The 144,179-nt window shown below is 45.0% G+C and overlaps 1 protein-coding gene across 1 annotated transcript; it reads left to right on the top strand.

The window, feature by feature from the left end:
* Positions 1 to 38,251: 38,251 nt before the first annotated feature.
* Positions 38,252 to 115,460, top strand: LOC122931345 (retinal guanylyl cyclase 2-like). Its single transcript, XM_044285411.1, has 20 exons — positions 38,252 to 38,369; positions 39,680 to 40,492; positions 51,898 to 52,199; positions 67,512 to 67,866; positions 82,276 to 82,360; positions 87,320 to 87,416; positions 90,006 to 90,137; positions 93,228 to 93,308; positions 94,690 to 94,866; positions 95,274 to 95,430; positions 95,936 to 96,085; positions 96,277 to 96,425; positions 100,760 to 100,923; positions 101,967 to 102,159; positions 106,276 to 106,450; positions 106,548 to 106,646; positions 108,164 to 108,258; positions 109,562 to 109,647; positions 115,281 to 115,380; positions 115,440 to 115,460. Exons 1-20 carry the CDS (start codon positions 38,252 to 38,254, stop codon positions 115,458 to 115,460), a joined length of 3,549 nt encoding a protein of 1,182 aa, XP_044141346.1.
* Positions 115,461 to 144,179: the final 28,719 nt, after the last annotated feature.

The raw sequence follows: 144,179 nt of genomic DNA, 5'->3' as shown, positions 1-144,179 counted from the left end.
ACTCTGTTCCTCCCTCCCTGCCCAGCTCCCCTCCCTTATCTACATATATAGGCCTCTGTCTGAAATAAATAGATTTCCCTATTCTTCTCTGAATAGATTTTCTCCAGATCCTGAATTGGATGAAATTTAATATCCAGTATGCTTTTTATACCTTATACAAGGTAAATTTATTGTTTTTTTTTGTTTTTTACACAAAACGCATCAGAAACGCATCGAAAACGCACCTGATCGCATGTGCGTTTTCTGTGCGTTTTTATTCTATTTGGTATGATGATGTCATCGGTATTGTCATTTTTATTTTTTATTAATTTATGAGACTTGGATGTATCATGTTAGATTGTAAAGCTATCGGGTTTGGGGTATGACTCCATATAACTATTGGATTTCCCAAATAGATCCTTTTGTGTGTCACCAGGCACATGAAGGGATAGTGAAGACGCAAGTGCCGATAATGCGTCTTTTCATGCGGCCATTTCATCTGTTATCCTGATACTGATATTACCATGTCTATATATATTTTAACATGTTTATATTATTAATGATGTTAGTGTTGCAGGATTTGATGTTTCATATGGAATACAACCAGGTTTCTATACCGGGATTTCCTGATGTCCCAATTAGAGCAGTCCCACCTGTGGCTGGCTCTCTGGGAGGATATAAAAAGCTGCTTAGAGCTCACTGTCTCTACCACTGAGGAAGGGGTGTATACCCTGAAACGCGTTTGGGCAAGTTGGGACAGTGAGCCTTTTCCCCCAAGTACTACAAGTGACCGGAAAGTGATTACGTCGGTCGGGGTGATCTGCATAGCCAGTCTCGCATTGAGGTGGTGTTTGTCAAGCTCTACGGAAATACGCTACAACAATTCCAGCTGATGAGTCACGTGAGACGTCACGTTTAGACTCTATACCACGTGGGACGCCGCGTCAGCTGTGATCGGCTGCTACCTCGATTCTCCATAGCTGAGCTGAGTGGAAGCATATGGTAAGAGATCTCATGTTGCTATTTTGCTACTATATCCGAAGAGTGACTCTTTTCAGGACTTGACACAAGTGTCGATTCTTCTATCCTGGAGGCCTTGAAACTGGACAGCGTTTGGTATCCTTACCTCCATTGTATACACTTGAACCATACACCTTGGGAACATCATTCAGGTCACTCTGACCTGCTGAGACTGATTCTATAGTGGACAGTGTCTCATGAACCCCTGAACTATTATTACCAACAGGTTTTTTCAGGACCCTGCCTTCATTTATATATTTTATTGTACTGATACAATGTTTTTATGTATGATGATCTGATGCTATATTAAATTTGTACCTCTTACTACCAGTTTCCTGTTCCCTTATACGGAGTGCCCCTCATTTTTTCTATTACCACTTTTTACATACCGTGCGGTCTGGGTGGACCGAGAGGCGAGCACCCTTTCCATTCAGTCTATAGGGTGAGCCGCTGATCTGTATTACTTGTTACTATTACTAGTAATTGTCATACTAATACTAACACTACTAATACCACTACTACTACTAATGCTGCTACTACTACTATTACTAGTAATTGTAATACTCACACTACTAATACCACTGCTAATATTAATAATAATAATGCTACTACTACTACTACTAGTAATTGTAATATTACTACTACTACTACTACTAATACTATGAATACTAATAATAATGCTGCTACTACTATTATTAGTAATTATACTACTACTAATACTAACACTACTAAAACCACTGCTACTACTACTAATCATAATATTGCTGCTACAACTACTACTATTTTAAAAAAATTAGATTTGCCGGTTCGCCAAATTTTTGGACAAAAATTAGTTTTGATCCGAATAAATTTGTGGTGAATTACGTAAAAAAATGGCTGGCTGCGCAGAGCCTGTATAGCAGTGTAGAACGCTGGGCCTTGCAGTAACACGCATAGGGAGTCTGCTGTGGTAGTGAAATAATACTGTGACTCCGTATGACATGCAGATGACAGGCGTCGCTCTTAGAATCACTGCGCACCTCACTTATTTGGGCAGTCACGGGGCCAAAACTGACCAAATAACTCAAGTGTGAACTCAGCCTTACAGGTCGATGTTAGCGGCAAGAGGAGGTAGGAGCAGCATCAGGAGACCACAGAGTGTCTTGGTGACATAGTGTGGAGGTGGGTGGCAATACCAGTACCCGCTGAAGATGGTGGGTGGATGAAGTAGCATTTGGCATCCGATGTGTGGCATCAGGCTGGTGGCAGCATCTGAATAGTAGCTGAGGCAGGTAGCTAGAAGAAACCGGTCTCTTTTGTCAAAGTGTTGGTGTGGCACCATGGATGATCTAGTCTGATGCATCAGGAATTGGTGGGTGAAAATCCTGGCTGATCCACACCTGATTCATCTTGACAAAGGTCAGTCTCTCCACATTTTGGGTGTATGGGTGAGTTCTCCTTGGGGTAACTATGGCCCCCGCCACACTAAACACCCGCTCTGATGTCACACTACTGGCCGGGCAGGACAGCTTTTCCAGGGCAAACTTGGCCAGTTGCGGCCACAAATCCAGTTTGGCTGCCCTGTAGTCCAGTAGATCTTTAATGTCAGCTTGCAGGGTACTGTCCAAGTATGCCACCACCTACTGGTTCAGGTCCTGCTCCAGGTGTAAATGCTGCTGCTGCTGGTGAGTAGTTTCTTCACTAGGCGGGTGAAGAAAGCTACTCATCAGCGACTCTAGACTCAGGCTGCTGCTGATGGAGCTGGTACTGCTCCTGCCACCCTGGCCACGCTTTACATTCTGCCCACAGATTTGACATATGGCCACGTTCACCTCCTCTGGCGCCTTTAAAAAAAACTGCCACACCACCAAGTAGGTGATTTTACTCCGCACTGACTGACTGCTACCGCCGCTGCCTCTGTGAATGCCTGCACCACTACTTTCTGGGCAAGTAGGCTCCCACGAAACGTGTGGTCTACCTCAGGCATGTTTGGCTCCCGACCTCCCACTGCTGCCACCCTACTGACTCCTGGCCAAGCTAACGACTTGCTGACTCCGCCGCTGGCTCACGGGCAAGCTGCCACCTTCTCCCGATAATGATGAAGCCCCTTCGTCACCCGGCTCCCAAGTGCGATCAGCTACAACATAATTATCATCAAGTGCTGTCTTCACGTCACTAATGTCCTCCTCAACCGCCTCTGGGTCAGGAGCCTGACCGCTCGCAACACCAGCTCCCACGCCACTCTCCTCACCACTACTTGCCCGCCTAGCAGAGGAAGCAGCGGATGTCTCCTCCACATCTTAGCTAGGCAGTAGCTGCTGACTGTCCTCTAGTAGCTCGTCCTTGCTGTATATTGGAGCTGAACCCGCAGCATTTAATACTTCTCTGGCTGAGGGAACAGAAAAGGCCAGAGTCAGGTTGAGGACAGGTGAGGGCACACGGCCTGCTCCCGGGCCATGCCAACTAAGCGTCGGGTCAGAGGAGCCGACCAACTCTTGGCTGGGGGTGTCTGATGTCACTTGGGACGAAGTGGATGACCGAGTCAACCATTCCAGAACCGTGCTGGTCAGGACACGACCGCTAGATGACACTGGGATCTCAGGCCTCTCGCTGTGACGCCTGACGCCACCCCCATTTCTCTGCTGCGACCTCTGCCTGTGCCAGAAACATTTAGGCCTCTGCCCCTCCCCTGTGCAGGGCCGGGCACTTCTCTGTCTGACATACTGTTAGATCAAATAAATAAAAAGGAAATTAAAACACCCCACAAAAGGCTTTACAAGGAATAACTGCACCGCTGAACAGCAAATATATTTTTTCTTTTTAACCTAAAATACCCCACAGAAGCCTTTACTACAGATAAGTGCACCGCAGGAGGGCAAATAAGACATAGAAATATTTCCTTGTAATAAACTCTGTTAATGCCTGTATCAATCAGCACCCTAATAAGAACGGTTTGCTGGAATTACAGAGCGGTATAATGGCAATTTGGATCTCCAGTCAGTGCAGCAAGGTGTAATAGCAATGTTCCTGTAGCTGGCCAGCTAAGACCTGTCCTAGGTTGCTAATATAGCTTATATGTTTATACAGTCGTGGCCAAAAGTTTTGAGAATGACACAAATATTAGTTTTCACAAAGTTTGCTGCTAAACTGCTTTTAGGTCTTTGTTTCAGTTGTTTCTGTGATGTAGTGAAATACAGGGAGTGCAGAATTATTAGGCAAATGAGTATTTTGACCACATCATCCTCTTTATGCATGTTGTCTTACTCCAAGCTGTATAGGCTCGAAAGCCTACTACCAATTAAGCATATTAGGTGATGTGCATCTTTGTAATGAGAAGGGGTGTGGTCTAATGACATCAACACCCTATATCAGGTGTGCATAATTATTAGGCAACTTCCTTTCCTTTGGCAAAATGGGTCAAAAGAAGGACTTGACAGGCTCAGAAAAGTCAAAAATAGTGAGATATCTTGCAGAGGGATGCAGCACTCTTAAAAATGCAAAGCTTCTGAAGCGTGATCATCGAATAATCAAGCGTTTCATTCAAAATAGTCAACAGGGTCGCAAGAAGCGTGTGGAAAAACCAAGGCGCAAAATAACTGCCCATGAACTGAGAAAAGTCAAGCGTGCAGCTGCCAAGATGGCACTTGCCACCAGTTTGGCCATATTTCAGAGCTGCAACATCACTGGAGTGCCCAAAAGCACAAGGTGTGCAATACTCAGAGACATGGCCAAGGTAAGAAAGGCTGAAAGACGACCACCACTGAACAAGACACACAAGCTGAAACGTCAAGACTGGGCCAAGAAATATCTCAAGACTGATTTTTCTAAGGTTTTATGGACTGATGAAATGAGAGTGAGTCTTGATGGGCCAGATGGCTGGATTGGTAAAGGGCAGAGAGCTCCAGTCCGACTCAGACGCCAGCAAGGTGGAGGTGGAGTACTGGTTTGGGCTGGTATCATCAAAGATGAGCTTGTGGGGCCTTTTTGGGTTGAGGATGGAGTCAAGCTCAACTCCCAGTCCTACTGCCAGTTTCTGGAAGACACCTTCTTCAAGCAGTGGTACAGGAAGAAGTCTGCAAGGTAAGAAAAACATGATTTTCATGCAGGACAATGCTCCATCACACGCGTCCAAGTACTCCACAGCGTGGCTGGCAAGAAAGGGTATAAAAGAAGAAAATCTAATGACATGGCCTCCTTGTTCACCTGATCTGAACCCCATTGAGAACCTGTGGTCCATCATCAAATGTGAGATTTACAAGGAGGGAAAACAGTACACCTCTCTGAACAGTGTCTGGGAGGCTGTGGTTGCTGCTGCACGCAATGTTGATGGTGAACAGATCAAAACACTGACAGAATCCATGGATGGCAGGCTTTTGAGTGTCCTTGCAAAGAAAGGTGGCTATATTGGTCACTGATTTGTTTTTGTTTTGTTTTTGAATGTCAGAAATGTATATTTGTGAATGTTGAGATGTTATATTGGTTTCACTGGTAAAAATAAATAATTGAAATGGGTATATATTTGTTTTTTGTTAAGCTGCCTAATAATTATGCACAGTAATAGTCACCTGCACACACAGATATCCCCCTAAAATAGCTAAAACTAAAAACAAACTAAAAACTACTTCCAAAAATATTCAGCTTTGATATTAATGAGTTTTTTGGGTTCATTGAGAACATGGTTGGTTGTTCAATAATAAAATTAATCCTCAAAAATACAACTTGCCTAATAATTCTACACTCCCTGTATAATTACACGCACTTCATACATTTCAAAGGCTTTTATCGACAATTACATGACATTTATGCAAAGAGTCAGTATTTGCAGTGTTGGCCCTTCTTTTTTAGGACCTCTGCAATCCGACTGGGCATGCACTCAATCAACTTCTGGGCCAATTCCTGACTGATAGCAACCCATTCTTTCATAATCACTTCTTGGAGTTTGTCAGAATTAGTGGGTTTTTGTTTGTCCACCCGCCTCTTGAGGATTGACCACAAGTTCTCAAGGGGATTAAGATCTGGGGAGTTTCCAGGCCATGGACCCAAAATGTCAATGTTTTGGTCCCCGAGCCACTTAGTTATCATTTTTACCTTATGGCACGGTGCTCCATCGTGCTGGAAAATGCATTGTTCTTCACCAAACTGTTGTTGGATTGTTGGAAGAAGTTGCTGTTGGAGGGTGTTTTGGTACCATTCTTTATTCATGGCTGTGTTTTTGGCCAAAATTGTGGGTGAGCCCACTCCCTTGGATGAGAAGCAACCCCACACATGAATGGTCTCAGGATGCTTTACTGTTGGCATGACACAGGACTGATGGTAGCGCTCACCTTTTCTTCTCTGGACAAGCCTTTTTACTGATGCCCCAAACAATCGGAAAGAGGCTTCATCGGAGAATATGACTTTGCCCCAGTCCTCAGCAGTCCATTCACCATATTTTCTGCAGAAGATCAATCTGTCCCTGATGTGTTTTTTTGGAGAGAAGTGGCTTCTTTGCTGCCCTTCTTGACACCAGGCCATCTTCCAAAAGTCCTCACTGTGCGTGCAGATGCTCTCACACCTGCCTGCTGCCATTCCTGAGCAAGCTCTGCACTGGTGGCACTCCGATCCCGCAGCTGAATCCTCTTTAGGAGACGATCCTGGTGCTTGCTGGACTTTCTTGGACGCCCTGAAGCCTTCTTAACAAGAATTGAACCTCTTTCCTTGAAGTTCTTGATGATCCTATAAATTGTTGATTGAGGTGCAATCTTAGTAGCCACAATATCCTTGCCTGTGAAGCCATTTTTATGCAACGCAATGATAGCTGCACACGTTTCTTTGCAGGTCACCATGGTTAACAATGGAAGAACAATGATTTCAAGCATCACCCTCCTTTTAACAGGTCAAGTCTGCCATTTTAACCCAATCGGCCTGACATAATGATCTCCAGCCTTGTGCTCGTCAACATTCTCACCTGAGTTAACAAGACGATTACTGAAATGATCTCAGCAGGTCATTTAATGACAGCAATGAAATGCAGTGGAAAGTTTTTTTGGGGATTAAGTTAATTTTCACGGCACAGAAGGACTATGCAATTCATCTGATCACTCTTCATAACATTCTGGAGTATATGCAAATTTCTATTATAAAAACTTAAGCAGCAACTTTTCCAATTTCCAATATTTATGTAATTCTCAAAACTTTTGGCCACGACTGTACAGCTAGACCTGCCAATAACCTTAATACAGTTTCTATGTGTGTGTGTTAAAGACAAAAGCAGAGTTATTTACAGTGACTTGATGTTTGGATGTCATGTAATAGTTATATTTTGTGTCCACAGAAGCAGAAAAAGATATTGTGCCTTTAAGATTCATTATATAATGTAAGGTAAGCTCAATGACACAGCAGAAACAACAGAAAGCCTAGAGTTAAACTGTTGTTGCTGGGCAGGAGTCTTGACCAATCACAGCCAGCCTCACACACAGCAGGAGTTTTGACCAATTACAGCCTCACACACAGCCTGTGTGGGAAATTCCCCTAGCAAGAGCTGCTGGAATCATAATTCACCAGAGAGAGTGAAGCTGAACAGACACACACTCCACTAAGAGCTGTGTTTTATGGAAGCAGAGAGGCCAAAATAGGTATTTAAAACAGTTATATAATGTTCCTACTGTTAACAGTGATTCGAATTGTATACTGAACCAGTTATATGTGTGTTTACTTACAGTTCCACCAAACCACAATTGCAATTGCAAACTACAAACGAACTACTGAGCCATACAATCATACAATCCAAACAAATTGCATACAAATGCGAACTGCTCATACCAGATCATAAGAAATTGTATAGAGCAAACTGCAAACCAAGTAGAGCAAGTGAACTATTGGTTAACCTCAGATATATCTCTCAGAGAGATCATAAAGTGCTTAAATAACTGAAAGTGAGAGTACAGATACTGAACAGAGAAATATATCCACCTTTTTATGTTGAATGACAAGATTGAACTGTTGAACCACCATCTTATGCATACCGCCATTTTGTGATATCTTTTCAAGACATGCTTTGTACATGGACTATCTGCTGCGGAGGCGGCAGTGTTATATATGACGAAAAGTTGAAGTTAATAAAGAAGTTATTTCAAGCATTTGGTGTGCTCTCTAAACCTACTGTTTCCATAGAACGGCTCTAGAGGAATTACAGAGTAATAGACAGTCTGGTTAGACTAAAAGTCAGAGATATCAGAATTTTTTTAATGCCACAGCGCAAAATTCACTTCATAGTGCGGCGCCTGCCACAGTTCCTATTGCCCAGGCTGTAACCTCCCCGACTGAACCCTGTTCTACATAAATGCTGTGGAATGATTCCTCCCTATCCTTTCCCTACACCTTGAATAATCTTTCCCTGAATTTGTAAATCGTTTTTTTAGCACAATGAAGTCTTTCCTAGCACTGTCCCTAGCGCCTGCTGACGTCTCTCTCTGCACTAAGTACGCTAGAAAATGGCTGAATACAAGATGGCTGCCGTATTTATAGGACTGTGACAATCCAGGGCTGGCTGGCTGCTGATTGGCTGCATGCATGGCGTTATGGGTGATCCCGCCTTCCTAGAGTTCCTTTCTCCATGTCCTAACACGTGCAGCAGCCATTTTAGGAAAAATTGCGATTCGTTACCACAAAGCGCAAGGAAATTCGCATTCGGTGTGAATCAAATTTTTCCTGAAATTTGGATCGAATTCCCCTTCGTCAGCTTCGATTCGCTCATCTCTAACTACTACTACTACTAATAATAATAATACTAACACTACTAATACCACTACTACTAATAATAATGCTGCTGCTACTACTAGTAATTCTAAAACTACTGCTACTAATAATAATGCTGCTGCTACTACTAGTAATTCTAAAACTACTGCTACTAATAATAATAATACTAATACCACTACTACTAATAATGATAATGCTATTTTTACTGCTATTATTAGTAATTATAATAAAAATAATTACAATGTTAATTAAAAAAAGCTAAAAGAGAAAAATAAATTGTTCACAATAATCGTATATAATAATCATAATTATGGTAAAATAAACAATACAGTAAAATAAAATGTAATAATAATAGTAAAAAAATGTAATGGCTATAGCATCTACTTATATAAATAATACAGTAAAGTGAGGAAGGCGCAGTGTATTAGACGGTGAGCCCTGGGGATGTGAGCGCATTGTCTGCAGAGCGTTATTATCTGTGTGGAATATGTCAGCGCTGTATCAAATCTGACCAATAAATGGCAAATAAATAGCTAAATAATTATTAACAATAATGAAGAAATAATAATAGTAATAATATAGGAATTTAATAGTTATATTAATGGTTTTCTAATAAATTGACCAGGGAGAGAAGGTTTATTTCTATGTATGTAGGAGCTTCAGGGACTAACGTGAATGTATAAGGCCGGGTTCACATGACTTTTTCCCATCCGTTTAACGTGTACAAAAAACGTATACGTTAAACAGATGCCTCAGACTGATGCCATACAGCGGTATCTGGTCACCATAGAGTTTTAGTGTAAACTTTTCAGGATACAAGAACGTGGTGTGCTGCACTTTTGTATCCTTTTTTTCCCGAACGTATACGTCAAACAGATGCATAAAACGTTATGTGAACCCAGCCTTATCTGTACTGCATTAGGACAGTGCTGTATAAAAGAGTTAAAGGGATCCTGTGACCAACGCAATGGTCCTCCAACCACCCGGACCTCACAGCTCTGTCCACCATGTCTCCAAGGATGTTTTTGGGTAGTTCACCCGATGGATAGCTCTGAACTTTATTCCCCCATATGAAATATGCACATAGACACTATGAAGTGAAGGGGGCAGCTTTGGGACTAGATGATCCAGGTGAAGTTTGTCAGGCCCCCATTTGGCCTCCTTATTCTTGTGTACATCAGACTGGATCTCAGGAGCACCACACACACAAGCTCAGAGACGTCCATCGAGAATGAAGAAGTCGCATCGGGGCCTGGGAAACCTGACATGGGGCGTCAAGACCACTGCCCCCTGTCCAATGGTTCTATCTACACACAGTGATTGGGGGACAATACAGTGGTTTATGGCAAAGTTATCCATTGGACGAACTACCCAAGAATATCATTTGGGACATGATGACCTAAGCTTGTGAGGAACTCCAGGTGGTTGGGGGCCATTATGGTGGTGGCAGAACTCCTTTAATAGTAAATAGAAAGATAATACATTATAATAAATAATACTGATACTACTACTACGAATATTAATAAAAAATAAAACTGATACTACTACTACAAGGCGGTGGCTCACTCAAGACTAGATGGTGGAACAGGTGCTGCTAACCCAGATTGGAGGGACATAGTAGTAGATAATTATGAAAAGACCAAAATTATGGGCGAAAACACAGCATTTGGACTCATAAGATGTATAAAATTTAATTAAATCACACTATTTATGGATGAACACGTGTAGGTATGATAAAAATATATTGTGACAGTTGAGAAATGAGCGGGCACTCATACACTTGGCAACCAAATTGAGATATGCAGAAAATATTTATTAATGAATCCCCATACAATTCAAATAATACAAGTAATAAAAACTGTGTACTAAACCAGTAACATACATAAAAAGCAATCACATATAATAAATGGTGAGTACAATAGATAATATAATGTTCAATAATGTTCGATAATATATAGTCGATCAATTCAATAATATTCGATAATATAAATCACACCAAAAAACTCTTCAAGTATAATCCAGATCTTATATGTGCTGTTATTGCAAAGAGAGAGGAATGGTAATTCCTCTGTGGCTCTATCCCAGATTAGGAAGGTGAATGTCACTTTAAATATTGCAGGTGTATTTCCCCTGGGAGCACAATATAATGATGAGGCATCCACAGGAATCCAATGATATTAAGATTAAAGTCTCTTATGGCATATCCTTTTTAGGTAGAGGTAAACTTTAAATCGATATTTGGCTTACCGTCTAATGTCTGCTGTCTCCCTGTTGCTTAAACGGAGCTTTAAATGTCTGCCGGCTTGTTTAATCGCTCCTTGAAGCAAGTCAGTTCGAATTCCGCGGGAGTTCCAAAGATCGCAGGAATTGGCACTTTGTTCCGCAATTTCCTTCGGTACAGCTTTCGACGATAGATTTATTCCTTTACTGTAAAGATTTTTCTTTCTCTCTATGGCCATACAGTTTTATCGGAGACTTTTCAATGCAGGTACATCACTTGTTTCACCAATACGCGTTTCGGGTAGATTCGCTCTCCCTTCCCCAGTGGTCAAGTGTCTGCCTGCTTAGCCTCCATTTTTATCCTTTCTTTAATTAATTCCCAAATCACAAGCACCTGCTCTTCGTGCTGCTCCCAATCAGTCAGGAAGTCCTCCCACATAATCAGGAGATAATTCTATACCGCATTGTCCTATTTTTTCTACCTGCGGTTTTCGTGCGTTTTCTTGGGAACACATGCGTTTTCTTGCCCAGATGTCCCAATTGGTGTGATATACTACTGTATATAATATAAATGTGATATCTGATTGCTAACGCTGTAAAATCCTATATTTAATGATAAAAAATATTGCTAAGAATCAATAAAATACAAATGTAATATAATCATAAAACTGTGGATAATCCCTAACATTTAAGGGATTAGAGGAATCTTGGAGATTGGAGATTTGTGAAATTCTTGAAATTTGATATTTAATATTTGATAGAGAAAGAAGGGTGGGTATCTAGTGGCCAAGGACACGTCGCAGCGCCGATAAACGGCCTGGCATGCGACGTGCCGTCGGCCACGAGACAACCAACCTACATAAATCCAAAAATCTCCAACTCAGATTTGAGTCCTTTCGGCTGTAGAGATCCAAATTCGTAAATACGTCTGGATTCTATCCTAGACATTTGTCTAATGTAATCACCACCCCTCCAGTGTTTCTCCACCTTCTCCAGTGCCACAAACACCAAACTGGATGGGTCCTGTTTATGTACATGTTTATAATGCTTCGATAGGGAGTGTTTATCATACCCCTTCCTGATATTCGCAATATGCTCGGCCACTCTTTTTTTGAATGGCCTCTTTGTACGTCCTATATATTGTCTATTGCAGGGGCACTGGAGACGGTAGATAACTCCAGTGGAGTCACATGTTTGGCAGTCTTCTATCTCCCATTTAAAATCATTCTGAGTTGAGGAGACAGTAGTCTTCAGGCGGGGTTTCTTATTCAGTCTACAACCCATACACCTCCCGCATTTGTAAAAACCCTTCAAATTTAACCAGGTTCCTGAAAGACTTAGCCTATTCTGTTTCCACGGTCCTACGGAAGGAGCCACCTTGATACCTAGATTCGGTGCCCTAGTGTAGGTAATCTTCGGAACAGTCGGGAGTAAATGTCCCCTGATTTTGTCATTCAAAACATGGTGCCAGTGGGTTTTAATGATTTTCTGAATCTTCCTATAATTCTCATCAAATGGAAGAACTACCCTAATGGCTTCCTCTTTATTTTGTACCTTTTCTTTCTCATTTTTATCTTTATTGTCTTCTTTTTCAAAAAACTCCCTTCTATCTAGTTTCCTAAATTGATTGAGTGACTCCTCAACTAAATTTTCTGGATATTCCTTTTCGATAAATTGTCTCCTCATCTCAATGGCCTCTATCTCAAAAGTGTGTCCCTCTGTGCAGTTCCGTTTTATCCTAGGGAACTGACCAGAGGGAACGTTCATCAACCATTTTAGTAGATGACAGCTAGAAAAATCAATATAACTATTTCGAGCTGTGGGTTTACGGAATGTCTCACATATGTATTTATTACCAGATTTCGTAATTAATAAATCCAGGAATTCGGTACTTTCCTGTATATTTGAGGTGAAGACCAAATTTAGAATATTATTATTAATTATTTCTAGGAATTTCTCCAATTCTTCTTTACTTCATTTCCAGATGAAGATTGCATCATCTATGTAACGCGTCACAGGGCCAGATCTGTTCCCAGCCTCGGCCTAACGTGGTTATATTCCCACTCGGCCAAGAATAGATTTGCATAGCTGGGGGCGAATCTGGTCCCCATGGCGGTACCCCGTTTCTGCAGGAAGAAGTCCCCCTCAAAGAAAAAGTAGTTGTGGCTCAGGATATACTCAATTCCTTTCGTTATAAAATCTTGTTTTATTGCTCCATAAGAACCATCTCTTGTTAATTGCGATTTTACAGCATTAATTCCTTGGTGATGGTCAATCACAGTATAGAGTGATTGAATATCAAGTGTGCCCATAATCCATTCAGACTGGAAATCTAGGTTTTCCAAAATCTGTATGATTTGGGTCGTATCCTAATATAGGAATTGGTTTTCTTAACTGTTGGCTGTAATTGCACATCTATATATTTGGACAGGTTGGATGTAATGGATCCAATCCCGAGACAATCGGACGTCCTGGGGGATCGCTCAGATTTTTATGAACTTTAGGCAGGCAGTAGAAGCATGGCAGCCTCCTCTGCGTGCCTAAGATGAAATCCAGTTCCTGCCATGATATTGTCCCATTATCCAATCCGTCCATACTGTATCTCCTGAGCTCCAACTCAAATACCTCAAGGGGGTCTCCCCCCAATTTTTGGTAGGTCTCCACATCTGAAAGTTGTTGGAGGCATTCCCTATTATAATTAACTGTGTTCATCACCACCACCGCACCTCACTTATCCGCGGGGCGGATGGTGATGGAGCTATTCTTTTGTAATTGTTTTAATGCCTCAAACTCTCCTCTGGTTAGATTATTTGTGGCTCTTGGTCTAGCCTTTAGTTTACATATATCTTCCTCTACACACTTTTGAAAGGCTCCTATTTCTTTGCTGTATTCACTTCTTGGAAACATGTTTGACTTATTTTTGAGATTTTTATTGGGATTTTTTATCTTTTTTTGTAGTTTTCTCAACTATCACCTTTTAATTCCTCATTATTGGGTTTTTAATAAAAAAAATGTAAGGCAGATGTTCCTTATTAGTTTTTGTACTCCTATAGAGGTGGAGAATTTATCCATCTTATTGGTGGGGACAAACTTCAAACCTTTCTCTAACAGTTTATTTTGAGTTTTAGTTAAGGTGGTCGAACTCAGATTAATTATTGGGCTGAGATCAGTTATTAATGGTGTCTTTTGTGATATGTGTCTCTTTCTCTTACTTCGTCTTGTCTTTCTGACCCTCCTCTGTGCCTTGAGTGTTGGTATCTTGACTGTTCTATGTATAGAATTATCTCCTGATTATGTGGGAGGACTTTATATATATTATCAAACATTATTGAACATTATATTATCGATTGTACTCACCATTTATTACATGTGATTGCTTTTTATGTATGTTACTGTTTTAGTACACTGTTTTTATCACTTGTAATATTAGAATTTTATGGGGATTCATCAATAAATATTTTCTGCATATCTCAATTTGGTTGCCAAGTGTATGAGTGCCTTCTCATTTCTCAACTTTCATAATCACTTTTTAATAGAGGGTGGGGTGATTCCCTCCATATGAGCTCGCAGCACCATACCGTAACTACTAACGAGTGAGCCACCACAACCCACTACCATTTATGATAAAAATATAGTCAATCAATATTAGTGTTGATCACGAATATTCGAATTTCGAATTTTTATTGCGAATATAGGTACTTCGAAAATTCGCAAATATTTTGAATATAGTGATATATATTCGTAATTTCGAATATTCGATTTTTTATTTTTTTTATTTTTATCAGTACACATGATCCCTCCCTGCTTCTAGCTTGTGGGCCAATAAGAAGGCTGCAATATACTTGACTTTAGGAGTAGTGTTGTTTGAGAATTTTTTTTGCAAAATTTTCAACTAAGGCTACTTTCACACTAGCGCTTGATCAGATCCGTTCTGAACGGATCCGATCATATTAATGCAGACGGAGGCTCCGTTCAGTATGGATCCGTCTGCATTAATAACTTAGAAAAATTTCTAAGTGCGCAAGTAGCCTGAGCGGATCCGTTCAGACTTTCAATGTAAAGTCAATGGGGGACGGATCCGCTTGAAGATTGAGCCATATGGTGTCATCTTCAAGCGGATCCGTTCCCATTGACTTACATTGTAAGTCTGAACGGATCCGCTCGCCTCCGCACGGCCAGGCGGACAGCTGAACGCTGCAAGCAGCGTTCAGCTGTCCGCCTGGCCGTGCGGAGGTGAGCGGAGCGGATGCTGAACGCCGCCAGACTGATGCAGTCTGAGCGGATCCGCTCCATTCAGACTGCATCAGGGCTGGACGGAGGCGTTCGGGTCCGCTCGTTAGCTCCTTCAAACGGAGCTCACGAGCGGACCGACGAACGCTAGTGTGAAAGTAGCCTTACAACTATTAGACTAAGAAGATTATAGCACTATATTAGCTAAATTGCTCTATATTCATTGTTTTTTTCTAATATTCGCTATATTGCTATAACTTTGTTTTTTCAAATATTCGTAATATTCTAAAACAAGAATATATAGCAATATAGCGAATATTCAAAAAAAACTAATATAGAGCAATTTAGCTAATATAGTGCTATAATCTTTTTTTTAATAGTTGCAATTTTTTTCCAATCTGAACTTCAGATGAGAATAAAATTACAACTATTAGACAAAGAAGATTATAGCACTATATTAGCTAAATTGCTCTATATTAGTTTTTTTTTAGAATATTCGCTATATTGCTATATATTCTTGTTTTAGAATATTACGAATATTCAAAAAAACGAAGTTATAGCAATATAGCGAATATTCGTAAAAAAAAACTGGATATAGAGCAATTTAGCTAACATAGTGCTATAATATTCTTTGTCTAATAGTTGTAAGTTAAAAAATTCACAATAAAAAATTCAAATTATGAAAATTCGCATATTACACGATCATTACCTTGCCGATTTTTCGGGTAAAAAATCGTAGAATATAACGAATATTCAAATCAATATGCAATAAAATACAATAAAATGAAAATAAAGTACACTTCATGCAATCTGAAAGGAATCCACGGAGATTAAATATATTGGTAGGGATGATTGCTTTTTTGCACAGTGCACATTGCACTCTAGTTGGTTGTGCTATATCAGAGTGCTCTGTTCGAATTTCGATCCCATGGGGATATGAGTCCGCATGTAAGTAAAAATAGTTTTCCTAGATCTTACTATATACGAGGTCTCCAATAGTAATGATGTTTCACAAGTGTTATGTGCTAGTATTATGCGCCGATGCAGTCAAATGGCTATGACACTCTATTCAGTCCCATGTCAACTGTGACTGCTATAATATTTTGCAAGTGCTTCACGAGTGTTATGCGCCGGTCCTATGCGCCGGTGTGATCAAATGGCTATGACACTTTGTTCAGTCCCTTTGAGTCAACTTTGGCTGTTATATTCATAAATGGAGACTTCTTACCTTCCTTGGTGTTGGCGGTTTGTTTCAGCGAGGATCGAGCGGCGCGGGGCACTGCCGGCGTCTCGCTCCGTCCTCCTTCTTACCCGAGATCTCACGGGAGTTCGGACGGGATTTCGATTTAGCTTAATCCACGTATTATCGTCCGGCACAGTCAGAGGGAAAAATGTATCTTCGATATAATAATCTTGGTTCCGATCGTTTCAATAGTCCTTCAGTCCGATTTTTATAGCATGGCCATGCTTATAACTGCGGAGGTGCTTTCTTTACAGGTGTGCGATCCAGCCCAGACGCATTTTGGAAACTCTACTTCCCTTCATCAGTGGTACCGCACCACCTGTTAGCCTCCGCCTTTTATTTCATAGGTAGCACCAAAATGTGGATCACTGGATTTCTTTCCTAAAGAAAATTTCCTGCGTTTTTTGCATATGCGTTTTTTATGCGTCTTTTTATACACATGCATTTTTTGTACTATGTGTTCCTTTCATCTTTATAAACATCCTATATGAACGGAATTTGTATTTCAAGTTGCATATGTGAGTTATTCAGTTTTAAAGTTGCACATAAATATATAATATCTGCAATTTCGTATAGCAATATTGTACAGCAGAGTTCATTGCAGACCAATTCTTGAAGTGTATTCTATACATATACTCACCTAAAGAGTTATTTGGAACACCTGTTCTATTTCTCATTACTGCGATTATCTAGTCAACCAATCACATGGCAGTTGCTTCAATGCATGTAGGGTTGTGGTCCTGGTCAAGACAATCTCCTGAACTCCAAACTGAATGTCAGAATGGGAAAGAAAGGTGATTTAAGCAATTTTGAGCGTGGCATGGTTGTTGGTGCCAGATGGGCCGGTCTGAGTATTTCACAATCTGCTCAGTTACTGGGATTTTCACGCACAACCATTTCTAGGGTTTACAAAGAATGGTGTGAAAAGGGAAAAACCTCCAGTATGCGGCCGTCCTGTGGGCGAAAATGCTTTGTTGGTGCTAGAGGTCAGAGGAGAATGGGCCGACTGATTCAAGCTGATAGAAGAGCAACGTTGACTGAAATAACCACTCGTTACAACCGAGGTCTGCAGCAAAGCATTTGTGAAGCCACAACACGCACAACCTTGAGGCGGATGGGCTACAACAGCAGAAGACCCCACCGGGTACCACTCATCTCCACTACAAATAGGAAAAAGAGGCTACAATTTGCACGAGCTCACCAAAATTGGACTGTTGAAGACCAGAAAAATGTTGCCTGGTCTGATGAGTCTCGATTTCTGTTGAGACATTCAAGGTAGAGTCTGAATTTGGTGTAAACAGAATGAGAACATGTATCCATCATGCCTTGTTACCACTGTGCAGGCTGGTGGTGGGGGTGTAATGGTGTGGGGGATGTTTTCTGGGCACACTTTAGGCCCCTTAGTGCCAATTGGCCATCGTTTAAATGCCACGGTCTACCTGAGCATTGTTTCTGACCATGTCCATCCCTTCATTACCACCATGTACCCATCCTCTGATGGCTACTTCCAGCAGGATAATGCACCATGTCACAAAGCTCAAATCATTTCAAATTGGTTTCTTGAACATGACAATGAGTTCCCTGTAATAAAATGGCCCCACAGTCACCAGATCTCAACCCTATAGAGCATCTTTGGGATGTGGTGGAACGGGAGCTTCGTGCCCTGGATGTGCATCCCTCAAATCTCCATCAACTGCAAGATGCTATCCTATCAATATGGGCCAACATTTCTAAAGAATGCTATCAGCACCTTGTTGAATCAATGCCACGTAGAATTAAGGCAGTTCTGAAGGCAAAAGGGGGTCCAACACCGTATTAGTATGGTGTTCCTAATAATTCTTTAGGTGAGTGTATATTTCAATTATTAAAATGTTAAAATTTGACTTTAAACATGAATATGATAAATATAATGAGAATAAGACAATCGCGGATCATTATGACACTTATAGTATATATGGTATTTTTCTTCAGATTGCATGAAGTGTACTTTATTTTCATTTTATTGTATTTTGTTTGTATATTGATTGACTATATTTTTTATCATACCTACACGTGTTCATCCATAAATATTGTGATTTAATAAAATTTTATACATCTTATGAGTCCAAATGCAGTGTGCTCGCCCATAATTTTAGTCTTTTCATGATACTACTACTACTACTACTAATAATAATAATAATCATACAAAAATATATAATGTAATAAAATAATAATAAAAATACATTAATAATACAATATAATAATCACTAAAAATTATAATCTTATAATGAAAAATAATAATAATACATCTACTATTAGATATTACTATTACTAGTAATTATAATACTATTATTAATAATACTAACACTACTAATAGCACTACTACCAATACTACTTTTTCCCACTATTGCTAGTAATACTTATGCTACTACTACTATTAATAGGTCTACTTCTATTACTAGTAATCATAATACTACTAGTAGTATTAAACTAATAATACTACTACTAATAATGCTACTGCTGCTACTACTACTACTGCAACAAAGGCTACTTTCCCATCTGCGTTTTCCTTTCCGGTTTTGAGATCCGGCAGACGGCAGAGGTTCTCAAAACTGCAGGAAAAAAGCATCCGTTTCAATGATGCAACCTTTTTCGCTATATACTTGGGGGGTGCCTTTCCCGGACACGTGCGCCAAGTGCAAACCGCAGTGCCGACCCACCTTCTTCAATATTAACAATAAATTAGGGGGCGCACTGCAAATAGAGTGGAGTGCACTGGCGGTTCAAACCAACACATAAATACCCAAAACAGACCACCTGGCCCAAGAAAACCCCAAAAAAGTGCACATCCACTAAATATAAAAACAATATACACATTCTATTAGGCTACAAAGACGCACAGACATGATTAAAAATTGCATACAATATACCATGTGCTGGTACAAAATAAGACCAGACACAAACACAGCGCCCACCTAAGTCCGTAAAGACTGAGACAATGTGTATAATACAAGATGACAATGGCCAATAGTACAAAGCAAAGATTCAAACAAAAATCCACAATAAGTAAATAATAATGTGACATTACATTTCCTGGTACCTGAGTAGAATACAAAGTATAAGCCTAGGGCTATCAAGGCGGGCCTAACCTTCATAGCCCTAGGCTTATACTTTGTATTCTACTCAGGTACCAGGAAATGTAATGTCACATTATTATTTACTTACATATTTTTGTTTGAATCTTTGCTTTGTACTATTGGCCATTGTCATCTTGGACTATACACATTGTGTCCTTTTTTACGGACTTAGGTGGGCGCTGTGTTTGTGTCTGGTCTTATTTTGTACCAGCACATGGCATATTGTATGCACTTTTTAATCATGTCTGTGCGTCTTTGTAGCCTAATAGAATGTATATATTGTTTTTCCATCTTCTTCAATACTCTTCTGAATAATACAACCGGCAGCATTTGTTCAGAATGGATCCGGTTGTATTATATCGAAAATGAACGTAGTAAGTCAATGGGTCCGGCGCCATTGACTTACATGGTTTCCCATTCCGCACACAAAAACACTGCTTGTCGCGGTTTTGTGTCCGGCATGGGAACGCAACAAATCGGTACAGAATGCGTTCTGCTGCACTCCGTTTTCTCCCCATTGACAATGAATAGGGACAAAACTGAAGTGTTTTCCGATCCTCTGCGGGATCTCAAAATCGGAATGGAAAACGCAGATGTGAAAGTAGCCTATCATTTTTACTAAGTAATACTACCTCTACTACTACTAATTATAACGAATTATTAATTAATAACATTAATATTAATCACACTACTATTACTACTACAAATAATAATAACACAACTAAGACAACTACTGGTAGCAATACTCCTACTATTAATTATTATATTACATAAATAATATAAATTTGTTTACAGTACTACATGTTTTTTTAGAAATTAATAAAACAAAATGAGTATAATAAATTGTGTATATCCTTACGATATTTCCCATAGAAGTCCGTGGGCCCAAACTGTATATCACGCTCCACTAGGTGCCAAGTAATGGCCGTGTAAGGGGATAACATATTATAAGGCAGGGCGCTGTATGGAGGTACACACAGAATCCTAGGGCCCCCCTACAGACTTCTGCACATATTATAGTAATGGAATTCTAATCCTTAGTCTAAAATAATAGTCATAGAATAATGATATTTTTCATTTATAATAATACATTACTATTATGTTGTGTATATTGTGTAATTGCATATTTATTATTGTAGAACCCTGGTTTGGATTTGCCACAAAAAAATTGTCTAAAAAAGTTGTGCTATTTGGCTCATTTAGGGTTTCTACACTTTTTTCTGGCATCTTTAGGATCTATAGAATCTGGGCCGTTGCATACATAAAGATGAAGACGAAAAGATACAAATATTGTATTTTAGAGCAATTTTTTAAACTGACAACTGGCCAGAATACCAGAACAGTTCCAGTAATATCAGACCTCAAATAATTCTTAGAAAACAAGTTCATATTTATTTTTTAAACACAATTTTGGAGTCCAGAAATTAAAATTTCATGGAATAACCCTGATTTTTATTTCATACGTCTTGGCATGCTTTCCACCAGTCTTTCACATTGCTGTTGGGTAACATTATGCCGCTCCTGACACAGAAATTCAACCGCTCCACTTTGTTTGATGCCCCGTGACCATCCATCTTCCTCTTGATCCCATTCTAGAGGTTTTCAATGGGGTTCCGGTCTGGAGATTGGGCAGGCCTTGACAGGGTCTTGATCGGGTGGTCCTTCATCCACACCTTGATTGACCTGGCTGTGTGACATGGGTCATTGTCCTGCTGGAAAAAAAACAATTGTCAGAGCAGAAGGAAGCAAGTTTTCTTCCAGGATGACTTTGTACATGGCTTCATTCATGTGTTCTTCACAGACAAATCTGCAGATTCCAGCCTTGCTGAAACACCCCCACATCATTACCGTCCTGCTTCAAATTTCACAAAGTGTTTGAGACACTGTAGCTTGGAAGCTTCCCCAGATCTCCTTCTAGCAAAGCTAAGATTTGTACTCAGAGAAGATGACCTTACTCCAGTCATCTATGGTCCAAACCTTATGGTCTTTTGCAAACTTTAGCCTGACTCTGCTTTGCTTCTCATTGATGCAGGGCTTTTTTGAACCGTCCTCGCCGTGTATTTCACCCCAGCTCCCACTTGCCATTCTTTTTGTAGGTCACTTGATGTAATCCTACAGTTGTTAAGTGACAGTCGAATGAGGTGGTGGTCATAATGGTTAGTAGAGTTGCTTCCACCCTCTGCCACTCTGTAGCTTTGTTGTCTCCAATATTTTCTTTTGCTGCTTGACCTTGTTCTTATGAACTGATGTCTTTAAAATTTTAAGGATGGGAGCCACCATCTAGATCCGAACCATGGTGATTAGTTTTGAGCGAATCGAAATCTACAAAGTGGACTTCGATCCGAATTTCAGGGAAAATTTGATTTGCCGCAAAGTCAAATTTTCTTTCTGCTTCGTTGTAAAGAAACTATTTTCCCTGATTGGCAGCAAAAAACAGCAACAACAAAAAAAAAAATCTTACTTACCTCATCCATTTGACCGCGAAGAGCCGGCCACCACCATCTTGATTGAAGATCCCGTGAGCGGTGACTTATCATGTCATCATGCCACCATGACATTGGGTCGCAAGGATGAATTCGCAATCCAATGGATGAGGTAAGTATGATTTTAAAAATTTTATATATTTTTTTCACTGTAATGTTGTTATCAGATGGAGCGATCAGCTATGAACGCAGCATCTGAAGGGTACAATGATGGGGGCGGCACAATTGCATTTCCCTGTCATTGCACCCAGTACTTACAAAGAAATGCACTTCGTGAGGAAGTAATTCGTCACAAAGTGATTTTTTTTTGTAAAATTTGGCGAAGCAGCCAAATGAAATTTTCAAATACTTCGCTCATTTCTATGGTGACGGGCTTTATATCATTGTTCTTCTTCGTGCAAAGTTATTATTCCACAAGGAATATTTTTCCGGAACATGTGAATGGGGTTAAAAATACCCTATTCACTTGCACTGCTAGCAGATTCTATGTAAATCGTGACAGAATTCAGAAATTCTTATTTTTATTATTATTCCAAATTCCTTATAAAATATGTCTATGTACAGCAAAAAAAAGCTGAAAGAGAAAAATAAATTGCTCACAATAATTGTATAATAATCATCGTAATTATGGTAAAATACAGACAAATAAAATATAATAATCATAATTGTAAAATAAATTATGGCTATAGCATCGACATATAAATAATACAGTAAAGTAAGGAAGGCGCAGTGTGTGTATTAGACTGTGAGCCCTGGGGATGTGAGAGCATTGTCTGCAGAGCATTATTACCTGTGTGGAATATGTCACCGCTGTATCAAATCTGACCAATAAATGGCAAATAAATAACTAAACAATTATTAACAATAATAAAATCATCATCATCATCATCATCATCATCATAATATGGGAATATAATACTATAGTTATATTAATGGTTTTCTAATAAATTGACCAGGGAGAGAAGGTTTATTTCTATGTATGTGTGAGCTTCATGGACTAATGTGACCAATGGCGTAACAGCGAATTTTTGACTGGACTCTCCTCCCCCAGGAGTCTAGTCAATATCGCTCTCTCAGACCAGGCCCGGCAGCCAGTCCCTCTGTTTCCTACAGTGTCACTGTATATAATGTCAATGTACAATACTGTTGGAGGTCCTGACAATCAAATCTTTTAGTCCTCCTCCTGGGTGGGCCCCTTCTCAGTTCGGGCCCCAAAGCAGCTGCTTCTCCTGCTTCCCCTATGGCTATGCCCCTTAAATGTAGTGTATTGTCTGTACTGCATTAGGGCAGTGCTGTATAACTGTTGAGTAATAACAAAAAGGGATCCTGTCACCAACATAGTGGTCCTCCAACCACCCGGAGTAACTCACAGCTCTGTTCACCGTGTCTCCAATGATTTTTTTTCGGTAGTTCACTTAATGGATAACACCGCTGCAAAAAAAAATACTCCCCCATGTGTACTATGCAAAAAGACCCTTTGAAGGGTGCAGCGGTCTTGATGATCCAGGTGAAGCTTGTTTTGCCTCCATCGTGACTCTTTATTCTTGTGTACATCAGATCTCAGGAGCACTGCACATTCGGGATCTCAGGAGCACTGCACATTCGGGATCTCAGGAGCACTGCACATTTGGGATCTCAGGAGCACTGCACATTCGGGATCTCAGGAGCACTGCACATTCGGGATCTCAGGAGCACTGCACATTTGGGATCTCAGGAGCACTGCACATTTGGGATCTCAGGAGCACTGCACATTCGGGATCTCAGGAGCACTGCACATTCGGGATCTCAGGAGCACTGCACATTCGGGATCTCAGGAGCACTGCACATTCGGGATCTCAGGAGCACTGCACATTCGGGATCTCAGGAGAAGAGGTGGCATGGGGGCCTGGTAAACTTCACTTGACAAGACTGCTGCCCCCCTTCTAACTTGTCTCTTTGCATACAGAGCCTGGGTTTGTTTTTTTTTTTTTGGGGGGGGGGGGGGGGGGGGTTGAAGGAGGGGGGGGGGTTGATAAATTGGTCATCCATTTTACAAACTCTCCCACAACATCACTGGGGACATGATGACCAGAGTGACCAGAGCTTGTGAGGTATTGCATGTGGTTGGGGGCCATTATGGTGGTGGAAGGACCCCTTTTAATAGTAAATAGAAATAACATACACTACAATAAATAATACTACTAATAAAATTACTAATAATAATATTGATACTACGACTACTAATAATAATACCAGCAATAATAATCAATAATACAATAAATAATGAAATAATAATACAATAAACAATAATGATACAATAAATAAAATAAATATTGAAATAACAATAATAATAATCAAATAAAATAACAAAACAATAATAATACAATAAATAATAAATTAAATAATACAATCCATAAATAAATAATAAAATACTAATAATCAAAAAATGAAAAATATTTTTATAATAAATTTCTCCCAGACTTTGAGAAAGACAGGGAGTAATGTGAGTCCATATGTACAACTCTATGGAATACGTCAGAGCTGTATAACTGTTAAGTCAATATAATAATAATAATAATAATAATAATAATTAAAAATTATAATAATAATAATAATAATAAAAAACATTACAGAAAAATAATAAAATTATATATATGGTATTTATAAATATAATAAAATATGTTAATGAATATAATATTGACTTTATTTCAAAATGACCCTTACATGTATACATCTGACACTTAGGGAAGAGGGCAGATGTTATAGCATTCTGTATATAACCTGTGGATGTCCAGCTGTTGTGAAACAGAGAATGCTGGGAGTTGTAGTGTCACTGGAGAGCCTCAGGTTGGAGACCCCTGCCCCATATTATGACACCTCTCAGTTACAGAGTAATCATCACTTCCACATCAGCTAAGCCCAGGTCCCTGCGGGCAGCACAGATGTTTACTATACATGTCATATCTATGAAGTGCAAGCACAGGCAGGGCACAGGAGAGAAGCGAAAATGCAGAAGACAAGAGGTGTGAGAGGCAGAGTAGAGCAGCAATCTTCTTAGGAGGCTTCCTGCACAAAGCAGGGATTAAAGACACACTCACAGCTCCAAGTAATGCTCTGCTCCTGACCCAAAGGTCGCACTCAGAAGAATTGCTGCAGATGAAGGTAAAGCTTGCTATTTTCTATCATTGTGAAGATGGAAATCTAAAAACAAATGGAATTATAGTAAAAGGCAGAGAACACAAGGAGGAACCACCAGGAGCTGCAGACCCATGGGCATAATGTGCAGGACACCAGAAGTGGAAGCCTAGGGGTGATGTCCTGCCAGAGCTGACAGCAGGATTCCCATAGAAGATATGGTGCCTTCTACATGATGTTGGTTTGTTGCTGGATCCTCATCCCATTGATATGGAATTTGCTGACTTGGTAAGGGAAGATCAAGGAGATAAGAAGAAATCTGGTGGTGGATACAAGACACTGGAGGAAGGAGAGGGCTCCCTGCCCTGGACATCGACTCCATAGAGAGGATATGAGAGAAATCAAGTCCACACAAGACTATCTGAAGGACTTTCCAGGGAGCTGTCCTTAGTGCTGAAATTCTGATCTTGGATTCTTCCAAGGGTTAAATGAGGTGGCAGTCTTCCTATAATGTTCTGCATACAAAGTTTATAATGGGCTGTGGAAGGGTAAGTGAATGTCTCTAGTAACCCTTGTGTGTGGTCTTCAATATCACCCAGAACTAGATAGATATTAGATAGATACATAGATAGATATTAAAGAAACAGAAACAAAGTAAAAATAACATTTATTTTAAGGTTAATCTTAACTTTAAGGTTAAGATGACAATTTATCAGTTAAAGTAATAAAGTAAAAAATATACAAAGAAAAAAGTAGTATTTAATAAAAAAAATATATCAAGTTGTGTATATAGTGGTTAAATTCCTAAAATGTAATAATAATAATAATAATAATAATATTGTAATATGCAAAAATATGTATAAATATACAATAATGCTAGTAAAACCTGACAAAAATGATAATAAAACAGAAAACTAAATATTAAAACAGATCCTCTGAATTCTACCCTAAGTTCTTGTATAATCAGTGGATTAGTGGGAGTGACAGATGTCAAATTATGGAATCAGCTAAATTCTTTAGAAATGAACCCGTCCTCACTCACATTTAAGATCGAACTCTAACACAAAACTGTGTTTTATACTGAATGTAATTGCGGCAACAGCAAAGTACAAGGTTCTACAGAGAGCGACTGACCTTCCTCTAAAATAAAAATAAAATATTTGTTCTTTTGGAAAGGACTTTCCTGGAAAATAGAAAGCAATATGGCCGTCATTACATCACCCACAAGGACTATGCAGAAAAATATACGTATATTCTTCTATCACTGCGTTTTATGCTGTAATGTATGTACACAGTGACTGTACCAGCAGAATAGTGAGTGCAGCTCTGGAGTATAATACAGGATGTAACTCAGGATCAGAACAGGATAAGTAATGTATGTACACAGTGACTGCACCAGCAGAATAGTGAGCGCAGCTCTGGAGTATAATACAGGATGTAACTCAGGATCAGTACAGGATAAGTAATGTAATGTATGTACACAGTGACTCCACCAGCAGAATAGTGAGTGCAGCTCTGGAGTATAATACAGGATGTAACTCAGGATCAGTACAGGATAAGTAATGTAATGTATGTACACAGTGAGTCCTCCAGCAGAATAGTGAGTGCTGCTCTGGAGGATAATACAGGATGTAACTCAGGATCAGTACAGGATAAGTAATGTATATACACAGTGACTGCACCAGCAGAATAGTGAGTGCAGCTCTGGAGTATAATACAGGATGTAACTCAGGATCAGTACAGGATAAGTAATGTAATGTATGTACACAGTGACTCCACCAGCAGAATAGTGAGTGCAGCTCTGGAGTATAATACAGGATGTTACTCAGGATCAGTACAGGATAAGTAATGTATGTACACAGTGACTGCACCAGCAGAATAGTGAGTGCAGCTCTGGAGTATAATACAGGATGTTACTCAGGATCAGTACAGGATAAGTAATGTAATGTATGTACACAGTGAGTCCTCCAGCAGAATAGTGAGTGCTGCTCTGGAGGATAATACAGGATGTAACTCAGGATCAGTACAGGATAAGTAATGTATGTACACAGTGACTGCACCAGCAGAATAGTGAGTACAGCTCTGGAGTATAATACAGGATGTAACTCAGGATCAGTACAGGATAAGTAATGTAATGTATGTACACAGTGACTCTACCAGCAGAATAGTGAGTGCAGCTCTGGAGGATAATACAGGATGTAACTCAGGATCAGTACAGGATAAGTAATGTATGTACACAGTGACTGTACCAGCAGAATAGTGAGTACAGCTCTGGAGTATAATACAGGATGTAACTCAGGATCAGTACAGGATAAGTAATTTATGTACACAGTGACTGCACCAGCAGAATAGTGAGTGCAGCTCTGGAGTATAATACAGGATGTAACTCAGGATCAGTACAGGATAAGTAATGTAATGTATGTACACATTGACTCCACCAGCAGAATAGTGAGTGCAGCTCTGGAGTATAATACAGGATGTAACTCAGGATCAGTACAGGATAAGTAATGTAATGTATGTACATAGTGACTGCACCAGCAGAATAGTGAGTGCAGCTCTGGAGTATAATACAGGAGGTAACTCAGGATCAGTACAGGATAAGTAATGTAATGTATGTACACAGTGACTCCACCAGCAGAATAGTGAGTGCAGCTCTGGAGTATAATACAGGATGTAACTCAGGATCAGTACAGGATAAGTAATGTAATGTATGTACACAGTGACTGCACCAGCAGAATAGTGAGTGCAGCTCTGGAGTATAATACAGGATGTAACTCAGGATCAGTACAGGATAAGTAATGTAATGTATGTACACAGTGACTGCACCAGCAGAATAGTGAGTGCAGCTCTGGAGTATAATACAGGATGTAACTCAGGATCAGTACAGGATAAGTAGTGTAATGTATGTACACAGTGACTGCACCAGCAGAATAGTGAGTGCAGCTCTGGAGTATAATACAGGATGTAACTCAGGATCAGTACAGGATAAGTAATGTAATGTATGTACACAGTGACTGCACCAGCAGAATAGTGAGTGCAGCTCTGGAGAATAATAAAGGATGTAACTCAGGATCAGTACAGGATAAGTAATGTAATGTATGTACACAGTGACTCCACCAGCAGAATAGTGAGTGCAGCTCTGGAGTATAATACAGGATGTAACTCAGGATCAGTACAGGATAAGTAATGTAATGTATGTACACAGTGACTGCACCAGCAGAATAGTGAGTACAGCTCTGGAGTATAATACAGGATAAGTAATGTATGTACACAGTGACTGCACTAGCAGAATAGTGAGTGCAGCTCTGGAGTATAATACAGGATGTAACTCAGGATCAGTACAGGATAAGTAATGTAATGTATGTACACAGTGACTCCACCAGCAGAATAGTGAGTGCAGCTCTGGAGTATAATACAGGATGTAACTCAGGATCAGTACAGGATAAGTAATGTAATGTATGTACACAGTGACTGCACCAGCAGAATAGTGAGTGCAGCTCTGGAGTATAATACAGGATGTAACTCAGGATCAGTACAGGATAAGTAATGTAATGTATGTACACAGTGAGTCCTCCAGCAGAATAGTGAGTGCTGCTCTGGAGGATAATACAGGATGTAACTCAGGATCAGTACAGGATAAGTAATGTATATACACAGTGACTGCACCAGCAGAATAGTGAGTGCAGCTCTGGAGTATAATACAGGATGTAACTCAGGATCAGTACAGGATAAGTAATGTAATGTATGTACACAGTGACTCCACCAGCAGAATAGTGAGTGCAGCTCTGGAGTATAATACAGGATGTTACTCAGGATCAGTACAGGATAAGTAATGTATGTACACAGTGACTGCACCAGCAGAATAGTGAGTGCAGCTCTGGAGTATAATACAGGATGTTACTCAGGATCAGTACAGGATAAGTAATGTAATGTATGTACACAGTGAGTCCTCCAGCAGAATAGTGAGTGCTGCTCTGGAGGATAATACAGGATGTAACTCAGGATCAGTACAGGATAAGTAATGTATGTACACAGTGACTGCACCAGCAGAATAGTGAGTACAGCTCTGGAGTATAATACAGGATGTAACTCAGGATCAGTACAGGATAAGTAATGTAATGTATGTACACAGTGACTCTACCAGCAGAATAGTGAGTGCAGCTCTGGAGGATAATACAGGATGTAACTCAGGATCAGTACAGGATAAGTAATGTATGTACACAGTGACTGTACCAGCAGAATAGTGAGTACAGCTCTGGAGTATAATACAGGATGTAACTCAGGATCAGTACAGGATAAGTAATTTATGTACACAGTGACTGCACCAGCAGAATAGTGAGTGCAGCTCTGGAGTATAATACAGGATGTAACTCAGGATCAGTACAGGATAAGTAATGTAATGTATGTACACATTGACTCCACCAGCAGAATAGTGAGTGCAGCTCTGGAGTATAATACAGGATGTAACTCAGGATCAGTACAGGATAAGTAATGTAATGTATGTACATAGTGACTGCACCAGCAGAATAGTGAGTGCAGCTCTGGAGTATAATACAGGAGGTAACTCAGGATCAGTACAGGATAAGTAATGTAATGTATGTACACAGTGACTCCACCAGCAGAATAGTGAGTGCAGCTCTGGAGTATAATACAGGATGTAACTCAGGATCAGTACAGGATAAGTAATGTAATGTATGTACACAGTGACTGCACCAGCAGAATAGTGAGTGCAGCTCTGGAGTATAATACAGGATGTAACTCAGGATCAGTACAGGATAAGTAATGTAATGTATGTACACAGTGACTGCACCAGCAGAATAGTGAGTGCAGCTCTGGAGTATAATACAGGATGTAACTCAGGATCAGTACAGGATAAGTAGTGTAATGTATGTACACAGTGACTGCACCAGCAGAATAGTGAGTGCAGCTCTGGAGTATAATACAGGATGTAACTCAGGATCAGTACAGGATAAGTAATGTAATGTATGTACACAGTGACTGCACCAGCAGAATAGTGAGTGCAGCTCTGGAGAATAATAAAGGATGTAACTCAGGATCAGTACAGGATAAGTAATGTAATGTATGTACACAGTGACTCCACCAGCAGAATAGTGAGTGCAGCTCTGGAGTATAATACAGGATGTAACTCAGGATCAGTACAGGATAAGTAATGTAATGTATGTACACAGTGACTGCACCAGCAGAATAGTGAGTACAGCTCTGGAGTATAATACAGGATAAGTAATGTATGTACACAGTGACTGCACTAGCAGAATAGTGAGTGCAGCTCTGGAGTATAATACAGGATGTAACTCAGGATCAGTACAGGATAAGTAATGTAATGTATGTACACAGTGACTCCACCAGCAGAATAGTGAGTGCAGCTCTGGAGTATAATACAGGATGTAACTCAGGATCAGTACAGGATAAGTAATGTAATGTATGTACACAGTGACTGCACCAGCAGAATAGTGAGTGCAGCTCTGGAGTATAATACAGGATGTAACTCAGGATCAGAACAGGATAAGTAATGTAATGTATGCACACAGTGACTGTACCTGCAGAATAGTGAGTGCAGCTCTGGAGTATAATACAGGCTGTAACTCAGGATCAGTACAGGATAAGTAATGTATGTACACAGTGACTGCACCAGCAGAATAGTGAGTGCAGCTCTGGAGTGTAATACAGGATGTAACTCAGGATCAGTACAGGATAAGTAATGTAATGTATGTACACAGTGACTCCACCAGCAGAATAGTGAGTGCAGCTCTGGAGTATAATACAGGATGTAACTCAGGATCAGTACATGATAAGTAATGTAATGTATGTACACAGTGACTGCACCAGCAGAATAGTGAGTGCAGCTCTGGAGTATAATACAGGATGTATCTCAGGATTACTACAGGAGATGTAATATGTACAAAGTGATCCCTCTGTTTATGTAGCTTATTATATATGTGACTTGTAGAATTAGGTTCCAAGCTTGACTAGACTTTAATGTAATGACTTTTACATAACTGGTTTAAAGATAAACTCCTGTTAAAAAAAAAAAAAGAAGCAAAACCCCTTTATGAGTAACCCATGTGGACGTGCATTGATATGGAGTCCATGGGCTGTACTTGCCCCCCGCACTGCGCAGGCCTCGCACATTGCTTAGCGATACGTAGTTACTTCTCCATGGGGCTGGAATGTATTTAGCTGGGTGCAGGTCCGGTTATTATATACCATATATCCTTGTACAGTGCAGAATCACACAGCGTGAGCTCAGATACCACATACAGGCCAGGCAAATCCCTTTAAAGGGTCTCATGATAGTGACCCCTGTCCTGCTGACAGAATACAGTTCCTGAAAATAATTCCAATATGGCTGCACTTCCCTGTTGCCACCTTCGCAAAAATGGCCTCAGGGACACTAGAATAAATCTGTAATATCTTTGTAAGTAAATGACACATAATTACTAAAGCTTGGCTGTTGTTGTAACTTCAGATTTACTAATAGATGGAAGAAAACAACACGCAGGGGTGCGCCTAGCCTTTCTGCTGCCTGTGGCGAAAACGGAAACAGCCCTACTGTTATAGACATACTACAGCGCTACCAAACATACAGGGTAATACAGCGCCACATACCTCTGACATAGTGTTGGGCACGAATATTCGAATAACGAATTCTAATCGCGAATATTGCCACTTAGAGAATTCGCAAATATTTAGAATATAGTGCTATATATTCGTATTCGCTAATAGTGTTGAATATTCTAATCGCAAATTTAACGTGAATATATTACATTGCCGATTTTCACAATCAAGTAAACAATGACTGGAGATCACGAATTGTCGAATTTGCAAATTTATGGCGAATATTCGCCCAAAAATTCAAGAAATATTGCGAATTCGAATATTGCCTTTGCCGCTCATCACTACTTTTACATCCAGTGATGTCTCCTGTGATGTAGATGTTCTCTTTCTTTATCTTCTCCATTCAGACCAGACCGCCATGATTATTTCTTTCAGCCTTCTCTTGTCTCTGCAGAGTTTGACAACTACTTTTCCATCCTCCTCCCCACCTTCTGACCACCCCATCCTGCCACCTCTAATACTGAGCTCACTGTCCTTCCCAATACTCCTGGGCCCTGTCGCAGCATTCAAATGTATTGCTGTCGTGAGTACAGAGATGCAGTTGAATATGTAGCGATGAGCGTTTCCACCATGAAAGCGCTCATGGCCCATGGTCCTTCCGCTGCCCCCCTCTTGCCCCTACCTGGTGCTGCCTGAGGCGATCGCCTCACCTGACCTCTCTGGTGGTGCACCCCTGGCAACACGCGACTGTGTCTCATAACCAAATCATGCACAGTATTTACACATAGGTCAAGATGTGCTGTAAATGAATAATTGTAGGAAAGGATATTAAGAGAGTAGGAATTATGTAATCTACGAGTGGTGCGCTAGTAATTGGGTCAGTTTCTAGTGTGTGGCTCTTGACCTTGACACAGTACCCCACTCAAGGATGGTGCAGTAATGGAAGTGTCAAAAAATGCCAATAACCCCATATGGTAAAGAATACTCAACATATAAATAAAATTTCATTTATTGAATATTACATATAACAATATTGAGATTCTTGGCAAATACATTTTGTACAAAATTATTTAAGCCCGTCTGCCAGCGTCAAGGCGATCTCTGTAAGATGTGAACCTAACACTAAATTCTACCTGTTATGTGCCACATAACTCTAATTTATAAGCAATAGCAATTATAATGCATTTTTGTACTTTATTTGGTTTGCGGCTGTTGCATTGTATGTTTTGTTCTATCACATCTAATAGTTGAGGCCGGTTGGAACAAGGCCCCATAAAATTGCTACAGAATCGGAGCCTGTACAGAGTAGATGGACTAGGCCAATATGTTAACACAGGTCTAGTATATTATGTACAAATGAATCGATAAATATCCCAACTGATAAGGCTACTTTCACATTAGCGTTTTTTGCTGATCCTTCACGAACGGATCCGGTTATTATGTCTTCTATAGCCATGACGGATCTGTCTTGAACACCATTGAAAGTCAATCGGGGACGGATCCGTTTTCTATTGTGCCAGATTGTGTCAGAGAAAACTGATCCGTCCCCATTGACTTACATTGTGTACCAGGACGGATCCGTCTTGCTCCGCAGCACATCGCGGACAGAAAAACGCTGCAGGCAGCGTTTTGGTGTCCACCTCTAGAGCGGAATGGTGACTGAACGGAGGCAAACTGATGCATTCTGAGCGGATCCTTTTCCATTCAGAATGCATTAGGGCAAAACTGATGTGTTTTGGACCGCGTGTGAGAGCCCTGAACGGACCTCAGAAACGGAAAACCAAAACGCTAGCGTGAAATTACCCTTAGAATCAAGTGATAATTATCCGATAGTTACTCGAGCAGCTACCAACCATATAAATTATAAAGATAAATAAACCCTAAGGAGTCAGTCTGTGTGCATTTATTAAAAGTATAAAAAAGTACCCTTAATAAACGATAAGTCTGTGAAATTACGTAAACTCACATGCACCCAGACCAGATACATTGGGGGTCAATATCCATGGGCCATATGACAATACAATATAAAAATAGTGCCCATGGGACAAGGCAATATAATATCGCTGCACAAGAAAACAATGAGATAGAGGGAACAAAACCATAAAGAATAATAAATGTGTGTATATACCCATAATGGTGATGGTCCAGTATATCCTGTATAGCAAAACCCTCGACGCGCGTTTCGCCACAAGGTTGGCTTCATCAGGAGGAAGTGAACCCAGCAGAGCTCAAAGGAACAGAACTTTACTCAAGCTGGGACACAAAGTGTAATGGTTATAAAACAGTGACACTGAGCTTGTTGGTTACACTTGCAGTTTGGCCCACAGCTTGTTGGTTACAATCACACAGAGTGGTGGTTACAATCACACAGAGTGGTGGTTACACAGCTTGTTGGTTACAGTCACACAGCTTGGTGGTTACACAGCTTGTTGGTTAGTCACACAGCTTGTTGGTTACAGTCACACAGCTTGGTGGTTAAACAGCTTGATGGTTACAATCACACAGCTTGGTAGTTACACAGCTTGTTAGTTACAGTCACACAGCTTGATGGTTACACAGCTTGTTGGTTACAGTCACTAAGCTTTGTGGTTACACAGCTTGATGGTTACAATCACACAGCTTGTTGGTTACAGTCACACTGCTTGGTGGTTACACAGCTTGTTGGTTAGTCACACAGCTTGGTGGTTACACAGCTTGTTGGTTAGTCACACAGCATGGTAGTTACACAGCTTGTTGGTTACAGTTACACAGCTTTGTAGTTACACAGCTTGTTGGTTAGTCACACAGCATGGTAGTTACACAGCTTGTTGGTTACACAGCTTGGTGGTTACAGTCACAGAGCTTGGTGGTTACATTCACAATCAGGCATACTATTGGTTACATAACTTGGCCTTTTACAGTCACAGCTAGGCACACATCTTGGTGGGTGAGTGCACCCCCCTTTCTATTTCCCGCAGACTAAGCAAGTGCTGTCCTTGGCACTCCCTATTAGCCACACCTTGTCAACACCTGCATAGTGGCGTCACCTGCTAGAATCTAGACACCACCCGAAAAAGTGGGTTTTCATGTGGTGCACCAGTCCAAGAATCAGTACGTAGGAGTACACCTTCTGTACATGGAACAAGGAAGTCTCTCTGCCATGGCCACTCTAGTGTCTCTCCAGGCCAGCACCCAATAAGGCACGGGTTCCTGTCACCTCTCCAGTCACCTTTTGGCTGCCAGCCATTGGCTCTTGGATCTCCTCCTCTCATGGCAAAATCAGGGTTGGGAAAGGACACCAGTTAGACCAGTATCTAGACCCTTGGTGCTGAGAGCTCATCTTGTCTAGTCACATAAGGAGACCAACTACCACAGTTTGTGGTCATTTCATTATCCCTTTATCACTGTCAGTCAATCTTTGGGGTGCTATCCTGCCGGCTACGCCAAATTTAAAGGGAATCTCTCACTTCCAAAAACCATCCCAAGCCGCCAGCAGTGCCTGAGAGTAGCCAGCAGTGTGTTTCTGACGATCATTTTTTTCCCTGAAGGTAACGGCTCCCCTTCTCTGCCCCTTCGCCTGCGACTGACAGCGCTTATGCAGAGAGTTCGGCTGGCTTTGCCGAACTGCCGGCTGTCAGTCACAGGCGAAGGGGCAGAGAAGGGGAGCCGTTACCTTCAGGAAAAAAAATTATCGTCAGAAACACACTGCTAGCTACTCTCAGGTCTAGTTGGTGGCTTGGGATGGTTTTTGGAAGTGACAGGTTCCCTTAAATAATGTCAGTTTGTAGTGTGTGGCCCTTGACCCTCACATAGTACCCAACTCGATGGTGTGGTAATGGAGACGGACACAACATGGTTCAAAGGGACAAAACTTTACTGGGGAAGACACCATAATGTTTATAAAAAGTGACACTGAGCTTGCTAGTTATAAGTGGCACACAGCTTGGAGGTGGCAGTCTCAGATAGTCACACAGCTTGGAGGTGGCAGTCTCGGATAGTCACACAGCTTGGAGGTGGCAGTCTCAGATAGTCACACAGCTTGGAGGTGGCAGTCTCATATAGTCACACAGCTTGGAGGTGGCAGTCTCAGATAGTCACACAGCTTGGAGGTGCCAGTCTCAGATAGTCACACAGCTTGGAGGTGGCAGTCTCAGATAGTCACACAGCTTGGAGGTGGCAGTCTCGGATAGTCACACAGCTTGGAGGTGGCAGTCTCAGATAGTCACACAGCTTGGAGGTGGCAGTCTCATATAGTCACACGGCTTGGAGGTGGCAGTCTCATATAGTCACACAGCTTGGAGGTGGCAGTCTCAGATAGTCACACAGCTTGGTTAACCTCACAGGGCAACACATGGAATAAGTTAAAGGCCCATGTGGGCAAGGCACTGTCGTGGTCTGTTGTCACACAAACAGGATGGGTGGGCATGGCTACCACCTCCAGTTGGAACACTTGCAGGCTACAGAGTGGTCTTCTTCTCCATCATGAAGCAGTCTCCTGGAAGATCCAAGCAACACATCAGTCCCATTCCAGGTCAAGGAGTTGACAGTGGTCCTCAAAAGTTGACCAGGATTCCCAGGATCTCTGCCTTGAAATGGCCCAAGTCAGTACAAGCCAATTCAAGTCCATGATTGTGTAGGGGATGTGAATCAACACACTCATCGACTTGCTAGGGAGAACCTCATACAGCCTTACAGGAGTACTCCAGAGAAACCGGTTATCTGGTAGCATCACACTACCTCCGCCAGCTTCTCTTCTTCCCATAGTGGACCTGGTCCAACCTCTCCTCTGGGTATGTGACACCTACCCACACGGTGTAAAGTGATTCAGGGCGCCTTCTTCCATTGCTCCGTGGTCTAGTTCTGATGCTCACATGCCCTTTTAGTCACTTCTGATGGTGGACAGGGGTCAACATGGGACCTCTGACCGGTCTGTGGCTACACGGGCCCATACACAGCAGTTTTCTGTGGGATCGGATCAGACGGGCTAGCCTTCACTCACTACACACATCACTGAGTCTTGTCACCAGTTGTCCTTCCTTGGACCACTTTTGATAGGTACTAACCAGTACATACTGGGAACACCCCCATTAGACCGGCCATTTTAGACATGCTCTGACCCACCATCTAGCTGTCACAATTCGCCCCTTGTCAGAGTCTCTTAGACCCTTACTCTTGACCATTTATCCTGCTTCTTACACATCAACCTCAAGAACTGACTGCCACTTGACCGCCGCCACTATCACCAGGAGGTCCATGGTCTCTACTTACCTATTTTAATGTTATGGCTGATCTGTGTATACGTTGTTCCTTTGATCTGTGAATTCATGTGTGCAAATTTTTTTGTCCCTGGGTTGGGTCCTGCTCATGGTCTCTGCAGGTGATGCGTGAGAGGGTCGTTCCATGCCTGCCTCGTTAACACACCTGGCGGTGGCACACATCAGGGATTTGGTGAAGCGCTCCAGTAAATCCTCCATCCTTGTGCTGACAAAGCGATGAGCATTAAGACGATTATAATCCATTCACTTGATGGAGCCTTAACACATTCCACGTCAGCCGGCAACTCTCCGAGCATCAGGAACTTATAGTAATGAATTTAAAGTGGACACCAGTTGTATTACAATTTTTTTTTATTGGGGGTGGGGGGGGGGGGGGAGTGGCACTTCTTATCTACTTCTTCCCTATTTTCTTCAGTCTCGGGTGTGATCCGTGACTCCAGCTTAGTTGCACTGCCTATAGGGGTCTGACATAGTCCAAAATCCATGTTCCGTCTTCATAGGCAGCTGGTTTGTCCTCATGCTTTATACTGCGGCATTCCTTGCTCATACCTCCCAACTTTTGAAAATCACAAAGAGGGACAGTAGCAGCATAGCACGCAGCAACAAATATTTTCTACTAAGACACGCCTCTAAGTCCGCCCAATGCATAACTGTACACACCCAATCCCGCCCAGTCCCCTTAATTCCCCCAAATAGTAATTATTCTCCCTTTGTGCCACCACACAGTAGTTATACCCACACTGTGCCCCCTTCACAGTAGTTATGGCCACATTGTTCCCCATCACAGGAGTTATGCCCACATTGTGCCCCTTTCACAGTAGTTATGTGTCCATCTTGTGCCCCCTTCACAGAAGTTAAGCCCACATTGTGCCCCTTTCACAGTAGTTATGTGCCCACCTTGTGCCCCCTTCACAGTAGTTATGCCCATATTGTGTCCTCTTCACAGTAGCTATGCCCAGATGTGCCCCTTCACAGTAGTTATGCCCATATTGTGTCCTCTTCACAGTAGTTATGTCCAGATGTGCCCCTTCCCTGTAGTTATGTGCCCACCTTGTGCCCCTTTCATTAATGCCTCCCCCGTTCTTAATAAAGTAAAAAAAAAAAAATACTCACCTGGTTTCACCGATAATCGGGCACATCCTGCAGTCCTCAGCGGGCATGACTCGTCACACATGGCGCTGCTGGGCTGATTCCCAGGCTGGCACACTCCTCCTACACAGCCTAGCAGTGCGGTGTGTGACCGCATTGGGGAAGGCAGCGGGAAGGCAGCGGCTGAGATGACTGGTGAAGCCGGAGCGGATGGCTCTCTGCTTCTCCATTACAGGCAACTGTCTCTGCGTCCTATGGATGCAGAGACAGATGAAAGCGGAACATACCTTAGCTGTTCTGGGACTGCGGGACATCCACCAAAATCCAGGTCAGTCCCGCCGGATCCAGGGCGGTTGGTAGGTAAGCCTACTGATATTGGCAGCTGAAAGACAACAGCAACCTCACCAAAGTGTATGGAGACTGCTACTGTTACTACAAGGGTAGAATTATTATAAACCAGAAGACACAGATACAATCGAGCTTCAGTAAGACGGCGTGTGGATGTTCAAGTTTAAAGGGTTTTCTCCTCCTTGGACAATCCCTTGACCATAAGTTGATCACAAAGTGTCCTTCTGCTGGGACCACCAGTGATCAGATTTTATCTGAGAGGGAACTTGGCAATGTTTTGCTGCAGCGCCACCACAGGAGAAATGAAGCATTACACTATGTCCATTCATATCAATGGGTCGTCTGCGTAAGGCAGGCCAGGACAAGTCCTCCAGGGCAAGAGATGCTCTTCATAACCGCTCTCCATTCTGATCAAGACTCTTGACTGGAGGACAGGACCAGCCAGGCTAGGCCACCTCTCCACAAAGACCCCATAGAAGCTGCATGGGATGCCTCTATTGCATGTGCCCCCTTGTCTGCGCCTGTACCCCCTTAAAATGAACCATTAGATGGTTTCAACTTAGACACATTTGGAACGTGCAGTAATAAACTTTTCCCACCAGTAATCATCTGGTCGGAAGGGAGACCTGGCGCCCATCAGCCTCAATGTCTCTCAGACAGTATAATCCCTTTAAATAAGAGCTGTCTCCTCTCCTGACTGTCTGTTTTAGTAACTACTTCCATTCCACGTGTAATAACAATTCTGGAGCATCTATTTTTAGGATGCTATGTGGTACCATTCCTCTATTATACCCACTAGATGTTTTTTAAATTAATTCCCATCAGTCTGCAATGAAGGTTCAGATGGGCGTTCCCACTTGGGGTTGTGTCCCTGCACAGACTGACATTACCCAATCAGTGCCACCAGTGTCATACTGTACAGGGACGCACACCCCAATTGGTAACACTCAGCTGAACCTTGATTACAAACTGCTAGCAATTCATTCATACACTTTTAGTAAGAGTAACAGAGGAATGACACAACATAGGGTCATAAAAATAGATGCTCCAAAATTGTTATCACATGGGGAATACATTTTCAGCTCTGCTACATCTTGATTTTGCCAGTCACAGATAACAGTGGCAAGAGGGTTAAATGAAGGGGTTGTAGTAGCTTCCATGTGAATTGAGTTACATAAGAGGTCTTATTGAGATTAGATGGGTCCAAAGCATTTTGAGCACCAGGTTTAGTGTTTACTGAAGACTATTTGGTGTTGGTTATGAAATAATTGTTTCCTTTTCCTTCTTCAGGACCTACCCTGGTTGTAGATTCATGGCCAGTGAAGGACCTTAGCTTCCCTGTGACAAGCTGTAAGACAATGTTTTGTCTTTCCTCCAGCCTTGGAGACTTCTTGTCGAAAAGATCGAGGCTCCAAGGTCCCAACCAGCTCCGAACACAAAGACCTTCAAGAACGTTCCCGTTTCATGTGGTTCCTTGGTGCTTTCTATTAGGATTACTCATGATGCCATTGGGCGTGCAGAGTATAAACTTTACCGTTGGCATCGTTGGCCCTTGGAAATGTGACCCACTCTTCTCTAAAGCCTTGCCAGAATTGGCTGCCCATTTGGCAGTCATCAAGATCAACAATGACTCATCACTCGAATTGACCCATAAACTGGATTACAGAATTCTGGACGAAAATTGTGAAACTTCGAAAGCTTTAGTGGACTTTGCAGGTTTCCACCAACTTTCTTCGGCATTTATAGGCCCACAGAACCCTGGGTATTGTGATTCCGCCTCACTTTTAGGCAAAAATTGGAACAAAGGCATATTCTCCTGGGCTTGTGTCAACCATGACCTGGATAATAAAATTAGTTTTCCAACCTTTGCCAGAACCATGCCAACGCCAACCAAAGTTCTCTTTCACTTTATGAAGTATTTTAGATGGGCGCATGTTGGGGTGGTGTCATCAAATGAGGATATTTGGGTGGACACTGCTCGGAAAGTGGCTGGCGCTCTGAGGAACTATGGTCTTCCCATTGGTATTGTGACCAACATGGGCAACGGGGAGAAAGGTATCAATAATACATTGCAAGCGATAAAGGAAATACATGATCTCCGAGGTAAGAAGAAAAGTAGAGGCGCTTAGATGTAGATCATGTAGATATCATGTAGATATTTTCTCAGGCTGGTTCCACATGGCCTTAACATGGCCTACATTTCAATGCCTATTTTATGACCACACCAGCCAGACCTCACCTCCTGTGGTTGTACTTTGGTCTTCATGGAACCCTATTATGATCCACAGGGCTGTGATGGCTAACCTCCAGCACTCCAGCTGTGGTAAAACTACAACTCCCAAGATGTTCACTTGCTTGGCTGTTCTCAGAACTTCACAGAAATGAATGGAGCATGCTGGTAGTCGTAGTTTCACCACAGCTGGAGTGCCGGAGGTTAGCCATCACAGGGATAGGCCATAAATGTCTGATAGATGTAGATCCCACCTGATTTCCATACCTCCCAATGAGGCAGCCACTGGCCACCGAATCCGGGCAGAGAATTCACTGCCAACATATATTTCACCTGACTTACCAGGTGGGACGGGGTTGGGACATCATTTTGGAGGTAGGGGTGTGTCCGAGAAGTGATTTTTTTATTAATGATATGTTTTGAGGAACCTTTAGTGCCTCCCTGACAACAGATGTTGTCAGAAACATGGTGGATTTCAGAGGCACACTGCCTCCTCCTCAAACAGCTGATTGGTGGGGGTCTCAAGTGTCGGACCCCCACCAATCAGATATTGATGACCTGAGGATAGGTCATTAATATAAAAACCCTGCACAACCCCTTTAAATAACTTTTTAGAAAATAAAAAACACAACAGTTGTCTGGGTCCACATCCGATCTGCATTTTTTGTGGATCACACCCACATTTCTATGGGGCATCAAAAAATGCAGACAGCACACGCATACTTGCCAAGTGTCCTGAATTTGCCAGGACAATCCCTGATTTTCAGAGACAGTCCCGTCAAATTGGTGCTGTCCTGGGCCAAAAATGGACGAGGCTAACAAAATCCTGCCCATAAGTGAGTGTCTCCTGGCGGGTTCAGGGTGTTCCCTGGGCGAGGCTTATATGCCTCGATTTTACCAACTGCAATGTTGTTAAGTATCCATATGAATGTCCTCCGTGTGACCATTCTGCAAATTATCGAACATGTCCTATTCTTGTCCGTTTTGCGGACAGGAATAGGCAGTTCTATTAGGAAAGTGCGGGATGCACACGGCCGGAATCCGTATTTTGCAGATCCGTGGTTTGCGGACCGCAAAATAAAGGGGTTATCCAGGAAATGGTAATGATGACCTATCCTCAGGATAGGTCATCATTATCCCAGTGGCGGGGGTCTGAGTCCTGGCACCCTCGCCAGTCAGCTCTTCCAAGGAGCCACCACGCACTCCGGAGATCTGGTGAGCGCTGTGGGCTCCTCGCAGCTTTACAAGCACAGCGCCGTACATTGTATAGTGGCTGTGCTTGGTATTGCAGCTCAGCCCTCGGCTATATTCGGCGCTCCCATAGGAATGAATGGAGGGTGCCTCGGATGCACGGTGCACCCTCTAGGACTTTGAAGGCGCTGTTTTAGTGATATGCCCCCCCCCAATGTCTGAGATGGGAATACCCCTTTAAGAAGTACTGAAAAAGGAAAATCTAACAAATGGTCATAAATGTTGATGCACATCTCATCCAATTACTTGTGACAGTCGGGATCACATTGTAGACAGTTAAAGAACACTGGTCATCAGGGTCAACCCTATTAAACCAAATACACTGCCCGTTAGGGTTGATCCCGCTGTTTAAAATGATACCTTTTTTAGTGAAAATCGCTTATGGGGGTTTCCCCCCAAAAAACTTTTATCCTTTATGCAGTTGAGGACTTCAGTGCACCTCAGTTTTCCAGTGCTGGCCACACCCCCAGTGCACTGAAGCTCTCATTTGCATGAAGAATAGAAGTATTTTTTCTTGGGAACGCCACAGCTAATTTTCACAATAGTGCTTCCGTGGTATTCCGTTCCGTGCTTCAATTCTGCAAAAATATAGAACTTGTTCTGTCTTTTTGCGGAACGGACGGATCGCGGACCCCGTTCAAGTTAATGGGTCTGCGATCTACATGCGGTTGCCCCACGGTCGATGCCCGTGCATTGCAGCATGGGCACGGGAGCCCTTACGTTCGGGTGAATGAGCCCTAACTGAAAGGAATCTTGTCCTGATAATCAGTTCATTATCACATTCCAAGGTCCATAATGTTTTTATTTTACAGTTGTCGGAAGGGTCATGTGTTATGGGGGAGATTTGCAGTTGAGTAATGGGGGGGGGGGGGACGAGGGTCAAATTGAGTTATGGGGGGGGGGAACGAGGGTCAAAGAGAGAGCCTTCTGCTTTAGACTATGACATCTAAAGGGTTAAACAGCCAGGATTGGAGGTTTCTCCGATCCTGGCTGTCAGAGTAAGAGCCGGAACATTAAATCAGCTCCATCCGCCCAGTAAATCAGTGGGTCAATAAAAAAGGTCCTGTGACACCAACAAGGCTAGTGTCATTCCCCTGTAGTCAGGACGTATCCAGTGGACATGATCCGACCTTCCCATATGGTCCTAATCATTAGACCCGACCTTATAGATTTAGGATTTTTTATTTTTTGGGGGAATTTGCTGAACGTTTGAGAACTTTTGAGTGAAAACATCGAAGCGATGAAACGTAACCTTTGGCAGGAAAATGTTTGTTTTCTTTCACCAAACCGTAAATGTCGTGTCTCTTACATCTGACAGAAGTGTTTCCCTGTGGGATCAAAAAAGGGCTAAAAACAATATAGAAAAGCAGATGAAAGAATGCAAATGTGTAAATATTCTGTGCAGTGGGAAAAAAACTGAAATGTGTCAGGAAGATGTCAGGCGGCTGTCAGAAAGTCAGATCCATATCCCAGATAGAATCCTGCATATACACAATATTAACGTTGTAATAATGTATAATACAACAGCGCAAAAGTGAATAATTGCATTTAACCCCTTAAAGGGGTTATCCAATGTTATAAACAGCCCCCTCATGTGCCGGGCCCCTGACACGAAATATACTTACCCCGCACCCGGTGCCGCTCCTGGTCCCCGCACCGGCACTGCTGCTCCTCCCCGTGCGCGGATGAAAACATCCAGTGTTGGGGGGGAGTAGCCAATGGCAGGTGGAGAAGGGGACGAACCTCCCTGGCATCGAGGCTGACGCTACAGAGGCTCGTCCCCGCCTGCCATTGGCTGCTTCCCCCCCAACACTGGATGTTTTCATCCGTGTACAGGGAGAAGCAGCAGTGGCGGTGCGGGGACCAGGAGCGGCACCGGGTGCGGGGTAAGTATATTTCGTGTGAGGGGCCCGGCACATGGGGGGGGGCTGTTTATGACATTGGATAGCCCCTTTAAGGACGGGACAATTTTCATTTCAGCTTTTTGTTTTTTTCTCCCTGCATTCCATGAGCCATAACTTTTTTACTTTTCCATTCACATAACCACATGGTTTGTTTTTTGCAGAACAAATTGTATATTGTAATGGCACCATTTGTTGTATTGAAAAACGATATAAAAGATTCTTTGTGAGGTAAAATTGAAATAAAAACAAAAAACACTTTCCCGCCATTATCCTTCAGGTTTTGTTTTTACAGCATTCACTGGTCACTAAAAGTGACATGATGTCCTTACTCTGCGGGTCATTACGATTATAGCGATATCAGGTGTATACAGTTTTTAAGAAGTTTTAAATTCTTTAAAAAAACTATTTCTTTGCATCCTCACATTCACACAGCCATAACTTTTTCACATTTCCATCTACTGAGCTGGGTTCAGGCTTGTTTTGTGCACAGTGAGCTGTAGTTACTGTATTTTGATCACTTTCTATACATTTTTTGTGGAGGAAAGAAGGTGACCAAAAATGGCAAATTTCACATTTTAATTTTTTTCTGTTACAGTTTTCACCACATGATAAATATTTTTATATTACAATAGTTTTAAAATTTTCAGATTTGGTGATACCAATGATGTTTATTGTGTATGTTTATATATAACGACTACTAGGATGGAAGATTAGTTCGGCCATTTTCCACCCACTCCCATCTTCCCCATTAATAAACACACAGAGACCTCATTTTGGTGTAAAGGCCGTAGCGGACCATTTATTAGCAGAACAACATTTCTTTACATAACTTGCATATATCATAATAATGGCAAAAACCTTCCATCTGCATAACCCCCTGATAATGAGGGATCCTGGAAAGCAACCCCATCATTTTGATCCAGTTGTAGTTTCACCTTACACTTGGCCGCACTCACTGACCCAAGGGCACCAAACATAAACATCATGCCCCTGCAGGCCTTCTAGCCCAAACAGGAGCCCCCAGCCTTCAACTCACCAAACCTCCAAAGATACACGCCCCAAAGAGTCATGCAAATATTCCAAATAGTTTTGCCTCCCAGAATCCCCTTTTTACCTGCCACAAAGGAACATCGGTGACACCTCACCTATGTTCATCGTGCCACACACAAGCTGCTGTCTCCAGCCCTTCTTGCAACCCCAATGCCCACAGATCTATCCCCACCTCGTTCAGATGGACACCATATGCCCGTAAAAACTGTGTAGACGCCTCCTCCAATTCCCTATGGTGCACAACACACCCTCCTTGCCACCGTACAAATCGTCCTACCTCCTTGTTCAACTTCACCCTAGCTTTGTTGATATGATCCACTGATCTAGCCAACCTCCATGTTCGACGGGCTACCACCTCGGACCAAACTATAATCAGGCCAGCAAACGCCTCCCATAGCCTCAACAAATCCAATTTAATATCCCTTGTGACATCCCTAGAGCGACACCCCCCAAATCGTTACCACCGACATGAAGCACCAAAATGTCTGGGAGTCTATCTAAAGAAACATAGAAACAAAACTCCGGAAGAACCCTACCCCACATAAGGCCCTGTAAACCTATCCAACGAACCTGTACCACCTTGTTTGGAAAACCCAACTGTCTTCCATTCCTCCGAACATCAGCCTGCAAGGCTCCCCAATACACGTAAGAATGACAAAATATCCAGGCCAAACACGATGAGGACCCTGCAACAAAGCAAAGAAGAAAAACATCACACTTAAAGCCATTCCAGTCCCCCCTCCCCCGTGTCACCCAGAGAACCACAACCCGTCTCCACCACCATCACCTCCAAAAGCAAATGAGGGCAAACGTAAGAATGAAAACAGGCCGAGTCCCAACGGCCAATGCGTTTAATTGCTGCATCACCTAAGCCCCACCTGGCTGCCTCTGTAGCCTCCCCAATCCTAAAGGAATGGGAAGCACACTCCCCGTCCGGCAACCCTGCCACAGTCAAGCCCTTTTGAAAAACAGCTATAAACTGAAAACGGGAGAGAGTGGAACCATCCTGATGAACTAATAAAGGCTCTGTCCCCTTCGGACGATACTGCAGCAATTCCTCCACACACCGAACCTGACACACCTCACAGCCTACCAACGGGTGTAAATTAATCCGCACCCCCTTTCCTTCTGGGTTAGTCTTCGACCTTCTAAAAAAAAACACTGCAAACCATCAGTCCCAACACGCACATCCCCCTGTAATAAATTCCTTACCCGTTTACAACTGCTAGACACCAGTTCTGAAACCTGAAATGCCCCAAAGAAGGCCAAAGAAAAAGCCGCCCGAAAAAAAACAAGCGTCATACTCTGACCTGCAAACTACCTCCAACATTTTACACACTTTCTGTAACACCGAAAAGGGGGCAGGCCGCCAAGTGTCCCTAGCGGGCGCACCCCGCCTGTAGCCCCTCAACGCTTGGTGCACCAAAAACCCTTTGGATACATCCACCAACCCCCGTAAACGCAACTAAAAAGCAACCACTGTGACCTTCTTGAACACCGTTGAAAACGAGGCACTGCTCTCAAAGGATAACCCCACTAAATAAACCAATAACGTTTGAAAATCATCCGCCAAAACGCATCCCCCACCTGATCTATCAGCTTTTCCCACTGAGACCAAACTGATGTATAAGCTGACCACATACTGCTACTGACAGCTCGCCGAATCAAGGATGCTGACACGCCAAGGCCACGCTCTAGAACCACTGGGGCAAGGCAACCCATTCTCTTCCGCTCCTGGCACCAGTCGACGAAAACGATCCCACTGAAAACGAGAAAGAGAATCCGCCACTGAATTATCAACCCCAGACACATGCACCGCTACAAAACATGAATTCAACTCAAACCCCCAAAGAACCAGCTGCCGCAGCAATCGCCACAGCGGCAGCAAACAAGCTGTTTGCGTATTTATAGCTTGCACCACCCCTAGATTATCACAACAGAACTGCACCCTTTTGTTACGTAACAGGTTCCCACACAACTCAGTCGCTAATACAATCGGAAATAACTCCAACAGCGCCAAATTGGTTAAGAAACCCGCCATACCGCCAATCCTCAGGCCAAGGACTGGTACTCCACTGCCCAGGCAAAAGACCCCATAACCACAAGCCCCTGACGCATCAGTATAAAGCTCCAAATCAAAACTTGATAACAGCGCCTCCATCCAAACTGAACGCCCATTAAACTCGCCCCAAAAACGATCCCACACTGCCAAATCCTTCCGTCCTTGCGCTGTCAATTTCACATAATGAGACGGTGCTGTCACCCCTGCCGTCGCTAAAGCCAACTGTCTACAAAAAACCCGACCCATCTGCAAAATACGGCAAGCAAAGTTTAGCTTACCCAAAACTGACTGAATCCTTCGAAGCTGAGAACCTTCTTAGCCCGTGATAACAAAGCCACCTCCGCATGCAAATCTGACACTTTGTCATCAGGTAACTGACATTCCATCCTCACAGTATTGATAACGATCCCTAAGAACTTGACCGACGTGGAAGGTCCCTCCGTTTTATCAGGAGCCAACGGAACTCCAAATGATGCTGCCGCCTCTTCAATAGTGTGTAACAAAGTGGAACACACCCGCGAACCCGCCAGGCCCAAGAACAGGAAATCATCTAGATAATGCAATATGGAATTCCATCCTGACTCCTGTTTCACTACCCACTCCAAAAAGGAACTGAATGTCTCAAACAGGGAGCAAGAGATTGCACATCTCATAGGCAGACAACAGTCCACATAAAATTGACCCTCCCAATGAAAACTCAACAGATGAAAACTACTTGGATGAATCGGCAACAAACGAAATGCTGCTTCAATATCTGTTTTCGCTAAAAGTGCCCCAAAACGCCGAACCCAACTCACCGATACATCAAAAGACGTGTACGAAACCGAACATAACTCTCGCTCAATCCCATCATTAACCGAACTCCCAGCAGGATACAAAAGGTGGTGAATGAGCTGGAACTTGTTTGGTTCTCTTTTAGGAACCAAACCAAGGGGTGACACCATCAACCCTGGCAAAGGAGGCACCGAGAACGGCCCAGCAATGCGGCCCGCTCTCAATTCTTTCTCTATCTTTTGCTTCACTACATCGGGCCGGGTCAATGCTGAAACCAAATTCCTCACTATCACCTTGGAACCAACTGACTTGCACGGAAATCGAAACCCCTCCGCAAGACCCGAACACAACAGTTCAGCCCCCTCCCTATTTGGATACATCTCTAGGAATGGCAACATCGTGTCCACCTTCACCGGTGTCATTCCTCTTCTGCAAAGCCTCAAAACCCCTTCCCCTACCTCTCTTGAAACAACGGGACAAACTGTGCACGCCCCCACATCTGGAGCATTCATGCTTGAATCGGCAATCAGAAAGGAACTTACAGAACCCTTCGTTGTATTGCCAGCAACACCCTTTCCTACCACCCGCTGATGAGGCCGAGGTTCCTCCGGCCCCCCCACCAAAGGGCAGCGTCCCTGCCCTTGGAGCCGCCATCAAACGCACCCAAAGACTAATGTCTTTGTGATCCCATCTGATACTGGGCCGCACCGCCTTCGCTGACGGAACTGTTCGTCATACCTGGGCCAAGCTACTCCCCCATACACTTGTAAGCCTCACCAATGGCGTCCATATAACAAAACAACGCCGAACAATGTTCCGGGAACTTCTCCCCCACTACACTAGCCAGAATCGCAAAAGCCTGCAGCCAATTCATGAACGTACGCGGTATCAATCGGTTTTCTTGCTCTCATCTGGTTTTACCCTGTCTAGATTAAACTTCTCCAGAGGAAGCAACAAGAAAATTTCGACATATTCGCCCTTCAAAATCTTCTCCCTGACCTTCTGCTTCAAATGTGCCCCTAGGGGCCCCTCAAAGCACACACACACTTCCCCTTTTGCTGTGTCCGCCAACCTTATGTCCTCAACCACTGCAACCTTTCTACTACTCCCTACCGCCACACCAGAAGGCCCGGCCACCTCAGCCCCATCACCAGAGAAACCCCTGAATTAGACCCAATGCGTGACACCAACCCCAACAACAACTCCTGCGCCATCCCTCCAGAACTCTCAACCCCCGCTAGTCCTGTACTGCTCCCCCTTAACTCCCCCCGAACATCCCCTCGCTGTACCCCTGACATCCACTCACCAGGCCGTCCCTGAGAGGACCTCTCAGTGGCCGCTGGAACCTGCAACAAAGATCTTTCTTGGATCATCAGCGTAGATGTATCCGCAGGAACAGGACAGGTGCATGACGTCGCCATGTCGTCCAACCTCTCCTGGGTCACCCATGCGTCTCGACTCCATTCTCCTCCTTCGATGGACCTAACTGCTGGAGACCCCCCCCCTGCGATCCTGAAGGGGCAGGGCCAGAAGCATCATCCATGGCAGGACCAAACCCTCCCTCCTCTGAGAGCAAATCACCAGCACCATGAGAGCAGACCTGGTGTATAGCTGCCCCATTGCTCCGGCCCTGTGTATTTCTCTCAGCCGACTGGCTCCTCAAATCAGCCGGCTCCCTGTCATCTCCAGCCGTCATACTAGGCAGAGGGTGAGGAGCTTCCCCTGCTGCACAGCCTCCAGCTCCTGCAGAAAGCTGCCGGCCCCCAGCACCAGGCCGCAGTGCTCTACTCTTCTCCCTGCTCAAGCTGTCACGATGGCCCCCGCCATCAGGCCGCTCCCCTGCTTGCTGAGGGACCTGCCTGATAACAGTTACCCCCGGCTCCGCCAACAGATAAGCCTTGCCCTGAGGCTCGCCCCCTGCTCTTTATCTCCTGCTGGGGGGACGCCGCCGACTGTACTAACCCCTCCTGCTGCCTGGGAGAGCCGGACTGGGGACACCCCTGCCCCTCTCCCGCTGGTCCCCGCTGCTGCACCAGAGTCCTCCCGCTGCGGCGGTGGCCAGATGCAGAACCCGCCGCCCACTGCAATGGAGGAAAATGAAAAGTTTGCAGAGCAGCACAAATGGACCTCTCTATCAAACCAGGAATGCAACAGCCGCGATAGGACCACAGATCCACAGCAGTCCCAAGAACAGCGGAAAATAGCAAACAAGGATCACAGCAGTATGTGCTGTGATCCTTGTTTGCTATTTTCCACTGCAATGGAGGGTCCCTGCTGGGGCTCTGTAAACGGCGCTGAACCTCATCTCAGGGCTCAAACGCGCCGGAGGGCAGAGACCTTTGGGTGATTGCCGTAACTGGAACATCCACAGGTGACCCCACTGGCCCATATATAGCAGCCTGAAGGGACTGCTGCAACCACTCTGCTCCATGCTGCACCGCCGTGGCCCTGACCGCTGCCATAAGCTCCTCCAAATCAGCCATGCTACCAACTTCAAACCTTTCTCCCGTGCAAGTGACTGACCCCACCCTTAACTTACTTTAAATACTGCCCGCCTAACCTCAACTGCCCCACCAATCCCTATCTATGTCTTTTTTTTATTATTATTATTTTAACCCCTTACAGGCCTACCACTTCCCCCTAAGTCAAGCCGCCATTCCACTACGGCGGTGCCCCTCTCCATCGCTCTTTCATCTGGTAAAAGGGGGGCGATTGAATGTTTAATATTTGTCTTTTTTATATTTTGAAAAACATTTTCACAGTAATTTTTAGTCCCCTTAGGGGACTTGAACATGCAATCTTCTGATCGCCTGTACCATAGACTGAAACAGAATAGTACTGCAGTCAGCGGAATATTGACTGGCTTCCTATTAAGCCCTGACACAGGCAGGGCTTAAAGATAACTAAAGCTGGAATCCTCCCCCCCCCCCCCCCCAAAAAACAAAACAAAAAAAAAACCCCAACAAAAGTGACATAATCTCTTTGTGTCTTTGTTATTTGATCAGATATTACAATTGCAGGCCATGAAAAATACGAAAAGAAAAGCAGTATATTGTTGCCTCAGGCTGCAGCGATGTCTTCTCCCTCTCATTCTCCCCCCATGTGAGCCAGAAAGTAAAGAAGAAGGGGGCTGGGTTTAGTGTGGATAACGTTTGTTTGCAGATGACGCTAGGGAGGCTCATCCCCATCATGTCCCGCTATTGGCTGCCTCCCCACATTCACCGGATATTTTGATCCAAGCGAAGGAGAGATGCAGCGGTGGCTGTGCAGGAACCAGAAGCGATACAGTGCAGGTTTTAGTCCCCTAGAGGGACTTAAAAAAATTGAGCAATAAAAATGGGAGTAAAAAGTATTTGAAATAAATGTATAAAAAAGTCAAAACATACTCCATAAAAAAAAATAAAAAAAATATTGGTATTGCGGAATCTGAAAATATTTTCTCTCCCACATAGTGAATGCCAAACAAGCCTATTGCCAGAATAAATTTTTTTCGTTCACCTCACCAATATAAATTTTTTAAGTAATCAAACCCAACGAAAACTATATAAACTTCGTATCGCCATCATGATACTGACCCGCAGGATAAAGTTATCTTCACATTTTTACAGCACAATAAACACCATAAAATGAAATCAATGTCCGAATTCCGTTTCCACACCACAAATAATTTTTTCACAGTTTCTCAACACATAATACGTGTCGGACACTACTCACCCCAGCATAAACGAGCCTTCATATAACTATGCAATAAAAAAATAAAAAGGTGAGGGCTCATGGAAAACGGTGAGAAAAAAAACAGAAAGAAAAATGGCTATGACGGGAATGGGTTAATGCTACATAACTGGTATTCTGTACCTCCGGTGTTCTTAATTCTCCAGTGAGAACCAATCCATAATCTTATATGCAAGGTAAAGGGGGGGGCACCTTTTTTCAGCTTACCTTATATTTTACTTGCAATACCAAGCCTCACCACTTGGCGCGCTGTTAAGAAAAAGCATATCTATGACTAATAAATATTGTGTTTTTTCTGCTATGGGTACTTTAAAGCACCACCTAGTGGTAGAAGTATATAGTGCAGGCAAGTTCCATTTTCTGGCACACAGCACAAATTTCACAAAATGGGAGAGACCTACTAAGCAAAATTCATCAGAATTGTGTTAAAAATTGTTACATGATGGAACAGATATCTGTTTATAATGAGGTTGTTATATAGTTAACTCTTTCCTCCTCTTTTTAGTCATCATCATGTGCATGCATTCAGTGCTGGTGGGAGGGGAAGAACAAGCCACCTTTCTAATAAAAGCCCATGAGATGGGACTTACGGACGGAAGATACGTCTTTGTGCCCTACGACACTTTACTCTACAGCCTTCCCTATAAAAACAACTCGTACGCAATCTTTGATAGTAACAGTAAACTGCAGGAAGCCTATGACGCGGTGCTCACCATCACCATGAACTACGAAGAGAAGTCGTTCTATGAGGTCTTCGCGGAATACAAGATGAAAGGAGAAATAAGCACCACCCTGGAGCCACAGCAAGTAAGTGATACTAAGGCTGCACTGCCACCAATGGGAAAGTCACTGGGTGGCAGTGCACAAGACAAGACCCCAAGATCTTATTAGGCTTGACAGCAGCTGCCTGACATTGGCTTCCACAGTTGAGTTAAAGCCCTTTACCGTTTCAGTTTTACCCAGTATTTTCCAGTTATAGGATGTACTGGTTATGTACTTTTTCTATACAAGCACAGTGCACCCCTATCCCTGCACCAGCACAGTACACCCCTATCCCTGCACCAGCACAGTGCACCCCTATCTCTGCACCAGCACACTGCCCCCTATCTCTGCACCAGCACAGTACACCCCTATCCCTGCACCAGCACAGTACACCCCTATCTCTGCACCAGCACAGTGCACTCCTATCCCTGAACCAGCACAGTGCACCCCTATCTCTGCACCGGCACAGTGCACCCCTATCTCTGCACCGGCACAGTGCACCCCTATCTCTGCACCGGCACAGTGCACCCCTATCTCTGCACCGGCACAGTGCACCCCTATCTCTGCACCGGCACAGTGCACCCCTATCTCTGCACCGGCACAGTACACCCCTATCCCTGCACAGTACACCCCTATCCCTGCACCAGCACAGTACAACCCCTATCCCTGCACCAGCACAGTACACCCCTATCCCTGCACCAGCACAGTACACCCCTATCTCTGCACCAGCACAGTGCACCCCTATCCCTGCACCAGCACAGTACACCCCTATCTCTGCACCAGCACAGTACACTCCTATCCCTGCACCGGCACAGTGCACCCCTATCCCTGCAACAGCACAGTGCACCCCTATCCCTGCACCAGCACAGTACACCCCTATCCCTGCACCAGCACAGTACACTCCTATCCCTGCACCAGCACAGTGCACTCCTATCCCTGCACCAGCACAGTAAACCTTATCTCTGTACCAGCACAGTACACCTTATCTCTGCACCAGCACAGTACACTCCTATCCCTGCACCAGCACAGTACACTCCTATACCTGCACCAGCACAGTACACCCCTATCCCTGCACCAGCACAGTACACCCCTATCTCTGCACCAGCACAGTACACCCCTATCACTGCACCAGCACAGTACACCCCTATCTCTGCACCAGCACAGTACACCCCTATCTCTGCACCAGCACAGTACACTCCTATCCCTGCACCAGCACAGTACACTCCTATACCTGCACCAGCACAGTACACTCCTATCCCTGCACCAGCACAGTACACTCCTATCCCTGCACCAGCACAGTACACTCCTATCCCTGCACCAGCACAGTACACTCCTATCCCTGCACCAGCACAGTACTCCTTATCTCTGCACCAGCACAGTACACCCCTATCCCTGCACCAGCACAGTGCACCCCTATCCCTGCACCAGCACAGTACACCTTATCTCTGCACCAGCACAGTACACCTTATCTCTGCACCAGCACAGTACACTCCTATCCCTGCACCAGCACAGTACACTCCTTATCTCTGCACCAGCACAGTACACCCCTATACCTGCACCAGCACAGTACACTCCTATACCTGCACCAGCACAGTACACCCCTCTCCCTGCACAGTACACCCCTATCTCTGCACCAGCACAGTACACCCCTATCCCTGCACCAGCACAGTACACCCCTATCCCTGCACCAGCACAGTGCACTCCTTATCTCTGCACCAGCACAGTACACCCCTATCTCTGCACCAGCACAGTACACCCCTATCCCTGCACCAGCACAGTACACTCCTATCCCTGCACCAGCACAGTACACCCCTATCCCTGCACCAGCATAGTACACCCCTATCTCTGCACCAGCACAGTACACCCCTATCCCTGCACCAGCACAGTACACTCCTATCCCTGCACCAGCACAGTACACCCCTATCTCTGCACCAGCAACAGTACACCCCTATCCCTGCACCAGCACAGTACACTCCTATCCCTGCACCAGCACAGTACACTCCTATCCCTGCACCAGCACAGTACACCCCTATCTCTGCACCAGCACAGTACACTCCTATCTCTGCACCAGCACAGTACACCCCTATCTCTGCACCAGCACAGTACACCCCTATCCCTGCACCAGCACAGTACACCCCTATCCCTGCACCAGCACAGTACACCCCTATCGCTGCACCAGCACAGTACACGCCTATCCCTGCACCAGCACAGTACACCCCTATACCTGCACCAGCACAGTACACTCCTATCCCTGCACCAGCACAGTACACCCCTATACCTGCACCAGCACAGTACACTCCTATCCCTGCACCAGCACAGTACACCCCTATACCTGCACCAGCACAGTGCACCCCTATCTCTGCACCGGCACAGTGCACCCCTATCCCTGCACCAGCACAGTACACCCCTATACCTGCACCAGCACAGTACACCCCTATCCCTGCACCAGCACAGTACACTCCTATCTCTGCACCAGCACAGTACACGCCTATCCCTGCACCAGCACAGTACAACCCCTATCCCTGCACCAGCACAGTACACTCCTATCCCTGCACCAGCACAGTGCACCCCTATCCCTGCACCGGCACAGTACACTCCTTATCTCTGCACCAGCACAGTACACCCCTATCTCTGCACCAGCACAGTACACCCCTATCCCTGCACCAGCACAGTACACCCCTATCCCTGCACCAGCACAGTACACTCCTATCCCTGCACCAGCACAGTGCACCCCTATCTCTGCACCAGCACAGTACACCTTATCTCTGCACCAGCACAGTGCACCCCTATCCCTGCACCAGCACAGTACACCCCTATCCCTGAACCAGCATAGTACAACCCCTATCCCTGCACCAGCACAGTACACCCCTATCTCTGCACCAGCACAGTACACCCCTATCCCTGCACCAGCACAGTACACTCCTATCCCTGCACCAGCACAGTACACCCCTATCCCTGAACCAGCATAGTACACTCCTATCCCTGCACCAGCACAGTACACCCCTATCTCTGCACCAGCACAGTACACCCCTATCTCTGCACAGCACAGTACACCCCTATCCCTGCACCAGCACAGTGCACTCCTATCCCTGCACCAGCACAGTACACCCCTATCCCTGCACCAGCATAGTACACTCCTATCCCTGCACCAGCACAGTACACCCCTATCTCTGCACCAGCACAGTACACCCCTATCCCTGCACCAGCACAGTACACCCCTATCCCTGCACCAGCACAGTACACCCCTATCTCTGCACCAGCACAGTACACTCCTATCCCTGCACCAGCACAGTGCACTCCTATCTCTGCACCAGCACAGTACACCCCTATCCCTGCACCAGCACAGTGCACCCCTTATCTCTTCACCAGCACAGTACACCCCTATCTCTGCACCAGCACAGTACACCCCTATCTCTGCACCAGCACAGTACACCCCTATCCCTGCACCAGCACAGTGCACTCCTATCTCTGCACCAGCACAGTACACCCCTATCCCTGCACCAGCACAGTGCACCCCTTATCTCTTCACCAGCACAGTACACTCCTATACCTGCACCAGCACAGTACACCCCTATCCCTGCACCAGCACAGTACACCCCTATCCCTGCACCAGCACAGTACACTCCTATCCCTGCACCAGCACAGTACACTCCTATCCCTGCACCAGCACAGTGCACCCCTATCCCTGCACCAGCACAGTACACTCCTATACCTGCACCAGCACAGTACACCCCTATCCCTGCACCAGCACAGTACACTCCTATACCTGCACCAGCACAGTACACCTTATCTCTGCACCAGCACAGTGCACCCCTATCCCTGCACCAGCACAGTACACCCCTATCTCTGCACCAGCACAGTACACCCCTATCTCTGCACCAGCACAGTGCACTCCTATCTCTGCACCAGCACAGTGCACCTTATCTCTGCACCACCACAGTACACCCCTATCCCTGCACCAGCACAGTACACTCCTATCCCTGCACCAGCACAGTACACCCCTATCCCTGCACCAGCACAGTACACCCTATCCCTGCACCAGCACAGTACACCCCTATCTCTGCACCAGCACAGTACACTCCTATCCCTGCACCAGCACAGTGCACTCCTATCTCTGCACCAGCACAGTACACACCCTATCCCTGCACCAGCACAGTGCACTCCTATCCCTGCACCAGCACAGTACACCCCTATACCTGCACCAGCACAGTACACCTTATCTCTGCACCAGCACAGTACACCCCTATCCCTGCACCAGCACAGTACACCCCTATCTCTGCACCAGCACAGTACACTCCTATCCCTGCACCAGCACAGTGCACCCCTATCCCTGCACCAGCACAGTACACTCCTATACCTGCACCAGCACAGTACACCCCTATCCCTGCACCAGCACAGTACACTCCTATACCTGCACCAGCACAGTACACCTTATCTCTGCACCAGCACAGTACACCCCTATCCCTGCACCAGCACAGTACACCCTATCCCTGCACCAGCACAGTACACCCCTATCTCTGCACCAGCACAGTACACTCCTATCCCTGCACCAGCACAGTGCACTCCTATCTCTGCACCAGCACAGTACACCCCTATCCCTGCACCAGCACAGTGCACTCCTATCCCTGCACCAGCACAGTACACCCCTATCCCTGCACCAGCACAGTACACCCCTATCTCTGCACCAGCACAGTACACTCCTATCCCTGCACCAGCACAGTGCACTCCTATCCCTGCACCAGCACAGTACACTCCTATCCCTGCACAAGCACAGTGCACTCCTATCCCTGCACCAGCACAGTACACCCCTATCCCTGCACCAGCACAGTGCACTCCTATCCCTGCACCAGCACAGTACACCCCTATCCCTGCACCAGCACAGTACACCCCTATCTCTGCACCAGCACAGTACACTCCTATCCCTGCACCAGCACAGTGCACTCCTATCCCTGCACCAGCACAGTACACTCCTATCCCTGCACCAGCACAGTACACCCCTATCTCTGCACCAGCACAGTGCACCCCTATCCCTGCACCAGCACAGTACACCCCTATCACTGCACCAGCACAGTGCACTCCTATCCCTGCACCAGCACAGTACACCCCTATCCCTGCACCAGCACAGTACACCCCTATCCCTGCACCAGCACAGTACACCCCTATCCCTGCACCAGCACAGTACACCCCTATCCCTGCACCAGCACAGTACACCCCTATCTCTGCACCGGAACATTGCACCCCTATCTCTGCACCGGCACAGTGCACCCCTATCTCTGCACCGGCACAGTGCACCCCTATCTCTGCACCGGCACAGTGCACCCCTATCTCTGCACCGGCACAGTACACCCCTATCCCTGCACAGTACACCCCTATCCCTGCACCAGCACAGTACACCCCTATCCCTGCACCAGCACAGTACACCCCTATCCCTGCACCAGCACAGTACACCCCTATCTCTGCACCAGCACAGTGCACCCCTATCCCTGCACCAGCACAGTACACCCCTATCTCTGCACCAGCACAGTACACTCCTATCCCTGCACCAGCACAGTGCACCCCTATCCCTGCAACAGCACAGTGCACCCCTATCCCTGCACCAGCACAGTACACTCCTATCCCTGCACCAGCACAGTACACTCCTATCCCTGCACCAGCACAGTGCACTCCTATCCCTGCACCAGCACAGTAAACCTTATCTCTGTACCAGCACAGTACACCTTATCTCTGCACCAGCACAGTACACTCCTATCCCTGCACCAGCACAGTACACTCCTTATCTCTGCACCAGCACAGTACACCCCTATCCCTGCACCAGCACAGTGCACCCCTATCCCTGCACCAGCACAGTACACCTTATCTCTGCACCAGCACAGTACACCTTATCTCTGCACCAGCACAGTACACTCCTATCCCTGCACCAGCACAGTACACTCCTTATCTCTGCACCAGCACAGTACACCCCTATACCTGCACCAGCACAGTACACTCCTATACCTGCACCAGCACAGTACACCCCTCTCCCTGCACAGTACACCCCTATCTCTGCACCAGCACAGTACACCCCTATCCCTGCACCAGCACAGTACACCCCTATCCCTGCACCAGCACAGTACACTCCTATCTCTGCACCAGCACAGTACACCCCTATCTCTGCACCAGCACAGTACACGCCTATCCCTGCACCAGCACAGTACACCCCTATCCCTGCACCAGCACAGTGCACTCCTTATCTCTGCACCAGCACAGTACACCCCTATCTCTGCACCAGCACAGTACACCCCTATCTCTGCACCAGCACAGTACACCCCTATACCTGCACCAGCACAGTACACTCCTATACCTGCACCAGCACAGTACACCCCTCTCCCTGCACAGTACACCCCTATCTCTGCACCAGCACAGTACACCCCTATCCCTGCACCAGCACAGTACACCCCTATCCCTGCACCAGCACAGTACACTCCTATCTCTGCACCAGCACAGTACACCCCTATCTCTGCACCAGCACAGTACACGCCTATCCCTGCACCAGCACAGTACACCCCTATCCCTGCACCAGCACAGTGCACTCCTTATCTCTGCACCAGCACAGTACACCCCTATCCCTGCACCAGCACAGTACACCCCTATCTCTGCACCAGCACAGTACACCCCTATCCCTGCACCAGCACAGTACACTCCTATCCCTGCACCAGCACAGTACACCCCTATCCCTGCACCAGCATAGTACACCCCTATCTCTGCACCAGCACAGTACACTCCTATCCCTGCACCAGCACAGTACACCCCTATCTCTGCACCAGCACAGTACACTCCTATCTCTGCACCAGCACAGTACACCCCTATCTCTGCACCAGCACAGTACACCCCTATCCCTGCACCAGCACAGTACACCCCTATCCCTGCACCAGCACAGTACACCCCTATCTCTGCACCAGCACAGTACACGCCTATCCCTGCACCAGCACAGTACACCCCTATACCTGCACCAGCACAGTACACTCCTATCCCTGCACCAGCACAGTACACCCCTATCCCTGCACCAGCACAGTACACTCCTATCCCTGCACCAGCACAGTACACCCCTATACCTGCACCAGCACAGTGCACCCCTATCTCTGCACCGGCACAGTGAACCCCTATCCCTGCACCAGCACAGTACACCCCTATACCTGCACCAGCACAGTACACCCCTATCCCTGCACCAGCACAGTACACTCCTATCTCTGCACCAGCACAGTACACGCCTATCCCTGCACCAGCACAGTACACCCCTATCCCTGCACCAGCACAGTACACTCCTATCCCTGCACCAGCACAGTGCACCCCTATCCCTGCACCGGCACAGTACACTCCTTATCTCTGCACCAGCACAGTACACCCCTATCTCTGCACCAGCACAGTACACCCCTATCCCTGCACCAGCACAGTACACCCCTATCCCTGCACCAGCACAGTACACTCCTATCCCTGCACCAGCACAGTGCACCCCTATCTCTGCACCAGCACAGTACACCTTATCTCTGCACCAGCACAGTGCACCCCTATCCCTGCACCAGCACAGTACACCCCTATCCCTGAACCAGCATAGTACACCCCTATCCCTGCACCAGCACAGTACACCCCTATCTCTGCACCAGCACAGTACACCCCTATCCCTGCACCAGCACAGTACACTCCTATCCCTGCACCAGCACAGTACACCCCTATCCCTGAACCAGCATAGTACACTCCTATCCCTGCACCAGCACAGTACACCCCTATCTCTGCACCAGCACAGTACACCCCTATCTCTGCACAGCACAGTACACCCCTATCCCTGCACCAGCACAGTGCACTCCTATCCCTGCACCAGCACAGTACACCCCTATCTCTGCACCAGCACAGTACACCCCTATCCCTGCACCAGCACAGTACACCCCTATCCCTGCACCAGCACAGTGCACTCCTATCTCTGCACCAGCACAGTACACCCCTATCCCTGCACCAGCACAGTGCACCCCTTATCTCTTCACCAGCACAGTACACTCCTATACCTGCACCAGCACAGTACACCCCTATCCCTGCACCAGCACAGTGCACCCCTATCCCTGCACCAGCACAGTACACTCCTATCCCTGCACCAGCACAGTACACTCCTATCCCTGCACCAGCACAGTGCACCCCTATCCCTGCACCAGCACAGTACACCCCTATCCCTGCACCAGCACAGTACACTCCTATACCTGCACCAGCACAGTACACCTTATCTCTGCACCAGCACAGTACACCCCTATCCCTGCACCAGCACAGTACACCCCTATCTCTGCACCAGCACAGTACACTCCTATCCCTGCACCAGCACAGTGCACTCCTATCTCTGCACCAGCACAGTACACCCCTATCCCTGCACCAGCACAGTGCACTCCTATCCCTGCACCAGCACAGTACACCCCTATACCTGCACCAGCACAGTACACCTTATCTCTGCACCAGCACAGTACACCCCTATCCCTGCACCAGCACAGTACACCCCTATCTCTGCACCAGCACAGTACACTCCTATCCCTGCACCAGCACAGTGCACCCCTATCCCTGCACCAGCACAGTACACTCCTATACCTGCACCAGCACAGTACACCCCTATCCCTGCACCAGCACAGTACACTCCTATACCTGCACCAGCACAGTACACCTTATCTCTGCACCAGCACAGTACACCCCTATCCCTGCACCAGCACAGTACACCCTATCCCTGCACCAGCACAGTACACCCCTATCACTGCACCAGCACAGTACACTCCTATCCCTGCACCAGCACAGTGCACTCCTATCTCTGCACCAGCACAGTACACCCCTATCCCTGCACCAGCACAGTGCACTCCTATCCCTGCACCAGCACAGTACACCCCTATCCCTGCACCAGCACAGTACACCCCTATCACTGCACCAGCACAGTACACTCCTATCCCTGCACCAGCACAGTGCACTCCTATCCCTGCACCAGCACAGTACACTCCTATCCCTGCACCAGCACAGTGCACTCCTATCCCTGCACCAGCACAGTACACCCCTATCCCTGCACCAGCACAGTACACCCCTATCCCTGCACCAGCACAGTACACCCCTATCCCTGCACCAGCACAGTGCACTCCTATCCCTGCACCAGCACAGTACACTCCTATCCCTGCACCAGCACAGTACACCCCTATCTCTGCACCAGCACAGTGCACCCCTCTCCCTGCACCAGCACAGTACACCCCTATCCCTGCACCAGCACAGTGCACTCCTATCCCTGCACCAGCACAGTACACCCCTATCCCTGCACCAGCACAGTACACCCCTATCCCTGCACCAGCACAGTACACCCCTATCCCTGCACCAGCACAGTACACCCCTATCCCTGCACCAGCACAGTACACCCCTATCTCTGCACCAGCACAGTGCACCCCTATCTCTGCACCAGCACAGTACACTCCTATCCCTGCACCAGCACAGTGCACCCCTATCCCTGCACCAGCACAGTACACTCCTATCTCTGCACCAGCACAGTACACCCCTATCCCTGCACCAGCACAGTGCACTCCTATCCCTGCACCAGCACAGTACACCCCTATCCCTGCACCAGCACAGTACACCCCTATCTCTGCACCAGCACAGTACACTCCTATCTCTGCACCAGCACAGTACACCCCTATCCCTGCACCAGCACAGTACACTCCTATCCCTGCACCAGCACAGTACACTCCTATCCCTGCACCAGCACAGTGCACCCCTATCCCTGCACCAGCACAGTACACTCCTATCCCTGCACCAGCACAGTACACCCCTATCCCTGCACCAGCACAGTACACCCCTATCTCTGCACCAGCACAGTGCACCCCTATCCCTGCACCAGCACAGTACACTCCTATCCCTGCACCAGCACAGTACACCCCTATCCCTGCACCAGCACAGTACACTCCTATCCCTGCACCAGCACAGTACACCCCTATCCCTGCACCAGCACAGTACACCCCTATCCCTGCACCAGCACAGTACACCCCTATCCCTGCACCAGCACAGTACACCCCTATCTCTGCACCAGCACAGTACACTCCTATCCCTGCACCAGCACAGTGCACTCCTATCTCTGCACCAGCACAGTACACCCCTATCTCTGCACCAGCACAGTACACCCCTATCCCTGCACCAGCACAGTGCACTCCTATCCCTGCACCAGCACAGTACACCCCTATCCCTGCACCAGCACAGTACACCCCTATCTCTGCACCAGCACAGTACACTCCTATCCCTGCACCAGCACAGTGCACTCCTATCCCTGCACCAGCACAGTACACTCCTATCCCTGCACCAGCACAGTGCACTCCTATCTCTGCACCAGCACAGTACACCCCTATCTCTGCACCAGCACAGTACACCCCTATCCCTGCACCAGCACAGTGCACTCCTATCCCTGCACCAGCACAGTACACCCCTATCCCTGCACCAGCACAGTACACCCCTATCTCTGCACCAGCACAGTACACTCCTATCCCTGCACCAGCACAGTGCACTCCTATCCCTGCACCAGCACAGTACACTCCTATCCCTGCACCAGCACAGTACACCCCTATCCCTGCACCAGCACAGTACACCCCTATCTCTGCACAGCCAGTGCACCCCTATCCCTGCACCAGCACAGTACACTCCTATCCCTGCACCAGCACAGTACACCCCTATCCCTGCACCAGCACAGTACACTCCTATCCCTGCACCAGCACAGTACACCCCTATCCCTGCACCAGCACAGTACACCCCTATCCCTGCACCAGCATAGTACACTCCTATACCTGCACCAGCACAGTGCACTCCTATCTCTGCACCAGCACAGTACACCCCTATCCCTGCACAGTACACCCCTATCCCTGCACCAGCACAGTACACCCTATCTGTGCACCAGCACAGTACACTCCTATCTCTGCACCAGCACAGTGCACCCCTATCCCTGCACCAGCACAGTACACCCTATCTGTGCACCAGCACAGTACACTCCTATCTCTGCACCAGCACAGTACACCCCTATCCCTGCACCAGCACAGTGCACCCCTTATCTCTGCACCAGCACAGTACACCCCTATCCCTGCACCAGCACAGTACACCCCTATCCCTGCACCAGCATAGTACACTCCTATACCTGCACCAGCACAGTACACTCCTATCTCTGCACCAGCACAGTACACCCCTATCCCTGCACCAGCATAGTACACTCCTATACCTGCACCAGCACAGTACACTCCTATCCCTGCACCAGCATAGTACACTCCTATACCTGCACCAGCACAGTACACTCCTATCTCTGCACCAGCACAGTGCACTCCTATACCTGCACCAGCACAGTACACCCCTATACCTGCACCAGCACAGTACACCCTATCTCTGCACCAGCACAGTGCACCCCTATCCCTGCACCAGCACAGTGCACTCCTATCTCTGCACCAGCACAGTACACCCCTATCCCTGCACCAGCACAGTGCACCCCTTATCTCTGCACCAGCACAGTACACCCCTATCCCTGCACCAGCACAGTACACCCCTATCCCTGCACCAGCATAGTACACTCCTATACCTGCACCAGCACAGTACACTCCTATCTCTGCACCAGCACAGTGCACTCCTATACCTGCACCAGCACAGTACACCTTATCTCTGCACCAGCACAGTACACCCTATCCCTGCACCAGCACAGTACACCCCTATCTCTGCACCAGCACAGTACACTCCTATCCCTGCACCAGCACAGTACACTCCTATCCCTGCACCAGCACAGTACACTCCTATCCCTGCACCAGCACAGTACACCCCTATCCCTGCACCAGCACAGTGCACTCCTATCTCTGCACCAGCACAGTACACCTTATCTTTGCACCAGCACAGTGCACCCCTATCTCTGCACCAGCACAGTACACCCCTATCCCTGCACAGTACACCCCTATCTCTGCACCAGCACAGTACACCCCTATCCCTGCACCAGCACAGTACACCCCTATCCCTGCACCAGCATAGTACACTCCTATACCTGCACCAGCACAGTGCACTCCTATCTCTGCACCAGCACAGTACACCCCTATCCCTGCACCAGCACAGTACACCTTATCTCTGCACCAGCACAGTACACCCCTATCCCTGCACCAGCACAGTGCACCCCTATCCCTGCACCAGCACAGTACACCCCTATCCCTGCACCAGCACAGTACACCCCTATCCCTGCATTAGCATAGTACACTCCTATACCTGCACCAGCACAGTACACCCCTATCCCTGCACCAGCACAGTACACCCCTATCTCTGCACCAGCACAGTACACCCCTATCCCTGCACCAGCACAGTACACCCCTATCCCTGCACCAGCACAGTACACCCCTTATCTCTGCACCAGCACAGTGCACCCCTATCCCTGCACCAGCACAGTGCACCCCTATCTCTGCACCAGCACAGTACACTCCTATCCCTGCACCAGCACAGTACACTCCTATCCCTGCACCAGGACAGTACACCCCTATCCCTGCACCAGCATAGTACACTCCTATCCCTGCACCAGCACAGTACACTCCTATCCCTGCACCAGCACAGTACACCCCTATCTCTGCACCAGCACACTGCCCCCTATCCCTGCACCAGCACAGTACACCCTATCTCTGCACCAGCACAGTGCACCCCTATCCCTGCACCAGCACAGTGCACTCCTATCTCTGCACCAGCACAGTACACTCCTATCCCTGCACCAGCACAGTACACTCCTATCCCTGCACCAGGACAGTACACCCCTATCCCTGCACCAGCATAGTACACTCCTATCCCTGCACCAGCACAGTACACTCCTATCCCTGCACCAGCACAGTACACCCCTATCTCTGCACCAGCACTCTGCCCCCTATCCCTGCACCAGCACAGTACACCCTATCTCTGCACCAGCACAGTGCACCCCTATCCCTGCACCAGCACAGTGCACTCCTATCTCTGCACCAGCACAGTACACCCCTATCCCTGCACCAGCACAGTGCACCCCTTATCTCTGCACCAGCACAGTACACCCCTATCCCTGCACCAGCACAGTACACCCCTATCCCTGCACCAGCATAGTACACTCCTATACCTGCACCAGCACAGTACACCTTATCTCTGCACCAGCACAGTACACCCCTACCCCTGCACCAGCACAGTGCACCCCTATCCCTGCACCAGCACAGTACACCCCTATCTCTGCACCAGCACAGTACACCTTATCTCTGCACCAGCACAGTACACCCCTATCCCTGCACCAGCACAGTACACCCCTATCCCTGCACCAGCACAGTGCACCCCTATCCCTGCACCAGCACAGTACACCCCTATCTCTGCACCAGCACAGTGCACTCCTATACCTGCACCAGCACAGTACACTCCTATCTCTGCACCAGCACAGTACACTCCTATCCCTGCACCAGCACAGTACACTCCTATCCCTGCACCAGCACAGTACACCCCTGTCTCTGCACCAGCACAGTACACTCCTATCTCTGCACCAGCACAGTGCACCCCTATCCCTGCACCAGCACAGTACACCCTATCTCTGCACCAGCACAGTGCACCCCTATCCCTGCACCAGCACAGTACACCCCTATCTCTGCACCAGCACAGTACACCCCTATCCCTGCACCAGCACAGTACACCCCTATCCCTGCACCAGCACAGTACACCCCTATCCCTGCACCAGCACAGTGCACCCCTATCCCTGCACCAGCACAGTACACCCCTATCCCTGCACCAGCACAGTACACCCCTATCTCTGCACCAGCACAGTACACCCCTATCCCTGCACCAGCACAGTACACCCCTATCCCTGCACCAGCATAGTACACTCCTATACCTGCACCAGCACAGTACACCTTATCTCTGCACCAGCACAGTACACCCCTACCCCTGCACCAGCACAGTACACCCCTATCCCTGCACCAGCACAGTACACCCCTATCTCTGCACCAGCACAGTACACCCCTATCTCTGCACCAGCACAGTACACTCCTATCTCTGCACCAGCACAGTACACCCCTATCCCTGCACCAGCACAGTACACCCCTATCCCTGCACCAGCACAGTACACCCCTATCCCTGCACCAGCACAGTACACCCCTATCTCTGCACCAGCACAGTACACCCCTATCCCTGCACCAGCACAGTACACCCCTATCCCTGCACCAGCACAGTACACCCCTATCCCTGCACCAGCACAGTGCACCCCTATCCCTGCACCAGCACAGTACACTCCTATCCCTGCACCAGCACAGTACACCCCTATCTCTGCACCAGCACAGTACACTCCTATCTCTGCACCAGCACAGTACACCCCTATCCCTGCACCAGCACAGTACACCCCTATCCCTGCACCAGCACAGTACACCCCTATCCCTGCACCAGCACAGTACACCCCTATCCCTGCACCAGCACAGTGCACCCCTATCCCTGCACCAGCACAGTGCACCCCTATCCCTGCACCAGCACAGTACACCCCTATCCCTGCACCAGCACAGTACACCCCTATCCCTGCACCAGCACAGTACACCCCTATCTCTGCACCAGCACAGTACACTCCTATCTCTGCACCAGCACAGTACACCCCTATCCCTGCACCAGCACAGTACACCCCTATCTCTGCACCAGCACAGTACACCCCTATCCCTGCACCAGCACAGTGCACCCCTATCCCTGCACAGCGGAATAGTATAATTGAAGAAAGTAAAACATGGTGATAATTGAATACTGGGGGTGACCGCGATGCCTCAGATCACCCTGGCATTTTTTTTAGCAGCGGGGAAAGTGTGTTGATTGCCAGTTACGTGACCACCATCATGTCTAATCCTCTTTGGTCAGCCCATGTATGCAATGAACAGGACACATCCATGGCTACACCATTAAACTGTGAGGTATGGGGCAGTGCTTTAACTGTAATATATTATATGTTTGTAGAGTACACGAAACGTAACGTACCGTAAGTTATTAGGCTAAAATGACATCTTCTTCACCTAGGAGCGTGGCTTCCCTTTCCCTGTCAGCGAGCTCTCTGTAAATGTTCACAAACCTCCTCAGCCTCTAAAAAAGTCCATCTGGTGTAAAGCAATACATTCTACATAGAAGGAGGGGGATGAAGCTGCAGGTTATCTTCCAGCATTTCAGTGGACCAGCATGATAGGGAGAAGGGAAGGGGGAAACGGAGAAGACACATCGGATTGGCACAGAGCATACAACACAATGAGAGGGGAAAGAATGTGTAATACCAGACTCAGCCTATGGACTGTGGTGGCGCTGTTTCTAGGAGAAATTCCTACCCAATATTGATACTTTTTTTTTGCATTTCTCCAGGTTTCTCCACTATTTGGAACCATCTATAATTCCATGTACTTTCTGGCTAAAGCAATGAGCAGCGCGTGGAAACAAGGGGCCTGGATATCAGGAGCAAATCTTGTGGAACATACCAAAAACTTGGATTATCCCGGATTTACTCACATGCTCTACACGGATGGGAAGGGGAATGGACTGAGCAGTTTTGTGGTCTTGGACACTGATGGTAAAGTGAATCAACTCTTCCCGACCTACTCGGTGGAGATGTCCTCTAATTTAGTGCGTTTCTTGGGAAAGACTATACGTTTTCCAGGTGGGACTCCTCCGCCTGCGGACTCCAGCTGTTGGTTTGATCCAGACACATTGTGCATTGGAGGTAAGTTGTGAATGGGAGCCCTCGGTCTAACTAAAAAAGGCTACCCCTGGGGAGGACCGTTTACGGGCTCCAGGGGGAAATTAAGGCAAGGAAAACTAGGGCCATGAATGTTCCTGCTACTACAGGTATAGGAGTAATGGACAATGCCTTAAAGGCTAAGGACATCTTCAGGGCAATTTTTTTATGATTGCATATTGATTTTGGGCTAAAAATAATTTTTACAGTTGGCCTTTATCAAAAATGTTCAGCTGGTTTTGAGATACTTCTCAGTCCTGTCAGCTGAGGGCTCATGTGAAGCCTTATCTCTGACCTCCATATTCTTATCAGTTTAACTATAATGAGCGTTTATGAGGTCAGGAGAAAAAAACAAGAGAGGGACATTGGAGAGACCTCAGGTTATAGAAAGAGAGCGCCGACTAGTAATCACTGGAGCGTGTTGCACTGAGGGTGCAGCAGCCTTTTGTGGCTTATATGATGAAGGTGCAATCTCCACAAGACTGGCTGCTGGATAGACACACAGGTACGAAGGAGAAGAATGGGGACTTCAAGGTGCGGCGCGACCTCCAGATGATAGGATACAGTTCGGGTTCAGGAGATATTTATTAGTTAACTTGCAATGCGCTTAAGTTCTGGATTGGACCCTTCCTCAGGCAGGTATGTTATTGGGTCCGATCCGGCAGCGAAAAATGTTGCAAGTTACCGTACCTCCTAAAACATCTCCAACTTCTCACTTTGAAGTCCCCATTCTTCTTCGTACCTATGAGGTCAAGAGGGGAGCAAAAAGGCTTCACATGAGAAGTTAGCTGACAGAACTCAGGAGGGACAGTCTGATTTATTAACATGTATCACAAAAATAAAGACCAAGAGAAAAAATTACTTTAAGCCCAAAATTAGTAAAATGCAATCATAAAAAATAGCCCCCAGATCAATACATTCAGTTAGACCCCATACCAGACCTCTAACTTATAAAACCCCAGACCAGAACCCTAAATTCATTCAGATCTCAAACCAGGCTGCTAAATTATGTGACCCAATGTCAGACCCCAAAATTTTAGACCAAAGACAAGATCACAAAATTATCAGACCCCAGAACAGAGCCCTTCTTATCAGGCTTCAGACCAAACCCTTTATTATCAGGCCCAAAACCAGACCCCTAAATTCTTTTAGATCACAGCCAATACATTTTCAGACCCCAGACCAGAATGAATTATATGACCCCACACCAGACCCTCAATTTAGCAGGCCCCAGGCCTGATGTGTGTAATAGTCAAGGTCTTGAAAGCAAGCTGGAAGTCCAGTGGTTGTCACAATCCAGATGACCGGAGTTTCCTGAAGCAAGGTGTCAGTCAGGTAACTGCTCAAGTTCTCTAACAGATGAATGGTAATAGTTGTAGAGGCCGAGGCGTAGTCAGGTAACAGTCCAAGTTCAGTAACAGATAAGAGCAACACTTTATAGAAAGCTCAGGAGTAGTGTTGAGCGAACTTCTGTTTTAAGTTCGGCGTCTAAAGTTCGGCTTCCGGTTAGCGGAGAATCCGACATGGATTCCGAATTCCGTTGTGGTCCGTGGTAGCGGAATCAATATTCGGCCATTATTGATTCCGCTACCACGGACCACAACGGTATTCGGAATCCATGTCGGGATTCTCCGCTAACCGGAAGCCGAACTTTAGACGCCGAACTTAAAACAGAAGTTCGCTCAACACTACTCAGGAGCAGTAGGTGGACTTAGAGACTGGAAGCACCATAATCTAGTAAGGAGGGAATGGCAAGGCCTGACTTAAATAGGAAGTCCAAGGGTGGAACTAATTAGATAAACAAGGCAAGAATATCAAGGAGCTAGAAACTATCCATCAGATTTAGGAAAGGAGAGGTCCAGAATCACTGGTAGTTCAGGGAGAAGACCTACTGCCAGGGATGCAGGAGGTTCTGGGTCCAAAGCCTGACACCTAAATTATTATTCCCCAGACCAGAACCTGTCCTGGCTCATAGAGGGAGGCCCTGCAATAGGTATAACACAGTTATCAGTTCTAACCAGATATTGAGTTTTTAAAGGGAATGTAGCATCTATATATTTTTGGTACTAATTAATACCACATACTAATACATATTCATTTGTTTCCAATATGTCTTTATTATTCTATTTTCTGTGCATAAACAGCAGTTCAGAGATTTGCTTTACAGCAACCACATAGACCATAGAAGACTGTAGACTGGAAACGATCCTCTGACATTTGTGAGAGAGGTCATTTTTCAGAGAGTGGAAGTAGATAAGCTCTGGCTATCACCTATTGTAAACTGTAGATCTTGTGTTACATGTACAGTATATAGTGTGGGGATTCGCTCTGGTAGTTGGAATAAGCGGGTGCAGTACAGCGGCAAAGTACAAGTTCGTAATTCAAATATCCGTGTTTATTCACACATAAAGTCAAACAAAATACACTTTGCAGGGTTGGTGTTTGTTCACACCGAGTAGAAAGTTTGTGCATAACAAAAAAAATCACCTCGTCGGCGGTTCTGCCTCGAGCAGTCCAAATGCAGGCTTTAGGTGGCCTGCTCTCCCAACACACGGGTCTCAGCTTTTCAGCCTTGCACAGAGCTCAGTTCCCACACCAGCGATTGCCAGTAATCACTCTCAGCTGACACTGCCGGCTGTTTTTTTTTATAGGCCAGTCAAGACCCGGCCTGGAATGTGGGGAGTAGTCACCCTCCCAGCACTTTGACTACTCCCAGTAAGAGCCGTCCCGGATCAGCTATACAGCCATACTAAAATAGCAAAGTGTCAATCAGCATTAGCTGCTACTGACATCTGAAAATACCGGACCCTTGCGCCTTCCTACATACCTCCCCCTTTGTTCAACCCTAAGGGGGTGAACACTTGCAAGACAGTGTACCCGGGACAGGGCATCCACGTTTCCCTGCAAGCGGCCTGCCCTATGTTCCACTGAGAACTTGAAGTTCTGTAATGACAAGAACCATCTGGTGACCTGGGCATTCCTCTCTTTGGCCTGGTGCATCCACTAGAGAGGGGAGCGGTCAGTCACCAGACGGAACTTTCTCCCCAACAGATAATAGTGGAGAGACTCGGGTGCCCATTTGATGGCCAGGCACTCACTCTCCAATATACTGTACCTAGTCTTGGCTGAGGTGAGTTTGCGGCTCAGGAAAAAAACGGGATGTTCCTCCCCATTTCCTGAGAGAGTACAGCTCTGAGACCTACTTCAGAGGCATCGGTCTGTACCACAAACTCCCTCTTGAAGTCGGGTGTCACCAAAACCGGGGACCCACACAGGGCAGACTTCAACGTGGAAAAAGACTGTGCCGCCTGGTCATTCCAGCGGACCATCACGGTCTCCCGTCTAGTGTTGGCCGAACACTAGTTCGACTCGAGCATCGCTATGCTCGCCACATTGCGGAGTTCGGCCGAACACCGCTTCTGCTCGAGTCAGTGTATTTAAATGTAATTAAGCATCTATTTCTAAAAAAAGTTTCTGCTGAAATTTGAACTCCCAACCCCTTGTACGTTAGAGGCAAGTACCTTATCCACTCAGCTAAAAAGCTGAATGCTAAACTTTGCCAGAAAAAACGCATAGAAGTTTCTGATGTACTGAGTATTCGAAATCCCAACCTTGTACATTAGAGGCAAGAACATTAACCACTAGACTATACAGCTACATGTTAACCTGCACAGAAATATTAAATAAGTCTTCTGCTGAATAGGAATACTCACTACATAAGAAACTACAGTTGAGCATTCAGCTTTATAGCTGAGTGGATAAGGTCCTTGCCTCTAATGTACAAGAGGTTGGGAGTTCAAATCCCAGCAGAAACTTTTCAGAAATTAGATTTAAATACTCCATATATGGATATAGCAAGGGCCCTGTCAATGGAGCCGCTAAAGTGGCAAAATGGGGAACGAACCTTATATAATAACCCACCATTCCCTGGAACGATTTTACTTGCCTCATGGTGACCGGTCGTGGCCAATTCCGAATCGCCTCCATTTTATTTACCTAGGGTTTGATAATTCTACGTCACGGTACTTAGTCTCCTCTCACCCTATCGTGCATTTCTTTGGGTTATCGGTCAGTCCAGCCTTTCTAAGAGAGTCCACTACAGCCTGCACTTTGGGTAGATGACTTTCCCAGTCGGTACTGTGAATGATGTTATCGTTCAGGTAAGGCTACTTTCACACTTGCGTTTTGGCTTTCTGTTCGTGAGATCCGTTCAGGGCTCTAACAAGCGGTCCAAAACGGATCAGTTTTGCCCTAATGCATTCTGAATGGAAAAGGATCCGCTCAGAATGCATCAGTTCAGTCTCTATTCCTGCCTGCAGCGTTTTGGTGTCCGTCTGATGAACTGAGCCAAACGGATCCGTCCTGGCACACAATGTAAGTCAATGGGGACGGATCCGTTTTCACTGACACAATCTGACACAATAGACTTTCAATGGTGTTTAAGACGGATCCGTCTTGGCTATGTTAAAGATATTACATACGGATCCGTTCTGAATGGATGCAGACGGTTATATTATCTGAACATATCCGTCCATGACGGATGCACACAAAACGCGAGTGTGAAAGTGGCCTAAGCCGACGCTTACCGACTATGTGGATGAAGTACAATGTCCATGAGTCGTTGGAACGTGGCGGGACGCCATGCAGACCAAAGGGTAAGACCTTATATTGATACAGCCCCTCATGGGTGACAAAGGCAGTTTTCTCTTTGGCAGCCTCCATTAAGGGCACCTGCCAGTAACCTTCGTGAGGTCCAAAACAGAAAAATACCGGGCTTGGCCAAACTTCTCGATAAGCTCATCTACCCGGGGCATGGGATATGCATCGAACTTAGAGATTTCATTTACTTTGCGAAAATCATTACAGAACCGTAACATTACATCCGACTTGGGTATCAATTCTATCAGACTGGCCCATTCACTTTTGGACTCGTCAATGACGTCTAGCTGCAGCATTAGCTGCACTTCCTCCGCAATGGCTTGTCGCTGAGCCTCGGGTACGGTTTTAACCCTCAGGCAAATGTCATGCCGGATTATGGAAGTGCGTCCAGGGAGGTCCAAGAACACATCCATGTTCCGACTAATGAACTCCCTGGTCTCCTGAGCCTGTTTAGAGAAGAGGCTGTGGCAATTTTTACTGTGGCAGCCGCTTCTCTTGCATGAGACCGAGGAGCCTGAACCTTTTCTCCTACAAAACCTGGCCAGGGGCTGTCTTCAGTAGAGGACTCCCCATCTTTCCATGGTTTTAGTAAATTCACTTGATACACCTGCTCCGTTTTTTGCCGCCCACGGATGATGTACCTTGTAGTTTACATCTCCCACTTTCTCAAGTACCTCATAGGGCCCCTGCCACCTAGCTAGGAAATTACTATATAGTCTATAGTTGGTACCAGCACAAATACCCGATCACCCGGGTTAGAGGTCCGGAGCCGAGCCTGCCAGTTATAGACACTACTCTGGGCTCTCTGCGCTGCCTCCATATGCTCCCTAACCAGAGGTAACACTGTTTCCATCCGTCCTTGCATCTGGGTGACGTACTCAACAACACTTTTGTGTGGTGTGGGTTGTTGTTCCCACGCCTCTTTGGCCACGTCCAACAGACCGCGAGGGTGTCTGCCATATAGCAGTTCGAAAGGAGAGAACCCAGTAGAGGCCTGGGGCACCTCTCGCACTGCAAACATGAGATAGGGCAGAAGAAGGTCCCAGTCCCTCCCATCCTTAGACACCGCTCTTTTTAACATGTTTTTTAATGTTTGATTAAATCTCTCTACCAGGCCATCCGTTTGCGGATGATACACGCATGTCTGTGGAGCAACTTACAGAGTTCCCTCATGACCTTGGACATAAAAGGGGTCCCTTGGTCGGTCAGAACCTCTTTAGGTAGTCCCACTTGGGAAAACATCTCCATTAACTCCTTAGCTTCAAGTTTGGCTGATGTATGTCGCAGTGGCACCGCCTCCGGGCACCGAGTGGCATAGTCGAGGATGACCAAGATGTGTTGGTGCCCTATAGCGGACTTCGGTACTGGGCCTATGAGATCCATAGTGATTCGCTCGAACGGGACCTCGATAATCGGGAGAGGGACCAGGGGACTCCGGAAATGTGGCTGGGAGCTATTTATCTGGCAGGTTGGGCAAGACTTGCAATACTCTTCCACCTCTCTGAACACACTGGGTCAGTAAAACCGCTATAGGATCCGGTCCTGCATTTTCTGCCACCCCAAGTGACCCCCAAGAACATGTTGGTGGGCAAGCTCCAATACGAGCTTGCGATACGCCTTGGGCACCACAAGCTGTTCAGTATGCTCAGCACGTAGTTGGTTTACCTGATACAGCATTTCCTGGTTAACGATGTCGTGCGGTTCCGAAATTTTCACCGGAGACATTGAGGTCTGCCAATTCAGGACTCGGCGGCAAGTCCTCAACGTCTCCTACCAACACACACAGCAGGGTTGTCTCCCCCTCTTCTACTGAAGTGGCGGTCACCCCTACCGCTGGCTCTTTGGCCTCGGGTTCTTAGGGTTTTGGTCTCCCGCCCGAGCCAGGCCACTCAACAACTCTCACAGCCTGCCACAGGGCCGAGAAGCCCGGAAAGTCTCTCCCTATTATTAGTTCATAAGGTAAAGTGGTGGCAACGGCCACCTCGTGGGTCCGCTTGCCGCCTGCCGTGGATAGAGACACCAGGGCGGTGGGATAGTCCTTTAAATCTCCATGAATGCACACAACCCCAATTTTTCGGCCAGTATACTCGTTGGGCCGCACCAGGGTAGCTCTTACCAGGGACACCTGAGTCCAACAAAGCCACTACCAGAGTGTCTCCCACTTCTACCTGGCACAGATGGTTATTGTCTATAGTCTCTGGGATACCTGATGCACACAGCTTCCTGGCGTACAACGAGTTGCGGTATTCATAGTTAGTCTCCATGGGTTCGCCCCGATGGGGACAGTCGGCCCTTATTTGGCCAGGCTCCTGACACCAACAGCATACCATTGGAGCCGTGTCTACGGGGGTTACACCCTGGGCGGGCTTGGTTGGCACAAGTCTCTGGGTCTGGGATGGAGATTGCTGGGGTTTGGCTGCCCCCCTCCGAAACAAACCCCCTTTCAAATTCCTGGTAGCCTCATAGCGTGTCACGGTGGGGAGTGGAGAAAACCCCCCACCGTACGATGACTGGGGGATAATGAAAGCAACTAGGCCTGAACACAAGGATAAGGGAGCAGGCCACCTCCTAATGCATCCCTATACCTAGCCCTAACTCCTCACAGTATGAGCAGACCTGGATGGTAGGACGGCTCATACCCTGGATACCTAATATCCTGAGTCGCCCTCAAAATCACTCACTTAGGAGCAGGGGAGAAATGACCTGTTCATCCACAACACGGAGGAACAGGCGTCTCTAAAGGCCTAGAAGCAGGGAAAGGAAAAGACCATATGCAGCAATAGAATCGGCAGGTAAGAAAACAAGACAACACACCTACCTGCCGCTGCCACCACAACTGGAACCCGTGAATACGTACCGGAGCCCTAACACCAAACAGAACACCATACCAGCAACTCACACAGGAATCCAGCACACCAGACTCCGCCAGGACCCCCATGCCGCAAGGTGCATGGCAGCCCCAGGCGGCACTGCATACAGGCTTGTGGTTCAATTACAACACACCAAATCATAACCCCACAGAAAACATACAACACATGTAAGGTAGGGGAACATGGAGGATAGAATAAGAAGACCTCGCTGGAGACATCGATGTCCCACTAGGAGGCCCTTTCTCTGGGAGATGGAACATGAAGACCAGGAGCATAACTCCAACACACACCATGGCTGGAGTACCACTGACTCCTGGCCTCTAGCCACAGGTAAGAAGAACCACCTAGTGACCACGCCCAACAAGGTGGTTAACCCCTCCAGCACTGGACAGAGGAGGAAATAACTCAAAGGGGAAGTGCACACACCAGCAAAAAAAGCTACACGTTGCCGCAGGCAACAACATGCAAGGCGACCATGTCACGGCACACACCACAAAGGCCGTGACACTGCCCCCGCATGCTGAAACAGCAAAACGTTGCCACAGGCAACAGCAAGTGTGGCATAAGTGTCACAGCGCACTCCAAAGGCCGTCAGATTGCAGCACGTCAGATTGCAGCCATTTTTGCAAAAGGTGTAATAGGGTATAATACTGGGGCCTCGCGGGCTCAGCCGGGTTAAACCCCCACTGATGCACCCATTGGGCCCGGATTAATACATTCACCCCCAGTCTCGCCATGATCTCACCCTTAACTGTCGGGTAATCAGCCGCTTGATCATCCGGTAAGTCAAAATATACCTGCTGGGGTCCAGACGCCAGGAACTGAGCGATGACCTCAGCCCATTGCTCCCGGGGTAGCTTCTCTCTCACGGCTACCTTCTCAAAGATCGTCAAATAGGTCTCGACGTCATCTGCGGGGGTCATCTTGGGGATTGCCGCATGGACCGCTTTCCGGGCATCGTGGATGCTCTGGGATGCTCCTGCTGCTTGTAAAGCCATCACATGTTGTAACAGCAGCTGGTTTGTTTCCTGCTGCTGCTTATTGGCCTCCTGCTGTTGCAGGTTAACCTCTATGAGGGCTTTCACGACAGCTTCCATTTTGTCGAGGGACACGGGTTGTAATCTCGATGGTTTGATGTAAGACATACAACCATGCCCGGGAAAAACAAATATTTCGGCCTTCACGCCAGCCTCACTGCAATGCCCGCATCCTCCCCCAATTGTGGGAATTCGCTCTGGTAGTTGGGATAAGCGGGTGCAGTGCAAAGGCAAAGTACAAGTTCGTAATTCAAATGTCCATGTATATTCACACATAAGGTCAAACAAAAAACACTCTTTGCAGGGTTGGTGTTTGTTCACACCGAGTAGAAAGTTTGTGCATAACAAAAAATGTCACCTTGTCGGCGGTTCTGCCTCCAGCAGTCCAAATGCAGGCTTTAGGTGGCCTGCACTCCCAACACACAGGTCTCAGCTTTTCAGCCCAGCACAAGGCTCAGTTCCCACACCAGCGATTGCAAGAGCTCCCCCCCTGCCGGCTGGGTTTTTTATAGGCCAGTCAAGACCCGGCCTGGAACGTGAGGAGTAGTCACCCACCCAGCACTTTGACTACTCCCAGCCGTCCTGGATCAGCTATACAGTCATACTAAAATAGCAAAGTGTCCATCAGCAATAGCTGCCACTGACACCTGAAAATAGCGGCTCTTACTTCACCGAGGCCAGGAACCTTGGTGACACATACCTTACGTCAACGACGGACCCTTGCGCCTTCCTACAATAGGTGTTAACTGTTACTGTAATCCTGCCTGTGATGATCATGAAATGAATGCTAAGGAGAGTTTTCTACAGAACAGGAATTGTCCGCTTATCGTGAGTCTCAGTGGTCAATGTCAAAACTGTGGTGTAGAAAGCCACGTCCAGTAGTTTTCTTGAGAAGCTTCGGAGGCATGGCTTAGTTGAAAAGGGGTGTAGCTTAGCATCAAATACAGGATGGCCTAAAATGTGCATTTTTGGGCCAAAATGCAGCAACATTTCTGTCATAAAAATCCTTCCACCATCACCCTACCACCACCATATGTAGGGTGTCCTGACTGTAGAAGGTTGGATCTGTCTTAGGTCACCTGAGGGCTGCTGATAACTGGCTGCATTATATATAACCACTACTGTATAAAATGTCAGCCTAAATCAAAAAGTTCTTGACTTGCCAACCTGTCAGGACAATCATTGTCCACCATTAAATGTTATTTGAATATAATTCAGCGTGCAGAGCTTCTTTTGTAATTTGCTTTAAGTTACAAAAATTCTCCAGTTGTGATATATTCTCTTTACTTCATTATATTCTCTGAGAGAGCTGCAGCAGGGCGGACATGCCCCCTGAGCTGTGATAGGGTGAGAGCTGCAGCAGGGCGGACATGCCCCCTGAGCTGTGATAGGGAAAGAGCTGCAGCAGGACGGACATGCCCCCTGAGCTGTGATAGGGAGAGAGCTGCAACAGGAAGGACATGCCCCCTGAGCTGTGATAGGGAGAGAGCTGCAACAGGAAGGACATGCCCCCTGAGCTGTGATAGGGATAGAGCTGCAGCAGGACGGACATGCCCCCTGAGCTGTGATAGGGTGAGAGCTGCAGCAGGGTGGACATGCCCCCTGAGCTGTGATAGGGAAAGAGCTGCAGCAGGGCGGACATGCCCCCTGAGCTGTGATAGGGTGAGAGCTGCAGCAGGGCGGACATGCCCCCTGAGCTGTGATAGGGAAAGAGCTGCAGCAGGACGGACATGCCCCCTGAGCTGTGATAGGGAGAGAGCTGCAACAGGAAGGACATGCCCCCTGAGCTGTGATAGGGAGAGAGCTGCAGCAGGAAGGACATGCCCCCTGAGCTGTGATAGGGAAAGAGCTGCAGCAGGACGGACATGCCCCCTGAGCTGTGATAGGGTGAGAGCTGCAGCAGGGTGGACATGCCCCCTGAGCTGTGATAGGGAAAGAGCTGCAGCAGGGCAGACATGCCCCCTGAGCTGTGATAGGGAAAGAGCTGCAGCAGGATGGACATGCCCCCTGAGCTGTGATAGGGTGAGAGCTGCAGCAGGGTGGACATGCCCCCTGAGCTGTGATAGGGAAAGAGCTGCAGCAGGACGGACATGCCCCCTGAGCTGTGATAGGGAGAGAGCTGCAACAGGAAGGACATGCCCCCTGAGCTGTGATAGGGAGAGAGCTGCAACAGGAAGGACATGCCCCCTGAGCTGTGATAGGGAAAGAGCTGCAGCAGGACGGACATGCCCCCTGAGCTGTGATAGGGAAAGAGCTGCAGCAGGGTGGACATGCCCCCTGAGCTGTGATAGGGAAAGAGCTGCAGCAGGGCAGACATGCCCCCTGAGCTGTGATAGGGAAAGAGCTGCAGCAGGATGGACATGCCCCCTGAGCTGTGATAGGGTGAGAGCTGCAGCAGGGTGGACATGCCCCCTGAGCTGTGATAGGGAAAGAGCTGCAGCAGGACGGACATGCCCCCTGAGCTGTGATAGGGAGAGAGCTGCAACAGGAAGGACATGCCCCCTGAGCTGTGATAGGGAAAGAGCTGCAGCAGGACGGACATGCCCCCGGAGCTGTGATAGGGTGAGAGCTGCAACAGGAAGGACATGCCCCCTGAGCTGTGATAGGGAAAGAGCTGCAGCAGGACGGACATGCCCCCTGAGCTGTGATAGGGTGAGAGCTGCAACAGGAAGGACATGCCCCCTGAGCTGTGATAGGGAAAGAGCTGCAGCAGGACGGACATGCCCCCTGAGCTGTGATAGGGTGAGAGCTGCAGCAGGACGGACATGCCCCCTGAGCTGTGATAGGGAAAGAGCTGCAGCAGGACGGACAGAGCTGTGATAGGGAGAGAGCTGCAACAGGAAGGACATGCCCCCTGAGCTGTGATAGGGAAAGAGCTGCAGCAGGACGGACATGCCCCCTGAGCTGTGATAGGGTGAGAGCTGCAGCAGGGCGGACATAACCCCTGAGCTGTGATAGGGAAAGAGCTGCAGCAGGACGGACATGCCCCCTGAGCTGTGATAGGGAGAGAGCTGCAACAGGAAGGACATGCCCCCTGAGCTGTGATAGAGAAAGAGCTGCAGCAGGACGGACATGCCCCCTGAGCTGTGATAGGGTGAGAGCTGCAACAGGAAGGACATGCCCCCTGAGCTGTGATAGGGAAAGAGCTGCAGCAGGACGGACATGCCCCCTGAGCTGTGATAGGGTGAGAGCTGCAACAGGAAGGACATGCCCCCTGAGCTGTGATAGGGAAAGAGCTGCAGCAGGACGGACATGCCCCCTGAGCTGTGATAGGGAGAGAGCTGCAACAGGATGGACATGCCCCCTGAGCTGTGATAGGGAAAGAGCTGCAGCAGGACGGACATGCCCCCTGAGCTGTGATAGGAAGAGAGCTGCAGCAGGACGGACATGCCCCCTGAGCTATGATAAGAAGAGAGCTGCAGCAGGACGGACATGCCCCCTGAGCTGTGATAGGGTGAGAGCTGCAGCAGGACGGACATGCCCCCTGAGCTGTGATAGGGAGTAAGCTGCAACAGGAAGGACATGCCCCCTGAGCTGTGATAGGGAAAGAGCTGCAGCAGGACGGACATGCCCCCTGAGCTGTGATAGGGTGAGAGCTGCAACAGGAAGGACATGCCCCCTGAGCTGTGATAGGGAAAGTGCTGCAGCAGGACGGACATGCCCCCTGAGCTGTGATAGGGTGAGAGCTGCAACAGGAAGGACATGCCCCCTGAGCTGTGATAGGGAAAGAGCTGCAGCAGGACGGACATGCCCCCTGAGCTGTGATAGGGTGAGAGCTGCAACAGGAAGGACATGCCCCCTGAGCTGTGATAGGGAAAGAGCTGCAGCAGGACGGACATGCCCCCTGAGCTGTGATAGGGAAAGAGCTGCAGCAGGACGGACAGAGCTGTGATAGGGAGAGAGCTGCAACAGGAAGGACATGCCCCCTGAGCTGTGATAGGGAAAGAGCTGCAGCAGGACGGACATGCCCCCTGAGCTGTGATAGGGTGAGAGCTGCAGCAGGGCGGACATGCCCCCTGAGCTGTGATAGGGAAAGAGCTGCAGCAGGACGGACATGCCCCCTGAGCTGTGATAGGGAGAGAGCTGCAACAGGAAGGACATGCCCCCTGAGCTGTGATAGGGAAAGAGCTGCAGCAGGACGGACATGCCCCTGAGCTGTGATAGGGTGAGAGCTGCAACAGGAAGGACATGCCCCCTGAGCTGTGATAGGGAAAGAGCTGCAGCAGGACGGACATGCCCCCTGAGCTGTGATAGGGTGAGAGCTGCAACAGGAAGGACATACCCCCTGAGCTGTGATAGGGAAAGAGCTGCAGCAGGACGGACATGCCCCCTGAGCTGTGATAGGGAGAGAGCTGCAACAGGACGGACATGCCCCCTGAGCTGTGATAGGGAAAGAGCTGCAGCAGGACGGACATGCCCCCTGAGCTGTGATAGGAAGAGAGCTGCAGCAGGACGGACATGCCCCCTGAGCTATGATAAGAAGAGAGCTGCAGCAGGACGGACATGCCCCCTGAGCTGTGATAGGGTGAGAGCTGCAGCAGGACGGACATGCCCCCTGAGCTGTGATAGGGAGAGAGCTGCAACAGGAAGGACATGCCCCCTGAGCTGTGATAGGGAGAGAGCTGCAGCAGGACGGACATGTCCTCTGAGCTGTGATAGGGTGAGAGCTGCAACAGGACGGACATGCCCCCTGAGCTGTGATAGGGATAGAGCTGCAGCAGGACGGACATGCCCCCTGAGCTGTGATAGGGTGAGAGCTGCAACAGGAAGGACATGCCCCCTGAGCTGTGATAGGGAAAGAGCTGCAGCAGGACGGACATGCCCCCTGAGCTGTGATAGGGTGAGAGCTGCAACAGGAAGGACATGCCCCCTGAGCTGTGATAGGGTGAGAGCTGCAGCAGGATGGACATGCCCCCTGAGCTGTGATAGGGAGAGAGCTGCAACAGGACGGACATGCCCCCTGAGCTGTGATAGGGAAAGAGCTGCAGCAGGACGGACATGCCCCCTGAGCTGTGATAGGGAGAGAGCTGCAACAGGACGGACATGCCCCCTGAGCTGTGATAGGGAGAGAGCTGCAACAGGACGGACATGCCCCCTGAGCTGTGATAGGGAGAGAGCTGCAACAGGACGGACATGCCCCCTGAGCTGTGATAGGGAGAGAGCTGCAGCAGGAAATAAACAGTTGAGCTTCAGCATAAAGAACATGCTTTTTGATGCTGTGATAGGGAGACCGCTGAAGCAGAAAGGACACACCGTGTGAGCTGTGATAGCTTGCAGCTTGTAATAAATCTAGGAGAACAATTGGATTAATGAATGGTGAGATCTCTGGATTCTTGTGAGGTACAGGGCTGGTTCTAGCTTTGTAAGAAAGGTATTGTCATGTACTATATGATGTCTGATTTTCATTTTGTACATCAGTAATGGCATAACCCTTTTAAAGAGAATCATCCCAAAAAAAAAAAAAAAGAAAGTCCCTGAATATCAGATTTTTATGGGTTCATCTCTCAGCACTCCTGCCCATCAGGATCTAACCACCATCAGGTGGACAGGCAATGAATGTTTTAGACTGGAATGCCCCTTTAATGGACTGCAGCATCTTCAGATATTCTTACATGGATCCATATTTTTGCTCCATTGCCTTCTATGAGAAGGATACAGATCCGTAAGGGTCCATATTGTCTTCATTAGCCATTTCCCAGGCTTTGGTGCACTTTGGGAAACATTTGGTGTTTCATGGGATTTTTGGGGATCCTTTGGTTTTTCACAGAACCCTTTATATCAAGGTGATACCTTGTGAAGTGGTAATGATGCTACATTGTATATTTCAGGTATTGAACCGTCTATTGTCATCCTGGTGTTTGGCTTGGTGTTCGCCTTGGCTTTATGTGGGGTTGGTGTCTCTTATCTCATCAGGTAAGTACATCTTTCATTTCGTTACATCTAGGGTGTGTATACCTTTGGCAACATTTTTATTGCGTCATCTAAAATAATAAAAATATAAAAATGAAGCAACTTTGCAAATACTAATGATTAAAAATCTCTAACCGTTTTGTGTACACAGCTCCTATGCATGCCTATGTGTCTCCATGGTTATAGAATACAAAGAAAAAACCCTGAGTAGTCTGATCCTGCAGTTGTGTGTTTCTCCACTCCCTCTCATAATCCCATCATGACATCTGCCATACATGTCCGCACTTTGGAGCCCGCCATAGCAGCAGACATGTATGGGTCATTTAACCCCTCAAATGCTGTGATCAATAGTGACCACTGCATCTGAGGTGGCTTTCCTCCTCGGGTGCTCTGCTTTCCCGCGGCTCGAACAGCTTCCCCACGCTGAGATCAGGGAAGCTGTTTGTTGGTGATGAGAGGCTGATAGGCTGAAGCCTGCTGGAGGCTACCAGGCCTATCACAGGTATATTCTCATGGAAGCCTGCAGGTAGCATTGCTCCATAAGAATATGCTATATTATAGGCATGCTCAACCTGCGGCCCCCCAGCTGTTGTAAAACTACAACTCCCACAATGCCCTGCTGTAGGCTGATAGCTGGGAGTTGTAGTTTTGCAACAGCTGGAGGGCCGTAGGTTGAGCATGCCTGCTGTATTAAATCACAGTGTAGTGTATGGGAAAAGTGACTTTAAGAACACGTTTAGATCTCATACGGTGGATAAAAAAAGCTAAATAAATAAATAAAAAAGTACAAAAAAATATATATTAAAATTCTAATCACCCTCCTTTAATAAACAATTAAAAAATGATTAGTATTGCTGTATCCCAAACCGCCCAAACTATTAAAATATAAATGTAATTATCCCATATTGTGAACGCCATAACGAAAAAAAAAAAAATCTAAATGGCTGATTCACAGTTTTTTCGTCACTTCACCTCCCCCAAAAAATTGAACAAAAATTGTATGAAAAGTGAAAACTGCAGATTGCCCCCTCAGAAAAATGAGCTCTCATACAGCTCTGTAGACATAAATATAAAAACTTTAGTTAGAATAATGCAATGAAAAAAATATATAGATCTTTTTTTCTAAAGTTTTTGCTTAAAATATTAAAGCACAAGAAAAACTATATAAATGTGGTATTGCTGTAATTGTACTGATTCAGAGAATAAGGAGGACCGGTTTTACCGCATAAGGAACGCAGTAAAAAGAAAACCCATAAAACTGTGTCGGTATTACGTTTTGTTTTCCAATTCCACCCCATTTGTAATTTTATTTCCTGCTTCCCACTACATGGTATTCAATATTAAATAGCGCCATTAGGAAGTGCAACTTGTCCTGCAAAAACCAAGCCCTCATACGGGTGTGTGAACGAAAAAGGGAGGCTGTGAGTGAGAAAAGAAAAACACAAAAAATGCGTACAGTAGAACACATGATTACAGGATCAGACTACACAAGGGTTTGTTTGTAGTCTGTAACCATGGAGACACATAGGTCTGCATAGGGCCTCTGTACACAAAACGGTAAGAGATTTTTTTTATTTTTTTTTACAAAGTGACTTCATTTTTTATTTTAGATGTCTGGGAACAAGGAAGGAATGGTTGCAAACTGGACAGGTCCTTTGAGAAGCAGCACACACTTGACTCCTTCCTACTACTCTGGTTTGCTGGTTGTCAGTCTTTTCTGGCGTCACTTTGATGGTTAGATATCCAATCACTTTCCTTGTCTTGGTCTCTCCCACCTCTGATCCTTGGTGAAGCTCCCATGTTGCACATCACCTGCTGCTCGTCGTCCACTGATGACACAATGAAATAATCTCTGGGATTTAATCTTGTTTAACTTGTTCCAAATCTTCAGAACATGAAAATATAATTAATTTCCTGTGTTGGTTGGAAGGTTAAGTAGTTTATGTTTTTACCTGTTGCGTCCATGGACCTTAGGCAGATGATTACGGCAGATAATCCTGTGTATCTGATGATTTGATCTTTCTTCTATGTGTCATGTGCACTCTATACACTTTGGTGAACCCTTCTCGTTATATGTCCTATGATGTGGTTAGACCAGAGTGGGTCTAGACAAGTGGTGGCGACCCATGTGCCCCTGGCTATGGCTGTGTCTATGGGTAGGACCAGGCTGTTGCCGCTGGCATCAGCACAGTTATAAGGGTTGTCCCAAGTGAAAAACATATCCACTATTGGCTGTGTCTATGGGTAGGGCCAGGGTGTTTAGGCATTCCTTAAACGTTTCAGTCTAGCATTAGACCTTTCTCAACGGGATCTCATTGGTGGCAGGAGGGTGTGCATAGTCCTGGATTTGTGATATTGTGGGCTCTTTGGCCCCCTCCCAATTCCCCGCTCTTTATTTTCCCCTAGTACCACCACCGTGACTACGGGTGCCACTACTACTACTACCACCACCATCACCAACACAGCTATCTTTCATATCACATGGGGTTTTGTTGTCTCTTCTTCGAAAAAAAGAAGACACCCTGCTAGGAGTGGGCTGTGAAGACAGAGAGGATGTAACTAAAAAATGAAAGGCTTCTCTGGGTTTGCAAGGAGGAGTAGCAGGAGGAACGCTGCGACCCCTTGCTGCAAGGCACGGTGTCAGGCTCAGAAGTGACCTCAACATAATTCTGCTGTTACTGAAAAGAGAAGTGAGCCATCCAATCCAGAATCTCATCCTTTCTGTGCTCAATAATAACGTGGCGCCTATCGGAAATCAGGGAGAACTGTGGCCTGCTACCACTACTACTACTGGCCACATGGCTGATGCTGCTACTGCTGTTTGCACTATTGCTCAAATTTGGACTCTCGGTTGATGAGGCCTGGGTATTTTGTTTTGCACTCCATTTGTCAGACATTTCATTATGAGCCCAATAATAGCAAATCTGCAAGTGTATTTTTTCTGTAATTTAAAAACAGAGGTGCAATTAAATGTCTTTCTTCTTCTACAAGCACACTGCACACTGGTATTGACAATTTACAATGGTAAAAATGCAGTTTTTGTAGTAAAATTATTTTACTTTAACTACAAGGTATCTTGAAGTAATGGAACACGTTGACTCATGTGGGCATACTAATTAAAACATGTTTAAGTATAGTAATAAAGTTTCTGCAGTGAAAGGCTTTTGTTAACTACACAGGATCTGTCACCGCCAGATATCTGAGAAGCTCTGACAGACGTTCTTCAGAACCTCCTGCTTGAGATTCTTTTGTTTTGCTTTCGTTTTGTCATCTCGTTTCCCTCTCTCAGCTGTCATGTAGTTGCACTGATTGCATCCCTTTAAATCCCCTCCCATATTGCATCACTTTGCGGTTTATACAACTTCCTGGAGTGTGTGCATGCTGGATGCTGCAACTGATGCTTCTACAGATAAGTCTGTTCATTTATTTGTGTTTTCCTGTTTGCTTGATCCTAGGTGACCCTGACTCCCTCTGTATTAAGTGTAGGGAGCCAGTGGTCGTGTCCCCTCACTATTATAGGGTGTTCAGGTGTCATACAGTCGAGGCACGAGGGCATGCAATTATCTATCATAGAGATCTTTGCATGGGCTGAGAAGTCAGGGAGAGAGCTAGGGCTTTTACAGGGCTCACCCTTATGTTCCTTAGTTTGGGATCAAGTCAGTCGGATCTTCGTTTGTTGTCTTCTAGTTTTCTTGCAACAACATCCGTGACAGGATCTTGCAGTAATACAATGGGTTAATTAGCGTGGCTATATTGATGCACTGAAATTCAATGCCCAATTACATATGGTAAATTAATATTTTTAGAAGATAAAAAGAGGCAATAGCGCAGTGTTTGCAAGAGAATGTATGGTATTGGGGTGCTGGTAATAAGCCTATGAAACATGAGTTGTTGTTTTTTTAAAAGCTCAAAATTATAATTAATTGGTCAGCACTCTGGGATATAATGTGGTGCTCAATGGTAAAGAAATCCTTCCACGTGGACGTGTATGAATACCACAGCACTCAAAAGTATATCTTGGATTTATGAAAGTCACTCCATAATAAACAGGCTTATAGGCCGACACTAGTGTTTCGGTCTAAGCATAGACCTTGTCCACGGCCATGAGGTGTGCAGAGAGGTAGGCATGGCGTCACAACTGATGAGGCTGGAGCATCCTGTGTAGTGCAATTCACAACTCGCAACTCAGAGTGACCAGACCCTCACTCTCTATGCTAAGCTTTCCGTAATAAAACCCTCAAATCTACCCAATTATATCTCCCTGTTCTCTCCGTGTAGTGTCTCTAGTACAGCTAGACCACTGTCTTGTGTCTTCAATAACTTTCTGGTAGACACAGCCACAACACATGCTATCAGAACGCAAGCTGAGCAGAGAGCAGTGTGTAATGGCGTTCTCAGCGGAAGGAGCTTGATTGGCGGATCAGGCTGTCTGTCAGTCTCTGAGCCAATCAGGGCAAGACCCCACCCAGTGATTCTTCATCTTCCCTGTCACAGTAAAATGGCAATGTGCGCCATTTTTGGGTGAATCGCCAAAGCTTTGGATTCATTTGGCAGACAAATTTATAGCTTAGTTTACAATGGATTCACTCAAATCTAATCCGTATATAGCTTGGAAGGCAATTTAACAGAACGGCCACCATGTGATGTTACAATTCTCCATGAAATGTCTGGCTAACTGTAGCGGCTTCCAGTTGTAAGGTGGGACCCCTTGAATGGATGGAGGTCCCACTGTCACTCATTCTGGAGGATACTTCATTGCTTATCACGTCAGTAATGCTAATGACTCCCATGAAATTACCAGCAACCCATCTAGTCACCGGGTAGAAGTATGAGGTCCTATGATGGTGCCCTGTAGAGGACTGTGCAGAATACAGTACTGTATGTAGAGTCTCAGCATGCTATGGTTGTGATAACAGTATTTATGAGATGTTCTACAATCTCACCATTCCTGTAATATTTCAGACACAGCATTCTTCAGATACAACTGGTGAAAGGACCCAACAAAATACTATTGTCTCTGGATGACCTGACGTTCATCAACCCCAAGCTGAGCATAAAGGTAAGATGGTCGAGATGCATTCTTCTCTGTCATCTTATGACTGTTCTCCATATTTCCTTGTTCCATCTTTTTATACTACTCTACAATTTTCTTTTATTCTCCTTCTTCCTCCTCAATCATTTTATTCTTCTTTTCGTCTTCTTCTCATCATCGCTTTTCCTTCTTATCTATCTTCTTCCTCTTTTGCTTGTATTACATCTAATTCCTCCACATCTTTTTCTTCTTTTTCTCTTCTTCCTAAACTCCAACATCATCTTGTTCTTCTCATCATCCTCTTCTATTTCATGTTGTTTCTTTTCTTATTCTCCCCTCCATCTCCCTCTTCCCCTGAATCGCCTTCTCTTCCATTCACTATTTCTTCCTTCTCCTCCATCATCTTCTTCCTTCTCATCAATCACAATCTTCTTACTCTTTAATCATCATCTCCTTCTTTTTGAGAAACATCTTCACCTCCATTGTCTACTTCTTCTTCCCATAAATCAATAACTTTCTTAGGGTACTTTCACACTAGCGGCAGGACGGATCCGACAGGCTGTTTACCCTGTCGGATCCGTCCTGCCGCTATTTCGCCGTCCCACCGGACCGCCGCTCCGTCCCCATTGACTATAAAAGTACTGCATGTCTGACTTTTTAGTCCGGTGGCCTCTCACTGCGCACAGCCATGCTGCGCCAGAGCTCCGCCCCATCCCCATTATAGGCAATAGGCACGGAGCGGTGGTCCGGCGGCACGGCAAAATAGCGTCAGGATGGATCCAACAGGGTGAACAGACTGTTGGATCCGTCCTGCCGCTAGTGTGAAAGTAGCCTTAATCTTCATCTCCTTATTCTCTTTAAACATCTTCTTCTCCTCCATCATCTTCATCAACTTTGCCTCATATATTATCTTCTTTTTTCCTTCTCCACCATCTTCTTTCTTCTCATCGATCATAATCTTCTTATTCGTTCTTAATCATCATCTCCTTCGTTTTCTGAATCCTTTTCCCCTCCATTATCTACCTTTTCTTCCCCTTACTTAATCTTCTTCTTCCTCATTCTACATGGACATCCTCTTCCCCTCCATCATCTTCTTCTTCTTTCTCCTCCATTATCTTCTTCCTTTTTTCTCCTCTATCATCTTCTCATTACATCACCTCTATTATCTTGTTTCTTTTTTCTCTTTCTCATCCGTCATAATCTTCTTATAACTCCATAATCATCTTCTCCTTCTTTTCTGAATCATCTTCCCCTCCGTTGAATCCTTCTACCTTGATTCTTCATCTTCTGCATTTTCGATATCATCTTCCCCTCCTTTACCATCTCCTACTTCTTCTTCTATCTCATCTTCACCTTTGTTGTCTAGTTTTTCTTTTCAGCCATAATCTTCTTGCTTCTCCTTACTCAGCATCCTCTTCTTCTCCCGCTCTCTCCTTTGGATTTTGCTAATACTACCTCCTCCCTCCTTATCCCACATTTTCAAATAATAACAAGATAATAAATGAGGAGAAAAGTCAAAAACATTTGGCAAATTCGGCACACACTATTATGTGTTTGTTTGTTTTTTTTAAGTGTATTTTTATGGCCAAAACTAACTTAAATACATTGAAAAGAGGTCCCATCTTCCATTCTGCATCCTCCATTGTTTTCTTAGTTCTCCACCCTCTGGTCCATCTCACTGCCCCCATTTCTTCTCCTGTTTCCCCCATTTCTCCTACAGCCTTCTCTTTTGCACATAGATGGTAACTGCTTGGATAACGTGTTACAGAATGATGTGATATAGTAACGTTTCTGACATAAAGCTACATTGTAATGACTCCCTGCATAATATAAAGGAATAAAATGCACAAATAAAAATCCCATAGAATCCCGTTCGGAGCCTGCATTGTGACGTTGTCAGACATTTACATGAGGTCGGAGGTGGATTATGAAACTGTCATATGTTCTGCCGCATTAGATGGGAATTATGTCCGTATTTGTATCATAAGTCGAGCGGCCTAAACCCCTGAGACCTGGATTATGGAGACCTATGTAATAATAATAATGATGGTGCTTTATACTGCTAGCAAATCATTCGAATTTATTTTTGTCTTCAATTACATTTCATTGGGCACCTTAAATTTTTTTTATTTTTTTTTAGGAATTTAATGAGACATCATAGCCTTAATGAGACATCATAGCCTTAAAAATAAAATATATACCAGTCACTTTAATGGCCATGTAATATGACTTTTCCTCTGCAGGGGTCACTAGCTGCAACTCCCCCAAGTGATTACCGCCTATTGCGTTTTACAGATGAGGAGTCATTTAAAGGGGTTGTCCATACATGGCTGCTTTTTTCCAGAAACGGCGCCCCCCCCTGTCCATGGGTTATGTCTGGTATTTCAGCTCAGTTCCATTGAAGTGAATGAAGCTGAGCCACAATACCGAACAAAATCTGGAGAAGGCAGCCATGTTTGTCTAACCTTAGCTAACCCCTTTAATCCTGTGCAAATGTTGGATTTGAACCTAGGACACTTGTGCTGCAGTGCGGCCTTCATCAGCCTATCCTAAAGAATTCAATATGGACAATTGACAATCACCTAAACTGAAATTTCACTTTATTTGTATCTGTAGAAGCTGAATATTGACAACCTGAGTGACACCAAAAGTGTTTCTGACTGCAAAAGCTTGAAATCCATTGCTCGCTCACTGTCCATTAAAAGCGCGGCAGTCAACTACGAGAACTCAAACGTGGCTGTGTATGAAGTAAGTGCTGAAAATCTACGTGTTTCATATATCTGAGCTCTCTTTTTTACATATTACATAATTATAGCTACCTGTGACCACCACTAGGGGGAGCTCCCTGCGTATGCACTTATACAGTCAATATTAAATTACATTTTTGCTGTATGAATCTTTATGTGGTGAGCTCCCCCTAGTGGAGAACCAAAAATGGTGGAAGACACAGGCATCACGTGAAGATTCCCTGACCTCAAGGGAAAGATGAAAGGTTCCAATGCACAAACTCATTGGAAGAAACATTTATTTTCATTTGCTTGATTGGATATTTCCACCTTGCAGCTAAAAGTGTCTAAAAAGCCTTTGAAGCAACTGCAAGGTAGAAGCCATTGGCTTCACTTCTGAGGTCTTTAGGCTGTGCACAACACAAGGACTGGAGATGCTCATAGGAACTGTTTACTGGGGTTACTGGGTCATACTGGAATCTCCCTCGAGTACTGTACATGCAATTAGCCAGAATCATTCATTATGTTCAAAGTATTGGTCGTCTTCACAAACACATCAGAACTGAATCTGATAATATTATGCCATAAATGGGTTGTATAGAATAAGAAAAACATGACTGCTTTCTTCCAAAATCAGCCCCACGTCTGTCCACACATTGTGTGCGGTATTACAGATCTGTCACCCAGATTTCACAGACAAAAATAAGAAATAGTAGATGAGAAAGTCCATGTGCTTGTCGGACAAGTTGATAATGTGTAAACGTAACACAATCTACAAAACTCTGCTGTATGCATACATTACATTACTTATCCTGTACTGATCCTGAGTTACATCCTGTATTATCCTCCAGAGCTGCACTCACTATTCTGCTGGTGCAGTCACTGTGTACATACATTACATTACTTATCCTGTACTGATCCTGAGTTACATCCTGTATTATCCTCCAGAGCTGCACTCACTATTCTGCTGGTGCAGTCACTGTGTACATACATTACATTACTTATCCTGTACTGATCCTGAGTTACATCCTGCATTATACTCCAGAGCTGCACTCACTATTCTGCTGGTGCAGTCACTGTGTACATACATTACCTATCCTGTACTGATCCTGAGTTACATCCTGTATTATACTCCAGAGCTGCACTCACTATTCTGCTGGTGGAGTCACTGTGTACATACATTACTTATCCTGTACTGATCCTGAGTTACATCCTGTATTATACTCCAGAGCTGCACTCGCTATTCTGCTGGTGCAGTCACTGTGTACATACATTACTTATCCTGTACTGATCCTGAGTTGCATCCTGTTTTATACTCCAGAGCTGCACTCACTATTCTGCTGGTGCAGTCACTGTGTACATGCATTACTTATCCTGTACTGATCCTGAGTTACATCCTGTATTATACTCCAGAGCTGCACTCACTATTCAGCTGGTGCAGTCACTGTGTACATACATTACTTATCCTGTACTGATCCTGAGTTACATCCCGTATTATACTCCAGAGCTGCACTCACTATTCTGCTGGTGCAGTCACTGTGTACATACATTACCTATCTTGTACTGATCCTGAGTTACATCCTGTATTATACTCCAGAGCTGCACTCACTATTCTGCTGGTGGAGTCACTGTGTACATACATTACTTATCCTGTACTGATCCTGAGTTACATCCTGTATTATCCTCCAGAGCTGCACTCACTATTCTGCTGGTGGAGTCACTGTGTACATACATTACTTATCCTGTACTGATCCTGAGTTACATCCTGCATTATACTCCAGAGCTGCACTCACTATTCTGCTGGTGCAGTCACTGTGTACATACATTACCTATCCTGTACTGATCCTGAGTTACATCCTGTATTATACTCCAGAGCTGCACTCACTATTCTGCTGGTGCAGTCACTGTGTACATGCATTACTTATCCTGTACTGATCCTGAGTTACATCCTGTATTATACTCCAGAGCTGCACTCACTATTCAGCTGGTGCAGTCACTGTGTACATACATTACTTATCCTGTACTGATCCTGAGTTACATCCCGTATTATACTCCAGAGCTGCACTCACTATTCTGCTGGTGCAGTCACTGTGTACATACATTACCTATCTTGTACTGATCCTGAGTTACATCCTGTATTATACTCCAGAGCTGCACTCACTATTCTGCTGGTGGAGTCACTGTGTACATACATTACTTATCCTGTACTGATCCTGAGTTACATCCTGTATTATCCTCCAGAGCTGCACTCACTATTCTGCTGGTGGAGTCACTGTGTACATACATTACTTATCCTGTACTGATCCTGAGTTACATCCTGCATTATACTCCAGAGCTGCACTCACTATTCTGCTGGTGCAGTCACTGTGTACATACATTACATTACTTATCCTGTACTTATCCTGAGTTACATCCTGTATTATACTCCAGAGCTGCACTCACTATTCTGCTGGTGCAGTCACTGTGTACATACATTACTTATCCTGTACTGATCCTGAGTTACATCCTGTATTATACTCCAGAGCTGCACTCACTATTCTGCTGGTGCAGTCACTGTGTACATACATTACATTACTTATCCTGTACTGATCCTGAGTTACATCCTGCATTATACTCCAGAGCTGCACTCACTATTCTGCTGGTGCAGTCACTGTGTACATACATTACATATCCTGTACTGATCCTGAGTTACATCCTGTATTATACTCCAGAGCTGCACTCACTATTCTGCTGGTGCAGTCACTGTGTACATACATTACATATCCTGTACTGATCCTGAGTTACATCCTGTATTATACTCCAGAGCTGCACTCACTATTCTGCTGGTGCAGTCACTGTGTACATACATTACTTATCCTGTACTGATCCTGAGTTACATCCTGTATTATACTCCAGAGCTGCACTCACTATTCTGCTTGGTATCTGGCAGAAAGACTCTTATCTATGCAATCTCATGGGGGGGGGGGGGGGGGGGTGATGTTGCCAGACCCCCCTGGATGTTAGGGCTGTCTCATTAGTGCCCACTACTATCACGGCTTACACACAGACCTGCAGTTGCCCTCCACTGGTGACAGGTTCCCTTTAATACATATGTGATGTTATTATTTTGCAGGGAGACTGGGTTTGGCTGAAGAAGTTTGAGCCTGGTGCGTACCACGAGCTGCGGCAGAGCACGACCAGCACATTGCGGAAGGTGAGGTTAATATATTGCTGTGATATGATGGCCGCCTACTTACCGGTGGAACCTAAGATCACAGCTCGGACTGACCTCTCACTTCCCTGCTTGTTGGTTCTATAGGGGGGGGGGGGGGGGGGGGCTTTATTTCAGGATAATGAAAATATTTTTGTGATTTGAAAATCCATGGCAGGACCTCAGTTATGTAGCTCTTATTTGGTCATTGTCCGTTAGAATTTTTTCAGCACTGTATGGCGGTATTTAATGTGTGATTCTGTGATACCACTACCAAGGCTCTGTGCAGTATTTTATTTACTGTATTGTGTCTTTTCATTGTTTTTTTATCTTAGGCAACTGCATAGAGGGGTAATTTGGTCAATGTATGGCATTGTTGTTTTGATACTACTATTTGCCACTGATAGTCATGTGCTGTAATATATGGCGCTTATAATCATGCGCTGTACTATATGTGCGGTATCCCAGACCTGGGGGAATCTGTAAAGTTTGGTTTGTTATATTATGTTTGTAATCTTAATGCAATGTACTGCACGCTCAGTTGTTTCAGCATGAGCCAGGCATAGCAAGGGTTAACTATCCTGGCCCAGCCCTCTCTGGAGCTTAGGATGGGGACGGGCGAGATTCCAGTAAGTCTAGCTGAAGAGTGGGAGCAGAAAGGGAGCAGACCTCCTCCTCTCTTCCAGATTCTCCAGGAGATGAAGAGGATGATCTGAAGGAGGATTTTCATGGCTACAGTATGAGGTCAGCTAGGTGAACCAGCTTAAACCGTTCCGGATCCTGCTTCTGCAGAGGGACAGCAAGTTAAGACACCCTATGCACCCCAGTCACTGTTGCCACATTGTAGAAGCTAGCCAGAGATCCCAGCAATAGAGACTTTAGTAGAAGATGGAGTAACTAGAGGACCATTGCTGCAACGAACTGCATACCGTAGCTCATGCTTGGACATCTAGAAGGAATTGGTACTGTGTACAGATAACTTTTGGATATACTACAACTCCTATTGTGCACACAGTAAAGAAAGACTTTTAAAGGGGTATTCCCATCACATACAATGGGGGATATCACTAGGATATGCCCCCATTGTCTGATAGGTGCGTGTCCCACCTCTGGGACCCGCACCTACAAGGAGAACGGAGCAGGGAGAGTGGTGGCTGGAGGACCTTCCACCACTAAGCGCTGCTCCCATACAAGTTACTGGGAGTGCACCACGCACGCACGGCCCCTGCTCCCATTCATTTCTACGGGGCAGACGGAAATAGCTATATGAACTGTACTATATTTGCTTTATGCAGTTTCTGTGTGGCTCAGGGATACCCCCACATGGCGTTATTTTGCCTTACGGTATTTTTATAAAATTGACGTCTCCCTTTCCTGTTCGCAGATGAAGGATTTGAGGAATGAAAATGTCAACCCCTTTCTCGCCTTTTTTTCCGACTGCGGCATTTTTGCTATTGTGACTGAACATTGTTCCAGAGGAAGTCTGGAGGATCTGCTGAGGAACGAGGATGTCAAGCTGGACTGGATGTTCAAGTCTTCACTACTATTAGATTTGATTAAGGTGTGTATAATTAGATATACGGTTTGATTGATAAAATAAGAAAAGAAAAAAAGTGCAATACCAGTTATGTCCACAAGGCGATGTAGAGCCCTCCTGTTTCCACTCTATTCTACAATACAATATGTATGTCCTGCTGGTTAGGATTGTCATATACACTAAGCAGAAGTGTGGAGTAAATATAAAAAATAAAATAAACTGAAGATTTTTTTAAAATTATTATTATATTGCAGTTATGGTCATCCCACCACGTTATGGGGGCCTCAGATAAAGCCCATTATAATATTCCTTGTCCCCAGATGGGTGGTGGAGGTAGGGGAGCTAGAACCTGCTAGTTGGGCATAGCTATATGAGCTCTCTGGTCGAATATTCCTTCGCATATTGATTTTTTTTTGCCTTCTCTATAACAGGGAATGAGATATTTACACCACCGGGACTTTCAACATGGACGTCTGAAGTCGCGCAATTGCGTGGTGGATGGAAGATTTGTCCTGAAGATCACCGATTATGGTTATAATGAAATTGTGGAAAACCAGAAAATTCCCCGTTGCTCTCCGCCCCCTGGAGGTGAGAAGGACAGGGGTAAAGTAATATTCCTTTCACCTGATACTCCAGAATTTTTGGTATATTTTTTTTTTGTATTTCTGGTACATTCCATTACTACTGCTATTTTGTAGAACACTGGAGGGGCACATAATTATTTCTAACCTGTTCTGGTGACTACACTCATCATTTTCCAATAATCCTAGCTCCTCTATCAATGGTATGAGGGACCTTTCCTGTGTGCAGGAACCGTCAGAAAGTCTGTCCAATGAGGGCATTCTGCATGAGGGATGGTGGTGTACAGTGGTATGACTCAATTACAAAAAAAAGGCCCCATGTTGATTTTTTGCCACAGGCCCCTTCACATCTCTACATCTCCTAATGATACCAGGACCATGCAACGGCATCTACACCGGACTTCAGTGACATCACTAAATCATGCTGCTCCTAATGGGCTGTCTGTAACATCAGCTCCTCGTGGGAGGAGTCAGATATCTGCTGATAATTGTCATGTGATTCTCTCATGCAGAACTGTTTTGGACGGCTCCCGAGCTGCTCCGGGATCAAAACCTGGCCAGGAGAGGAACCTTTAAAGGGGACGTATTCAGCTTCGCCATCATCCTGCAAGAAGTGGTTGTGCGGGGTCCACCATACTGCATGTCAGGACTCTCAGCTGAGGGTAATAAAACATTACATAGCAGGGCTGATGATTTGGGATGCACACCAATCTGCTGCAGCAAATGCACTGTATGGGCCATACCCTAAAGTTTCCTATTGAATGACAGCAAGCAGAGATCTTGAAAACCGTGAGAGGGATATGTGGTTAGTAGGGTAAAATATCATACAGTGACACTACTTATCTTTTTTCAGAAATCATCAGGAAGGTGAAGAAGCCTCCTCCGTTATGTCGTCCAACTGTGGCCCTTGACCAGGCCCCCCTGGAGTGCATTCAGCTCATGAAGCAATGTTGGAGTGAATTAGCAGAAAGGAGGCCGACATTCGATGAAATCTTCGATCAGGTTGGAAGAAATTTTTGTTAATTTCTTACATATGTCACTTTTGCTGAGGGGAGAGGCTTAATGGAGTGGCACTGAGCAGTTGGGGGGGGAGAGCTCCTGCTGCAGCCAGTTGCCTTACAGCCAGAGAGAGGTTTGTGAAAAAACAGGTGGTGGAATGGCAGAGAATTGTTTTTATTTTTATTAAATAATACAATTATTATTTATTACATTTTGATTGCACTGTTAACAGTGTTTGGACTTCATGACAGCTGCAATGAATGAATGAGAATCATCTGAAAGAAAAATGTCATAGATTATTATAGAAAGTGATGGAGTATAGCCCCTCCCCCGAGGACCAGAGAATGACAGAGGACCCTTATCTATGCGTGTGGTGTAAGGTGTTACTCTCCCGCCTTATCTAGGCCTCCAGCTGTACAATAGCTGTCATTAACACCTCTATCCTGTAATAATAATGAGGCGACTCTGTTTATTCTGCCTCCGTCTGTACAATAAAGCTGACAAGTGATCTGCAGGAAACTGGAAACATCAGCCTATTGTGTGCTCTACTGGCCAGTCTGAAAATGGGGCGGTAGGGGGTATTAAGGAATTGGGCTGCCTTCTGCTCCAGTGCAGAATGAGCATTCTCCCGCATGGAAAACGTAAGTATTTTTTTTACCGACCCAGCAGAATAGAGGGCACTATTGGGGGCAATATTTATACTGGAGGACATTATTGGGGGCAATATTTATACTGGAGGGAACTATTGGGGGCATTTTATGTACAAGGCACATTCTGAGGGGCCACTATGGGGGCATTATAGAAACTAGGGGCATTGCAGGTGGGCATTTTAGATACTGAGGGTAATATGGTGGTTATTATTTATACTGGGGGCACTGTGGGGGGTGTATACTTTATACTGAGGGGACTGCAGAGGTTGGATGTTCCAAAGAAAAACTATATTTATCGGTTTTTTGATGATCGTGAAAAATAGATGCAAAACAAAACAAGAATGGTCATGAAAAACTGACAGTCCGTTTTTTAATGGCGTTGTGCGAACGTAGCCTGAAAGAGCTATTTAGACCATAGGTCATTCATAGAAGGACACAATTAGGCACTAAATGCACTACATGGAAACATATTAATAAGGGATCTGTTAACAGGGTGATACAAGTTGTGAAAATGAACCGAAATATAAGAGAAACATGTAAAAAGCAGCATGAAAAGGGATTAGAGATGTGTAAAATTGAAAATTTGCTTTGACAATAGGACCGTATTACTGGTCTTTGGTTTTAGCGGTTTTTGTGCAGGTAGAAATCTTTTACATTTCGCTCAACTCATCCACTTAGATTGAATCTATTCCTTTAGCTTGACATGTAGGTATCTTACTTACAGTATCTATTGTGTAGTGGGAATGGAAGTGTTAGCATTGGTGCAAATCCAGAGCCTCAGAGGTGTCAGTAGTAAAAATAGCCTTATTTCGCCATCTGCTGGCCTTTCTGCAGTACTGCAACTTAATTTGATTTTCTGGCAATACATATGGAAATTGTATTTCTTTCCAGAAATATTCAGACTAGTCTTCATTCAGATACGTTTATTCACTGTATTAGGCTTCTTTCACACGAGCGTTTCCGGATAAGGTCCGGACAAGGTCCAGATGCGTTGCGGCAAACCCGCGCGAGTAGGTACCCAATTGCGGTCAGTTTTGACTGCGATTGCATTCCGTTTTGCACGCGCGTGATAAAAAACTGAATGTGGTACCCAGACCCGAACTTCTTCACAGAAGTTCAGGTTTGGGTTCAAGGTTGTGTAGATTGTATTATTATAACATGGTTATAAGGGAAAATAATAGCATTATGAATACAGAATGCATAGTAAAATAGCGCTGGAGGGGTTAAAAAATGCAAAAAAATTTTTAACTCACCTTAATCCACTTGTTCGCGCAGCCGGCATCTCTTCTGTCTTCATCTGTGAGGAATAGGACCATTGATGACGTCACTGCGTTCATCACATGGTCCATCACATGATCCATCACCATGGTAAAAGATCATGTGACGGACCATGTGATGAGCGTAGTGATGTCATCAAAGGTCCTATTTCTCACAGATGAAGACAGAAGAGATGCCGGCTGCGTGAACAAGTGGATTAAGGTGAGTTAAAAAATTTAATTTTATTTTTAACCCCTCCAGCCCTATTGTACTATGCATTCTGTATTCAGAATGCTATTATTTTCCCTTATAACTATGTTAAAAGGGAAAATAATAATGATCGGGTCTCCATCCCGATCGTCTCCTAGCAACCGTGCGTGAAAATCGCACCGCATCCGCACTTGCTTGCGATTTTCACGCAGCCCCGTTTACTACTTGTGAAAAACGCACAAAATAGAGCTTGCTGCGATTTTAACGCAACGCACAAGTGATGCGTAAAAATCACCGTTCATGTGAACAGCCCCATAGAAATGAATGGGTTCGGATTCAGTGCGGGTGCAATGCGTTCACCTCATGCATTGCACCCGCGCGGAAAACTCGCCCGTGTGAAAGAGGCCTTAGGCCCCTTTCACACGAGCGAGTTTTCCGCGCGGGTGCAATGCATGACGTGAACGCATAGCACCTGCACTGAATCCTGACCCACTCATTTCTGTGTACATGAGCGTTGTTTTTCACGCATCACTTGTGCGTTGCGTGAAAATCGCAGCATGTTCTATATTCTGCGTTTTTCATCTCCTTCTGTCTCCTTTGTTGAATAGGACCTGTGGTGAGCATTAAATACAGGTAAAGGACCTTTGATGACGTCACTCCGGTCATCACATGGTACGTCACATGATCTTTTACCATGGTGAATCACCATGGTAAAAGATCATGTGACGTACCATGTGATGACCGAAGTGATGTCATCAAAGGTCCTGTTCCTGTAATTAATTCTCACCACAGGTCCTATTCAACAAAGGAGACAGAAGGAGATGCCGGGCTTCGCGATCAAGTGGACTAAGGTGAGTTACATTTTTTATTTTATTTTTTTAACCCCTCCAGCGCTGTTTTACTATGCCTTCTGTATTCAGAATGCTATTATTTTCCCTTATAACCATGTTATAAGGGAAAATAATAATGATCGGGTCTCCATCCCGATCGTCTCCTAGCAACCGTGCGAGAAAATCGCAACGCATCCGCACTTGCTTGCGGATGCTATGCGATTTTCACGCACCCCATTAACTTCTATGGGGCCTGCATCGCGTGAAAATCGCACAATATAGAGCATGCTGCGATTTTCACTCAACGCACAAGTGATGCGTGAAAATCACCGCTCATGTGCACAGCCCCATAGAAATGAATGGGTCGGTATTCAGTGCGGGTGCAATGCGTTCAACTCAAGGCATCGCATCCGCACGGAATACTCGCCCGTGTGAAAGGGGCCTTAGTGTTTAACTGCATTTCTAAAGATCTATGGTGGGACAAATCTTTCACTTTAAGGCTGAGTTTAGTTTTTATCACGCGGGTGCAATGTGTTTTGCACGCGCGTGATAAAAAACTGACTGTGGTTCTTCACTGAAGTTCAGGTTTGGGTTCAAGGTTGTGTAGATGTAATTATTTTCCCTTATAACATGGTTATAAGGGAAAATAATAGCATTCTTTAATACAGAATGCTTAGTAGGTGGTCAATTGAGGGTTAAAAAATAATTAACTCACCTTCTCCTCTTGATCGCGTAGCTGCCGGTCTCTTCTTACTTCTTTAATCATGAGCTGCCGGCTAAAGGACCTGTGGTGACGTCAGATCACATGGTCCAATCACATGGCCCATCACCACTGTGATGGACCATGTGATTGGACCATGTGATCTGACGTCACCACAGGTCCTTTAGCCGGCAGCTCATGATTAAAGAAGTAAGAAGAGACCGGCAGCTACGCGATCAAGAGGAGAAGGTGAGTTAATTATTTTTTATTTTTTAACCCTCAATTGACCACCTACTAAGCATTCTGTCTGGGTACCACAGTCAGTTTTTTATCACGCGCGTGCAAAACGCATTGCACCCGTGCGATAAAAACTGAACAACGGAACGCAATCGCAGTCAAAACTGACTGCAATTGGGTACCTACTCGCGCGGGTTTGCCGCAACGCATCCGGACCTTATCCGGACATGCTCGTGTGAAAGAAGCCTAACCCGGGACGCATCCTGAACAAATCCGTCACGCCCGTGAGAACTCAGCCTAAGGCAGATTTACCAACGTATAGACGCTGTTTTTCTAGCCCAGAAAGTGGGCGGGGCTTTAGAGTTGCGCCGAGTGGTCGTGGCGCGCGCTGCTTTGTATGCCGAGATAGTCCATCCTGGGTAATGAAGGTCTGACATCTCCATTGCATTTCAGTTTAAGACCATCAACAAAGGCAAGAAAACCAACATCATAGACTCCATGCTGCGGATGCTGGAACAGTACTCTAGTAATTTAGAAGATTTGATCCGGGAGAGAACGGAGGAGCTGGAGATCGAAAAACAGAAGACGGAAAAACTGCTCTCACAAATGCTTCCTCCGTGAGTAGAAATCGTGCCATCGAAAACATTTAACCCCTAGACCCATGAGCACTTACATTAAGGGTAGGTCCTCGTGGGGTGGAAATTCGAAGAATAGAATATTATAAAACTGTCTACCTGCAGCCGCCACTAGGGGGAGCTCAGTGCATACAGTTACCATTGAACTGAATGAAAGCTTTAAAAATCCCCATGAGCTCCCTCTAGTGGCCGCTGTAGGAAAACCCTGTGGTTTCAAGCTGAAAAGCAAGAGGAGTTCAGTGCTGGCCCCTCCCCCCTCATCACAGTCACGTGGTCCATTTCCAAGGTAAGTACACCTCCAGTGACCTCCATATGGCGTATGGGACAAATGGACAACCCCTTTAAAGGACTCCTACACTACAGTATTATGAAGAAAGCCCAGAGACTAGGAATAGGTGATGGTGGTGGTGGTGGCGGTGGGGGTTGGGTAAGAAAAAGTCAAAAAGGTTTCCGTTAGAAAAGTCAGTCCAATATATGTTCTTATATATATACAGGCTGACCTAACGCTTCTCACAGCTGAGGGTTTGTTACAATTGTATCTAATGCATACACATTGGTAGCACCTAAATCATTCTCCTTTCCTGACAGTTTGATACAATGTGTCAGAGGAGGGACAATGAATGGGTCTGGAGATCAGAGGAGAATCGCCTGGTGTTAGTATTGGGCCTGTGCAGGTTATAGGCATCTGGATGTAAAGAAGAATGTTTCTGTTCACTGTCAGCAAGCACAGATCTTAAAAATGGTAGGAAATTGAGGCTAAAGTCTATTAGAAAGTCTCAGAGTGGATATCCCTTGACATGAAAAAGGAGAAATTACTGGGTTGGAGATACAATGTACGGCCGGAGTCAGCAACCGTCTGCCCTCCAGCTGTTGTGAAACTACAACTCCCAGCAGGCTGTTCCAGTAAATCTCATGGAAGTGAATGGAGTATGCTGGGAGTTGTAGTTTCATGACAGCTGGCGTGATGAAGGAGCCTAATACACACCTGCTATATTTCTGTTAACCCTTCGGTTCATGTTTTTCAGATCTGTCGCTGAAGTTCTGAAAATCGGAGGCACGGTTGAACCGGAATATTTTGACCAGGTCACCATCTACTTCAGTGACATTGTAGGCTTCACCACCATATCAGCCCTGAGTGAGCCCATCGAGGTGGTCGACCTCCTGAATGACCTTTACACCCTGTTCGATGCAGTTCTTGGAAACCATGACGTGTATAAGGTAAGTGATGGATGATCACCTACTAAACCAAGCCAGTACAACCCCCAGCTTTCTCCAGACCCTGATTGGAGTGAGATTTCTCCATTGTCTTCTATGTGGTTCTAGCATTCTATTCATTAACCATAAAGTCCAGGATGAACAGTACTAGAGGTCCATCAGAAAAACAAAATGTAATGACCATAAGTGCAAAGAACTTGTGGGAAGGTCCCCTCACCACCCCAGGTACAGCAGCTGAAAACCCCAATGATCAGCTGTGACCAGGAAAGATTAAAGGACCTTAACCTGTAGAGCTTGGAAGAAAGACGAGACAGAGGGGATATGAGAGAAACTGCTAAATACATAAAGGGAATCAACAAGGTAAAAGAGGAGAGAATATTTACAAGAAGAAAAACTGCTACAAGAGGACATAGTTTTAAATTAGAGGGGCAAAGGTTTAATAGTAATATCAGGAAGTATTACTTTACTGAGAGAGTAGTGGATGCATGGAAAAGCCTTCCTGCAGAAGTGGTAGCCGCAAATACAGTGAAGGAGTTTAAGCATGCATGGGATAGGCATAAGGCCATCCTTCATATAAGATAGGGCCAGGGGCTATCCATAGTATTCAGTATATTGGGCAGACTAGATGGGCCAAATGGTTCTCATCTGCCGACACATTCTATGTTTCTATGATCGCCGAAAGAAGATGAACCTGGTGCACATTTATCCTGCAGTGGCCACTACAGGACAAAGATGGCATTGCATGGTGTCTATTTATATGTACAGGCTGTGAAACGGGTAGGAGCCCATCTAGGATGTCCAAAGGCCCTGAATGGAGTCTTAGGCCTCATGCACACGACCGTTGTGTGCACCCGTGGCCGTTGTTCCGTTTTCCGTGACTTTCAATGGGTCCGTTGAAAACTCGGAAAATGCACCGTTTGTCATCCGCCTCCGTGATCCGTGTATTCTGTCCGTCAAAAAAATATGACCTGTCCTATTTTTTTGACGGACAACGGTTCACGGACCCATTCAAGTCAATGGGTCAGTGAAAGAACACGGATGCACACAAGATTGGCATCCGTGTCCATGATCCGTGGCCGTAGGTTACTTTCATACAGACGGATCAAAAGATCCGTCTGCATAAAAGCTTTTTCGTGAAAACTCAGATCCGACAGTATATTCTAACACAGAGGCGTTCCAATAGTGATGGGGACGCTTCAAGTTAGAATATACTACGAACTGTGTACATGACTGCCCCCTGCTGCCTGGCAGCACCCGATCTCTTACAGGGGGCTGTGATCCGCACAATTAACCCCTCAGGTGCTGCACCTGAAGGGGTTAATTGTGCGTATCATAGCCCCCTGTAAGAGATCAGGGGCTGCCAGGCAGCAGGGGGCAGACCCCCCTCCCTCCCCAGTTTGAATTTCATTGGTGGCCAGTGCGGACCCCCGGCCCCCCCTCCCTCTATTGTATTTATATCATTGGTGGCACAGTGTGCACACCCCCGGCTCCCCCTCCCTCTACTGTATTTATATCATTGGTGGCACAGTGTGCGCCCCCCCGGCCCTCCCTCCCTCTATTGTATTTATATCATTGGTGGCACAGTGTGCGGCCCCCCCCGGCCCCCCCTCCCTCCCTCTATTGTATTTATATCATTGGTGGCCAGTGTGCGGCCCCCCTCCTTCCCTCTATTGTATTTATATCATTGGTGGCACAGACAGCGCAGCAGCCAGCAGGTAAGTATGATGCTTCTAATATTGCTAAGTAACCATGGAAACCAGGACTGCAGTAGCGTCCTGGTTGCCATGGTTACCGATCGGAGCCCCAGCGATTAAACTGGGACTCTGATCGGAACTTTCTGCTGCCACCAATGATCGGGGGGGGGAGAGGGGGGCCGCACACTGTGCCCCCAATGATATAAATACAATAGAGGGAGGGAGGGAGGGCCAGGGGGGGCCGCACACTGGCCACCAATGATATAAATACATCAGAGGGAGGGGGGCCGGGGGGGGCCGCACACTGGCCACCAATGATAATACAATAGAGGGAGGGAGGGGGGGGGCCGCACTAGCCACCAATGATATTCAAACTGGGGAGGGAGGGGGGTCTGTCCCCTGCTGCCTGGCAGCCTCTGATCTCTTACAGGGGGATATGATACGCACAATTAACCCCTTCAGGTGCGACACCTGAGGGGTTAATTGTGCGTATCACATCCCCCTGTAAGAGATCGGGTGCTGCCAGGCAGCAGGGGGCAGTCATGTACAGAGTTAGTAGTATATTCTAACTAGAAGCGTCCCCATCACCATGGGAACGCCTCTGTGTTAGAATATACTGTCGGATATGAGTTTTCACGCTGTAACTCAAATCCGATGGTATTTTCTAACATAGAGGCGTTCCCATGGTGATGGGGACGCTTCAAGTTAAAATATACCATCGGATTGGAGAAAACTCCGATCCGATGGTATAAAAGGGACTCCTGACTTTACATTGAAAGTCAATGGGGACGGATCCGTTTGAAATGGCACCATATTGTGTCAACGTCAAACGGATCCGTCCCCATTGACTTGCATTGTAATTCAGGACGGATCCGTTTGGCTCCGCACGGCCAGGCAGACACCAAAACGACTTTTTTTTCATGTCCGTGGATCCTCCAAAAATCAAGGAAGACCCACGGACGAAAAAACGGTCACAGATCACGGACCTACGGACCCCGTTTTTGCGGACCGTGAAAAAATACTGTCGTGTGCATGAGGCCTCAGTGTGTCACAGACAAGTAGTTCTAGCATTGTATTCATCAATAGAGACAAGCAAAGTTCTCTAAAATTCCATTCGTCTGCTTTGCTGAATTTTACAAAAAAATTTGCTTTGTGATGAATTACTTCGTCATGAAGCGCATTTCTTTGTACATAGCGGGTGCAATGACAGAGAACGGCGATTGAGCAGCCCCCCTCCCCCCTGTCATTGAACCCCTCAGATGCCGCGTTCACTTCTGATTGTGGCATCTAAGATCCATACTAAAGCATTTCACTGTTTGCAAATAAAATAAAAATATTTAATCATACTCACCTCATCCGTTTGATTGCAAAGGGGCTGCTGCGGCCATCTTGCTTGAAGATCTAGTGCAAAATCTCGCACGGCGCACAATAATGTAATCACATCGGCCGTTGTGGTGGCATCATACATCACCGCGCACAAGATTTTGCGCGGGATCTTCAAGTAAGATGGCCATCTTTTTACCGCCATTTCAGGGAAAATAGATTCGTTACCACGAAGCACGAGGAAATTCGGCTTTGCGGAGAATCAAATTTTTCCTGAAATTTGGATTGAAGTCCACTTCGTGAACCTCGATTCGCTCTACACTATTCATCAACCATAAAGTTCAGGATGAACAGTACTATCAGGAAAAAATGGGATCTAGTGCAAGGACTTAGGGCTCACTCACACGATCGTATAAATGGGTCCGCATCCGTTTTTTTTGCAGAATGGGTGTGGACCCATTCATTTCAATAGGATGCTGTCCTCATCTGTAGCTCTGTTCCGCGGCCCCGCAATTGCGGACAAGAATAGGCCTTTTTATCATACTGTCGGCCATGTGCGGTCCGCAAATTGCGGAATGCATACGGGCTGGTATCAGTATTTTGCGGATCCATAAATTGCGGACTGCAAAATACCGTGGTCGTCTGAATCTAGCCTTATGGAAAGATCAGCTCACCGTCCTAGATACAGCAGCTGAAAACCTCAAGGATCAGCTGTGATCACCGAAGGAACATGCAGCTGGTTCACATTTGCCCTACAGTGGCCACTACAGGAGAACAATGGTATTACATGGTGTCCATTCATATGTACAGGCTGTGAAAAGGATAGGAACCTCGTCTATGATGTTGTCCTAATGAGATTAACCCCTTTACAACAATTTTAACCCCATAGCAGCTCTAAATAACGAGTCCAATTTAATTGCAACACTTTTTCAGCCTCTGGATGCAAACAAGAATGCTCCCCTTCACTGACAGCAAGTGGAGATCTTGCTTTTTTATACTTACCTCCTGATGTCTTTCTATCCTGAGAACCCTTCCACCTCTGCCTAGATTCTTCAAGACACAAGCGTCTCGCACTAAGACCACAGGAACTGTCTCTTTGCAGGTGGAGACCATTGGCGATGCCTACATGGTGGCCTCAGGGCTTCCCAAGAGGAACGGAAACAAGCACGCAGCCGAAATTGCCAACATGTCTCTAGACATCCTCTGCTCTGTGGGCACCTTCCAGATGAGACACATGCCGGACGTGCCGGTCAGGATCAGGATAGGTTTGCACTCAGGTGGGGGGTAACACAGTAGTGACGGTGGACAGTTGTAACTCTCAAAAGCGGTGGTCCGACCCAAGTATCATGGTTTTGACTTTGTCTTCTCCTCCAGGACCTTGTGTAGCCGGAGTCGTTGGCCTCACTATGCCACGTTACTGTCTATTCGGAGACACTGTGAACACAGCTTCACGAATGGAATCCACAGGACTGCGTAAGTGGTGGGAACCTCAGGATCATCTATGGGGGGGATAGGAGTAGGTTAAAAATCAAACTGGTTAAACTATATGAGCTCACATGGTCATATCTGTCATATAGAAGTATGTGCCAATAGTCATAATTTCAAGTAATTTACTGGAAGCCACGAGGCAAACACATCGGACATTTAAACTTTGTCCACTTCCTACATATACTATATCACACATTTTTTTATTTGACATATTTAACATCCTTGGAGGTCTAGGGTGATAAAGGGGTTTATACTGATATCCATTTCCCATGTGATCTATGATGATATTAGTTAATATCTAATATCCCTGGATGTCTTTGGTGATAAAAGAGTTAATATTGACAATCATTATCCACGATGGTCTATGATAATTAAGGGTTAATATCTAATATCCCTGGAGGTCTAGGGTGATAAAGGGACCAATATTGATATCCATTATTTATGGTGATCTATGATAGTGATGGTATCCCTGGAACTGTAGGTTGATAAAGGGGTTAATACGGCTATCCTTTATTCATGGTGGTCTATGATGGTTGTATGTTAATAACTCACATCCCTGGGGGTCTAGGGTGATAAAGGGGTTAATATCAATATTATTAGTTATAGTAGTCTATGATGGTCATGGGTTAATATCTAATATCCCTGGAAGTCTAGTGTGATGAAAGGGTTAATACTTATATCCATTATGCATGGTGGTCTATGAAAGCTATGGGCTAATACCCCAGGAGATCTAGGGTGATAAAGGGGCTACTACTGATATCCATTATCCATGGTGGTCTATGATAGTTGTGAGTTAATATCTGACATCACTGGAGGTCTACTGTGATAAAGGGGTTAATAATGCTATCCTTTATTCATGGTGGTCTATGACAGTTATCAGCTAATATCCCAGGGGGTCTAGGGTGATAAAGGGGCTACTACTGATATCCATTATTTATGGTGCTTTACAGGGGCGTAGCTATAGGGGGTGCAGAGGTAGCAGTCACTACCGGGCCCAGGAGCCTGAGGGGCCCCAAAGACCCTTGTACCACATGAGAAGACACCTGTTTTATAGAAGGTGCATGCTGGTCAAGTTACACCTCTGGCTGGAGGGAAGGGGTAAGGTGAAGAATTTGGCATGGTGGGGGGTGCAGTTTAAATTTTTGCCCCAGGCAGCAGGAAGGCAATGTGCTTCCCTGTCCCTGGCCACAAAGCAATGAGGGATGGGGGCCCCAAGCTGAACTCTTGCACCAGGGCCCATGAGCCATTAGCTACGCCCCTGCTGCTTTATGATGGTTGTGGGTTAATATCTGACATCCCTGAAGGTCTAGGGAGCAGATATTAACCAGTTACCCCCTTAAATTTGCAGGAAAAACACTCCCACAAAAAGATGCATATGTGACCATACCAGTAAGGGGCACCTTCACAAATTCTAACCTGGCAATAGTGTAAAGGGACCTGAAGTCCTCAGCATCCATTTTGTAAAGGACTATTCTTATATATGACCGTTCACGTCTTCACAGCTTACAGAATCCACGTCAACCAAAGCACGGTGGCCACGCTGCGTGCCCTAAAGGAAAACTATAAGATACAAGTTAGAGGGAAAACAGAATTAAAGGTAAGGCTGTGAGCTGTCTGGGTATAGTGCGGATATATACTGCCAGTAATAAATATATATGATGTACTGTCCAGCCAGTGGGTGCCATCAGGCGGCATCTATAGTGGGCACAGTCACGCCCGGACCACCAGTGTTATAATGGAGCATGGTAGGGGCCCCGTATTTTGTATTGCGATCTGAAAGGCTTGCAAAAGGAAAATAAAACCGTTGGTTGTTTGTAGCCACCAGATGGCAGCTTATTAACTTCAAGACGCCACCTGGTAACAGCCACTTACTTACACAGATATGGCAGCACTGACTTTTCAGCCGCCACCTACTTTACTAAAGTAAGGTCCCTTGCAGACGAGCGTTCCTCCCGCAGCGAGTCCGCATCGCAGCTCCCGGCCTGACCTCCCAGCGCTGACGGGATTCACATAGCATTATGCCAGTGTTGTCCAATACATTCCAGAACTGTAACCCTGGGTTCACACCTGAGCGTTTTACAGCGCGTTCAAACGCGCTGTAAAACGCTCAAGACATGAAAACCAATGCTTCCCTATGGGAATGGTTCACACCTGGGCGTTTTACAGCGCGTACGAACGCGCTGTAAAACGCCCGACGCTCAAACAAGTACTTGAGCTTCTTTGGGGCGTTTTGACGCGCGTTTGTGGCCATAGGACACTGCAGTCAATGACACAAACGCGCGTTCACTATTACAAAAACACGCGTCAGAAACGCGTTTGACGCGCGTTTGGGAAACGCTCAGGTGTGAACCCAGGGTCAGGGTTACATAGCATCATAAATCAATATAATGCTATGTGAATCCCGTCAGCGCTGGGAGGTCAGGCCGGGAGCTGCGATGCGGACTCGCTGCGGGAGGAACGCTCATCTGCAAGGGGCCTAACCCTGGGTTCACACCTGAGCGTTCCTCAAACGCGCGTTCTACGTGCGTTTTTGTAGCGCGTTTTTATGCGCGTTTTTTGTAATAGTAAACGCGCGTTTGACGCGCGTTTGTGTCATTGACTGCAGTGTCCTATGGCCACAAACGCGCGTCAAAACGCCCCAAAGAAGCTCAAGTACTTGTTTGAGCGTCGGGCGTTTTACAGCGCGTTCGTACGCGCTGTAAAACGCCCAGGTGTGAACCCTTCCCATAGGGAAGCATTGGTTTTCATGTCTTAAGCGTTTTACAGCGCGTTTGAACGCGCTGTAAAACGCTCAGGTGTGAACCCAGGGTTATAGTAAAGGTAGAAGGGAGATTGCAAAAAAAAAAAAAAAAAAACGATACCGCCTTGTACAGTTCTGTTTTGTTTGTTTTTTTCTTTAGGGAAAAGGTATAGAAGAAACGTACTGGTTAGTAGGAAAAGACGGTTTCACCAAACCATTACCAATGCCGCCAGATGTAAAGCCAGGGTAAGCATATTTTTAAGTGCCGTATATACTCGAGTATAAGACGAGTTTTTTGGCACATATTTTTGTGCTCAAAAAGCCCCCTCGTCTTATACTCGAGTCTAGGTCTTGATTGCGAAAATTCGCAAAAAAAAATCGCATTCAAAAATTCGCATGAACTGGTATTTTCCCAAAAATCTAATATTCGCTTTAGTTGGTTTTTGTACTGTTAAAGTTATTGTTGATACCATATTGTTTTTCTTTGAAATAAATATTCAAAAACCTTTAACCTACTGATGCCTCAATTAATGTAATTTTATTGGTACGGTATCTATTTTTATTTTTGAAATTTACCAGTAGCTGCTGCATTTCCCACCCTAGTCAATAATTTTTCCCATTTTTGGGGGGTAAAATTAGGGGCCTCGGCTTATATTCGGGTCGGCTTATACTCGAGTATATACGGTATGTCTATGCACCACTTTTGTGCTGCAACCTGGGTTTTTCCGTTTCGAGGGGTTAATCCTGGTCACATCTTTTGCTCAGAAGGGACTTTTGGTCTGTAAATTAGGGAGACTGTTCACACTATGCAGACTGACCCTCTACGTTCATAGAGTCAGGGCCAGATCATGTACAGTACGGTAACTCTTAGTCCCCGCTACTTTGACACTAGCGGCAAGGAACTCCAGGAGGCTGTTCCGGCGGGTGAACAGCCTGTCGGGTCCGTGCTGACGCTAGTGCTAGGAGTTCCGGCAGCAGCGAATGCCGAGAGGCGGCCGCAATCAAAGTACTACAAATATAACACAGAGCGTCTAACTGCTAGCACCACATGGTTCTCAAATAACACCGTCATACGTTGTCCAAATGACACACACAGTTACCTAAATAACAAGGATACGCAGTGCAAATTGGTGTTCAGTGCCACACGATGCCAAGTAATTACTGCCATGCAGTGAGTGAATAACGCTGCCATATGTTGTCCAAATTTAAACACAGTTGCCTTAAGAACAATGCTGTGCAGTGAAAATTAGTTTACAGTGCCACACAATTACAATTAAATACCACCATACGGTAACCATATAACACCGCCATATGATGTCCAAATAACACACACAGTTACCTAAACAACAATACTACAGAGTTTAAATTAGTATACTATGCCTCACAATGCCACAGTAAATACTGCCATACAGTGACCAAGTAACACCACCATACTGTATGTTGTCCTAATAACACATGGAGCGACCTAAATAGCAGTGCCACACAGTGCAAATTAGTATGCAAAGCCATACAATGCCAAGCAAATACCGCCTTACAGTGACTGATTAACACATCCATATTTTTTTTCCAAATAACATACATAGTTACCTACACAGCAGTGCTTTACAATGCACCATCCAAAATACACTGCAAGACTGCACCATGCCAAGTGAATACCGCCATACAGTGTTCAAATCATACTGGCATACAGTGACGAAATAACAGGTCCATGCGTAAAGTAATCTCATAAGAGTGCCATACAATGTCTAGATAATACCGCTATACTATTAATATTGAGATTCATGGTAGTCACAACCCTCAGGGTCAGCGGGAGTCGTTAATGTGCCCTGCGAGACCACAGAAGTAGCACACTACGTGGCGACATACTGTATGGACGCCCATGAGTGGCAGTACTATAGTGGTAGTACCATGCACAGTCTCAATGCTTGACCAAAATCTGTCCAGAATGGCATGCTCTTTTATGGCCTTGCCTAAGTTGCAGTGCAACCGGCAGGTGGGTGGCGGTGTAACCTGATTAGCATCTAGTGTCCGTAAATGCGTCATGGCCCTTTTAGGATACATTTTTTTCCAGACAATTTCAGTCCATTACGATTTTAGTCCTGCCCAATTATTTACATCGTCGGAAAATATTTGTGATTTCTGTTTACGCAGTAATAATCGCAGACCTTTCATGACATATAGCGGCATTATTACTGAATTGTAAAACGTGGGATTTCAGCTGTTTATTTTGCATCTTAAACACCTTCATAGGCGGATGTCTGAAAGCTTATGGGCCGTCATAAAACAAAAATATGGCGTGCATTCTGATGCATGGCGGTATTGCTTTTATGGAGCACAATAAATTCTCTTTAATAGCGTAATATCTCCAGGCAAAGGAAAACCGCTCGCCTCGCTGTAAGCAGGTAATTGCAAGTGAAAAGATGCAAAAAAAATGACGAGGGGGCAAATAAATCCAACGATCAGCATAATGGGAGAAGTGATTGAGTAAAACGGGAATCGGACGGAGCTGCCGGAGATGTAAATAAACTGACAAATATCTTATTGTTAATGTGCAGTCACCGTGATGTACGAGCGGCTGCGGAATATTAATGAATAAGGTGCGGTAGAACTTTTTGAAAGTCTATGACTGATCCTAGACCCCAGCTGAGAACCTCAAGAGGTCAATGTGATTGGTCAGGTACCGTAAGATGTCACTTAAAGCAGCAGTGCTGTAGCCCTAAAAGATTACCCCATGGGCAAGCGGTACCTACTAATTATTTTACTAATTGTTGGTTGCTATCTAGTCCCACCCCAACACTGCAGATTTTCTTTATTGAATATTACCATACAGTGACTGAATAATACTGCCATACAGTCAGTGAATAATACTGTCATACAGTCAGTGAATAATATTGTCATACAGTCAGTGAATAATACTGCCATACAGTGACTGAATAATACTGTCATACAGTGACTGAATAATACTGCCATACAGTGACTGAATAATACTGCCGTAAGTCACTGAATAATACTGCCATACAGTGAATAAATAATACTGCCAGCCAGTCACTGAATAATACTGTTGTAAGTCACTGAATAATACTGTTATACAGTCACTGAATAATACTGCTATACAGTCACTGAATAATACTGTTATACAGTCACTGAATAATACTGTCATACAGTGACTGAATAATATTGCCATACAGTCACTGAATAATACTGTCATACAGTAACTGAATAATATTGCCATACAGTCACTGAATAATACTGCTGTAAGTCAGGGAATAATACTGCCATAAAGTGAATAAATAATACTGCCATACAGTGACTGAATAATACTGTCATACAATGACTGAATAATATTGCCATACAGTCACTGAATAATACTGCCGTAAGTCACTGAATAATACTGCTATACAGTCACTGAATAATATTGTCATACAGTCACTAAATAATACTGTCATACAGTGACTGAATAATACTGTCATACAGTAACTGAATAATATTGCTATACAGTCACTGAATAATACTGTCATACAGTGACTGAATAATATTGCCATACAGTCACTAAATAATACTGTCATACAGTGACTGAATAATATTGCCATACAGTGACTGAATAATACTGTCATACAGTAACTGAATAATATTGCTATACAGTCACTGAATAATACTGCTGAAAGTCACTGAATAATACTGCCATAAAGTGAATAAATAATACTGCCATACAGTCACTGAATAATGGTCTAGCTTTGTAAATGAGGTTAATGCCAGTGTTGTTGGAGTTTTTTTTTTGTGTAGTGTTTAAAACCAGCTTCCTCGGAGGTCCAGTGTATTGAAGGGGTTACACGCTGATGTTTACTTACCTCCCCAGGCTGCAGCAATGTCTCTCTCTCTGGCAGTAGGTTGATTGCCATGTGCTGATCGTATTCAGCACCCCCTTCCTGTCCTCCACTGCTGTTCCACAATGATTGGGCAGAGGGATTTCACAAGCGCTCTGCCTCATCACATCTAAGGGAAACTTAGAATTTTCCTTATCCTTCCCAGATGAAGGAAAGTAGCATCCCTCATCCACCCCTAGAAACCACATTGATGACATGGATACAAAGAATATGAACTACAAGCAACTGGACAATTGACCCATATACACTGCAGGGGAGGAGCCTCAATAAGGACAACCCCCGAAGGGATTATCCACATTACCTTATTAGGGAAATAATAGAAGTAATAGAAGGAGATCCCCTTTTGGCCAGAATGGAGAGTGATCTGTCTGAAAGATCTATCCTGCCCATGTGAATGGACATGGTGTAATGCTTAATTTCACCTGTGGTGGTGCTGCAGGGAATTTAAACACTTTATGGAAAGTTTCCCCACAAATTACAGTTGATGGAGGGGAGATCCCAGCAGGGGAGGACACTCTGTGATCATCTTAGGGTCCATTCACACGTCCGTAGTATTGTCACGGATGGTGTTGCAGAAAACTAGAAGTCACAAATAAAGATCCGACTGACTTGATCCCAAACTAAGGAACATATGGGTGAGCCCTATAAAAGCCCTAGAGCTCTCCCGGACTGTTCAGCCCATGCAGAGATCTTAAAGATAGAATATTGCATGCCCTCGTACCTAGACTGAGTGACACCTGAAAACCCCACAATAGTGAGGGGACACGACCACCGGCTCCCTGCACTTAATACGGAGGGAGTCAGGGTCACCTAGAATCAAGCCAACAGGAAAACACAAATAAAGGAAAAGACTTATCTGAGGACCCAGCAGTTGCAGCATCTAGCAGTGAGCACAATCCAGGAAGTTGTAAAAACCGCAAAGTGATGAAGTATAGGAGGGGATATAAAGGGAGGCAATCAGTGCAACTAGATGACAGCTGAGAGAGGGAAACGAGAGGACAAAACGAAACCAAAACAAAAGAACCTCAAGCAAGAGGTACTGAAGAACGTCTGTCAGAGCTTCTCAGATATCTGGCGGTGACAAGTATATTGCGGATTCGCAATACACCCGGACGGCACCCCCCCTAGAACTGCCTATTCTTGTCCACAAGTTTGGGGCCGCGCTCCGGAAATGCGGATGCGGGGAGCACATAGTGTGCTTTCCGCATCTCTTCATCTCTTCCGGCTCCATAGAGAATGAATGGGTCCGCACCCGTTCCCGATATTGCGTAACGGGTACGGACCCATTTGCGGACGTGTGAATGGACCCTTACTGTTAAAGGGGTTGTCCTACGAAAAATATTCTACCTTTTAAACCAGCCCCAGGATCTGAATACTTTTGTAATTGCATATAATTAAAAATGTTGTATAGCCACTGAGCTGTTCATTAAAATGTATCTGTATTGCGCCACCTACTGTTTGTTCTTTTCCTTATTTCTTGTCCACCTTACTGAGGTGGTCGCACATGCTCAGTTTAAATCTTCAACTGTCACCAGCTGTATCATTTGTTAGAAGCTGTCTCAATTACAGGGAAAGAGCAGCAGCAGAAAGGACACCCCCGAGCTGTAATAGGGAGAGAGGTGCAACAAGGAGTTGTGATAGGGAGAGAGGGGCAGCAAGGAGGACACATAGCAGAGCAATAATTGGGGAGATCTCTGGATCCATGTGAGGCACAGGGCTGGGTCTAGCTTTGTTAGAAAGGTATTGTCATGTGCTGTATGATGTCCCCAGTGTTTGAGGGGGCCTAAAAATGCCAGTATAAATGGCACGTGACAGTTGGGGGCCCTCTTAAAGATTTTGCTTTCACGTTCACTCTGTGATTATACCGTAAAAATTTATTTGTAACATAATAGAAATTAAAAAAATAAAATAAATAAACATTCCATTTTTAACCCTTGAGTTACCCTTTGTGCACACCGCTAACTAATGACATATATATATATATATCCACTGCAGGTGTAATGCCCACGGGTTAACAGCGGATGAAATTGCAGAGTTCAAAAGAAAAAAAGCGGAAAAGCTGCTTGCTAAACAGGAAGAGAGGAGTAGAGATGAGGTAGATCCCGTTGTCTGGTCTTTCTGTGTGCATGATATATATTCATTTATGTATCTCAGACAGGAACCAGTGAGGAATAACACTGCCAGCCATGTGCAAGATTGTGTGCATTACTGTCGGGGGGGTATTTGGACTATGACCCATAGAAAAATGGCAACTAAAATCGATTTACATGATATCCAACTATATTAGCGAAATATGTGCCCTAACCATGCCTCCTGCAGCCCCGGACCATGCATGACTGCTATGCACATAGATGATTTGATGCCAAAACAATGCTGCATACCCTTCATTCTCAGGATCATTGGGGGGGGGGGGGGGGGCCCAGAGGTTGGACCGCCAGCGATTACAAAGTGGTGGTGACATAACTTAGCAATATGCTATCACTTTTACTACACTAGCCTATCCTATACAATGTTATACTATACAGTACCTTACAGTGTTATAATATACTGTTCTAAACAATACTATTCTATACTATATTGTAGTATGGAATAATCTCCTATACAATTTTACACTATACTATGTCATACGATACTATACTTTACAGTGTTATAATACACTGTCCTAAACAATACTATACTCCGTTATACTGGTAAATTATAATATACAATCAAATACAAGACTGTGCTGTGTTATTATATGCATTTTCTTACTATTCTATCCAGTATACTGTGTTAAACTATACTATATATACCGTACTATCCTATCCTATACTGTACAATCCTATACTATACTATATATACCGTACTATCCCATCCTATACTGTACAATCCTCTACTATACTATATATACCGTACTATCCTATTCTATACTGTACAATCCTCTACTATACTATATATACCGTACTATCCTATCCTATACTGTACAATCCTATACTATACTATATATACCGTACTATCCTATCCTATACTGTACAATCCTATACTATACTATATATACCGTACTATCCTATTCTATACTGTACAATCCTATACTATACTATATATACCGTACTATCCTATTCTATACTGTACAATCCTATACTATACTATATATACCGTACTATCCTATCCTATACTGTACAATCCTATACTATACTATATATACCGTACTATCCTATACTGTACAATCCTATACTATACTATATATACCGTACTATCCTATCCTATACTGTACAATCCTATACTATACTATATATACCGTACTATCCTATTCTATACTGTACAATCCTATACTATACTATATTACCGTACTATCCTATCCTATACTGTACAATCCTATACTATACTATATATACCGTACTATCCTATTCTATACTGTACAATCCTATACTATACTATATATACCGTACTATCCTATCCTATACTGTACAATCCTATACTATACTATATATACCGTACTATCCTATTCTATACTGTACAATCCTATACTATACTATATTACCAGGGCTGCCATCAGGAACTTCAGGACACCATGCAGGCAAACCATGTGGCCCCTTTCCCCCCAGGCTTTCTCACATTTATAGCAACAACTTTACCATTAATTAGTAACTTTAACGTTGCAGAAAAATGTGTTGTTTACCGTAAAAAAAAATTGCTAGAAATTAAAAGTTAGATTTTTCTGCCATAACCTTTACTAAGAAAGTCACCTTATAGATCTCTGCTGTAAATTGATTGAACCCTAAATGTTCTATATAGGAGGCAATAGACTTACCACAACTCGATAGGACTTCTAAGGACTAATACGTACAGTAATATATGTATATTTTGTGTATATATATATTACACCTGTCACTGACTCCAGATCAGTTATTTGTATGTCAATATACGCCAACAGTCCTTTAGTTATACACCCAAAAACTGGCGGTGGAATACAGATAAGACGACTCCTTTAGTCCCTTCCATTATGTGCGCATGCACAGCAGTCCTCTCAATGCGTTCCATGGCTGGTTTGTGGGTGCCCATAGGAGAATGTGGCTGTGTAATGTATTGACACACAAATTACTGATCCAGATTCAGTGGCAGGAGTTCTATACATGTTTGCAGTGCTTATTAGGACTTGCCAGAGGTGACAGATTTCCTTTAAAAAAGCTACTAAACAGTATCACTATTTATTTGATATTATGCCTGAGAAGAAAACAGTAATACTATTTAGTAGCTATTTAGGCGCAGAAATTCCTACCCCTATAGAGTAGTGGGTAAGGCAGCTACCTGCTGTACAGAAGGTCTGAGGTTCAACTCCCAGCTAAGACCTGTGATATCATGTCATTAGTAAAAGTTATGACAACAAATGTGACTTTAAAGGGGTTATCCGAGTTATTTTTTTGTTCTTTCTATGTTCCTAACTAAGCAAATGTAACAGCTTTCCAATTCACTCACTTTATCTCCAGTGGCTGGTTTCTCAGATTTCACTGAGGGTCACATGACCTGTGATGTCAGCTCCTCTCCCTGCTCTGATAAAGGTCGTTTGTCACTGTGCTGGCCACGCCCCCCCCCCCTTCACTGCCGCCTACTCTCTGCTAGGATTCTTAACCCCTTCAGCTGCACAGCTCTGCAGGCAGTGATCGAGGAGGCAATGCTGGGCACTGGAGCTGACATACTAGAGAGAGCATTGCACAAGAAGGTAGGGGGAAGATCCTGTGTGTATTAGCAGTGTCATTATACAGCTGGGACTTGTAGTCCTACACATACAACAGGCTGCAGAGTCTCCCAGCAGCCAGACATGTCACTCAGGGCAGCTCTTGTATTCACTCCCTTAGCAGAGCAGGGGGAGGGGCAGAGATTGTTTTTATTGCATGTAAACAAAGGGCCAGAAAAGAACCAGGGAAATTGCTTAGCTCAGTAATATATCAGATTTTCAGTGCTATATTATTTTTTTTCATAACTCAGACAACCCCTTTAACATTCCAGCTTTTCTTTTATGGTAAAGGTTACATTTTTCTGCAAAATGAATGTTACTAAAAAAAAACTACTAAAATTACAATAAATGCATACTTGCAACAAAACAGTATTTTGTATCCTTGTGATCATAATAACCTGAACAGTATAGGGAACACATTGTTTATGATGATCAGTAAACGGCTTAAATAAAAATGGGTTTAAGTTTTTCACTTTTCAGTACTATACTATTCTATTTAATATTGTGCCTGTGAAGAAAACAGTAATAATATTTAGTAACTTTTTAAGCACAGAAAATCCAGTCCCTCCAATAGGGCAGGTCTATGGTGTGATGGTAAATCTACTGCCTGCCCTAGAGAACGTCTGGGGTTCAAATCCCAACAAACACCTGTAAAATGATTTCTTTAGTTCAAGTCTATGTGCTGGGAGAGGAGCCCATGTCCAGCCCAAGGGCCACACATCTTCATTGGTATTCATTGCACTGACATTAATATTAATGAGCCTGCTAATGTAACTGGGTCCTTGACTGAAGTACCACCATTACTGGCCAGATGGAAGCTCTGTGTATCACACCAATCTATCTTTTACTATACAACACAATCTTATGCTATACTATACTCTTTTTTTACTATACAATGCTAATCTATACAACCTTATACTATACTATGATGTCTTTTACTATACTATCTTATACCATACTCTACTATACTATACAATGCTACACTGTACAACCTTATACTATATTATACTATAGTATACTATACTCTTTTTTTTTTTTTACTATACTATACAATGCTAAGCTATACAACCTTATACTGTATTATACTATGATGTTTTTTACTATACTATACTATACTATCTTATACCATACTCTACTATACAGGGTGGGCCATTTATATGGATACACCTCAATAAAATGGGAAATGGTTGGTGATATTAACTTCCTGTTTGTGGCACATTAGTATATGTGAGGAGGGAAACTTTTCAAGATGGGTGGTGACAATGGCGGCCAATTTGAAGTCGGCCATTTTGAATCCAACTTTAGTTTTTTCAATAGGAAGAGGGTCATGTGACACATCAAACTTATTGGGAATTTCACAAGAAAAACAATGGTGTGCTTGGTTTTAACGTAACTTTATTCTTTCATGAGTTATTTACAAGTTATAAAATGTGTTCAATGCGCTGCCCATTGTGTTGGATTGTCAAAGCAACCCTATTCTCCCACTCTTCACACACTGATAGCAACACCGCAGGAGAAATGCTAGCACAGGCTTGCAGTATCCGTAGTTTCAGGTGCTGCACATCTCATATCTTCACAGCATAGACGATTGTCTTCAGATGACCCCAAAGATAAAAGTCTAAGGGGGGTCAGATCAGGAGACCTTGGGGGCCATTCAACTGGCCCAAGACGACCAATCCACTTTCCAGGAAACTGTTCCAGACAATCCAACACAATGGGCAGCACATTGAACACATTTTATAAGTGGTCAGAAACGTGTAAATAACTCATGAAAGAATAAAGTTACGTTAAAACCAAGCACACCATAAGTTTGATCTGTCACATGACCCTCTTCCTATTGAAAAAACAAAAGTTGGATTCAAAATGGCCGACTTCAAAATGGCTGCCATGGTCACCACCCATCTTGAAAAGTTCCCCCCCTCACATATACTAATGTGCCACAAACAGGAAGTTAATATCACCAACCATTCCCATTTTATTAAGGTGTATCCATATAAATGGCCCACCCTGTCCTTTACAATGCTACACTGTACAACCTTATACTATATTATACTATGCCCTCTTTTACTATGCTATACAATGCTAATCTATACAACCTTATAGTATATTATACAATGCTACACTGTACAACCTTATAGTATATTATACAATGCTGTCTTTTACTATACTATACTATCTTATACCATACTCTATTATACTATACAATGCTACACTGTACAACCTTATACTATATTATACTATGCTCTCCTTTACTATACTATACTATCTTATACCATACTCTATTATACTATACAATGCTACACTGTACAACCTTATACTATATTATACTATGCTCTCCTTTACTATACTATACTATCTTATACTATAGTCTACTATACTATACATTTTTTCTGTTACTATTTTTTGACAGGGAAGACTGGCAGGAAGTAATTACCAAGGAAATTAAAACAATATTTTGGCAAAAAAGACGGAGCGTGGCAAAATGAATACAGGTGAATTTTTGGAACTTGGCAACTTTCCGCCATCTTGAATTTGGTGGCTAGTCCTACCATTGTCTGGAGGACTTCACGACTGGATGATAATTCTGATTGGACTCTCGGCCCCAGAGAGCATGACTGATCGTCTGGAGATCGATCAAGGTGAACGGGATCAATGATGTTCAATGAGAGTCAATGAATGTTTTTGGTTTCAAAAGTTTATTAGCACGGCAGATGACGTAGCTGCGCTGTAGAATGCTCTGTCCTCATGACAGACGGTATAGCATATATCAAAGCTGCAATCTATAGTCTGAATTCTCAGCTGTAAAATAAGCGCTCTTTTCAAAGAGTCTGGTTAAAAGTTAGAAATTTTGGGAGAAGTAAAAATGTATTAGCCTCATTATATGTACTTACCTTAGTTAAGGTAAGCATTATGTGGTATGGGGATATTTTTGGCTAGGTAACATAGTAGCCAATGTGGCTGAGAATTTACTATAAAAAAAAACACAAACAAAAATAGTAGGATGTGATCCCAAATAATATTGTCTTACATCCATGACTAAATGTAAATTGCATATTCAGTGTTCAGTAAAATATCTCCCCAGAACATTAAAGTTATAGCTTTCTCCTTAAAAATTAAAACACAGAAAAGTAACAACAACTCAAAAAAAAGAATAATAATAATATGTACAGTATTTAAAAATGAAAAACAGTATAACAAATTATAACCAAGAAGCTGAAGATGAAGAGAAGCAAATGAAGAATGTACCATTTAAGGTTCAGTAAATGATGGAATTTGTATGAGAGCCAAAGTGCAGGAGAATAATGAATATAAAATAATGCAAAAAAATCACAGTTAATTATAAATTATAATTTACAATATACATTGCATTGATATTGAGCAATAAAAAGTAATTTATTATTAAATTAAAATAATTGTATAATTTTTTTGTGCAAAATTGTAGTATAATTTCTAAATTTTAATTAAAATGACCTCAAATGTGTATCTATTCTGCAAATGTCTATATAGGATATAGCATCTATTTTGGAAATTCTAATTCCTTAAAATAAAAAAATAACTAGACAAAAATATGAAATCATAAAAATAAATGATTTTATTTATTGATTTTGGTTAGAAATCTGATATTGATTTAAAGGGGTTAGAAACATAATGATATTTTTAAAGGATTTTTCGAGATTTACGGTAGGTTTATGACAATTTATCCATTCAAATTTAAATAAATACCTACCTGTCACATTTGCAAACAAAATGTACAAGAAAGTTACTGTTATTTTAATTTTGACCAAATATGTGACAAATATTTGGCTAAAATAAAAAAAAGTGACAAAAACTAAAATCACGAGAGTACATTTGACTGGGTCATAGCTGACTCAATTTGCTTACTCACTATGTTTGTATCATGTTTTATATAGGGGTGTGTAGAATTTTGCAATGTACATTTTAATGTTATGTAGATAGACTGTAGATAGTGCTGTAAAATTTTTATATGTGCAATATTTTTAGATTTGTAAAATATATTTCTGTAAATAAATATTCTTTGGTAAAAGGTTGTGCTTGATGGGATTCTTGATTGAAATACATTTAACCAAGTTGTAAAATTAGCAAAAATATATTTTTATAAAATTGCTATCGGGATCAATAGTGAAGAAACATTTTATTTTTTAATTGTGTCTTATGTTACTTTTTTTAATTGGATGCCGATTTCTTCTATTTTCCATATCACTGACGCTGAAAAAACAAAGGTAATAATTAAAAATAGCTGAAATCTTGCAGTTTTCCCACTCACAGCTCAGCTGCCATAATAGGGATAATATTTAAGCAGTCATTTCATTATCATCACAGACTGGATTACAAAGAAGGAAGTGCCTCTATCATAAAAACTGACAATTGACACAAGTGATAGAGACAGCTCATCTCACGCTCTTTACTCCCCCATCCTGAAAATGTCAGTTGTCAGACCAGATGCTCCTTTATACAGAACCCAGACCAGACCCATCCTTATTGCAGACCCCAGACCATTCTTTTATACCTATGATCCCAGACAAGACTGCTTTATACAAAGCCCAGACCAATCCCTTCATTGATACAGACCCCAAACCAGACCCTTCCTTATTACAGACCCCAGACCTTTCCTTTATACAGACCCCAGACCAGACTTCTCATTTTTGCAGATTCCAGACAAGACCCCCCCTATATACAGACTTCTTTAAAAATAACCCAGATCAGAACTTCTCCTTTGTATAGACCCAAGACCAGACCACTCCTTTATACATACCTTAGACCAGACCTCTCCATTATGCAGACCTTAGACCAGACCACTCCTTTATGCAGACCTTGAACCAGACCTCTCCTTTATGCAGACCTTGAACCAGACCTCTCCTTTATACAGACCTTAGACCAGACCTCTCCTTTATGCAGACCTTAGACCAGACCTCTTCTTTATACGGACCTTAGACCAGACCACTCCTTTATACAGACCTTAGACCAGACCAGTCCTTTATACAGACCTTAAACCAGACCTCTCCTTCATACAAACCTCAGACCAGACCTGTCCTTTATACAGACCTTAGACCAGACCTCTCCTTTTTACAGACCTTACACCAGACCTCTCATTTATACAGACCTTAGACCAGACCTGTCCTTTATACAGACCTTAGACCAGACCTCTCCTTTATACGGACCTTGAACCAGACCTGTCCTTTATACAGACCTTAGACCAGACCTGTCCTTTATACAGACCTTAGACCAGACCTCTCCTTTATACGGACCTTAGACCAGACCTCTCCTTTATACTGACCTTGAACCAGACCTCTCCTTTATACAAACCTTAGACCAGACCTCTTCTTTATACAGACCTTAGACCAGACCAGTCCTTTATACAGACCTTAAACCAGACCTCTCCTTTATACAGACCTTAGACCAGACCTATCCTTTATACAGACCTTAGACCAGACCTATCCTTTATACAAACCTCAGACCAGACCACTCCTTTATACAAACCTCAGACCAGACCTGTCCTTTATACAGACCTTAGACCAGACCTCTCCTTTATACAGACCTTAGACCAGACCTCTCCTTTATACAGACCTTAGACCAGACCTTTCCTTTATACAGACTCCAGACCAGACCTTTCCTTTATACAGACTCCAGACCAGACTTCTCATTTTTACAGATCCCAGACAAGACCCCTCCTATATACAGACTTCTTTATAAAGAACCCAGATTAGAACCTCTACTTTGTATAGACCCAAGACCAGACCACTCCTTTATACAGACCTTAGACCAGACCACTCCTTTATACAGACCTTAGCCCAGACCTGTCCTTTATACAGACCTTAGACCAGACCTCTCCTTTATACATACCTTAGACCAGACCTCTCCTTTATACAGACCTTAGACCAGACCTGTCCTTTATACAGACCTTAGACCAGACCTCTCCTTTATACAAACCTCAGACCAGACCTGTCCTTTATACAGACCTTAGACCAGACCTCTCCTTTATACAGACCTTACACCAGACCACTCATTTATACAGACCTTAGACCAGACCTATCCTTTATACAGACCTTAGACCAGACCTACCCTTTATACAAACCTCAGACCAGACCACTCCTTTATACGAACCTCAGACCAGACCTGTCCTTTATACAGACCTTAGACCAGACCACTCCTTTATACAGACCTTAGACCAGACCTCTCCTTTATACAGACCTTAGACCAGACCTCTCCTTTATACAGACCTTAGACCAGACCTCTCCTTTATACAGACCTTAGACCAGACCTATCCTTTATACAGACCTTAAACCAGACCTTTCCTTTATACAGACTCCAGACCAGACCTTTCCTTTATACAGACTCCAGACCAGACTTCTCATTTTTACAGATCCCAGACAAGACCCCTCCTATATACAGACTTCTTTATAAAGAACCCAGATTAGAACCTCTACTTTGTATAGACCCAAGACCAGACCACTCCTTTATACAGACCTTAGACCAGACCACTCCTTTATACAGACCTTAGACCAGACCTCTCCTTTATAGAGACCTTAGACCAGACCTCTCCTTTATACAGACCTTAGACCAGACCTGTCCTTTATACAGACTCCAGACCAGACCTTTCCTTTATACAGACTCCAGACCAGACCTCTCCACTATACAGACTGCAGACCAGACCCCACCATTAAACAGACTGCAGACCAGACCACTATTTTAAACAGTCCCCAGACTAGACCTTTTCTTTTCTCTGGCCCCCGACCTTTCCTTTACACAAACCTCAGACCCCTCCATTGTACAGACCGCAGACTACACCACTCCTTTAAACAGTCCCCAGACAGACCTTTCCATACACAGAGACCCCAGACCTTTCCTTTACACAATACCTGGGCCCCTCCATTATACAGACTCCAGACCAGACCCCTCCATTATACAGACCGCAGACTACACCACTCCTTTAAACAGTCCCCAGACAGACCTTTCCATACACAGAGACCCAGACCTTTCCTTTACACAATACCTGGGCCCCTCCATTATACAGACTCCAGACCAGAGGTACAGATGCTCAAGACATTGCAGAAGTCACCTTGGATTTTCAGAAGAGTTGACAAGTACCGTATGTAGTTAATGAATGTACTTTTACACATTTACAGTAATTCATGTGCATGTTAAGTACCTGTGTGTACATATGTAGTGAAGTTGGATGGTAGCACTCATATCTGCCAATATGTGTGCTTATATGTACTTAATGTATATTTGTGTAGGTCGTATATGTGTGGAATATAGGCATGTATGTAGCAAGTGTGTATACTTGCCCCATTCATGTGTGGGCTGCTACCTCATGTCAGTCAGGTCTGATCTTGACAGAAGTGGACCACAGACAGATATTTCTTGGGCTTAAACATGTAATACCCACTTATTGACCAGCAGAGGGCAGCAGAGTAGTTTGGCTATGTTTTTATTTTACTGTGTTCAACATTATGATGTGTTAGGCCCCTTTCACACGAGCGTAACGGATTGGCTTCGAAAGCGTTCAGTGAAACTCGCACCATTTTGCAAGCAAGTTCAGTCAGTTTTATCTGCGATTGCGTTCAGTTTTTTCCGCGTTTTGATGCGTTTTTCACGCGCGTGATAAAAAACCGGAAGGTTTGCAAACAACATCTCTTAGCAACCATCAGTGAAAAACTTATTACATCCGCGTTGCGTGAAAAACGCAGGATATAGAACATGCTGCGTTTTTCACACAACGCAGAACTGATAGGTGAAAAACAACGCTCATGTACACAGACCCATTGAAATAATTGGGTCAGGACTCAGTACGGGTGCTATGCGTTCACGTCACACATTGCACTCGCACGGAAAACTCGCTCGTGTGAAAGGGGCCTTCCTGTTCCAGCTCAGATGACCCCAGAGGTCTCCTGCCGACAGGGGGTCTCCGCAGTTAAAGTGCTTGTACCTCCACAACATGAAAGAACTGTATGACACCACCTGAAATAGGCTGGATCCACTCATTCCTCACATGGCTCGGATCTGTCATCTGTTTTGAAGAAGATACAAAGATATCAGATAATTGCAATCATGCTGCACCCTTTATAAATGGGACATAAAGACGGGGGCCAGGTTACAGATTTTGCATTAGGACCCAGGAGCCTCTGGTGAGCTGCTACTGTAGGCAACAAGGTTCCCGGCATTCAGATCGTGTGGTTTATGGTAAAGGTATTTACAGGGAGATTTTACTGGCACAGATTTGCTGACGCCGAGAAACTTTATATTATTGATGGAGCAGGTCAGGAATTTAGGAAATGAGAAGGCAAAACTTTTGGTTTTTGATCTTTTAAGGGATTTTGACTAGTCCCAGAATTTTAAGTAATTTATTTCAGAGAAGAAACTATTAAGATTTCAGGGAGGTAAAAAGACGATGTGCAGGCTGCACTGTGTAAGTGAAACACGGGTGATGATCTCAGGGACTGCAAAAGGTCCTTCCTATAATAGCACCAGTCACAGTGCTCCTATAATAGTACTAGTCACAGTGCTCCTATAATAGTACTAGTCACAGTGCTCCTATAATAGTACTAGTCACAGTGCTCCTATAATAGTACTAGTCACAGTGCTCCTATAATAGTACCAGTCACAGTGCTCCTATAATAGTACTAGTCACAGTACTCCTATAATAGTGCCAGTCACAGTGCTCCTATAATAGTGCCAGTCACAGTGCTCCTATAATAGTACCAGTCACAGTGCTCCTATAATAGTACTAGTCACAGTGCTCCTATAATAGTACTAGTCACAGTGCTCCTATAATAGCACCAGTCACAGTGCTCCTATAATAGTACTAGTCACAGTGCTCCTATAATAGTACTAGTCACAGTGCTCCTATAATAGTACCAGTCACAGTGCTCCTATAATAGTACTAGTCACAGTACTCCTATAATAGTGCCAGTCACAGTGCTCCTATAATAGTACTAGTCACAGTGCTCCTATAATAGTACCAGTCACAGTGCTCCTATAATAGTACCAGTCACAGTGCTCCTATAATAGTGCCAGTCACAGTGCTCCTATAATAGTGCCAGTCACAGTGCTCCTATAATAGTGCCAGTCACAGTGCTCCTATAATAGTGCCAGTCACAGTGCTCCTATAATAGCACCAGTCACAGTGCTCCTATAATAGTGCCAGTCACAGTGCTCCTATAATAGTACCAGTCACAGTGCTCCTATAATAGTACTAGTCACAGTGCTCCTATAATAGTACTAGTCACAGTGCTCCTATAATAGTACCAGTCACAGTGCTCCTATAATAGTACTAGTCACAGTGCTCCTATAATAGTACTAGTCACAGTACTCCTATAATAGTGCCAGTCACAGTGCTCCTATAATAGTACCAGTCACAGTGCTCCTATAATAGTACTAGTCACAGTGCTCCTATAATAGTACTAGTCACAGTGCTCCTATAATAGTACCAGTCACAGTGCTCCTATAATAGTACTAGTCACAGTGCTCCTATAATAGTACTAGTCACAGTACTCCTATAATAGTGCCAGTCACAGTGCTCCTATAATAGTACTAGTCACAGTACTCCTATAATAGTGCCAGTCACAGTGCTCCTATAATAGTACTAGTCACAGTGCTCCTATAATAGTACTAGTCACAGTGCTCCTATAATAGCACCAGTCACAGTGCTCCTATAATAGCGTCAGTCACAGTGCTCCTATAATAGCACCAGTCACAGTGCTCCTATAATAGTGCCAGTCACAGTGCTCCTATAATAGCGTCAGTCACAGTGCTCCTATAATAGTGCCAGTCACAGTGCTCCTATAATAGTGCCAGTCACAGTGCTCCTATAATAGTACCAGTCACAGTGCTCCTATAATAGCACAGTGCTCCTATAATAGTGCCAGTCACAGTGCTCCTATAATAGTACCAGTCACAGTGCTCCTATAATAGTACTAGTCACAGTGCTCCTATAATAGTGCCAGTCACAGTGCTCCTATAATAGTACCAGTCACAGTGCTCCTATAATAGTGCCAGTCACAGTGCTCCTATAATAGTGCCAGTCACAGTGCTCCTATAATAGCACCAGTCACAGTGCTCCTATAATAGTACTAGTCACAGTGCTCCTATAATAGCGTCAGTCACAGTGCTCCTATAATAGTACCAGTCACAGTGCTCCTATAATAGTGCCAGTCACAGTGCTCCTATAATAGTACCAGTCACAGTGCTCCTATAATAGCACAGTGCTCCTATAATAGTGCCAGTCACAGTGCTCCTATAATAGTACCAGTCACAGTGCTCCTATAATAGTACTAGTCACAGTGCTCCTATAATAGCACCAGTCACAGTGCTCCTATAATAGCACAGTGCTCCTATAATAGTGCCAGTCACAGTGCTCCTATAATAGTACCAGTCACAGTGCTCCTATAATAGTACTAGTCACAGTGCTCCTATAATAGCACCAGTCACAGTGCTCCTATAATAGCGCCAGTCACAGCGCTCCTATAATCGTACTAGTCACAGTGCTCCTATAATAGTACCAGTCACAGTGCTCCTATAATCGTACTAGTCACAGTGCTCCTATAATAGCGCCAGTCACAGTGCTCCTATAATAGTACTAGTCACAGTGCTCCTATAATAGTGCCAGTCACAGTGCTCCTATAATAGTACCAGTCACAGTGCTCCTATAATAGTACCAGTCACAGTGCTCCTATAATAGTACTAGTCACAGTGCTCCTATAATAGCACCAGTCACAGTGCTCCTATAATAGCACCAGTCACAGTGCTCCTATAATAGCGCCAGTCACAGCGCTCCTATAATCGTACTAGTCACAGTGCTCCTATAATAGTACCAGTCACAGTGCTCCTATAATAGCACCAGTCACAGTGCTCCTATAATAGCGCCAGTCACAGTGCTCCTATAATCGTACTAGTCACAGTGCTCCTATAATAGTACCAGTCACAGTGCTCCTATAATCGTACTAGTCACAGTGCTCCTATAATAGCACCAGTCACAGTGCTCCTATAATAGTGCCAGTCACAGTGCTCCTATAATAGTGCCAGTCACAGTGCTCCTATAATAGTACCAGCCACAGTGCTCCTATAATAGTGCCAGTCACAGTGCTCCTATAATAGTACCAGTCACAGTGCTCCTATAATAGTACTAGTCACAGTGCTCCTATAATAGCACCAGTCACAGTGCTCCTATAATAGCACCAGTCACAGTGCTCCTATAATAGCGCCAGTCACAGCGCTCCTATAATCGTACTAGTCACAGTGCTCCTATAATAGTACCAGTCACAGTGCTCCTATAATAGTACTAGTCACAGTGCTCCTATAATAGCACCAGTCACAGTGCTCCTATAATAGCGCCAGTCACAGCGCTCCTATAATTGTACTAGTCACAGTGCTCCTATAATAGTGCCAGTCACAGTGCTCCTATAATAGCACCAGTCACAGTGCTCCTATAATAGCACCAGTCACAGTGCTCCTATAATAGCGCCAGTCACAGCGCTCCTATAATCGTACTAGTCACAGTGCTCCTATAATAGTACCAGTCACAGTGCTCCTATAATAGTGCCAGTCACAGTGCTCCTATAGAAGCACCAGTCACAGTGCTCCTATAATAGCGCCAGTCACAGCGCTCCTATAATCGTACTAGTCACAGTGCTCCTATAATAGTACCAGTCACAGTGCTCCTATAATAGTACTAGTCACAGTGCTCCTATAATAGTACCAGTCACAGTGCTCCTATAATAGCGTCAGTCACAGTGCTCCTATAATCGTACTAGTCACAGTGCTCCTATAATAGTACTAGTCACAGTGCTCCTATAATAGTGCCAGTCACAGTGATCCTATAATAGTGCCAGTCACAGTGCTCCTATAATAGTGCCAGTCACAGTGCTCCTATAATCGTACTAGTCACAGTGCTCCTATAATAGTACTAGTCACAGTGCTCCTATAATAGTGCCAGTCACAGTGCTCCTATAATAGCGCCAGTCACAGTGCTCCTATAATAGTGCCAGTCACAGTGCTCCTATAATAGCACCAGTCACAGTGCTCCTATAATAGTGCCAGTCACAGTGCTCCTATAATAGCACCAGTCACAGTGCTCCTATAATAGTACTAGTCACAGTGCTCCTATAATCGTACTAGTCACAGTGCTCCTATAATAGTACCAGTCACAGTGCTCCTATAATCGTACTAGTCACAGTGCTCCTATAATAGCACCAGTCACAGTGCTCCTATAATCGTACTAGTCACAGTGCTCCTATAATAGTACTAGTCACAGTGCTCCTATAATAGCGCCAGTCACAGTGCTCCTATAATAGTACTAGTCACAGTGCTCCTATAATAGTGCCAGCCACAGTGCTCCTATAATAGTACCAGTCACAGTGCTACTAAAATAGCGCCAGCCACAGTGCTCCTATAATAGCACCAGTCACAGTGCTGCTATAATAGCGCCAGTCACAGCGCTCCTATAATAGTACTAGTCACAGTGCTCCTATAATAGCACCAGTCACAGTGCTCCTATAATAGCGCCAGTCACAGCGCTCCTATAATAGTACTAGTCACAGTGCTCCTATAATAGCACCAGTCACAGTGCTCCTATAATAGTACCAGTCACAGTGCTCCTATAATAGTGCCAGTCACAGTGCTCCTATAATAGTGCCAGTCACAGTGCTCCTATAATAGTACTAGTCACAGTGCTCCTATAATAGTGCCAGTCACAGTGCTCCTATAATAGTGCCAGTCACAGTGCTCCTATAATAGTACTAGTCACAGTGCTCCTATAATAGTGCCAGTCACAGTGCTCCTATAATAGCACCAGTCACAGTGCTCCTATAATAGTGCCAGTCACAGTGCTCCTATAATAGTGCCAGTCACAGTGCTCCTATAATAGTACCAGTCACAGTGCTCCTATAATAGTGCCAGTCACAGTGCTCCTATAATAGTACTAGTCACAGTGCTCCTATAATAGTGCCAGCCACAGTGCTCCTATAATAGTGCCAGTCACAGTGCTCCTATAATAGTGCCAGTCACAGCGCTCCTATAATAGTACTAGTCAAAGTGCTCCTATAATAGTACCAGTCACAGTGCTCCTATAATAGTGCCAGTCACAGCGCTCCTATAATAGTACTAGTCACAGTGCTCCTATAATAGTACCAGTCACAGCGCTCCTATAATAGTGCCAGTCACAGCGCTCCTATAATAGTGCCAGTCACAGTGCTCCTATAATAGTACCAGTCACAGTGCTCCTATAATAGTACTAGTCACAGTGCTCCTATAATAGCACCAGTCACAGTGCTCCTATAATAGTGCCAGTCACAGTGCTCCTATAATAGTGCCAGTCACAGTGCTCCTATAATAGTACCAGCCACAGTGCTCCTATAATAGTGCCAGTCACAGTGCTCCTACAATAGTGCCAGTCACAGTGCTCCTATAATAGTGCCAGTCACAGTGCTCCTATAATAGTGCCAGTCACAGTGCTCCTATAATAGTGCCAGTCACAGTGCTCCTATAATAGTGCCAGTCACAGTGCTCCTATAATAGTGCCAGTCACAGTGCTCCTATAATAGTACTAGTCACAGTGCTCCTATAATCGTACTAGTCACAGTGCTCCTATAATAGTACTAGTCACAGTGCTCCTATAATAGCACCAGTCACAGTGCTCCTATAATAGCGCCAGTCACAGTGCTCCTATAATAGTGCCAGTCACAGTGCTCCTATAATAGTGCCAGTCACAGTGCTCCTATAATAGTGCCAGTCACAGTGCTTCCATGATAGCACCAACCACAGTGCTCCTATTTGTATAGTTTCACACTAGCGGCAAGGAACTCTGGCAGGCTGTTCCGGTGGGTGTACAACCTGTTGGATTCGTGCTGCCGCTAGTGCACACGTGCCCCCGGACTACTGCTCCGGCCCCATTGAATATAATAGGGGTGGGCTGGAGTTCCGGCAGCAGCACGGCAAACATACCGAGAGGCGGCCGGAATAAAAGCACATGTCACCCGGCGGGTGAACAGCCTGTCGGAGTTCCTTGCCGCTAGTTTGAAACGACCCTTCTATAATAGCGCCAGTAACAGTGCTCCTATAATAGCACCAGACACAATGCTTCTATAATAGTGCCAGCGAAAGTGCTTCTATAATAGTGCCAGCGAAAGTGCTCCTATAATAGCGCCAGACACAGTGCTCCTATAATAGCGCCAGACACAGTGCTCCTATGATAGCGCCAGACACAATGCTTCTATAATAGTGCCAGCGAAAGTGCTCCTATAATAGCGCCAGAGACAGTGCTCCTATAATAGCGCCAGACACAGTGCTCCTATAATAGCGCCAGACACAGTGCTCCTATGATAGCACCAGACACAGTGCTCCTGTAATAGCGCCAGACACAGTGCTCCTGTAATAGCACCAGCCACAGTGCTCCTATGATAGCGCCAGACACAGTGCTCCTATGATAGCGCCAGACACAGTGCTCCTATGATAATGTCAGACACAGTGCTCCTGTAATAGCGCCAGACACAGTGCTCCTGTAATAGCACCAGTCACAGTGCTCCTATAATAGCGCCAGACACAGTGCTCCTATAATAGCGCCAGACACAGTGCTCCTGTAATAGCACCAGTCACAGTGCTCCTATAATAGCGCCAGACACAGTGCTCCTATAATAGCGCCAGACACAGTGCTCCTGTAATAGCGCCAGACACAGTGCTCCTGTAATAGCGCCAGACACAGTGCTCCTATAATAGCGCCAGACACAGTGCTCCTGTAATAGCGCCAGACACAGTGCTCCTATGATAGTGCCAGTCACAGTGCTCCTATGATAATGTCAGCCACAGTGCTCTGATAATAGCACTTAGTGACTAAAGAGCATGTGCCATCAGGATTAACCCTATTAATGAGCCTCTGTTGGGATAATCAGCCTTTTATTATGCAGTGAAATGCTATTTTTCTTTACATGGTTAATAATTGCTGAGATACAATATATACATTTTTATATTTATGTAAGTTGCCTATTTGGAGCACCAGGGGGCTGCCCATAGTACTAGGAGCACTGATAGCACTGCTCTCTGTACTCCCCCCTCCCCTGCAAGTGACAGTTTTAGACATCTCATCTAGCCCTGTGTTCTCCTGGCAGCGCCGAGACCCAGTGGTCCTGCGCCTGCACAGTGGATCTGATCAACTTGGAAAGCAGCGCTTATCAGCTCCACTGTGCAGGTGCCAAGTTGTGGAGCCGACAAAATGCCTGCGCAAGGGATTTTCAGCTCCTTCCAAAGCTCGAGAAGCAGCATCTGATTCAGTGCCATGAGAACACAAGGCTGGATGAGATACCTAGAACTGTCACTCTAAGGAGAACGGGGAGTAAAGAGAGAGGTGTTGAGCGAAGCATTCGAATCGGAATTCGTTCCGAAGTCTAGGAAAACGTCATAGCCCTATAAAAGCCTCATCCTGCGCAGTCTCCGATATTGTCCTTTGAGCTGAGCATAGGGAGAAACGTGGCAAGAGCTCATGCGCTAGGGTCGGCACTGCTGCAATAATCCAGCGGCCATGTTTGATCCATCCACCATGTTCGGCAACCCTAATAATTTTAAAAGCAAAGTACCATTAAGTTCATAGTAGGGAGGGATCCCGGATCTTGTGGAGGGATCCACATGGGATTATGGTCCTCCCTGTTGTGAATCCCTCAATTTTATTGCTTTGAGGAAGGTTTTGCCCGCCTCAATGCTGTGTATCATCTCTGGTACCATCACACAGGAGGACCGGGGCCTTTATGGGGGAAATTTAGCCATCAAATGGGAAGTATATGATTAGACAGAGTGTATGTGAAGGTTCTCATTGATCCAGGTCATGGTATATATCTGTAAAGAATAAATCAAGGCAACTGGACGTACTGTAGATTTCTTGAAAACGTTTCACTCGTTCTTCCAACGAGCTTTCTCAATTCTGAGTGACTGTACAAAAATTCTGGGAATAAATATGTAACTGAATCCACATCTGGTAATTATACCCAGCATTGGGTCAAAGGTGTTGATTCATTATCCTAATTGGAGTCAGTAGGTGATAAAGACTTCCCAGAAAAAGGTGTCAAGACAGCATTGTATGTGGCAGACAATAGATGTCTAACCCCCCCACCTCTATTCAAGCTTGGCTTCTCCATTTTTACGTAAATGGCCTCCTTCACGCCTCGTTTGTACCAATCGGCCTCCTTATCCAAAACACGTACTTGACTGTCTTCAAAGGTGTGACCTGTTCCTTTTAGATGTAAGTACACGGTTGAATCTTGACCAGAGGTTTTGGCTCTTCTATGCTGAGCCATACGCTGATGCAGTTGTTGTTTTGTTTCGCCGATATACAGTTCTGAGCATAAGGAGGCCGATTGGTACAAACGAGGCGTGAAGGAGGCCATTTACGTAAAAATGGAGAAGCCAAGCTTGAATAGAGGTGGGGGGGGGGGTAGATATCTCGGCCATTATTAACCCTATTAATTGTTTTATTCAGCTTGATCAAGCATATCAGGCAATAAGCCTGGTTTATTAGGGTTGATCCTTTTGAGCAAAACAGTACCTTAATTATGGTGCTCCATTGTGCCATTTCTGAGAAAAATTACTTTTTACTAATATGTAAATGAGATCTGAGCTCATCAGAGCACCAGAACTCCTCTGCTCTGCTCTAAAACTACTCCCTCTATTGGCGCATGCACAGTACATCAGCCGTTGCTTCCCCAGCAGTGCAGATGACTTTTGCGCGTGTGTCAAAGACATCATCCCCTACTAAAATGAGTCTGAGTGTCTCTTCTCCTGGGTGGAATTTGAAGTCATTGGTGCACGTGTAGCAGTCATCTGCCGTCCATCAGAAACAGAAGCCGATGTACTGCGCATGCGCTTATTTATTTAAATAATATAAATATAAGGCTCTGGGCACTAATGACTAAATCTCTGAAATGTACATTTATGGCAGAAGGTGCCAAGGGGTTAATCATTGAAAAACCCACTTTTTTACCCATCAGATGCAAATACGATGAGCTGAATGTGTGTAAACCTGTCAATACCGTCCACGGCTCTTCCTCTCCCGGAGGATGCTCCACAGATACTTTACATTGACCGGAAAAACCAGCTCATTTCCTGTCTGAGACGCGTTGAGCGCACAGATGAATGACAAATGTGTGATCGGATAATTCCACAGACTTCCTGCGCTGATTCTCTTCATAGTCAGTAGGGTCGGAGGGATGACTTTTACTTTTGTTAAGAATTTTTTTTCTTCCAGAAGTTCTGACCACATCAGGACATTTCACATCTACAGCTTTATCTATTTATTTTTTTAGCCCCATTACTTGGCTGATTCTGTTAAAAAAATAAGAAGTTTGGAAGTTCAGGAAGTCGTGGTGGTCAGTCCCTGAACTCAATATCTACATTTTTTAGATGCCTTTCAAGAACAGAGGGGGTTAGACTAAGGATTTAAGGTCTAATTTTGCAATCAAAACTACATTTCACTCATATCCTCCCTTGATCAAATGACTTCTTATCCTGAGATGTCAATAACTTTCTTCATTGGTGTCCACACTGTCTACACATGTAATAGATACAATCATCGTGATCATTAATAGTTATCCTGTGGAGAACAGAAGGTCCTCCATTTACATAGGCAAGAAATAGTAAGATGGTAAAACATGGAGGGATTGCCCAACAGGGGCAGGCTCTGGGACGGGGGGCAGGGAGGCAATTGCCCCCCAGGCCGCTGTAAAGCTTGTTAAAAACGGTCTTTAACAAATTATTATTATTATTTTTATTCCTCAGGGCTGCACAGCCGATCACCACAGGCGGCGCGGCCCTGGTACTATTTGCCGGCAGCGGTGGTGGTGGGGGGGCAGTAGGAGATGAGCACTTCCATTGTCATCTGTATCGCCGTCCTCAGGACAGCGATACAGATGCCTGTGCTGTGGGGCAGGGGAGGGAGAGGCGTGTTCCTTTCCCTGTTCTTCTGATAGGCCGCAGGCACTAATGCCTGCAGCCTATCATAGGCGGGCTCAGGCGGCGCAATGACATCATTATCATCGTGCCGCCTGAGTCGGGCGGCAAACAGCAGGGACACAGGCCAGAAGAGGCCTGCATCGCATCGCTGCTGATAAAGGTAAGTATTAGTGTATTTTTTTTGTGTTTTTTTTTTCTGGCATTTCTTACAGCCCCATTTTTTTTTTGGGGTGGGACTCTGGGAGCATTTATTTCTTGCCCATTTTGGGGGGAGGGCACTATGTGGGCATTTCCTACTGGCACATTATGGGGGGGCACCATGGGAGAGAGGAGCACTATGGGGGCATCTGGGGGCTCTAAAGGGGCTTTTTTTTATTGGCACATTATGGGGGGCACTATGACATCTGGTGGCACTAAGGGGGCATTTTTTTTACTTGCACATTATGGGAGGCACTATAGGGGAGAGCGGCACTATGGGGCATTATTTGGGGGCACTATGGGGGAGTGGAGCACTATTGGGGCATTTACTGGGGCACTATATATGGGTATTTTATACTGGCATACATTATGGGGACATTAACTGCGGGCACTAAGCGGGGGTATATTTCATGTACTGTCATATTATAGGGAGAATTATTACTACTAGGAGGTATTATGCGGAGCTTTACTACTATTGGGGGGCTATGAGGAACATGATTACTAGTATGGGCACTATAGGGGCATTATTACTACTGAGTGTGCTCTGGCAGAGAATTATTTCTATTGGTGGGATTTTGGGGAGCACTGTTACTTTGGGGGGGGGGGGGGGGCACCCTGGCACAGTATCGTCTTAGCACAATTATTTTTGGGGGACATTATCTTTATACTATTAGTGTCTGGGCGCAGTTATTTTTTAGAGCACTGTGTGCCAATAATTGTTTAAGGGGGCACTATCTGTGTGGTAGTAGTATTTCCAGTGGGACTTTTTCTGCAGTATAGTATTGGGGGCACAGTGGTCACAGTATTGGGGGCACTATCTGTGTGGTAGTAGTATTTACAGGGGGACTGTTTCTGCAGTATAGTATTAGGGGCACAGTGGGCACAGTATTGGGGCACTATCTGTGTGGTAGTAGTATTTCCAGGGGGACTGTTTCTGCAGTATAGTATTGGGGGCACAGCGGGCACAGTATTGAGGCACTATCTGTGTGGTAGTAGTATTTCTAGGGGGACTGTTTCTGCAGTATAGTATTGGGGGCACAGCGGGCACAGTATTGGGGGCACTATCTGTGTGGTAGTAGTATTTACAGGGGGACTGTTTCTGCAGTATAGTATTGGGGGCACAGCGGGCACAGTATTGGGGCACTATCTCTGTGGTAGTAGTATTTCCAGGGGGGCTGTTTCTGCAGTATAGTATTGGGGGCACAGCGGGCACAGTATTGGGGCACTATCTGTGTGGTAGTAGTATTTCCAGGGGGACTGTTCTGCAGTATAGTATTGGGGGCACAGCGGGCACAGTATTGGGGCACTATCTGTGTGGTAGTAGTATTTACAGGGGGACTGTTTCTGCAGTATAGTATTAGGGGCACAGCGGACACAGTATTGGGGCACTATCTGTGTGGTAGTAGTATTTCCAGGGGGACTGTTCTGCAGTATAGTATTGGGGGCACAGCGGGCACAGTATTGGGGGTGGCAGTAAAGGGTGTTCAGAAGATGTGAAGATGATGGAAATGTGGGAAACTAATGTCTGTTTCTCAATCTCTGCAGAGACGGGAGATGGCTGAAAAATCATCATGGCGGTCTGGTCTGAATAGAGAAGATGAGGAAAGAGAACGTCTACAACAAAGGTGACATCACTGGATGTAAGAGGTATGGGGCGCTATGTAGGAGAGAAGATGCTCCGGCTCCTCACCCTGCCATTTGCAGAAGGAGGATTCAGAACTGGGTGAGGACGGTCAAGGGGGGCAGCAGGCCACGGGTGGGTGGCAGATGGTGGGGGGAACCACAGGCCCTGAGCAGGATCTGGGGAGGGAGGAGAGCGGAGGAGCTTCCTGGCTGTAGCTTGTTGTATAAGCAGGCAGTGCAGCCAGGACAGGCCTCCCCTCTCCGTATGATGTGTAGAGACAGGCCGCAACTATAGAATGTCAGCTGTACAGTGTTTGTTGGGAGCGGCCTGTTATATGTAGGAGGGGCTTTTAATAATGGGTGGGGCTAAAAATGGGCCACTTGACTGGATTTGCCCCCCAGGACTAAGGCTGCCAGCCCTCCCCTGCGCTCAAAGATAGTGATAAGAAGTATTTGATTCAAAGCTATGGACACCCTTGAACTGAGTTTATATAACTGTGTAAATAGTCTTCATTAAAAATGTCCTATCATTATGCTGCTGTAGAGTGTGTGTAACTCCTTCACATAGCACACTGCTCCTGTTTATGACAGCTCTCTCTGCTCTCCCCCTTCCCTTCTCTCAGTGTTTGAGCAGGGAGGCTGAGGAGGTTGCATACAGTAGATCAGAGTGTGGAGAGGGGGTGAGGAAAGTCTTCAGGGACATCTGTACTGTATCACAGTGCGGATAAGAAGTAGAGCAGACATGACAGTCTGCAAGGGGAGGGTGTGTGTGAATCACATAGGCCAGGGATGCCCAACTGAGGCCCTCTAGCTGTTGCAAAACTACATCTCCCGGCATGCCAGGACAGCCTACAGTTGTAGTTTTGTAACAGCTGGAGCATGGTTGAGCATCCCGACATAGGTTGTATATGATGGAAAACAGAGCAGAGCACTCAAGCAAGACTATACAGGGAGCATGCTTCTCAGGATCAGTGTCTGTCAGTACAAGGGATAAGAGTTCCTCCATGAGCTGTAGAAGGAGAAATCAGTCTAGGAATACATCTCCGCTGATATAAGAAAGCTAGTGAAGGCAGCAGTATCCTGGACACATTCAGCATGTAAGACTGGGAGGGATAAATCCACATAAGAAAAGTCTGAAACTCGGAGCGGTTCAGGGGATCTGAAAATGAAGAAGGAATTAAGATTGCAGGTAACCACAAATATCTGTAACAACATTACTTCCATCTCAAAGGTGTTAATAACCTCAAAAACATTTTGCACTTATATAGCCCATGGTTTGGTATGCCGTGCTACCGGCAAAAAAAAAACAACTGGGGAGATTTACTAAATGCACCATAATTCTGGTTTAATTTGCACAAAAATCTGGTGTACATGGTTTGCTCCACATGTATTATTTATTTTACACACTTTTTGTGAAAGATCATAAAATAGAGCCCTTACAAAAAATTGGTTTCCCAATCTAGCCCAAATACCAGCTCATATGGAAATTAATACCCTTGTTTCTACTTAGCTTCTTGTTCAATCATATGTCCTCCTGACTCCTCCAGCTCAGGAGTGGAAGTCATCTTCCATTACTTCTTCTAGTTTCAGGAATGTAGCCTCCCTGCCCTGTTCTCTTCATAATTACAGCCTCCCTACCCTGGACTCTTAAGAGATCAAACTTCCCTACTCTACATTCTTCATGGGTGGAACCTATGAGCTCGGCCCTCTTCATTGGTGGAGCCTCCCTGCCCTGTTCTCTTGATAGTTAGAACCTCCTTACCCTGTACATTTAAGGAATGTAGTGTATATATATTCTTCATGGGTGGAACATCCAGCTCTGCCCTATTCAATGCTGCCCTGCTCTATATTCCTCAAACAGCTTTGCACTTGACATGCTCTTCATGGGTGGAGCCAGCCTGCTCTGTTCTCTCCCAGACCCCTAAGTGAATTTACATCTCCATGCTTGCTGATGCTGAGACAGGAAGTGATGTCATTTCATTGACAGATGCAAATCCTACTCACAAATGAAATAATTAATTCTAGTGTTCATTTGCAAAATAAAAAAAAAATCAATAAATAAAAATTTCAAATAAATTAAAAAACTACAGGGCTTTTGTGCAAAAAACACACTTTTCATTGTGCTTTCTTTGCTTTTGTAACAACTTTTTGTGGGACTAAATCCGCTGCATAACATGTTAATTTAACCCCTTAAAATCTGCTCAGTTGGGGACCTGAGGGACCAAGAATGTTTTCTCTTTGTACTTTTTTCGCATTCCAAGAACTGTAACATTAAAATTTCTGCTTTGGCTTAGTCATTTGGGAGTTTTTTCTTTTTTTTTTGCGAGATGGGTTGTAGGGGAAAAGGGGAGGAAAAATGTGAATCCGCTATTTATTTATTTTATGATGCCATGCGCCATGTGTTAGATGTATTATTATTACATTATTATTAGGGTTAGGGTTAGAGGTACCCCGCTGCCTTAACAGTGACTTCACAGTACTCTGCTGCCCCTTTAATAGTGGCCTCCACAGTCCCCTCCTCTCTTAACAGTGACCTCCACAGCGGCCTTCCCCCTTAACAGTAACATCCACAGCGCCCTACCCTCTAACAGTGACCTCCACAGAGGACGCCCCGTTAGTAGTGACCTCCACAGTATCCCATCTCCTTAACAGTGATTTCCACAACACCCGCCCCCTTAACGGTGGCCTCTACAGCAATCTGCCCCTTAACACTGACCTCCCTAGCGGACCGTCCCCTCCCCTCAACAGTGACCTCCACAGCACTCAACTCCCTTAACAGTGTCATCCACAGCGCCCTGCCACTTTAAAGCTGACCTACAGCAGTGAAGAAAATAAGCTGGGTTGTTATGGAGACCTGGTGTAAAACTGTATGTATGTCTAGACTAAGGACCTGCGAGCTTCTATTGGCTGATAAGGGACATGTGACCGTGTGTATGGCAGTTGGGATATGAGGAGAAATACCTGCAGGCTTCTATTGGCTAATGTAGGTCATGTGATGTGCCATATTCGCATTTTTGGGGAATATCTCAGGAACGGTATGTGCTAGAGAGCTGATACCGGACACCTGATGTACCTGTTTGCCAAATTTTGCGATTGTAAATGCGACTGTGCGGATTCCTTTAGTGGACATACATACATACACTGAGCTTTATATATTAGATTTTTTTCATGGAATTTATTCATTTATTGGAATTTTATTAAAATATATGCAATGCCAATATTTTTTAAGTCCCTACAGGGGACTCTAAGCTTTAGTCCTTTGATCACATACATAGTGTTTTGCAATACTTAGTATACCAAAGCATCATAGCCTGTCAGTGTAAAACCTATTAAGCCATGGTATGGCAGACCGATTGTTATGGTAATTCTTTGGCACACCACAATCGTTTTGTGCAGGACCAGTGGGAACAGAGTGGAAGATCCTTAGATGCTACAGGCACTACTGACTGATGTATTTAAAGGGGTTATCCAATGAATAATATAAATAATTAAAATCATACATAAACTAGTACATTGTTTGCAACAAAGCTGAAACCAGCACTGAACCTCACATGGATCCAGAATTCTCCCTGTTTATTTCTCCAATTGTTCTGCTAAATTTATTTCAAGTTGACAGCTTAGGGTGTGTGTACTTTCTCAGGAGTGTGTCCTTTCTGATGCAGCTGGTGGCAGTTGAAGGATGAAACTGAGCATGTGCGACCACCTCACTGAGCAGGACAGAGAAATTAGAAAAAACGCAAACAGCAGGTGGCGCTATGCAGATAGATTTCATTGCATAACTCAGTAGCTATAATATATTTTTAAGTAAATGCAATTATGAAATTTTTCAGATCCAGGTGTTGGTTTGAAAACTGTAGACTATTTTTCGTGGAACAACCCCTTTAAGGGGGTAAATGGACAAAATGTCACAAAATTTTAAAAAATGCCACCAAAATACCACTAAAATCAGTATAAAACAAGTAATGTATATTTAAAAAACACTATATGAGTCCAAAATTCTACTAAAGAAAAACAGCCCTATAGTTGAGGGATGCAACTTATTGTAAGAGCAGACTGATAGTGGACATAGACTGTGTGTCATCATATTGCAGCAAGAAGACAATGGACCTGCAAAAAGGTGACAAAATAAGAGCAAAATGTTGCTTGTTTTAGAGAAGGGGCGTCGGGGTTCCTGACCTGTGCAGCTGGATGACTGACAGGTTAAAGATAGGATCTGTGACCACCTAGTGGAAGTAGCTGGAAGCAGACAGGCTTCCTCCCATGTGCTCCACAGTGTTTGACCACAACTTCCCCAGGATAACACAAGTAGTAAAATATTTCCTAGGTTAATGCAACATCATGTGTTCGACCAGAGGAAACCACATGCAAAAAAGAGCAGTTAAGTGCAATTTGATATTCAAAGAAAGAAAGTTGCATTTTTGTGTAAAAAAAATATAAACATTTCTTAAAGAGCAAAATTTCTGTATGGATTAAGGGGGTATTTTTTGTACTGGTTACATAGTAACATAGTATATAATATAAGGCTGAAAAAAAGACATTTGTCCATCCAGTCCGGCCTGTCATCCTGCAAGTAGATCCAGAGGAAGGCAAAAAAACAAGCTGTGAGGTAGAAGCCAATTTTCCCCACTTTAGGGGGAAAAATTCCTTCCCGACTCCAATCAGGCATCAGAATAACTCCCTGGATCAGCGACCCCTCTCTAGTAGCTATAGCCTGTAATATTATTACACTCCAGAAATACATCCAGGCCCCTCTTGAATTCCTTTATTGTACTCACCATCACCACCTCCTCAGGCAGAGAGCTCCATAGTCTCACTGCTCTTACCGTAAAGAATCCTCTTCTATGTTTGTGTACAAACCTTCTTTCCTCCAGACGCAGAGGATGTCCCCTCGTCACAGTCCTGGGGATAAATAGCTGATGGGAGAGATCTCTGTACTGACCCCTGATATATTTATACATAGTAATTAGATCTCCCCTCAGTCGTCTTTTTTCTAAAGAGTGAATAACCCTAATGCTGATAATCTTTCAGGGTCCTGTAGTTGCCCCATTCCAGTTATTACTTTAGTTGCCCTCCTCTGGACCCTCTCCAGCTCTGCTATGTCTGCCTTGTTCACAGGAGCCCAGAACTGTACACAGTGCTCCATGTGTGGTCTGACTAGTGATGTGTAAAGTGGTAGGACTATGTTCTCATCACCGGCATCTATGCCCCTTCTGATGCAACCCATTATCTTATTGGCCTTGGCAGCAGCTGCCTGACACTGGTTTCTACATCTTTGTTTGCTGTTTATTAAAATTTCTAGGTCCTTTTCCATGTCAGTGTTACCGAGTGTTTTACCATTTAGTATGTACGGGTGACTTGCATTATTCCTTCCCATGTGCATAACCTTACATTTGTCAGTGTTAAACCTCATCTGCCACTTCTCTGCCCAAGCCTCCAATATATCCAGATCCATCTGTAGCAGTATACTGTCCTCTGTAGTATATACACAGTATACTGTCCTCTGTAGTATATATACAGTATAATGTCCTCTGTAGTATATATACAGTATAATGTCCTCTGTAGTATATATATATATATACAGTATACTGTCCTCTGTAGTGTATATATACAGTATACTGTCCTCTGTAGTATATATACAGTATGCTGTCCTCTGTAGTATATATACAGTATACTGTCCTCTGTAGTATGTATATACAGTATACTGTCCTCTGTAGTATATATACAGTATAATGTCCTCTGTAGTATATATACAGTATACTGTCCTCTGTAGTATGTATATACAGTATACTGTCCTCTGTAGTGTATATATACAGTATACTGTCCTCTGTAGTGTATATATACAGTATACTGTCCTCTGTAGTATATATACAGTATACTGTCTTCTGTAGTATATATGCAGTATACTGTCCTCTGTAGTATGTATATACAGTATACTGTCCTCTGTAGTATATATACAGTATAATGTCCTCTGTAGTATATATACAGTATACTGTCCTCTGTAGTATGTATATACAGTATACTGTCCTCTGTAGTGTATATATACAGTATACTGTCCTCTGTAGTGTATATATACAGTATACTGTCCTCTGTAGTATGTATATACAGTATACTGTCCTCTGTAGTATATATACAGTACACTGTCCTCTGTAGTATATATACAGTATACTGTCCTCTGTAGTATATATACAGTACACTGTCCTCTGTAGTATATATACAGTACACTGCCTCTGTAGTATATATACAGTATACTGTCCTCTGTAGTGTGTATATATACAGTATACTGTCCTCTGTAGTATATATACAGTACACTGTCCTCTGTAGTATATATACAGTATACTGTCCTCTGTAGTATGTATATACAGTATACTGTCCTCTGTAGTGTATATATACAGTATACTGTCCTCTGTAGT

This window comes from Bufo gargarizans, chromosome 3, assembly GCF_014858855.1.
Source record: "Bufo gargarizans isolate SCDJY-AF-19 chromosome 3, ASM1485885v1, whole genome shotgun sequence".
Lineage (NCBI taxonomy): Eukaryota > Metazoa > Chordata > Amphibia > Anura > Bufonidae > Bufo > Bufo gargarizans.
Note: the sequence above shows the minus strand (reverse complement) of the source record. Positions and strands in the feature narration are given on the sequence as shown.

Coding starts and splice junctions, on each gene's coding strand:
- LOC122931345 (XM_044285411.1), top strand. CDS start 38,252: ATGGCTCTCTGCTTCTCCATTACAGGCAACTGTCTCTGCGTCCTATGG. Junction 67,867..82,275: donor AGACACATTGTGCATTGGAG/GTAAGTTGTGAA, acceptor TGTATATTTCAG/GTATTGAACCGTCTATTGTC. Junction 100,924..101,966: donor CTCTCACAAATGCTTCCTCC/GTGAGTAGAAAT, acceptor CATGTTTTTCAG/ATCTGTCGCTGAAGTTCTGA.